Source organism: Gopherus flavomarginatus, chromosome 22 (genome assembly GCF_025201925.1).
Source record: "Gopherus flavomarginatus isolate rGopFla2 chromosome 22, rGopFla2.mat.asm, whole genome shotgun sequence".
Taxonomy (NCBI): Eukaryota; Metazoa; Chordata; order Testudines; family Testudinidae; genus Gopherus; species Gopherus flavomarginatus.
The window spans coordinates 15,480,222-15,623,744 of record NC_066638.1 but is presented as its reverse complement, the minus strand read 5'-3'; the positions used below and the strand labels follow the sequence as shown (position 1 = coordinate 15,623,744).

At 51.8% G+C, this 143,523-nt stretch overlaps 1 long non-coding RNA gene across 1 annotated transcript; it reads left to right on the top strand.

Moving 5' to 3' along the window:
* The first annotated feature begins 77,939 nt into the window (after positions 1-77,939).
* On the top strand, positions 77,940-143,217 carry LOC127039158 (uncharacterized). The gene is made up of 4 exons (XR_007770904.1): positions 77,940-78,086; positions 137,840-138,041; positions 140,113-140,264; positions 141,177-143,217. It is a non-coding gene; the product is annotated as an uncharacterized LOC127039158 (long non-coding RNA).
* The last annotated feature ends 306 nt before the right edge of the window (positions 143,218-143,523 follow it).

The window sequence follows — 143,523 nt, the reverse complement described above, 5'->3', positions numbered from 1 at the left end:
AGTAAATGGGGAAGCTAAAGACACAAAAGAGCAAAGTTCAGAGAAAGAGAGAGAAGCAACCAGCTTAACCATAAAAGTTCTTTATTGACTAATAAGGTACGTCCCTACCACCCGCCAGATCGGCGGGTAGTAATCGATCCGCTAATCGACGTCCGTACTCCACCTCGGCAGGAGGAGTAAGCAGCATTGACAGGGGAGCTGCGGCAGTTGATTCATCGCCGTGAGGGCGGCCAGGTAAGTTGAACTAAGATACTTCAACTTAAGTTGCGTGTCTTAGATCGACACCTCCTCCCCCCCCCGTGTAGACCAGCCCCTAGCAATAGCTACACAAGGAGCCTAAATCAACATGTTACATTATTAAAGGTTACAAAAGTCATATATAGAAACTATACCTGCCTGAGGTAGAAAAGAAAACAGAGAGAGAGGGTGAGGGGTCTCACCCATCCCATGAAGCTTGAACTGGTCGGGGTTCCCAGGTGGTGGTGGTGGCTGAGGGCCCGGAGTGCTGGAGACAGGCAGAGCCCCCAGCATGATCAGTCAGGAGAAGATGGAGTCCCAGTGGAACTGATGTGTAGTTTGGATCCAAGCATCAGAACACTTAGGGCGGGTCTACACTGGTGGGGGTGGGGATTCATCTAAGATACGCAACTATAGGTACGTTATTCGCATAGCTGAAGCTGAAGTATCTTAGTTCGACTTACTTGTCTGTCCTCACTGCAGCAAGGCAACTGCTGCGGCTCCCCCATCGACGCTGCTTACTCCTCTTGCGGAGTTGGAGTACAGGCTTTGATTCGCGGATCGATTTATCGCATCTAGACGAGATAGATCGATTACTAGCCGCCGATCCGGCGGGTAGTATAGACGTACCCTTACTTGGGCATAGGTAGGGGTTTTTGTAGAGAAACAACAATGCTTCAAGGGAGAACACTAGATTTGTTTATGGGTAAACTGACGACTCAAGGGTTTTCTTTAGGCTAGACATTAGAAGCTGATCACTCTTGGCTGTGGGTGGTGTTTCTTACAAGAGAGCTCACAATACAATTAGGCAGCTTCAGTATTTTAGATTCAATCAAGGATTCATTGCTAGAATTGGTCTGATAACTGCTGAGCTGGGAGTGGAGAGGCGTAGGTTCATTAACATCTGGAGCAGAGATCCCCCATGATGCACTGCTTCCCTGCTTCTCTGGTCCCAGAGTTCAGTGCGGTTCTCTGTTCTCCATTCTGTATGCTAATGGGGATGTCTCCCTGTCCCATCTTTCATGCAGATGAGGCGGGGGGAGTTGTCTCTGTTCTCCATTCTATATGCTAATGGGGATGCCTTAATCTTGTCAGGAGGGATCTAAGTGTGTCTCCCAACGCCCTTCACTGCTCTCTGCAAGTCTTTTCTCAGATGAGTTTTGGTCCAAGCAGAGGCTGGGGCGGAGGGAGGTGTTTTTCATGAGTCAGACAGGCTGGATACTATGCCCTGGTTCTCCAAGAACACAGAGCTGACTGGTATCACTAATTATAGCAGCACTCGCCACTTGTGAATTCATTTGGAGGTGGGTTTCCATGGAGCCCCCCTCTGTGCAGTGACATCTCCCTGTTTTCTGCCCTCTCTTACTCTGAGTACAATAGCAACCTTTTGCCCTGGTTTAGCGCCTGTTCTTCAGCACAACAGCAAAGACCCCCATTTCACCACACCACCCTGTTTTAGAGAAGGGGAGCTGAGATACTGAGATTTCCCCCTTCTCCCCCAGGTCAGAGAGCCAGGACCAGAACCCAGGCATCCTGGGTCCGCTTCGTGCCCTAATCACTAGACCAGGGGTTCTCAGCTTTTTTCTTTCAGAGGCCCAATCCCCAACATGCTATAAAAACTCCCACAGCCCACTTGCGCCACAACTGTTTTTCTGCATATCAGTAGGTTAAAAGCCAGGGCCAGCATTAGGGGGTAGCAAGGAGGGCAATTGCCCAGGGGTCCCACGCCACAGGGGGCCCCGTGAAGCCAAGTCGCTCAGGCTTTGGCTTCAGCCCTAGGCGGTGGGGCTTGGGCTTCAGCTTTCTGCGCTGGGCCCCATCGAGTCTAATGCCAGTCCGTCTCTGGTTTATTTTCATGGCCCCCCATGACCCCTGGTTGAGAACCACTCCGCTAGACCACCTTCAAACCAGTATTCTGGCTACTGACTCTCCATTCTCACCCTTTGTCATTCCCTGGTGTAATGGAGCCACACGGCGAAAGGGTTTGTCTAGACCCGAGTCCTTTTAATTTGAGCTCATTGATTGCAATTAACTCAAGTTAGCAAACCGTGTGTCAGTGCTGGTCTGCCACCACACAGACATTTATTCCAGAACACACAGGTTTGTGCTTTGCTAGGCTGAGTCTGAGGGTAACTAGAGCTAATGGCAATCACCTAGTTTAGCTACATTAAGTGAGACGGGTTCTAGGCCCTGTGTGCTGACAATTGATTACTGACTTGGGACAACCAGACCCCCCTGCCAAATGGGGGCATGCTGCCTGGTGCTGAGAAGGAAAGCAATGTCTGAACAATATGGCACATCAGGGAGGGCCCCCAAACACTCCATTCCTTGGGATCAGGGACCACTGTTGGACATTTTGGCCTCTGAATACATTTAGCTGCATCCAGCATCAGGCTTGTCCCTGGCTCAGGTCAGGTGTCAGCCGGGAGTAAGGAAAGTGGTGGGACTCTACCTAAGAACTACCCATAACCTCACACTCCCCACCCAAACCCAGTGCACCTGGGTGGTTCTGCTAACCTGAGAGGAATTAAATCATTTATAGCAGGGAGGCCTAAGGGGGTAAGGACCTGTCTCCACTGCAGTGGGGAGTGAGCCTCCCGGCCCGGGGTAGACAGACGCACACCAGCAGTGTGGATGTTCTGGATCAGGCTGGAGCTTGGGCTCTGACACCTACGTGGCTGGGGGGCTGGAGAGCCTGAGCTTCTGCCCAAGGTGGAACATCCATGTTGCTGTTTTTAGAGCACTAGCTTGAGCCCCGCTAGCACAAATCTGTCTACCTAGGCTGGGAGACTCACTTCCGCTGCGGTGGAGACAGACCCTTAGAGGCACCTCTCGTTGAATTTCATCGGGATTTTGACACCCAGCTCCTTTTGGTCCTTTGAAAATCCCACCCACCATGGGCATTGTTGACATTACGCATCAGACTTAACTGGGGGCAATTTTCTGAGCTATGGTTTCAGGCTGTCTGCAGACTCAGGCAGATGGGCCTGCATCGGATCACATGTGGAATGTTTTCTTTGCAACCATAAGGGTGGAGGTTTAGGGACTGATATGCATCTCATTTACACTGGTGTAAATCAGGAGTAACGCCATTGAAGTCAATTGAGTTGCACTGATGTAAAACCAGTGTGAGTGAGGCTCTGAATTTTGGTTTTGGCTATTGCAGATGCTGACGGGAAGGCAGCCCACCAGTTACCGGTTCTCTCCCACACCTGCCTCGGGGAATGCATCAGATCCTCTTCATCCATTTGGCCATGTTTCCAAAGTAAATCCAGATTTAAGAGGGTTTGCCTGGCAATACGTCTGGGTTCTAGAACTGCAGGAAACACCCCAACCCTACATACTTTGTGTTGCCAAATGCCTCCAGCCAGGCATTGCTGAGAAGGCTGGGGTGATGGACTGGGAAGAGAAAGTGTGGAGGGTCGCCAGGGTGACACATGTTGCCTGCAATAGCTTTGGGGAGCATATTGCGTGAGTATCTGGAAGATCTATGTATGCAGCTCAAGGTGGGAGCTCCGCCAGGAACTAAGAATGGAAGATGATCCAGGAGAATCACTCAGGTTGTAAACACCTCCAGAGAGGTACCACACTTGGCGGGGGGGCCTGCATAGACTGGTTCATACTGGATTTTCCAGAGACCAACAGAGCTAGAGAGGGCTTTTGGCATAAAAGGCTGGGTTTACACTGCTTCAGGGACTTCTTTCTGATCCAGCAAATGGACAGGACCTCCAGTCCAAGGGCCCTGCCTTTGCAGAAGAGCTGGAAAATCTTTGGCCCACTGAGGCCCCATAAGGCTGATGCATGACCTCTGGTGAGCATTTAACATGCATATGGGAACTTGTATTGTTTTTATGTTTTCTTAGTAATGCTTTTACCTTAAGAATAAAGGTGCTTGCCTGGAGGAGTTGGATGGTCATTTGTAACTGCTGACAATACATGGGTCATAGCCTTTGGAGAGAAAGTAATGTGCAGGAACTGGCCTTTAGGCAACCTGGCTTGCAGGTGATATCACTGCGCAGGCGAGGGGCCATCCTTAAAACCCCCCAGTCAGAAGGGAGAGAGACACAGGTCTCCACCCAAGAGCAGTGATGCCTGGGAGCTAGAAACTTTACCTGGATGCCCTCGAAGGACCATGGAGAGGGAAATACAGGTGCATTTACCCTGAAACTGACAACAAGTTCCCTGGCCTGCTCTCAGGGAGCTGTCTCCTGCACGGCAGGCGTCTCATGCACTGAGGTGCAGGGTAGCTCCAGACTGTCTGTGTGGAGTTGGAGAGGCATTTCAGGGCCTGTCTTCATCTGGAGTAGCAGCACAGCTGCAGCCTTTGCAGCGCATCGACAACTTGCCTGGTAATTGGAATCTGGAAGCTTGCTCTGCTCAGCAGTTGGCTGCAGGGAGCGCAGTCTGCCTGGGAGCTAGAGAGGGGGAACTGATGTAGACTTGCCAGACGCCAGCCCAGCTGCTTAGTAGCAGCAGGCTGCTGCATGTTTTCAGAAGGGAGGTGAGGGAAAGGAATCTGGCTGGCTCAGGGGATTAGGAAATGGATACCCAGAAACTCCCATCTCTAGGTCATTCCTCTGTATTGGACCTATGTCAACACAGGTTGAAAATTGTTGCTATGGTGACTGTTCAGTGGTTTGTGGGCCCCAATCTAATGGGCCTTGCTCCAGTACCCAGAGGGCAAGGGCTCAGATTGCAACACCCAGCTGGTGCTCATTGTCCCCTAGGCAGAAGCCTGTGTACAGCATGGAGCCTGACCTCCCTCCCCTCTCATCTGCTGCTTTCCCTGCTCCAGGGATAGACAGAGGATTCCTCCCCAGGGCTGCTAATCCAACACCTTTCAGCAGCAATTAATTCTCTCTCTCTCTCTCTCTCTCTCTCTCTCTCTCTCTCTCTCTCTCTCTCTCTCTCTCTCTCACACACACACACACACACACACACACACACACACACACACACACACACACACACACACACACACACACACACCCCGTACCTCTCTCCTTGGCCTTCCTCTCTCCTTGGCCTTCCAAGTCTTTGGTATGAAAAAAAGGTTGGCTGGAAAGAAACGCCTGTGATAAATGATTCTTACCTACTGGAGTCAGTGTGAGAAACAATCCAGTAGGTGTGCAGGGGACTGGACTAGATGACCTCTCGAGGTCCCTTCCAGTCCTATAATTCTGTGATCATAGGGGACAATGAGCATTCTTTGTAGATTGGATGGAGTTAGAGGGGCACAGTAGGAAACCCTGGGCAGGGAGGGAACTTGGGGAATAGCTGATTTCAGGAGTTATAGGCCAAATCCTGCCCTGAGTTACGCCACAGTAGATTAATAGATTCCCAGGCTAGAAGGAACCATTGTGATCATCTACTCTGATATGTTATATACCACGGGCCATAGAACTTCCCCAAAATGACTCCTATTGCAGATCTATTGGGAAAGATCAAAATAAAACATAAGGAAACATGGTAAAGGGCTGGGATCTTATTAGGATTATAGAGACTGTCATCTGTGCCCCCCTACAGAGCATGTACAGGTGAGTCGCATCATATGCGCATTTAACATATGCAAATTCAACTATACATGCTCAGCAAAAAAAAAGAAAAACAAGATACCTGTAATAGTGCAGGCATATGCCCCAGAGTGAGCGTGAGATGAGAGATGTGAATCTGCTGTTCCCTCAGTCGGTCTCAGTTCCTGTGTGCCTCTCTCATAGTGTGAGCATCTCACCGCGCTGAGTGTGATTCTAGTATTTAAAGATACGTATTTTTTTTTACAACACGGCCCCTAAACGCAAGCCAACTACATCATCTGGTGCTCAGCCAAAGAAACAGAGATCTGTTCCAATGCTGGAGGAAAAACTGGCTGAGTTGGACTTATTGAGAGACGATATGTCGGTCTCTAATCTGGCACGTAAATATGGCCACAACGGATGATAGATTCAAGAGAGAGAAATTAGTCAAGCCATGGAATCAAGTGCTCCAATAACTGCTAAGATGATGAGCCAGGTGTGTGATAAGACTTTAGTGAAGACTGAAAAGACATTAAACTTATGGCTGGAAGACATGAACCATAAACGGGTGCCTATCGATGGCAACGTGTTTGTGAGAAAAGGCTCTTAGCCTCTACGCGCTGTTCAAACCTCCTGCCGAAGAGGGACAGCCTTCTGATGAGAAGAAATTCAAAGCCAGCCAAGGTTGGCTTAACAGTTTTAGGAACCGCTTCAGCCTCAAAAACGTGCAGACTACTGGTGAAGCTGCATCTGCCCGAATAATTAAAGAAATTCATGGAAGAAATCTTCCAGAACAAGTTTTTAATGCTGACGAGACTGGGCTCTTCTGGAAGAAAATGTCCAACCGCACTTACATTTCAAAATCAGAAAGACAAGCCCCTGGCTTCAAAGCAGCTAAAGACCATGTGACTGTGTTGTTTTGTGGCAATGCGGCAGGGCATTTAATAAAGCCGGGCTTGCTTTACAGGGCTGCAAATCCCTGTACCCTAAAAGGCAAGAACAAAAATCTCCTGCCTGTGTTCTGGCAATCAAATAAAAAGGCTTGGGTGATGGCAGCATTATTTCTGGATTGGTTCCACAAGTGTTTCATTCCGGAGGTCAAGTGGTACCTCGAAGAGAAAGGACTTGACTTTAAAGTGTTGCTGATCATAGACAATGCTCCTGGCCATCCTGCAGCACTCCGGTTTGCACATAACGATGTTGAATTCGTCTTTCTCTCGCCTAATACCATCTCCATCCTCCAACCTCTCGACCAAGGAGCGATTTGCTGTTTCAAGGCAACGTACACGAGGCTTACGTTCTCACAGATGCTGATCCCAATCTTAATGTGATGGAGTGCTGGAAGTCCTTCAACATTGCCGATTGCATCACTTATATTAAACAGGCAATGGATGCAATCAAGCCTGAAACGCTCAACACATGTTGGCAAAACCTATGGAAAGAATGTGTGAATGATTTTAAGGGTTTCCCAACCATTGACAAAGAAGTGAAACACATTGTTAAGGTGGCCAGGCAAGTGGGTAGTGATGGCTTCGTCGACATCCTTGAGGAATAAATTGAAGAATTAATTGAGAGCCATAGAGAAACATTGACTAACGAAGAGTTAGAGGAACTGATAAAATTGTCTATAGAAGACGAAGATGATGACGATGAACAGAAAGAGCCAGCAAGTTGGAATCTTCATAAATTTGCTGAAGTGTTCCAAGCAGCGAAACACTTGAATGATTTAATTTCTGAATATGTTCCCTCTATGGAACGAAGCCTTAAAATCACACGTAGTATTATGGACGATTTGAGACCGTATCAAGAAATGTTTGAGCATCTCAAGAGACAACAGCAACAGTTTTGATGCATCAACTAGCTCTTCCCAACCAAGTTATGTACGGTTCCGCAGGAGAGACTGAATTAAACATGAGAGGCAAAAAAAATTTCAGCTGAACACAGCCAGTTCAAAAACAACTTATTGGAAAAAATATTTGTTCACCAATAAAAAATAATGTGCCTTATGATCAAAGATCTATAACTTCTGTTAAACACGGGAATACTTGACACTTCAAGGGGATGGAGACAAAAGCCTTGAGGTAAGTGCAGCGATGAGCTGCCAAAATCTTAACAACTGGTTCCCTACCGGGTCTTCGGCGGCACTTCGGCGGCAGGTCCTTCACTCACTCCGGGTCTTTGGTGGCACTTCGGCGGCAGGTCCTTCAGTGCCAGCGAAGACCCAGAGCAAGTGAAGGACCCCCCGCTGAAGTGCTGCTGAAGACTCGGAGCGCACCCGGTGAGTACAAGCCCCATGTGTTTTTTTTTTAGTCATCCCTGCCAGGGCCCCATTGAAACTGTTCGAATCGGGCCCCGCACTTCCTAAAGCTGGCCCTGACTGTGCTGTCACTCCCTGCATCTCCACTGGTGCTGTACCTGGCTGTGGCAAGCAGCACAGCTCGCTGGACGCATATCCCACGATTCATAGCGCCACCACTCACTGCGTTGCTCAATGCTTGGTAGCAGACATTGTTCTGCTGCTTCAAACCCTGCAGGTGGGTGAAGTGGGAGAAACTGCAAATGGGACACTGAGCAGACTCCTTAGTGGGCCATCAAGCAGGCTAGGCAGAACTGACACAAACTTGTCTGGAGTGTTCCCCGGAAGCATAGCGCAAGTTTGAAATACAGACAGTATAGAGCCAATATTCATAATGTCAGCTACAGAAATGATACACATATACAGACAGCATAATTATAATCAGCCAATCATAACCTCTCCATAGAGCCCTTACACAACAACCTTTATACAATATTGGCTGCAAATATAGAACAGTGGTCACAACGGTGATCTATACAGTTACAGATTCTGTCACTAACGTCACAGGATGTGACACGGTATCAGTGAAACTGATACTGGAATAGCCTCCAGTTTTGGTGTCCTCGTTTGAAAAAGATGTGAAATTGGAGCTGGGGCAGCATAGAGCCACCAAATGTTCTGAGGGCTGGAGAAAAATGCCTTCTAGTGAGCTATTGAAAGAGCTCAACCTGTTTAGCTTATCAAAAGAAGATTGAAAGGTGACTTCATTGAAGTGTTGAAGTGCCTTAATGGAGAGAAAAGATTGAGTATTAAAGGGCTCTTTAATAGAGCAGAGAAAGGCATAACAAGACCCAATGGCTGGAAAGTGAAAAGAAACAAATTCATATTACAAATAAGGCACAAATATTCAATAACAAGGATGATTCACCACAGGAACAAGCTACCAAGGAAAGTGGTGGTTTTGCCATCTCCTGATGTCATTTCATGAAGACTAGATGCCTTTCTGGAATGTGTTTGCCCCAAAAGTAGCTATTGTATCATACAGGATGCCTGTGATATGCAGGGGGTTCAATTAGATGCTCTAATGGTCTCCTCTGGCCATCAAGTCTACTAATTTCTGAAAAACTGAGTGTAGCACTGGGAGCAGCATCTGAGGTTTTACTGTCTAGCCGGCTTGCTTCCTAGAATGAACACTCCTTGAGTGGGGTGATCCACAGGGAGTAGCTCAAACGTCCAAAGTGCCTGGCCAGGGGCAGGACATTAGCACAGCAAGGGAGGGGGTTGGCAGTGACATCACAAAGGCCTTTTGCAGGACCTCAGACTATTGATCCAAGGTGGTGGGGAGGTGGTGACCTCACAGAGAGATGCTGACATCAGCCAGGCAGGACGGTGCGAGGGGCCAGGGAAACCTCAGAGACTCCTGTGGCTTTGCTTCAGCAAGTCTCCTTCTTGAGGTCTCTCTTTGAGGACTGAGAGAGCATTCGGGTTCACGTACATGAGCGCCAGGAGGAACCTCTTTCAAGTTTTCTCCTTCCCTTTAGTGATTTTACTAGAAAACAGATGTCCCTGTTTAGAAGGTAAGAGCCTCCTCAAGGTTTGAAACCTGTTCAGTCTGATCCATCTGGTGACAGTTGAATTCTAGGCATGGAAAACACGAGCTTAAGGAGGCAGAATTTTACTCCGCACCTGGGATTTTGTCCCTTAGAATCACTGGGGACATTAGGGTTTGTCCTTTTTGTTTCACCTTTTCCTCCCTCTCTCCCTTCCTCCTTTCTCTTCGTCTCTTGCTTCTTTTGTCCTTTCTTCTGTTCCCCTCCCAACACCAGGCGGTGTATTTTTGTGGGTGTGGGTGTGGATGTGTCGCGGGGGAGTGCTCAGCAGCTCCCACTGTGGGAAGTCCACCCAAAAATGTGAGGCTGAAATAGTGCTCGGGCAGTGATCCCCACCAGTGACCTGGGCCATCCTTTGGGTTCTCTGGGGAGAACCCTCAGCCTCCCGTCCTTGGTCTCTACCCTGATTGGCTGAGCAGGGGGTTATTGACAGGTAGGAGACTCAGGTCCTTGTTGTTCTCTTTTAAAACCAAGTAAATAAGTTGTAACCAGTTCTATGTTTGATGAATTTTGCTGCTTCTCTACATCAATTGTCTCTGAGCAGTTCATGATTCTCTCTAACATTGCAGTTCTCCTAAACTACTTGCTGAATAATTACTGTGCACTGTTGTTGGTCTGGAGCTGATCTGAGACCACTTTATTCAGGTCATTCAATATATGAAATTCAAGATCCGATGGTTAGTTTGAAAAATCAGGGCTCTTGGGACCTATTCCCAACTCTGCCACTGACTGGCTGTATGACCTAAGACAAGACAATTCTCCTTTCTGAGCCTTAGCTTCTCCTTCTTTCAAGTAGGGATAATAATGATCTGCTCCTACCTACCTCACAGTGGGTGGAGGATGCGGATCCACTGGAGAGTGTCACTAGGAATAGTGCATAATATGAGGTGTCCTATCACGTTTACTCAGAGCAGATTATGACATAATAGAATAGCTGAAATAGTCTATTTTCTTTGTATTTTTTTATTTTGATATAGTGAAGAGCAGCAACTACTTAGCTCATACTGAAGCATCTTATCTAATTTTTGAGATCTAAGTGTCTCCTCTTTGTGTGCGACGAGACAATTTAACACACTGTGACAAACAAGAGATGCTTTTGTTTTGCAACAAAAACTTTTTGCAAAGAACTTTCCTCCCACTTGTTATGTTTTCGAGAAACAAACTGGTTTAGTCTGAATGGGATTTTCTGACAGAAATGGTTTCAATGAAATTTCCCCACTATCTCGATTCCTGGGTTCTATCCCTGCCTCTGGAGGTTTGTTGTCCGTTAGAATAGGAGTCAGGACTGGTGGCTTCTCTTTCTGGCTCTGCCACCGCCTTGTTGTGTAGGCCCTTGGGGAGGTCACTTCCCTTCTCTGGACCTCAGGCTCCTCCCCATCTGTCCAATGGGAACAGGGACAGTTCTCGAACTCTGGGCAGTCGTGAGCCTGAGTGAGATGAGAGGTGTAAAAGCCCTCTGTGAAGGAGAAAGGGGAGTTTCACGGTGTTTAGCACCAAGGAATTCTAAAGTTTGCGCAAATGTCTAGTCTGTGGAAACAAGAAATGGTTGGGGCCAAACTTTTTAACCACTGCTTTTTTAAAAGCCCATTCAGGGATGTGAGTCCCTGTCTTCTAGGTACCCGGGGTTCTTTGCCAGCAAGAGAGAAGAGGTTCCTGCCTCCATTTTTGTGGCCTTAACAAACCAGGTGTTGTGCCCCAGTTCTCGTCTGAGATCCCTGAAAAAGAACATCTTCCCATCCATTAACAAGACAGGACCTATCTTTAAAAGGGGAACTAAGAGAACCGTGGGATTTAGAGACTAGCTAGCCTTACTTCCAGAGCTGGAGAGATCCTGGAATACATTCTTAAACCATCAGTTTGTCAGCAGCACCTACAGGATAATTTGGTTTTTAGGACTAGTGAGCATGGATTTGTCAAGAACAAATGATTCCAAACCAATCCTCTTTCCTTCTTTGGCAGGGTTCATGGCCTAGTGTAGGTGGGTAAACAGTAGATGGGATCTATCTAGGTGTTACTAAGGCTTTTGACACAGTCCCGCAGGACATTCTCACAAGCAAACGAGGGAAATGCAGTCTAGATGCAATCAGTGTAATGTGGGTGCAGAGCTGGTTGAAAGCCCAGACTTCAAGAGCCCTTCTTCATGTTTGGCTGTCCAGCGGAGAGGGTGTACCTAGTGGGTCCGGCAGGGATCAGTCCGGGGTCCGGTACTATTCAATATTTTCATTACTGATTTGGAAAATGGAGTGGAGAGCACGCTTCTAAAATTTGCAAATGTCACCAAGCACTTTGGAGCACAGGATTGGAATTCAAAACGCCCTTAACAAATTGGAGAATTGGTCTTCTTGAGCCAAACTCCATGGCTGGGTCCCTCTCTATAGACTGGGCTGAAGTGAAACCCCAGAGCCAAACACTCCTCCTGGGCAGTGCACTTCAACCTTGAATGCTCAGATGCTGCTTAGCACTGTCAGAGCAGCTTTTGCTGGGGGATTCTCCCAGCACTTTCCAATAGCAGGAAAGTATTAAATCCCCATTTGACTGCTGGGGACAGAGCCCTAGAGCGGGGAGCAACTTGCCCAAAGTCCTCCAGGAAAAGGAAAACAACCAGCAGTGGAACCAATAGGAAACCCAGCAATGGAACTCAGGAGTCCTGACTCCCAGTCCCCTGGTCCAGTCACTCCAGCAGAGCACACTCCCTCTCAAAGACAGGGGGAGCGGCCATGAGGGCCTGCTTGTAATTGCCAGCTGTGGGAGGGAGTGTGTAGCAGTGGTTAGCGAAGGGGCCTGGAAAGAAGACCTGCTGGGTACCATCCATAATTCTGACCCTTGGTGTGACCCTGAGCCAGTAGCTTCCCCTCCCCAGGCCTGTTTCTCATCAGTAGGGTTGGGGGTGCAGTCCCGACAGCCTGGGGGGTTGGGAGTCTCCAGGAAGGTGTGTAAAGTGCTGGGGTTTCAGGATCCCGGAGGTGCTGTCACCTCCGCACAAGGGTGGTGTTCTGCACCCCCTGCTCCTAGCCTAGTTTCTCCATCCCTTGGCAATGAGACAGACTCTTGTTTTCACAGCCAGCTGATCGCCCAGTGCCATCACCCTGCTTGCTGGCTGGGCAGGGTAACTCCTCAGGTCACCACCCCCCCTCTCCAGCCTGCCTTGGGCTTGGAGCGTGAGGAGAAGGGCGAGGGATGACACTGAACATCCTCCATCCATCACTCCGTCACCAGAGCAAGTGAGCGTTCCTCGGTGGCGTCCCCCGTCTGTCCGGGGAGAGGCAGAAAGAGGGGGAGAGAATCTCTCCCAAAGGAGATTGGATTTGCAAACAGCTCCCAGGAGCCCCTCACTCTCAGACTGGGGAGGGGCTTCTCCAGAGCCATCTCCACTGTGCTTGGAAAGTACCAGCAGTCGGGCTCCCAGCCCTTCCTTTGCGGGAGACTGTTCCCCAAGCTGAGAGTCTCTGAGCTGGGCCAGACCCCGTGAGCTGCTGAGCATGGAAATCAATGGGAAACGAGGGGGCCCTGACCTTGCTATGCCTAGGGACTTTGAAGTGGGGAATGGTTTCCCAGGAGAAGTCCGGACTCCTGGTGCTCTTCCTTCTCTAGCCTGGGTGGGGGTGGAGGTGGTGGACTGTGAGTGTGTCCTGGGCTGGCAGGAGGGAGCTGCTTGTCCAAAGTGACCAATGGTCTTTGTGACTGACCCCAGTGCTCGAAAAGGATGGGACTCCCCGGTTCCTGCAGCCCCAGTGCTGATGAGGGGGAATGTTGAGGAGGAGCAGATCATGCAATGAACTCCTGCCAGTGTGTGTAGCTTGCACTCCCTGCACCCCTGTGGGGGGAGGAGGAGCTGCTCTGGCTGGGGCAGGGATGGGGAGGGACCAAACAGGCTGGTTAGTGAGTGGCTGCCTTGACCCCAGACTCACGCCTGCTCCCCGCTCGGTTCCAGGATGGCCAGGCTCCTGAGGATGTTCAGGAAGAAGGCTCTGCAGGCAGCCCCAGAGCCTGAGGGGAGCAGCTGCCATCTTCCCCAGGAGTGGAGCGGCCCCTCTTCCTCGTTGGCGGGGAAGGAGCTCCCGGCCGGGCGAGGAAGTGGAAGTGCCCAGCCTTCTGGAAGAGGAAACCTGCTCCCAGGGCAGGCGCCGAGGTGGGAGAGGCACCGGCCAGGCCAAAATGGAGCTGGGCCAGGATGCGGCTGGGCAGGCAGGACCCAGCCCAGGAGCAGACCTGGGCAGGGTGGCTCCGGGGCTTGTTGTGTGGGCAGCAGCGGCCCCAGGAGCCCAGCCCCGAGTTCCATCAGGAGGCATCGCCCTGCCCAGTCAGTGAGGAGCTTCCAGCCTTCCCAGGGCAGGAGGTGGAGGATCCCTCTCCGAGCCCCAGCAGCTCAGCCCACTCCCCATGGGACAGCAGCAGCGCCTGCGACTCGGACAGCAGCTTGGCCGATGGACACTTCTGCTTTGTTCCAGGTGAGGAGCCAGGCTGGGCTCAGGGAGGGGTGAGGAGGGGGCTGTGAACACCCTGGGCCCAGGCCCTCGAGCAGTGCTATGGGGGCGGGTCCCCAACCCAGGGGTCTGGCCTGAGCCACGTGAACACCACTGACTCTAGATGCTGCCACTTTGGTCCTTGCTGCTCCATTGGGCGAGGGGGGGGAGCACCTCCCAGGGAGTCCAGGACAGTGTGTGTGGGGGGTCTCTTTGCTATGGGATCCTGAAGGAGTTGGGGACTGACGACATCACTGAGAGGGGGAAGTGTGGGGCCAGAGCTGCCCTATGTCCCAGAGGTGGGAAGGGGGCTTATTGTCCCGCTATGCCCCTGTCCTTCCCCCGAGTGGCAGCAGGAGTCACCCTATCCCCTTCTCTCCCTGGTGCAGGGTCCACCAGGGACTCTGAGGATGAAAAGGAGCAGGAGGAGGAGGAGGAGGAATGAGTCGACGTGGTAACAGAGAAGGCTGCTCTCAAAAACATCCAAGAGCAGCTCCAGGGCTGAGAAAAGGTACAAACATTCCCCAGCTGTGCTGGAACCGAGATTGTCCTGCTCCTTTCCAGCATCCCAACCCCCTGCAGAGGGTCTTGGCCCTCATGAGCCACCGCCCCTAACGAGGACCTTTCTCCTCCATGATCTGGGACCCCCAAGTTGGGGATGTTTGTCACACACCAGCCAGGGTGGTCTCCCCCCACAGGCACTGTCCCAGTTCCTGACCCTGCTTGTGTAGGAGTTGTGGGTGATTTGGACACTGGGCGGGTCCCCACTATCCCCCATTGAGGCCTAAGTCCTGCAGCTGGTGTGGCTGGGGCAGGGAGGTCCCTGGCTAACTGGCTCTGTCTCCCCAGCCCCACTCCTGGTGGGCGCAGGACGAGACCCAGCAGCTTGTGTTCCTGCACGCCATCCACCCCACATGTCTCGCTGCACAGCAGAGAGGGCAGGACACACTGGAGCTGCACTGCTGCAAGGCGGCTGTGGTGGAGAGGATTGTGGGAGTGAGATACGGTGCCCAGCAGCTGGAGGGTGGACAGAGATGGGGGGGGGCAGAGGTCTCTCTGGGCCGATGGTTGGGGGATGGCTGGTGCTGGAGGGGCAACTGAGGGCAGGGATTTCTGGCGCAGCAGATTGGGGAGAAGAGACGGGAGAACTAGTGGGCAGGAATCGGAGAAGCGGGAGGCAAGTGGGGGACCCTGCTGGCTGTGTGGGGCCCTGGCTGTGTAATCTCCTCCTTGGGAAGTGTCAGTGAGGCCTAAATCTCACATGCTCCTTTGTCTCCGTTGGCTCTCCCAGGAGATCATTGAAAAGCTTCCTCATGACTCTCCGCCCAGCGCTGTCCTGGCCAACTGCCTGATCGCGGTGGCCAACCTCAGGTACCGAGGGACCCTCTTGCCCAGTTCCCCTAACCCCGGTGCTGCTCAGGCCCATAGCTGGGAGTCACTGTCCCTCCCACTCCCAAGTCACCTCCCAAGGGTGTCTCCTCTGGCAGAGGTGGCAGGGAGGGTCACTCCCTCTTCTGGCTGCTCTGTTCTTTTCACTCCAGTAACATTGCAATGGCTTTGGGGAGAGGCTGACTCCCAGGATCAGATACAGGAGGGGCAGCAGGGTTCAGGGAACAGGCACCATTCCTGCTCTGCCATTGCCTGTCTGGGAAACCTTGGCCTTATCGTTCCCTGGTTCGGTGCCTCAGTTTCCATTCTCGCCAGTCTCTGCCTCTTGCCCTGCATTTTCATGTCTGGGTTGGTACCAGTCCCACCCCCGCACTGCACAGTCTAATACCGGCTCCTCTCTCTTGCCAGCACCACGACACCTGCCTTGGAGCTGGAGACCCACCTCCTCCGAGCTGCCCTGCACGCCGTTTTCACCCTGGGCACGTGGACAGACACCACCCAAGGAGGTTTTGGAATTAATTGATAAATTCAACATTAACAAGTCACCGGGACCAGATGGCATTCACCCAAGAGTTCTGAAAGAACTCAGATGTGAAGTTTCAGAACTATTAACTATGATTTGTAACCTGTCCTTTAAATCGGCTTCAGTACCCAATGTCTGGAAGACAGCTTATATAACGCCAATATTTAAAAAGGACTCTGGAGATGATCCCGGCAATAACAGACCAGTAAGTCTAACGTCAGTACTGGGCAAATTAGTTGAAACAATAGTTAAGAATAAAATTGTCAGACACATAGAAAAACTTAAACTGTTGAGCAATAGTCAACATGGTTTTTGTAAAGGGAAATCATGTCTTACTAATCTATTAGAGTTCTTTGAATGGGGTCAACAAACATGTGGACAAGGGGGATCCAGTGGACATAGTATACTTAGATTTCCAGAAAGCCTTTGACAAGGTCCCTCACCAAAGGCTATTACGTAAATTAAGCTGTCATGGGATAAAAGGGAAGGTCCTTTCATGGATTGAGAACTGGTTAAAAGACAAGGAACAAAGGGTAGGAATAAATGGTAAATTCTCAGAATGGAGAGGGGTAACGTGGTGTTCCCCAAGGGTCAGTCCTAGGACCAATCGATTCAATTTATTCATAAATGATCTGGAGAAAGGGGTAAACAGTGAGGTGGCAAAGTTTGCAGATGATACTAAACTGCTCAAGATAGTTAAGACCAAAGCAGACTGTGAAGAACTTCAAAAAGATCTCACAAAACTAAGTGATTGGACAACAAAATGGCAAATGAAATGTAATGTGGATAAATGTAAAGTAATGCACATTGGGAAAACTAACCCCAACTATACATACAATATGATGGGGGCTAATTTAGCTACAACAAGTCAGGAAAAAGATCTTGGAGTCATCGTGGACAGTTCTCTGAAGATGTCCACGCAGTGTGCAGCGGTGGTCAAAAAAGCAAACAGGATGTTAGGAATCATTAAAAAGGGGATAGAGAATAAGACTGAGAATATATTATTGCCCTTATATAAATCCATGGTGCGCCCACATCTCGAATACTGTGTACAGATGTGGTCTCCTCACCTCAAAAATATATACTGGCACTAGAAAAGGTTCAGAAAAGGACAACTAAAATGATTAGGGGGTTGGAGAGGGTCCCATATGAGGAAAGATTAAAGAGGCTAAGACTCTTCAGCTTGGAAAAGAGGAGACTAAGGGGAGATATGATAGAGGTATATAAAATCATGAGTGATGTGGAGAAAGTGAATAAGGAAAAGTTATTTACTTATTCTCATAACACAAGAACTAGGAGTCACCAAATGAAATTAATAGGCAGCAGGTTTAAAACAAATAAAAGGAAGTTCTTCTTCACGCAGCGCACAGTCAGCTTGTGGAACTCCTGACCTGAGGAGATTGTGAAGGCTGGGACTATAACAATGTTTAAAAGGGAACTGGATAAATTCATGGTGGCTAAGTCCATAAATGGCTTTTAGCCAGGAAGGGTAAAGAATGGTGTCCCTAGCCTCTGTTTGTCAGAGAATGGAGAGGGATCACAGGAGAGAGATCACTTGATCAGTGCCTGTTAGGTTCACTCCTCCTGGGGCACCTGGCTTTGGCCACTGTTGGTAGACAGATACTGGGCTAGATGGACCTTTGGTATGACCCGGTATGGCCGTTCTTATGTTCTTAAGTCCAGGTAGATCAGCTAAATCATGGATTGAGGAGCCAGCTCTCATCCTGCCACGAATCCTTGCTATTGCCTGCAATGGGATGTGAACGAGAAAGGCCAGGATATGTGTTTGGGGATATCACCAGTGCTTCCCAGAGACCCCTCTTCCCATCCTGTGGCAGGTGTAGCCCCAGTTTCTCTAAGTCTGACCCATGACTCTCCCTTGCTTTGCAGGATCTGCATAGGATCATGCCAGACCTCCTGGATGCCGTGCTGGGGAACCTGTTGGCAAACCAACAAGCTCCACTAGATCTTGGAGGTGAGCCCGATGAGAGGGGTGGGGGCAATTTTACCTTAACTCTTCGATCCATTTTCCAGTCTGTCTTCCTAGATGGGCCCCCAGTGGGCCGTCCTTGCTCAGGGCAGTCAGTGCAATGCAGTGTCAGGCCCTTCCTCCTTGAAGGACAGAGGAAGGAGCTGGGACTTCAAGCCAGAGCTCTGCCTGGTTCTGTTGAGCACTAACCAGGGAGCCCCTGGCTGGTTTGGGGAGTGAGAGTCTGAACCCCTCCTGTGAGATCCAGAAGATGGTCCTCAGAGAAGAGTCACAGGCTCGTTCCTAGAGAAACAAGAGGAGCCCTGAGAATCAGCCCTTGTCTCTGATGGGCCCCGAGATTCCTGGGGGGATTGTGCTCCCACTCAGTCCCTTCACCAACCAAGGACTTGAGAGCCAGAGAGGGGTGAGGGGTCTGTGTCCTTCCTGGTGAGCTGTTCAGGAATCAGGAGTTCAGGGAGGATGGGACCAGCCCCGCCACCGAGCATTGTCCCAATCTAGAGAGACAATGACAAGTTGTGACCTGCAGGATACAAGCATCATCCTGGGGAAAACAATCCACTTCTAAAGCTCTGCGATCAGTGAATCAGATAGTCCACCTGCATACAATATCTCAGCCCCCAGGGGATGGGGAGGGGCTCATTAGCACAACACATGCACCCACCCATTCATCCTGAGCGGCCTCCTTTCCCCACAGCACATTAACTACTGGATAGTGTCCAGGGTGTCGCGCGAGAGAGCCAGGGCCATTAGGAGCAGCGCGGCCCTGCTTACCTCCATCATCACCCTCCCTGACTTCGACGTAAGTGGCCTCTGACCCCAGCTTCCTGACTCCAGGCAGCGGTGGGCTGACTCCAGCGGGCTGTAGGATCTGCTGCTGCAGGGGCTGTGGGTTTGGAGTGCCCCTCTTGGGAAGGCAGAGTTAAAGCAGAGAATGAGCCTGGCTTGAGTCAAGTTCTTCTTGTCCTGGTGAAGTAGGGTGACCAGACAGCAAGTGTGAAAAATTGTGACAGGGGGTGGCGGGTAATAGGAGCCTATATAAGAAAAAGACCCAAAAATCGGAACTGTCACTATAAAATCGGGACATCTGGGCACCCTATGGTGAAGTGGCGACACTCGCTTTTAAGGGGAGCATGATCCAGGTTCATGCCTTCTTGTCGTCTTGGAGCAGCTGAGGAAGCAAATCCTCATGGAGGGCCCTGCCCGCATCCCTGTGCTCCAGGCTTGCTTGTGGGCAGATAAAATTAAGAGTTTAGCTCCTATCTTCTAGCATCTCCTGCTGAGGGGCTGAGGGGAAGGGAAGTCCTGGCCCAGGCGGGGACTGGGAGCGGACAGGAAAATGCTGATGGAGTCCCCTCTCCCTCTCCCATCCATTAGAACTCAGCCGAATTCCCCGAGATGGGTCACCACATGGCACAGCTGGCTCTGTTCATCGGAGACCCATACAAAGACATCAGCCAGCAGGCCAGGGAGGGGGTTTTCAGGCTCTACCAACTGTTGCTGCACCAACAATCCTTGCACCTGCCTCAGTGGCCCACCACAACCCCCAAAGTCTAGCCCCTTGTCTCAAGAGCTGGTTGCAATTTGTCTTGGCCACCGCGTGGCCAGGTGCAGCACTGCTCAGTCCGAGGTGCTGGTCTCCTGCTCAGGAGAAAGACCTTTCCCCATGAAGTTCTGGAACAGACTGCTTGCTGTGCTCCTGGGCAGCCATTATATAGGGCCTAGTCTAGCCCTGATTGGCTGATTCTAATCTCGCCCCTGATTGGCTCTCAGTAGGCCCTTCCTTGATTGGCTGCTGGCCTGTGCATCCATTCTGGCCTACTCTAGCCCCCTCTCACATGGGGGTGGGGCAGCCACCCAACCACACACTCTCCCCCTTAATGCTCATGGGGGGAAGGAAGGAGGTCTCTATCGCTCCAGCTTCTCTTGCAGCTGGGCCTGCAGGGCATCCGTTTCCTCTCGCAGACCCTCCACAGTCTGGAGTAACCTGCTTCCCCCCCAGGGTCTGGGTTCCCACTGTAGACCGCCCTGGTCCTACATGGTTCCTACTTCTGTTTGGGTTCCCACATTGGCCCTCCTGGCTCCTATGTGGGTTCCCTCATTTCAGTGGGGCCTCTCTGCTCCAGTCCCTTTCTCTCTAGGGGCTTCGGGCTTCACCACCCGTTCCCTGAGCCCTTGTCTCGGACAGTGCCCCTTTCTGACTCAGGGAGCAGTGCCTCTTTAAATGTCCCCCTTTGTGGCAGTGGAAGCACTTTCTGGGTCTTCTCCCTGCCATGTCCCTACTTCTGCTTGCTTGGGCCCTAGCCCTTACTTATGGGCTAGCCCGGGCCTTGGGAGTCCTTTAGGGGCACTCTCTCTTCAGGTGCCCTGGCTCCTCACAGACCCAACAAACGGGGTGTCTTTTCTGGGTGGGGCCTCTCTGCCTCCTCCCAGTAGGGACTCTCCCTCCTGTAGTGTCAGGCGAAGCAATTCAGAGTTCCCAGCCCTGGCCTCTCACCCTTGGGGCCGGATCTCTTGTTTCGTCTGGGTGCTGATCCCCGCAGCAGCCAGAACAACTCCCTCTGCTGCTCGGCGAGCCGAGTCACCCAGGCCCTCCAATAGAAGGCTCTTTTCTCCACCATTTTGTCTCAGTGTCTCAATGTGACACAATCTGTCTAGTCCTTGCTCTTGCCCCTAGTATCAGGGGTGGACCGCCTGTGCCTGCATTCTCCACCACGTGTGATGGGGTTGGGGCTCATCACCATGGCGCCTCCTGCTAAGCGCTCTGGTAATTAGCTCAGTTTATGGGAAGCGCGCTCTGCTGGCGGTGTCCTGTCCGTCTCTTATACTCTCTTGGCGTCTGGACCTGCGTTGCTCCCCGCTTGACAGTGTCGTTCTTCAGGCCACTACTCTCTGGCAGTGCCCACTAGTCCATCTTCACCCCTTTCCGGGCAGGGGGAGGGGGATTAGCAACAGTCCTTGCACCTGCCTCAGTGGCCAACCACAGCCCCCTTTTGATGTACCTTTTGATTGTACAGTTGATTCAATTGCTTATTCTTTTGGGTTCAGAGCCTTTGTTCTCCCCTGGAGGTGACAGAACCCTGCTTGTCACATCTGTCTTTCAGGCTCTGTCCCAGCCTCTCACACAGATCTACCCTGCAGCCAGCCCAGCTCAAGGAGCAGTGGGGACAGGTCCTCTCATCCTGTCAAACCAAGCAACATGGGTCCTATTGAAGCTCCCAAGCACCTCCTGGAGATAAGAACTGTTCACTCGTCCTGCCACTTGGGGCTCTTGCAACAAACAGGGGGCTCCTGCTACATATCCTAGTTGGGAGCTTTCCCTGTCCCTGGATCCCAGCTCTGGTACAGAGACTTATTTCTCATCATGATATTCTCATTTTATTCTCAGAGGAGGTGTTCAGGATCCTGGAGACTGTTTCCTGCTGCAGGAGGTTTGAGTGGGGCGAGATCGCTCACTGTCACGACTCAGGGTTCTGCAGGGTTCATGGGAGCAGCCACACTCCAACCCTCCACCTGGAAGCCTGTTGAAAATTGCTTGCCTAGGACCCATGAAGTTCAGCCCCAGTTTGAGGCTCCACTCTTGAGGTCCCATTGGAGGAGTCCCAGGAAAGCTCATTGACTCCCAGCCCTGCTTAAAACAGCAGCAGGAACCAGAAGCTGACTGAACACCAGGGCTGCTCCCTCTTGTGGACCATGTGCTGCCTGGGTCTGCTGCTGCTCCCCTGGCTTGATTTCCTGGCATCTGATTTGTGGTTGTGATTGCAAGTTTGTCTTTTGCCGCTTATCTTCCAGTATCCTGACCCAGCTGACTCGGCTCCTGTCATGTGAGTGTGGACTCTGGCTCTGACCAGTAGGTCTGGCTACCCTTGACCCAGCCGTGACATTGACTTTTGTACAATTTCTCCAATGCCCTTTTCTGCTCTCCAGAAAGATGCACCAGTCCCTTGGCTCCCAAAGTCCTAGTTGCTGCTCAAGGGCTATGGGGTAGTGCTTGTATTGCCCCCCCCGCAGCTACTTTTCCGGTTGGAATCTCCCTAGAGCAGAGGAGAAATCTGCTCTTCTCTTAGGATCAGTCCCAGCAGTAGTTCCACCCACCCTGGCCTCAGCTCAGCTACTTTGTTTACCTAGGGTCAGGGACCACTTTGGAAGCCCTCAGCATGTGGGTGGAGGTGGGAGCAGAGATTGAAGCTCTAGCAGTTTCCACCAAAGAACACCACCGTGTCTTTCTATGGTCTGGCTAGGACTCACCATCCATCTTGGAGCTGAACCCCAGATGGGAGCTGATAGATTGTCCTTGGTGGGCCATGTTCTTGTGTGGGATGAAGCTGTGGGCCAAAGAGCGCCAGGAGCACATGCACCACACCTGGCCAGGACCAGACTAAACAGCCTGTAACGCGAGGTGAGTCAAACCATGGCCACATTACAGACACCCTGGGCATCCATGGGGACTGAATCTGGGCCCTTCACTACCAAGAGCACAACTCATTCCAACTTGAGTCATGATGGTGGTGACCCCTGCCAGCCCCTCTGAGGAGGGTCAGTATTATCCTTGTTAGCTGGGGCATAGGGGTAGAAACAACTGGCTGTAAGGTCACACACAACGTTACAGACAGAGGCAGGAAGAAAGCGTGGTACTGGTGCCAGTCCAGCTCCAACCAGGGGTGAAAGTAACTTACAAGACTTACCGGTACTGCCGGAGTCCTGGGAGCCCCAGGGCCTTTAAATCAACCCGGGGCTCCTAGCTGCAGAGGTGGCTGGGAGCCCCCATGGCTCACAAGCAAATTAAAGGGCCTGGGGCTCCGGCCGCCACAGAGCTCCGAGCCCTTTAAATCCCCACCGCAGCTCCAACTGGGATTTAAAGGTGGCCGTGGGAGCCCTGAGCCTTGTCGGGCTGGGCCGGGATTTAAAGGGTGCTGGGCTCTCTGTGGCTGCTGGGAGCTCCAAGCCCTTTAAATCCCGGTCCTAGCCCGGCTGCCGGAGCTGCGGGCAGGATTTAAGGGGCTTGGAGCTCCCCAACACTGCAGGGAACCCAGAGCCCTTTTAATCCCAGCCGTGGAAGCCGGTGCGATCTGGCATGGTGTATTGGCTCTTGCCGGCACGGCGTACCGGACCATACTGCCTTACTTTCACTTCTGGCTCCAACCACTAGACTCCACCCACTTCCAAAGGCAGAGAACCCAGGAGCCCTGACTCTGACCGCCAGGCCTTAAATGACATGACCAACCTCCCTCCCACTCAGGAAGCTATAGAAGGGATCATCTGCTGAGCTCTCCTTTGCAATGCCACTGTCAGAGACCATTGCTGGTGGGTGCCAAGTGACTGAGCAGGGAACTCCTTGAGAGCCTCCTAGAGACTCTCAAGTGTTTGACTGTGATCCTCTGGGAGCCATGGGAAGAGACTCTCCTGCTCTAACAAAGGGTTTCTCTTCTCCTAGACAGTCAGCCCGTGAGGCCAGTTTGCAGAATGTGGAAAAGCCCTTTGGCAATGGGTTGGAGGATTCCCCATGTAGGTGGCAGCAGTTGCAGTGCCTGGGGTCCTCATGGGCCAAGCCTCCACTCCTGACACTCCAGACTAATCTCCCACTGCTTTCAAGGGGGCTTGGTTTTAGCTGCTGGGCCTGCGTGCCTAGACAGAGGGCTCAGGTATTTCCATCAGGCTGCTCAATGGCAAATGCAGCCACCCAAAGAAGTGAAGAAGAACGGAAGCGAAAGAGCAAAGCTGGACCATCCACTGAGCTGCTGCAATCAAGTGAGCAGAGCCAGGGAGAGAAGAGGGAGAACTTGAAGGTAGCTGATGGCAGTAGGTAGGAGAAGCAGTTTGGGAGCCAAGAAATTAGAAATAAATAGCTCATGACAAATACTGCGGCTTTGTCTTGTGTGGTGAAGGGTTGGAAAGGAGTCTCTTTACTGTCCCGCTAAACTTTACAATAGCTGGTTTCAGAGTAGCAGCCGTGTTAGTCTGTATCCACAAAAAGAACAGGAGTCCTTGTGGCATCTTGGAGACTAACAAATTTATTTGAGCACAAGTGCATTAGGGTTCACATATGTGAGCACGAGGAGGAATCTCTTGAGTTTTCTCCTTTCCTTTTACTGATTTTTACTAGAAAACAGACGTCCTCACACTTTCTTGTCAAACTGTCTGTATAGAGCTATCTTGAGTATCACTACAAATGTTTTTTCTCTTAATTAATTAGCCTCTTAGAGTTGGTAGGACAACTCCCACCTTTTCATGTTCTCTGTATGTGTATATATATCTCCTTACTATATATTCCATTCTATGCATCCGATGAAGTGAGCTGTAGCCCACAAAAGCTTATGCTCAAATGTGTTAGTCCCTAAGGTGCCAAAAGTTCACCTGTTCGTTTTACTTCTTGTCCTCTTCACTTAAGGAGTCACCATAAGTGCCTTAGTTGGTCAACTGCTGAACTGAAGTCTCTGCTTCTTCCAGTATGTTTCAATGGATCTCTCTGATTGATCCAAGTGATAATCAGTCTTTGTTCTTAGACCTGCTACAGGACAGCATTTCTGTGGAAGACCCTGCTGGTCCAGCCTGCACTATTTGAGGTTCCCCCACTGAGAGCTGAAATCACTGGGAGCTGGTGAAACCTCAGGAGACCGACTGAGAGGTCACAGGGGCTGGTGGCAGCAGAAGGTGATGGCACAAGGCCATAGGCCATGAAGTGGGGAGTGAATGGTGACACGACAAGCAGCGGCCAGAGTGAGCATCCAGAGAGTGGTGAGCAGCTGGAGGAATGAGCAAGGTGCCTTCTCCCCCACAGGCTGGGAGGTGATTTCAGCTCTAGTGGTTACTTAACAAACCAAAAGACTCTCTCTGGAGCCTAATCAGCTCTAGCTGTAAACAGGAGCGAGGGGCAGGTCAAATAGTGCCTGTGACTCTTAGGCAGAGCCCACAGCACCAAGCAAACCCCCTGTCTCCCCGCTCTCTCTCCACTGGGATCTGCCATTCAAACCTCTTGCTTAGCCAGCGCAGTCAGTTGAGGATGACCAGGGCTTAATTCTAATGAAAGAGGTGCAGGGCTCAAGCAAGCTTTTTACTTTCATAACTAACGGGGCAAACCCAGAGGTCCTGAGGCAATGAACTGTCAAGCCTAGATGTGCCAGGGCTCAGGCCTGGCACAAAATTAAGCACTGAGGGTGACTCCCTCAGGACAGGATCAGGACAGTTCTTCTGCCCTTTACTCATACAATAGGAATAACAACATTTCGTTCCCCCTCATTCAAACCTCTCGGCATCTCTGCCCTCAGCTTTGCACCTCCTTTCATGCCACTTCTCATGGGCTAAGCCTTCCCTCCCCTTCAAAGCCAGGCCAGGTCTACCCAGCTAGACAGATACAGGGTTATACGGCAACAGCTCTGCCTGCGATGCCTCCTAGTGGAGATGCAGTGTGTAGTGGCAAGAGAGCGCTTTGGCCCGTGTAACACTGTCTACACTAGGCTTTTGCCGGAATAAAAGTGTCGTGAGAACTCCCACCCCTAGGCAACGTTATTATACCAACCCGAGGTTTTAGTGGTGGCCAGGCACAGCTGTTCCCGGAAGCCACCTCTGCCCGTCTGCTCACACTGCCACACCCCACATGTTGGAGCTCCCTGGCAATGCTGTGGGGCAGGCTCTTTCCCCGTCCCAAGCCTGGGAAAGCATAGCTCTGTAGTTAAATGCAGACTCAGCAGAGAGGCCCATGTAGGGTTGGCAACTTTCTTATCACATGTAACCCTTTTGAGCTGGCAGCAACAAGGGCCAAGTTCAGTATCCAGGGGTTCAATTTCAATAACACAATGCAAAACCAGCTGGAGCCCCCACCCAGTGACCTGGGACAATTACATACCACCCCCTCCAGCACCTCTAAGAGGCAATACTTCCCCACTTGCAAGCACGGAGTCTGAGTGGCTCTAGATGGACTCCTAATGGAATCAAAATTAGCTCTGCTCTTCAACAATGGAGAGAGGAGGATGTGCAATTGGTGTTCCAGGCCCTCAAAGGGGGGTCCATACCATCAGACATACCCACCAGTCCCCAACCTCTCTCATTTTCACTGGGTTTTGGCACCCATGTCCCTTGTCTAGCAAGTGCTACTTAATTGATGGTGAGACATCTCTGTCATAAAGCAGTCTCATAGTTCCTCATTCACATAATCAGAGTGACAACACTTTATTCCTCCTGTCCCAATAACAAAGAAATTGGGAATCCCAGAGCTATCAAAATAACCGTCCCAGGCTTCCGTGGGCTATGCTAGGTGGGGTGGGTGTGCCAATGCAAATACCTGAAATTCCTTTGCACACTCCCCATAATTCACCATCAGATGTCAACAAAGAACTCATTCTGACTCTGCTTACACACACAAAACCAAACACCCTTGCCCTGCCCCTGCCTTGAGGCCCCATCCCCTGCTCACTCCATCCCCCCCTCACTTGGTCGCTCACTCTCCCCCATCCTCACTCACTTGCTCATTTTCACAGGGCTGGGCAGGGAGTTGGGGTACAGAAGGGGGTGAGGACTCCAGCTTGGGATACAGGCTCTGGCATGGGGCCATAAATGATGGGTTCAGGGTGCAGGAGGGGGCTCCAGGCCAGGGCAGGTGCTTGAAGTATGGGGAGTTGTGTGGGCTGCGGGTGCGGGCTGTGATGTGGGGCTGGGAATGAGGAGTTTGGGATGCAGGAGGGGGCTCTGGGCTGCAGCTGAGGGGTTTAAACTGTGGAAGAGGGTTCCAAACTGCGGCAGGGGATTGGGGTGTGGGAGCAGGTTTTGGGTGTGGGTTCCAGGAGGAAGTTTGGCTGTCGGAGGGGGCTTGGTGATGGGGCAGGGGGCTGAGGTATGGGAGGGCATGAGGGGCTCCACATCTAGTTGGCAGCCAGCATCAAGTGGAGTACCCCAAGGGTCGGTCCTGGGGCCAGTTTTGTTCAATATCTTCATTAATGATCTGGAGGATGGCATGGACTGCACCCTCAGCAAGTTTGCAGATGACACTAAACTGGGAGGAGTGGTAGATACGCTGGAGGATAGGGATAGGATACAGAGACCTAGACAAATTAGAGGATTGGGCCAAAAGAAATCTGATGGGGTTCAACAAGGACAAGTGCAGAATCCCATGCACTGCTACAGCCTAGAGATCGAGCGACTAGGCAACAGTTCTGCAGAAAAGGACGTAGGAGTTACAGTGGATGGGAAGCTGGATATGAGTTAACAGTGTGCCCTTGTTGCCAAGAAGGCTAACGGCATTTTGGGCTGTATAAGTAGGGGCATTGCCAGCAGATTGAGGGATGTGATCATTCCCCTCTATTTGACATTGGTGAGGCGTCATCTAGAGTACTGTGTCCAGTTTTGGGCCCCACGCTACAAGAAAGATGTGGAAAAATTGGAAAGAGTCCAGTGGAGGGCAACAAAAATGATTAGGAGACTGGAGCACATGATTTATGAGGAGAGGCTGAGGGAACTGGGATTGTTTAGTCTGCAGAAGAGAAGAATGAGGGGGGATTTGATAGCTGCTTTCAACTACCTGAAAGGGGGTTCCAAAGAGGATGGATCTAGACTGTTCTCAGTGGTGGCAGATGGCAGAACAAGGAGTAATGGTCTCAAGTTGCAGTGGGGGAGGTTTAGGTTGGATATTAGGAAAAACTTTTTCACTAGAAGGGTGGTGAAACACTGGAATGGGTTCCCTAGGGAGGTGTTGGAATCTCCTTCCTTAGAGGTTTTTAAGGTCAGGCTTGACAAAGCACTGGCTGGGATGATTTAGTTGGGAATTGGTCCTGCTTTGAGCAGGGGGTTGGAGTAGATGACCTCCTGAGGTCCCTTCCAACCCCGATATTCTGTGATTCTATGATGCAGTACAATTCTGATCTACATTGTTGACTGCATCAAATTTAATAGAGTGTAGTGTGCACTGCTAATGAACAATGTGCATTATGTGTGAAGTGAGCCAAATGTTCCATTATTGTTTTCAACATTGGTATCTCTCGGGCATTGTAAGATGAGTAAGGTGTGCAATTCATCAGCCTGGATACAATTTACTGACTGGGGGGGAAATTGCCAAAAAAATGGTCCGATCTGAGTCATTTCCTCACAGCCCCACCAGTTGAAGATGCTGTTAGAACAAAAAGGATGACAAATTGCATTGTTGAAATGAAAATCAAATATGGAGTTTCACAAGAGGTTTAAATGTGAAGGGTTTAGTAAGAGCCTTGCACAAAGTCTGAGGGCTTGTCTACAGCTAAAACACTGCAGCTGCGCCACGGAGTGCTTCAGTGTAGACACTACTATGTCAGCGGGAGGGGTTCTCCCATTGGCGTGGGTAATCCACCTCCCCGAGAGGTGGTAGCTCGGTTGACAGAAAAATTCTTCCTTCCTCTAGCCTTGTCAACACAGGGACTTAGGTTGCCTTAATTACACTGCTCAGGGGTGTGGATTTTTCACACCCCTGCCTGATAGTTATACTGGCCTAATTTTCTGGATGAGTGTCATTAAAGACCCAGTTAAAGGACTTAGGTGGATTAGCTGAGCTCCACAGAGGTGCTTCAGAACTGCTTCTGAAAAAGAAGAAAGGCCTTGCAAAGGAAAACAGAACAAATCCTGAGGCCTGCCCTGCTAGAAAATTAGGTTGGCTTAACTGCATCACTCAGGGGTATGAAAAATCCACATGCCTGAGTGGCCGGTTAAACTGACCAAAGTCCCCGTACAAAGAGCACTAAGTCCCCATGTCGACTAGCTGGCTCTCAGGGAGGTAGATTCCCTATGCCAATGGGAGGATCCCTCCCGCCGACATAGGTAGTGTTTACACTGAAGCACTACAAGGGCATAGCTGCAGCGTTTTAAATGTAGACATACCCTGAGTGTAAACACGTGCCAGTTTTCCAGGCCCATAACTTTTAACTTTCTTGCCTTTGCCTTCTCACAGTGACTCCTCCTCAGAGATCCTTTTTCATGACATAGGCAAGTCCAAGGCCCTGCAACCTGATATTGTAATGGATGGGCTCCCTGGTTTCCCAGTTGTCATGGCAACTCTGAGCCCTTGTTGGGAATCAGGTCCATTGCATTCTTTAGTTTCTGCCTTGTCTGGGCTCTGATTGCATCTTGAAGCATCTATTTCACCTACCTGCTTTCAGCTGCCCACAGCTTGCACTGTTCTCATCAAACCTCATGGGACAGCTGCCCTCCCACATGGAATCCACCTGAAATCATTGGTCTGCCAAGCTTCAGGACCCCTGCAGCCTGCATGTCAAGTAACAGAACCAGAACAAGTTCTACATGGTTTTGAGAGGGACGCATGCATGCAAATGGACGGAGGGTGCACAGGGTCTATTTTTCCCTGATCCTCCTCTTCCAGGCATCGGTGCAGGGGCCAGCTGAATCGTGAGTGTTCATGAACCCGATCGCAGGATGCAGGGGGCTTGGGCTTTGTCTTCTCTGCACAGAGAGGTGTGTTTTTACACTTTGATCACTGACTCAGTGTAAAAGCCTAGTGTGACAAGGGTCTGTTGTTTTTACCCCAACGTCGCTAGTGCAAGTCAACCCCAGGAGTCGGCCACATGGTTGACCTCAACTAGCTTCATCGAGGTATAAACTACCTGTGCTTTGCCTCCATTAGGATTTGACATCCAGTTAGCTAGCCTGATGTAAAAAAACATCTCTTTTTGCCACGGAGATGTAGCCTGTTACAGCTGCCAGTGGTGCGGGGTAGCATGTGGGGCGTGGCTGCGTGAGGACACAGCTGCAATACGAAGTGGTGAAATGACTCACCCAAGACCACAGAGTAAGTCAGTGGCAGAGACATGAGTAGAGCTCAGGACTTCCTGGCTCACAGTCCTTGTTATTAATTATTTGCATAGTGGTAGCTGCTAACAAGCAGGCAACTGAAGCCTTTGTCATGTGGCTCCAGCCAAGACTGTTTCACAGTTGACCCCAAACTTTTTACCTTCTGCTCACCCTTGCCCCTGTCCATGCCCCCCCAGCTGGGGCTGGGAGCAGAGCTGCGGCTCCAGGGTGGGAGGATGTGGACAGGGGTCAGGAGGCCAAGGCTGGGACAATAGCTATGGGCAGGTTTGGGGCCAGCATCTGGGAGCCCCGAGCATGGGACCAGCAGCCGGGGCCTGGGCAAGGAACAGAGCTGGGTCACGCTCCCCCGCGCCACCCTGACCGCAGTCCCAACTGCATCCCCCACACATTTCTTCGTGCCCCCCTAGGGGGATGTGACCCATAGTTTGGGGAACTCTGCTTTTGCGTATCTCCTGGATGGACAAGACCACAAGTGCCCATGTTAGAGATAGGATGGGAGAGAAGAGAGATTTCCCTGCTGTTGGAGATCAACAGTCACAAACCCAGCCCTGCTAGGTTCATGGACTAGGGCCACTTGCCCCCTCCATGCAGCAGCCTGCTGGCCAGAGCTTCCCTGGGACCCACAAAGCCCAGCCCTAGCATGAGTCTCCGCCCCTGAGGTCTGATTGGCAGAGTGCTGGAGCAGCTGATTGGCTCATTGGCCCTACTTAGCCAGCAGCAGGCCCAGGAGGCTGTCTGAACCAATGACTGCACCCTGCTCTGGACTGCGTGCGGTGTGCGTCCCGCTCCTGCTTCTGCTGCCCCAGCTTGGTTTCCTGGCTTCCCAACCCAGCTTGACTCCTGGCATCTGACTTGTGGTTCCAGATCTCCAGTTTGTCTCCTGCTTCTGACCTCCCAGTATCCTGACCCAGCCAACTCTTGACTCCTATCTCATGGCTGTGAACTCTGCCTCCAACAAGTCTGGCCGCCCAACAACCCAGCTGGGATACTTACCTACATTGGCCAGATCAGGCATAGAGATGGAAATAACCAGCGGTGGCTCCAGGCACCAGCGCTCCAAGCGCGTGCCTGGGGCAGCAAGCCACGGGGGGCACCCTGCCAGTCCCTGCGAGGGGGCAGTCAGGCAGCCTTTAGCGGCTTGCCTGCGGGAGGTCCGCTGGTCCAGTTGATTCGGCAGCAATTCGGTGGTGGGTACACCGAAGCCGCGGGACCGGTGGACCTCCCGCAGGCAAGCCACTGAATTCGCGAGACCGAGAACCTTCCACAGGCAAGCCACCAAAGGCAGCCTGCCTGCCATGTTTGGGGTGGCAAAAAAGCTAGAGCCACCCCTGGAAATAACCCAGAGAAAGTTGTCATGGTGGTGGGTCATTATATTAGGGGATGACACACCCCAGTTTGTTACACTCGAGTGCACCATCCCTTTGTCTTCCGTACACCTGCAAAGTACACCGATCCACTGCCTCCATGGAAACAGTGCACCCTCATTCTTGGTTTCACCTCAGTTTAACCTTCTCCTAAGCACAAGGCACTTGGAAAGTCTATAGTAAAACCAATTTTTGTACAGAGCTTAGACACAGATTCAAATAAAAGCAAGTATAAAGGTTTGGGAGCATAAGGTTACAAAGTAAAAGAAAAATGTAAAACACAATGTAGATCCTATACTAATTAACAAGTTACTTTCCTGTCTAATAAGGTGTTTCTCCTTCTTAGAAATCCTGCATCTTGTCAGGGGGTTAGATTAGGTGACCCTTGTGGTCCCTTCTAACCCTATGGCTCTATGATTCCCACCTAATGGTTAGTTCTTACAGCACTTGTCCAGTTCAGAAAGACTGGACCCACCTTTCCTGAGACACCCCTGCTAGCAGAGTCTATCCATCTCTTACCCTAGGGGTCCCCTACTTAGAGGTGTTTCTTGGGCTTCTTTTTTCTTTGTAAATCCCCAAGCTGGTGCTTGGTCCAGACAGCAAACACGGGGCTGGCTCCAGGGATGTCCATAGCTCTCAGCATTAACTTAGTTAGCCCTGAGATCCGCCTTGCCTCCGGGGACAGGTTTCGCTTCAACAGTTTTGAAACCTAATATTCTATATTTGACATATCTCATAAGCTACTTCCCGGACAAATATCTTGCCATTACCATGATGATCAACTCATTTTAGCTTTCAGCACGGACCACACACGACCCCTTTGGGTGAAAAATGGAGAAGATGGTCAGACATGGATAATATACCTGCCTGGGCTTGGCTGCGTCACAGGTACCTGCCTCAAAGAGTTTATAATCTAAGGATAAAACAGGGTGGGATTTGAAGGAGGACAATGTGGTGGCTTTGAGGATGTTTGTGGGGCAGCCTGGAAGAAAGCACAAAGGTGCTGGGGCTGGCATCATGGGCTGATTGGAGGCAAGAGTTGACATCTCAGCAGTGACTGAGAGATGATAGGTAGGGTGGGGATAGGCCATGGCGGGCTTTGAAAGAGAAGTCAAGTACCTTGTGTTTGGTGCAATAGAGAAGGGGCAGCGGTGGAGAGAAGCAAAGAGAAGGGTGAAATGTCATCAAAGCAACAGAACAGTGAAATCCGGTGCCCGCACCACCGCCCTGGATGGTGCAGTGTTACATGCTGCTCTGACAATGCACCAAGCTTTCCCCACAGGATCAGAGTGCTAACTAGCCTTTGTTTGTTTCTTTCTCCTCAGCGTGAAGGGCATTTAGATTAAGGGAAACGCGTTTCTTCAGGAGAGAGCACTGTGTGTGTCCCCCCTCTGTGACAGGCTGCATCGGAATGGAATATGCAGCAGAGTCCCAGAAATTTAAAGGTGCAGTGCACCAAGCCAGTTCCGTTAGCAACAGATGCCATAAGCTTCAGAGGCTTTGATGGGGGGCTGCAGCATCCTGGACTTTTCACGTGGTGGTGAGTCAAAGCTTTACGTGCGAGCAAGAGAGGGAGCACGTTATATAACAGAGACACTTGCAGAAAATGTTGCCTCTGTGCTAAATTTCCCGCCAGCCTTCATCCATTTGTGCTGTGAATACTTGTGCAGTTAAGCTGAAGGAATGAATTATTCAGAGTAACCTGTGTGCTGAACCCGCTCCATGCTGAGGCTGTGTGAGAGAAAGCAACAGACCAACGAGAGCAGGCGGCGATTGCTTGAGAGTCAGAGGGCTGAGAGCAGGAAAGGAAGGGAGGCAGCAGGTCCGAGCAGAGCAGGGCAAGCAGGATAGATGCCCCCACGGGTAGCACCTATCTCATGGCCTTCCCTGCAGTTTCCATCCGGAGATCTAAGATTGGTGTTATACTATCACCCAAGCATTTATATTTCAGGGGATGAGATGAAATGTGATGCATTAGCCCACTTTGGAGCCCTAAATTTAGCTAACAGCGTAAGAGCATAAATATGTAGCAGCCGCAGCAACATGTGGGCTTTCAATCAGTGAGGAACACAGGTAATAATGCAAGAAAGAAGGAACTCAGCAGCTGGCTGGTTAGTCAATGGAGAATCCTGTCCAGCAAGAACAGCTCCAGAAAATCATGCTCTTTCAAACCAGCCTTCCTACTCGAGATTTGTCTTAAGCCCAAATGAAAGACACCATGTTAGCTTAAAACACTCAGTTCCAGGCACCCGATGGCATGAGCGGTAAGAAATGCATTCTACTATCTGTGGCTGTGTAGGAACCTGCAGCCTTCCCTCTCTTGCGAGTTTCTTGGCTCCTGGAAAATAGTGAGAAAACAATCCTATCAGCATCATCTCCCCCAGGGAGGGTCAGCAGTCCCATTGCTAAAATTAGGCAAAGTACAAGAAGTCTGATCCCAGTGAGTACTGACCCACTGAAGGCAAAAGAAAAATTCTCCTTGACCTCAACAGGTTCTAGGAAATGCACCATAGGGAATCATCCTGCAGTAGCAGGGATTAGAGGCAGCTGAATTATTCGTTGCTAATAAATTACCCCATGAATTTAGCCTTTTTCTCCAATTGTGAATCATTCATGAGCAAGCCATGATCTTTGCAAATAGATTCATTATTCCTAAGGATTCACTGACTTGCTTATGCAAACAAGTAGCAGGTTGTGTGTGTTTATCAATAGGTCACTTTGTCTATTTGCTGTTCATGGTGTGCAAACAGTCATCTAAGTCATGTGGTACTGTTACTGCTCAGTGATTGTGTGATAGAAGCTTCTGAAGCAGGGGAATAATGAACAACCGATGGCAAATAAACAGTAACACTCTATGCACAAACACACTTGTTCACCTGTGAATCCTGGGGTTCACCCAAAGAGCGATTCTTCCCCAAACACCCACTCACAAACAGTGACTAACAGGGGTATTATGTTCATGGCATACACACAGCGAAGTTAGAGTATCTTATGTTTTTATCTTTCTGGACAGTTGCAACGTAACACGACTTTATCCAGAACCTGAGCACACAAGAACTACATACAGAGAGAGAAAAAGCAGGCTGCTACCTACGGCAAAGAGGCACCACTGACCCCACCTTGCTATAGGCTGGCTCTGCAAACTGAGTGACTTCACAAGGCCCAAATTGCACACTTCCCTACAGAGCCTCCTAGCCTGCAGCAGGATAGGGAAAACCCTCACAAACTTGATGTTTCTGCAGCATTCAGCCAGCTGTAGCCAGGAGTGGGTCCGGAGCATACTGACAAGGGGGTCTCAGACTTTGTCATAGTGTGGCCCACATCTCAGTGGCTCTTTGTTCCCAGCTCCTGGGCAGACCTTTGAAAGAGGATTATAAGCACTGCAAATTTTCAGTCTCAACTTTTTTTCTGTGAGGAACTGGGTTTTTGCCAAAACATTTTTGCAGAATATTTTCTGCTTTTCTTGAAAATATTTGAATTTTCATCGGGAAACAAAACCCCAACATTTCAATGTATGTTTTTTTGACAAAAAGTATACATTTTCCACTGGAAAAATCTCCCTAGTTTCCAGCCCATTCTCGTGGTGGGTGTCTGAAGGGACACAGGGAGACCCTGCTGTTCATGACGTTTTAAGATCACGATTGTTATCCATTGGAAAGCAGAGCCGGTCTGGGTCCTGGCCCAGCCACAAGGACGCTGCCCTCCTGGGGCAGCTGGAGGGAGGAGAATTGTGAGCTCTCAGGCGGGGCAAGGGATGGAACTTGTTAACACAAGCTCAGAAAATGGGCTAAGGGGCCTTTGTGCAATCTGCAGCCTCTCGCGAGATGTCCAGAGCAGAGAGTTGCACTAGTTGGCTGCAAACCACAGACACCAGACCTTAACCAGTCATCCGGCATGGGAGATAGAGCCCAAACCCTAAAACCACAGATCATCATGGGCAGTAGAATCAGGGTTTGTGTCTTCTGTGGAAATATATTTAAGGTCCATATATGGCCTGATTACCTCCCACTCCTGAATGTATTCATTTCCACAAAGCTCCCTGTCAGGAGAGATTGGGGAACAGAGGCACAGAGAGACTAAGAGCCAGTCTGCACATTGTACTGCTGTAGCACTTAAGTGAAGATGGTCTTAAGCTGACGGGAGAGCTTCTCCCAGCAACATAGCGCTGTCTATGTGGGGGAGGTCGGTATAACTGCATCGCTCGGGGTGTGGATTTTTCACACCCCTGAGCGATGTAATTATACCCATAGAGTCTGTAGTATAGCCTGGCCTAAGGTCACACAGGAAATCTGTGACAGAACAGGGAACCAAACCTGGGTCTTTTAAGTCATAGGCTAGTGGACATTCCTTCCAACCCAGCCACTGGAGAGTGCAGCTGTCCTGCAGCAGATCTTATTGCATCCAGAAGAGGGCAGCAATGCACAGACACTCCCCCACCCCACCCCAAGGATGTTACGACCGGACAGAACCCTTATTGCAAGCTGGATTGCCAGTGATATCTCCAGTCTTGCAGAGTCACAGATGCTGGGAATGGACCTGCCTTCTCCAGCCTTCTGGGCCCATCCCCAGCCAAGGCAGGACGGTTCCCTGCAGCATGTTCTCCAGCCTTTTGTCCAGTCAAGGTTTAACCCTCTCAAGCGACTGGGAGATGGTTTCACAGCCGAGCTCATCTCGCTCTTCAGACACGTTTCCACCGGTGCTGGGTTTACAATGGCATCATGGATCTGGGCCCATGCTCAGAAGGGGATCTGGCCTGCTCTGCTTGCACTGAGCTCTGAAAGCCCGCTGGCTCCCCACCATCCCACCCACCACATGCTCCTCTCGGCCGGCCTGCCCGCCGGCCAAGGGGTCCTCTCTGTCCCCTGGCCCCACCTGCTGGCTTCTCTCTGCCTCCTGGCTGGACACCATCGCATCTCTGGCTCTGGGCAGTCTTTGCTTCCCACCACCTGTGGGATCCTGCCCGTGTCCCTGGAGCTGAGCTGCCTGGGACTGATGCACAAGCCTGGCCAGTCTCAGCTAGTTGTGGGGCAGGGGACAGTGTGAGGGGCTTGGCTGGGCCCTTCCAGGCAAGTGGGTCCTGAGGAAGCCTGGCTGGGGCAGATCCTGACCTGGCTGATCGCGCCACTCCCGAGGGGCCAGAGCGATTCCCCACCCCAGGACCAGCCCTGGCTGCACTGGCAGCTCAGCCCGGCAGGCACAGATGCGTCCCAACAGGGCCAGTGAGTATGGCCAGGAAGCAGGGCAAGAGGGAGTGGGTCTCTGGAAGGCCTGGTGGGGGGTGCTGCTGGGCTGTGATGGAGTGGGGAGGATCTGTGTGTGTTGGGGCATTAGGGAGTGAGGGTTCGGGGGTGGGGTGCTGGACAGTTGTGGTGGGGCTGTGGGCAGGGAGGCGCAGGGCATGGGTGGTGGTGTTCAGGGAGCTGTGCATTTGTGGCTGGGGCAGGGGAGGGGGTGCTGGGTATAATGGGTATAGTGGGTCTGGGAGGGAATCGGAGGTGTTCCAGTGCTGGGCGGTAGGATGTGTGGTGTGGCAGGAGCCCACCCATGAGGGGAAGTGACACACTGGCAGCACAGAGCCGGGTGGGCCATTGTGCGCCTGGCAACTGCCGGTTTGTAAATAGTGCCCATCACTGGGCTGGGCAAAGCAGGACCACCTCTGCCATGCCCTGCCCCTGGCCAGCCCCAGACTCCAGGGAGTGACCCCCCCACACCATGCTCCATTGCCCCCATGTTTGGCACCGGGCCCACAAAAGGCTAGTCCAGCCCTATTGGCCTTCTGCTTCATTCCGTCCCCTTGCTCCACCCTAACCAGCTCCTCACCCTCCGGGACACTGCCAATCCCTCAGCATCGCCCACGCACCCTCCAGCTCCCACCAGCCTCTCTTGGGGTTTGAGGGACCAGCCAGCCGGCCTCTCTCTGAGCTGCCTCTCTCCACCTCATCTGCCCGGATGTGTCTGTTTTCTATGGAGGTATTTGCCCCAGGCACAAGAGAGCAGGTAAAAACCAGGCATTCTGTGTTAATGCCTGTGGCTTCGCTCCATAGCCACCAGCGTGTGCTCCAGCACTGGGGGAGCAGGTTGAGCACAGGGGCAAGGTGAAGCGCTGGGCACTGAATGGGGAGAAATCTCCAGCCCCGGCGCATTCATCGCCCCGCTGTCATGGGGCGGGCTGCGTGGAGAATGGGCATGTCTGACAGAGAAGGGGCTCTAAGCTACCTGCTCCCCTGGTAGGCGCTGCTAGGCAATGCTCTCAGTCCGCTGCGCTCCCCTGCTCTGCAGGGCCTGGTGCTTCTAGCCCCTGTGCTCTGCACTTCTGCGGGGCTGGATGAAGCCCTTGAAGCCACGGCCCGGTGCAAAGCAGGAGGCTGTTTGTCCCACTTCCCTTTGATCTGGATTATTGCTCCAGCAGCGTGAGCACAATCAAAGCAGCATCCTCCACTTGCCCGGTGCCTCCCCAGGACTGGAGACCCACAGGGCACATAGGCGAAGCAGCTGGTGATTACAGACCTCTCCAGAGAGCTCCTTGTAGTTACCAGCATGCCAAGGGAAGGATCAGCTTCCCCAGGCAGCCCCCTGTGGTTCCCACAGCAGACTGGAGAGCCCTCAACATGGGGCCTCTCCTAGGCAGGGCCAATTGCACACAGGCAGCCTTCATGCTTGACAGGATGGCATTAAGTGGAAGGGAAGGCGAGCAATTAGCTGGCAGCCCGCGCCTCGCAACTAGAAGCAGGTTGCTGCTTAGCAAATCGCAGAGGATTTAACTGGGGAGCCAACTAAAGAGACGTGACAGAGAGAGATGCAGCCAGGGGAGTTTAGGGAACTTCTCTTCACCCTAAGTGGCTGAGTCACGGAGTGGGAGAAAGGCGCGGTCGCTGCTGGCGTGTTGCCAGGGGTGGAGAGTGACGAGTGACTCCAGGGATCTGGAAGTGTTTGTTCAGGGGCTCCACATTCAGAGCAGGGGGCTCCACTAGGGAAAAGGTCAATGTGCGGAAATCCCCTCTCAGCGCTCAGGCCGTCTGCATAGCCACATCCTGCCTCTGCTTGGATTTTAATGTGTGGCTATTGGGGCAAATTCTATGCCAACATGCACCTCGTGTGGCCCCCTGGAGGCCACCAGCACAACGAGGCTGTGAGTCGGGGAGAAAAGGGTCCACTGAGCTATAGATTTTGTTGTCGCATGAAAAAGAAACGAGCTATAGTTTGTTTTGGTTGTGTTGCGTATGAAGTGGACAGAGAAGTGAAGGAACAACATTTAGGGAGTGGAGGCCTTTACTTCAATTCATGCACCAAATCTATCATTTTCCATAGCACCAGAAGGACCATTGGTTGCTTGGGTGTATCTGGTTAGTGGAACTGCTTCTAGCTGAGGGTTTAAGAATGAATTTACCTTCATGTCTGTAATTTAACTTCTTAGAGCCAAGCACCGCTTAGGGGTTGATCCTGCCACCAGCTCTGGCCCAGGACTTCTGTGGCCGTGAGGGGCACTCAGAGATTTGCAGGACTGATCCTTCCTTGCAAGGTGAGAGCTGTGCACTGTGGTGTATGGAAAACTGTATTAAAAACTATAAGCTGTCATTTAAAATCCTCAGGGGTTTCCTGGTCCTGCTTGCAGTCTAGGATGCTCTGTAGGGAAGCGTGCTAACAGTAGTCAGTTTGCAGACAACCAGCTTACAGCAAGATGGATGAGTTCTGAAGATCTGCTTTAGGGATCAGCCTGCTTTGTCTCTCTCTGGTTTCGGTTCTTGTGTGTTATGGTTCTAGATTTTAAGAAATAAAGTCATGTTACACTGCAACCTTCCAGCAGGAATACTCTATATTTTATAAGATGCATCTGAAGAAGTGGGGTTTTTACCCATGAAAGCTTATGCCCAAATAAATCTGTTAGTCTTTAAGGTGCCACCGGACTCCTCATCTTTTTTGTGGATACAGACTAACACGGCTATCCCCCCACATACTCTATATTTTATATCCTACTACTCTATGTGCATGTCAAAAACATAACATGAACTAGAGCCGATCAAAAATATTCAAACGCAATGTTTTTCCATCAGGAAATGCCACCTAATCCAAATCAAAACCTTGTGGTGGAATATGACAGTTTTGAGGGAATTTCATTTTGAAAAATAAATCGAAAACAAGCGTTTAATGTCTGTTCTGTATTTTCAAAGGCGAATCCAGTTTTTGTATCAAAATGACTTTTTATTTAGAATTTATTTTGTATTAAATTATAGATTATAATATACATTTTTCCAATATCAGAATCAAAACAAAACATTTGAATTGACCCCAAATGATTTTTTTTCCAAATTTTTAAAAATTGGACTTCAGAATGAAAAAAAACCTTGAAATTGCGGAATTTCCCAGGAATTCACTGCTTCCTGCCTAGCTCTCTTGTGCCCCGTGAAGCAGGATCATCGCTCTGTCCTTGTCTATGCCCTTTCTGAGAAGGTCTTTGAGCTTGATTTTGATGACAAGTGTCCCCACTACTGCATCTACCCAGTGTTGTATTCAATGACAAACCCTAATCTCCTGGTGTATGTGATGCAGTTACTATACCTCTTGTGACTACACAACAATCCACTGCCCTGTCAGCCATTGCAGGAGCTGCTTGGGAGCCTCCGTAAGTTCAGCTCAGTGGGGTAGGCTGGCACCAGAATTAACACCCATACTGGAAACAACACGTGCAAAGCCTGATTCTGTCTCTTCCCTAAGGTCTTGTGGGTAAAGCACAGAACAGGGGCTTGGGAGACCTGGATTCTCCTCCTGGCTCTGCCATGGTCCATCTTATCTGACCTTGCCGAGTCACTTACCCTCCCCGTGTCTCAGTTTCCCATCTGTGAAATGCAGATAATAATGCTTGTCTGCCTCCCAGGGGTGCTGTGAGGCTGGAGAAAGGCCTAATTAACGTGTCTAATTAAGGATGGACATTGGGGGATGGGGACCGAGTATGCCAATGAGACATTATAACAGGGGTGGCCATTGGTTCTTTTACAATTAAAGTGCGGCTCGCGGAGCCCCATCCCCCACCCCCATTCTCTACCTACCAGATGTGGGGAGGAGAGCTCGGGGTGTCTGCCCTGCGGTGGGGTCATGGGGCTAGGAGTTCTGCCAGAGCCAAGGTTTGCCCCCCCAAACAGCTTGAGTCACACACCCCCAGGCACCCCGCCCTTACCCTTAGCAGCCCCTTTCTGCAGCTCCCAGTGGTAGTAGCACCACGTGGTGAGGCAGCAGCAAACAGCTGGGACTGCAGGGTAACTTTGGCCACCCCTGCACTATAAAGTTAGTAAGTGGGGGGATGTCTTCCAAACTCTGGGTACGGGCCCTGCAGACCTTACTCACGCAGCCACAGATTGACCCATCGCTAGGGTTGGCCTCTCAGGGTGTTTGTTCTGTGGGACAGGTTTGCCCCTCCCAAGATCGTCTGGGATAATCAGTGACGCCTTTCCTGTGCCAGCACGTCACACCCAGCAGGTGCCGTGTGGTGCTGCGTCAAAACATGATCCCAAGGGGGGGCAGCTCACAGGCCCCCAAAGGGACTCCTGACCCAGGAGCCATGTCTCTGGGACATGGGGTCATTGACTTAAAACTCAGAGGATTCCTGGAAATCTAACAGAGGTGGCAACTCTCCTGAGATGTGGGGCAGACCTTGGCACCTGCTTAGGACAGGAAGTGAAGAGGAGAGGGGTAGCCAATGGGCATGCAGCATGAATGTACAGCAAATTGGCAAAAATGGGAATTAACATCACCTATGGAAAGGGCCACAGGGCGCTTCCTAGCCAGGCACTTACCCCCAGCCCTCATCACCAGTCTACAAGCCTTTCCCAAGGATTTATGGCTAGATCCCCCCCCCCCCCACTCCCCTATGGGCAGGGCAGTGTCAGCCTCCTCTGCTGTAGCTGGACTACTGAGGCCCAGCAAGAAGATCTGTGGTGGAGCAGGGAACTGAATCCAGCTTGAGAGGCAGTGAAAAGCACTAGGCTGGGAGTAGGAAAAGTGTGGGGGGGTCCCAGCTTGGGGTACCTGGGTGAATCATTCCACCTCTGGCATCTCTGTTTCCTTGCCCACCTTGCATCTCTCTTGTTTGTGTGATCGTAAGCTCCTTAGGGCAGGGACTGTCTCTCGCTCTTCTGCTGCCTGTACAGCTCCTAGCACAATGTACCATCCACACCTGCCTGTACTTAGCCATCAGACCATCTTTCCTCTCCTCTAATGAGCACCAGCTCCCAGAGCTGGAGTGTAACGTCTCATCTACAAGCTGGCTCCCACAGCAGACCAGCCCAGCCAGCAGGGCATGGGTCTCTTATCTCCTCCCCGAATGCCATGCTCGAAGGAGCTGTTGTCATCACATATGTGCTGGCATTTGGGGCTTTGTCCCGGGGTCTATGATTCCATTCAGCCACCTGTGCCCGAGAAGCTTGTCGCTACCCTGACTGCTGCAGGACCAATGATCTGAGGTGCTTCTACAGCCTCCATCATCACAACATCTGGTCAGCTCCCACTCGTTGATGTACTTACTATGACAACACCCCTGCAAGGTAGGGTGGGGCTACTGGCCCCATTGGACAGAGGGGAAACTGAGACACAGAGAGACTCACCTAACGCCACACAGGAAGTCTGTGGCAGAGCAGGGACTTGACCCCTTATCTCCCAAGAGTTAGGCTTGCGCCCCCACCACCAGCCCATCATCATCTTCACTCCCTGGCAGCCCATATCTTCTCAGGTCCTTAAGGTGATGGCCCTGAGCTGTCCCTTCTGCCCAGGAGTCTGTAATAAACAACCTGTTTGAGCTGACTGGGTCTTCTTACAGTACGGACTGCACTGGATGCTGCGAGAGCATTTCAACCTGGGGCAGACATGGCCTGCAGCCCTCACATACCAGCTGGCGCTGCTGTATGCTTTTATCTCTCCAAGGCTCGATTGTGTGTCTGGCGTCCCGCAGGCCTCCCGTCCATCTCACACTGCAGAGAGGGAGCATGTTGCAAACCACTTATGGTTCATTTTCCCCTGGATTTATTGAGTGTATGGAGTCACCCGCAGTGCTCCTGTACTCATCAGTAAATACACACAGCCACCTGAAGCCTTCCGCACGCAGCCCTGAACTGGGGGGGAGGGAAGCAAACAACAGCAGGTGATGTGCTGGGATGCATGGAGTATGGAACAGAGTAATGGCGAGGCCCAGAGGAACGCCTTCCTTCCAGTCTCTAAATCCTTTCACAGGCTCAGAGAGGGAAGCCAGGGTCAGGCAGCTTCAGGGCATAAACTGATCACCTGCAAGAGCCAGGAAGGATATTTCTCCCCACTCATGTCGCCCTGTCCTGCAATGGGCCATGGGCCTGCCCCAGTCATGCACAGGTCTGGTGCCCTGGATCCCTGCACTGACTCTGGTCCTCACTGTCCTAGCCCTATGGTAGCGTGGTCGCCATGCCACTGTGCTGTCAGGGGCTCCCCTTGGCGTTTGCTGCACAAGGCGCGTGGGGACCCACGTGATCTTGTCAGTTCCGAGAGAGACAATGCCTTTCTCTCTCTGTGCGACACATGTTCTTCTCCCTAGTCAGGCCTAGTCTGCACCCATTCCCCCTGCAGGGATCTCCATTGGGAGCATGCTGCAGATAGAGGATGACCTTCCCTCTTCTGCACAGTGGCGGGGGGTGGGCCACTCGGTGCACCGCTCTCAGAGGTATGAGCCAGGGCCATCTGATGAATGGACCTCGTCACTCTATAAAGCAGGGAGACTGTGGATTGGTCTCTCCGTGCACTAGGTCAACGATCAACGGGAAGGCGTGTGTCCCACTGCTTGGCAGCCAGCCCCGCAGGTCAAGCTAGGAAAGCAACCGATGGGCTCTGAAGGGAAAGGAGCTGCCAGGTCCAGGGGAACCGAAGGAGGTTTTCGCATGAAGGGACAGGGCACTGGAGTCTCTATAAAAGCCATTGTGCCCAGCTAATGAGAGAGAGAGAAGACGCAGAAACTGCTACCACAGTCAGGGATGTGTGTGTGACGGCCGCTGTTTTGGCTGGCACCAGGGATTAAACTGGGGACTTCCAGAGCTACAAGCATGAGCTGCTGTAGCTTGAGCTTGGTTGATACTATAAAGATCCTCATGTTTTCAGTGGCTTGAACCTGTATCTGAGTTATTGACCCTATATCTCCTGAGCCCCAGTCCAGTGCCTTCTCGATAGGCCCCTCCCACTTCTCACTCTGCATCGTGTGAGTCTGGGAGCCTGGAAGCCAAATTCTTAACTGCAGGAATGGGGGGCGCTAGGGCGCGTTCTTTCCTAGAACAGAACCAAGCCTCTGGAGTAGGAAATATCAGTGTTGGGGTTTCCAGACTAAACAGTGAGTATTTCTATCCATTTCTATAAATATTTCTCCGAAGGACCCAGGTGGGACGAGCTGAAGAGTCTGTCTGGATCCTCTTGAATTCTGGCTGATGCTACGCGCCTGTTATGAGAGTTGCTGCCCTGTGAGCTGCGTCGGTGCGTGTGGCATGCACCACATGCTGGCAGGGGCCGTGGCACGTCCCTCCCGGACCAGTGATAATGGTAGGTTGTTAGAATTTAATCGCCATCTCTTCAGGGGGAACCACCATGACCCAGTGAATTAGCCCCAGTCTAGGGGAACTAGTTTTCTCCTGCCTCCTGCGGGGGCTGGTGTTTGCAGAGGGGGAAAGCCCCAGACACAGAGCTACACACCCAAGGGTCTTGATGCTTTTGAAAACCACGGAGGCTGAGTGAGGGAGGGGGTGAAGATTCGTAGGACATTTTGGGATGGGGGGGGCATGCTTTCGTCGCACAGGTGTCCTGTGTAACTGCAGACCAGCCGGGGCTGAAGAAGGCTAGCCAAGATACAGAAGAGAAGCCATGAGTTCTTGGGGAATGATCCTGGAGCCCCAAGAGGGCTCTGCCCTAGCCCAGGCAGCTCTCCCAAGGCAGGGGAACACATGTAGGTGTGTTCGTTACTTTGTGGAGGTCACTGGAGCCCTCGTTCTGTGAGGAGCACGGGGGTTTGGGTCCATGTGAAGTCTACCCGTGTGCTGGTTGGTTCTCGCTGCTGTGTGCCCCTCAAGAGCTACGGTGTAAGCAAGGCAGCTCATCCCTTCAACAGGGCTCTGGGGAGGCTTGGGGGAGACGACGCTTATTTCAGGGCCTAGATAACCCGATTGGGGGTGGTCCCAAGGGTGTCTAGATCCAGAGGCAGGTTAAGGGTTTCCTCTCCCCACCCCTTTTACCTGCAGTCCTGCTCCCTGTTCTGCCCCTTCCCCCTACAGCCCCGCCCCGTTCCACCCACGGTCTGCCCCATTCCACACCACTGCGGCCCCGCAACCCCATTTGCTGCTTTACGTCTCCCACTCCACTGTGGCCCCAAGACCAGAGATGCTCTGGTCTCCCCACACCCCCTGCCATGGCCCCAGGGCCACAGCGGGGAGTAAGAGCTCCTCCAGCCTCAAGCCCACAGCCAGGGTCCCAGCACTGCCCTGCCCGTCCAGCGCTCCTGTCGGGGTGTGGGGGTGCCCGATTGTCCAGGGGCCCCGGGCATGGGCCCACTGAGTCAGAGTGTAAATTGCTGTAACTCACACGGGGGGGCTAGAAGAGAGGTGTGCAGCAAAAATAGCAACTAACAGGAGAGCCTGAGTGCGAGCAGAACAGCTCTGATTTAACTGCCACCTCCCTCCATTTCACCTACCTCCGTTTGAGTCCCCTTGTGCTCACTGCTGCACTGGCAACTGGGTGAAGTAGTTACAAGGGACTCAGGTCTTCAAAAATAAGCACTGAGTTTGGGGTCTCGCTTGAGACATTTGGGGCCTGATTTTCAGAGGCGCTGAGCACCTGCAGCTCTAGAGATAAAGGTGCTTCAGCAGCTCTGAAAATCAGGCCCAAAGTGGACACTAAAAAGGGGAGATACCCCAAATCAACAGCCACTTCTGAAAATGTAGGCTCAGGGGGTCTGTACGTGTCGTCTAGCTTCCATCACCGCACACAGCACCTCTGACTTTGGCCTGCTCTTTGCATCGCTACTTGCAGGATGTTGTTTGACTTGATGTTCGCAGAAGGTAACTCTGTCTTTGCCTCAGTTTTCACCCCTCTGATCTTGATTCTGATCCACTTACATTAAATGAAGAACAAAGTTCTTTCTAAAACTATTACCCCAAAGCTAATGTTAATATTGGATAGCAGTGGCTGCTGACCCAGTGGTGAGTTCTCTCTATTTTCAAATGCTTCTCTAGCAATCTCATAATGGGATGTCTGTGTATCAGCATGAACATGGCATCTTTTAAAATTTCATGTGGAGCAAAGAGTGATGGAGTGTGATGTGAAACAGGAAGGCAAAAAGACCTTGCCTCTTGCCTGCAGAAAACGAGTTCTAATTTGTCTCTTTTCTGTATCTGGGAAGCTATTGAAAATACAGACTATCTTTAACCAGAACCTTCTCTGGGAATCAGTGCAACTGTGCTGGCGTAGGTAAAAGGCTGTAGGATATGATGCTGTTTACAATGTTTTGGTTACAGAGTGGAAACAAAATGGCATGGTCTTCGGCCCGTTTAGCTCTCCTACTTCATCGGCAGCTGAAATATTACAGTATATCGTGTAGCACAGAAACTACTCCCAGCATGCCCAGCCGCACAGGAAACAGATACATGATACGTGAGCCTTGGTGCAAGTAACACAGGGTCAGTGCAGATTGTGGTATTTCTCAGAGGACTCTCCAGGACATAACTGTCAGTACAGAGGCTTGTTTGTTAGCCTGAAATAGAATTTGGGGTTGATTTTTAATACTTTGATATTTTTACTGCTATGTGTAAAGAGCAATGAACAAAGACACCCTGTCTTGCCTTTTTTACACCCAGACGGGGCTTATAGTATAACAAGAAATAAATAAGGAATGGAGCTAGAAGTGTTCCAGGGTATGGTAAAGTGTAATATACGAGCCTGGCCTGGGCCAGAACAAACCTACCTCCTTACCCCTCCTATGGGATACAAAAGAGGTGGAACGAAGACCCCAGACTCGCGACCCTCCAGAATGGAACCTGACCATAAGCTGTAAGGGGTGGGACCAGGGGCGTGCACTGCAGGTATATTTGGCCTCCTAAGAAGAAGGAGGGAGGAATAGGGAAGGGGGACAGGGGTAAAGGCTCTGTGGTGTCAGAGCTGGGAATGGGGACACAGGTAAAGGCTCTGCAGTGTCAGAGCCGGGAAGGGGGACGGGGGTAAAGGCTCTGCGATGTCAGAGCTGGGAACGGGGATGGGGGTAAAGGCTCTGCGGTGTCAGAGCCGGGAACAGGGACGGGGGTAAAGGCTCTGCGGTGTCAGAGCCGGGAACGGGGTCACAGGTAAAAGCTCTGCGGTGTCAGAGCTGGGAACGGGGATACAGGTAAATGCTCTGCGGTGTCAGAGCTGGGAAAGGGGACGGGGGTAAAGGCTCTACGGTGTCAGAGCTGGGAATGGGGACACGGGTAAAGGCTCTGTGGTGTCAGAGCCAGGAACGGGGACACAGGCAAAGGCTCTGTGGTGTCAGAGCTGGGAACGGGGACACGGGTAAAGGCTCTGCGGTGTCAGAACTGGGAACGGGGAGGGGAGTAAAAGCTCTGCGGTGTCAGAGCTGGGAACGGGGACACGGGTAAAGGTTCTGTTGTGTCAGAGCTGAGAAGGGGGACACGAGTAAAGGCTCTGTGGTATCAGAGCTGGGGACACCAGGAAACATTCTCTGCCAGCGTGTAGAGCTCTGGATTTGCTTGCTTGACACTAACCACAATAGACATCTCATTGCCTGCACTTTGGACTTCTGGTCTTCTGCTTTCTGTCTGCATGACAAGAACCAGGGGAGGAGGTGAAGGGAAAGCCTCTAATAATAACGAACCAATTTAATGAGCCCAATATAGCCAGTCTGAAAGATGCCAAGGAAATACATAGTACCAAGCTGTATCTCTACAAAGATAAGTAAATCCTAACATCACATGCATGTAGCCAAAACCACTGTGGGCAACATGTCTCACGTTCTGTAGAGTTTTGTCAAACACTGGGGTCATATTGACCAAGAACTGAATTATTAAGCAGATTAAAAAGAAATGCTTTGCACACAGAAGATTGCAACACAATCTGGAAACAGCACGGTGTCACACAAAAGATCAAATGTTATATTTCCAACCCCGTAGTGTCCAGTTCCTTACTCTATGATAATGAAACAAGAATGCTGGCACATTAAGTCAGAACTGTTTCATCGACGGCTCTTTCAAGTGGCATAAGATAACAAGGTCATGGGAAGAGGTTGCACAAATAGTATCGAAGTGACACATAAATGTACAGCTTTGCTAGTTAGCTCACATCTACTGTATATATTAAAGGCCCTTCATTTTTTATTTTTATTTTTTTTAATTTCCTGGGAATTTATCAATGTTTAATTCAAAAAATGGGTGAAAATCAGGGCAAAAATTAACTTCACAGCTTTCTGGGTAAATGTCAGGGTTCATACTGAGGAACAGAAGGACAGGAAAAAAGCGACAAATAGAGAAAAGCAAGAGTTTATTGTTTATAAAACCATTTTCTATAATGCCCATTACAAAAATAAAACTTTCTTTTAAACAAAATCAGTTTAATATTTGTGATTTGCACAGTTACCCTCGATATAAGGGGCTACTGGGTGAATTCCTGGGTAATGTAGGCTCACAGCAGTTCTTTAAAGTGTTTTTATTCCCACTGTCTCAGAAAAGCAGCCAAAAATGGGTTTTATTACCTGACAGACAGCAGAGTCAATAGACAAAAAAATAGTAATTGTACAGACCTCCCAACCCAAAATCATCATCTTCCCTGTCACAGAGGTGGGACACAGGAGCTGGGGCTTCTCCGCCGGGCGCTCCTGCCAGGGAGCGGGGTCAGGGCACAGGGGCGCCCATTTTTCCCAGGTCCTCCAACTGGCCCGGGGCCTCTGGGCATGGGCCATGTTGGCCCAGTGGTTAATCCGCCACTGCCTAGATCCCAGGGCTAGGAAAAGGACCTACATTCTGCCCCGCCCCAAGAGGCTAAAGGCACGGGATCTCCTTGCAGCAGTTTGGTGAGTGTCCAGCAGGAGGAGTGCAACCCAGGTATTTCTCCCTTCCGAGCCCTGCTCTGGTGCCAGGTGTTGGCCCAGGCAAAACCCACAACGCGAGCAGGGCAGGAGCCTAGGAGCTGGGGACACAACTTTTAAGCCTCTCTTGTTCATTTCCCCTAGCAAGTGTCATGTTAACCCTTTGAGTACCGCTGAATATTCCAGGCTGCAGCGAGGCAGTGTGGCTCCCCTCCCCTTCAGGGAGGGTCAAGCCCCGTCAGTCATCCACGGGGGCGGGGCCGCTGAGTGGAAGTCCCGCCCCTCAGAGGGTCAGGCGGCGACCCGGAAGAATAAAAGCCGGGCCCCAGCCTTCAGTTGCAGGTCTGCCACCGGCAGGAGCAGACGTGCCCGCCGACGCCCGTAACTGGGAGCCTGCCCAAGCCAGAGGCCGAGACCAGGAGCTGCCAGAGCTGCCTCGCCCCTACTACGGCCCCGAGGAGCCCCAGACCAGGCTTGGCCCGCATTCCCCGACACATTGCCGGACCTGCCGCCCAGCCCGGATTGGGAGGAGCCGATGGTCCTGGACGTCCCTGGAACGCAGGCCCCGGGCCAGGTAGGAGTAGAGGGGGAGCTAGGAAGTAGCCCGGGGGCACCTGACTCCAGTCAGGCTGCAGAGCTAACCTTGCCGATGTCAGTGTGTTTCGGTCAGGATTCCCACTGACCACCGGTAGCGGTGATGGCCGCTACCAGGGCCCCGGGCTGGAACGCAGAGGAGTGGGTGGGCCTGCGTTCCCCCTGCCACCCGTATCCGGGTGGCAGACTCCCCCTCTCCCTGGCCTAAGGCCACTGCTCTGCCCTGCCCCAAAGGCCAGAGCTGATTATACTGTGTTTGGTGTCCCGCCCGAACCAAGGGCTGGGCCCCTTTTGACTTTGCCACTGCTCTGCACTGCTCCAAAGGCCAGAGCTGATTGTACTGTGTTTGGTGCACCGCCCGAACCAAGGGCTGGGCCCCTTTTGACTTTGCCACTGCTCTGCACTGCTCCAAAGGCCAGAGCTGATTGTACTGTGTTTGGTGCCCCGCCCGAACCAAGGGTTGGGCCCCTTTTGACTTTGCCACTGCTCTGCACTGCTCCAAAGGCCAGAGCTGATTGTACTGTGTTTGGTGCCCTGCCCAAACCAAGGGCTGGGCCCCTTTTGACTTTGCCACTGCTCTGATTGTAACTGTAGGGACAGATCTCTCTCGGGGCAGGGCCGTGGGCCTGAGGAGCGGCCCCGGGGACGACAGCGAGACGGTGTGGCTCCCCTCCCCCTCAGGGAGGGTCGAGCCCCAACGGAACCCGCTTACCCAGGCCCATCCTGATCAAACGCACACATGACAGATGGAGCTGGGCACACGCAAGTAGATGGCACCCGAGGAAGAGTCCAGGGAAGGGCAGGCAAAATACAAAATACTCCTTGTGGGAGTCCCAGGTACAGGCAGGTAGTGCTCACCTGCTGTCTGACCTAGGCACACACAAGTAGCTGCCAAATGGGCCGAGTACGGCAGGCATAATGCTCCACAGTCCCTAAAGGTTCCCAGCTACACCCAGGCAATTTGCACCTGCTGGATGTTCCAGGCACCTGCAGCCAGAGTTCCCCGGCTGGGCTGCTGAAAATCCTGGGCACATCCTGGTATTTAACGACTTTCAATGGAACGTTAACGGAGCAACAGCAGCACAACCAGGGGGCAGTTGCAAAAGGGTTAACAACAACCCTCCTGCAGCCCCCCACACACACTCAACCCTGCCCCTCACCCTAGAATCTGTAGATGTGTTGTACCAAAGCCCAGTCACCCGTGTGGATGGCACATGGCAGGTCTGCCACGAATGGGCTCGTGGCCTCAGTCCAGCTGAAAACATCCTTGTTTCAGAATCACACAGTTTTGCCAGTACAGAATAAACCCAGGGAATTACATGCCTTTGTGAGAAAGAAGCAATGACCTTTTATGAGTGTGTTCCGGGAGCCAGCCCGATAACATAGGCCTTTTTACACACAGCAAGACACGATGATTTATTTACCCCATTCCATACACTAGGAAAATGTACATCTCTAGTTGGCCCTCAAGGACAGTGCTTTGCCTGCTTTGCTTCATGTGCCCCATGCACAGCTGGAGGCTCAGTAATACACAGCCCTCACGGAGCCTCTATGCAAGGCGTGTGAAGCACGCTCTTCTGTGCTGACATTAAATACGCAGCTAATAAAATGCCACCTTTACAATCACCCAGCACTGAGTCTATGCCTGTGGAATGCACTGTCTGAACAATGTACGGTGCCCTGAAGCCTGAGAGCCGGCCCGGCCCAGACAGAGCGGGAAGAGAAGCCTGCGATGCACAACACCAAAGCAGGGAGTCCATGGAGCAACACAGCTTGGACAGGAGCATGACCCACAAGCCCAACAGGGAAGCTGGAGGCAAGATCGGCATGATTCAGGGATTTCCCTCTGGGGTATCAGCAGATCCATTCATCTCCCAAGAGATTCAGCTACTGTATCTTGTTTCTACCTGTGTTTGTGTTATATCCTTGAGGGCAGCTGGTTTAGGAAGAAATCACTTGAGGCCAGACAGCAGACAGCTAACAAAACTACCATTTATTTACAAGTATCAGAGGGTAGCCGTGTTAGTCTGGATCTGTAAAAGCAGCAAAGAATCCTGTGGCACCTTATAGACGAACAGACGTTTTGGAGCATGAGCTTTCGTGGGTGAATACCCACTTCCTCAGATGCATGTAATGGAAATATCCAGGGGCAGGTATATATATGTGTGCTAGCAAGCAAGCTAGAGATAACGAGGTCAGTTCAATCAGGGAGTATGAGGCCCTGTTCTAGCAGTTGAGGTGTGAAAACCAAGAGAGGAGAAACTGGTTCTGTAATTGGCAAGCCATTCACAGTCTTTGTTCAATCCTGAGCTGATGGTGTCAAATTTGCAGATGAACTGAAGCTCAGCAGTTTCTCTTTGAAGTCTGGTCCTGAAGTTTTTTTGCTGCAGGATGGCCACCTTAAGGTCTGCTATAGTGTGGCCAGGGAGGTTGAAGTGCTCTCCTACAGGTTTTTGTATATTGCCATTCCTAATGTCTGATTTGTGTCCATTTATCCTTTTCCGTAGAGACTGTCCAGTTTGGCCGATGTACATAGCAGAGGGGCATTGCTGGCATATGATGGCGTATATTACATTGGTGGATGTGCAGGTGCGCATCATACGCCATCATATGCCAGCAATGCCCCTCTGCTATGTACATCGGCCAAACTGGACAGTCTCTACGGAAAAGGATAAATGGACCTCCCTGGCCACACTATAGCAGACCTTAAGGTGGCCATCCTGCAGCAAAAAAACTTCAGGACCAGACTTCAAAGAGAAACTGCTGAGCTTCAGTTCATCTGCAAATTTGACACCATCAGCTCAGGATTGAACAAAGACTGTGAATGGCTTGCCAATTACAGAACCTGTTTCTCCTCTCTTGGTTTTCACACCTCAACTGCTAGAACAGGGCCTCATCCTCCCTGATTGAACTGACCTCGTTATCTCTAGCTTGCTTGCTAGCACAGATATATATACCTGCCCCTGGATATTTCCATTACATGCATCTGAGGAAGTGGGTATTCACCCACAAAAGCTCATGCTCCAAAACGTCTGTTAGTCTATAAGGTGCCACAGGATTCTTTGCTGCTTTTACATTTATTTACAGACACAGAGCTCGCCTAACTGGCCAAAGCTGGCTGGGCTATCCCCTAATAATCTAACTCCAGTTGCCATAGGAACAAAAACCATGACAACCAAATACACAACATATTCCTCCCCCCCAATAAGAACATCCCCTAAGTAAAACACACACTAGACTAGAGAAGGAGGGTAGACTGCCTCCATTCCCGGCTAAACCCTGGGGATTATTTTGCCCCATAACCGTAGGTTCACCCTAGTTAAAGATCCAGCCGATGAGGAGGCCTTCTGTCTCTAGGTGGATTATGGCGAATTTCTGGTGTTGTTGCACCCGAAAGTACCATGGGCTCAGGGTCCGCAGCACGAACAGGTGAGGAGGTGGTATCAGCTCGTGCTGGGCAAAGGGATATCTCAGCCGCCGGCAGTAATGGAGGAGAACAGTCAGGAACAGGTGATTCGTGATTCGGTGTCTCACCGGAAGAGGTGAAGTCAGACCACTCAACTGCAGATGTGTCCTGAGGACTGGCATGACCTGGCAACAGCTGATCTACATGTCGCCACCAGGTAAGATTCTCTGCAGTCCGGACTGTGTAGGAAACAGGTCCTGTTTGAGTGATGATCGTGGCAGGGACCCATTTAGCTCCGGAAGTATAATTCCGAGCCAAAACTGGCTGTCCTGGGCTAAAGGTTCGGTCTTTTGCTCTGGGTGCCCATCTGATGACTTGATATTGCTGCTGATGTTGCACAATTTGTCGGGGTTCAGAAGGTTTCAGGAGATCAAAGCAAGTGCGCAGCTGTCGTCCCATCATTAGAAAGGCCGGGGATGCCTGGGTCATAGCATGAGGTGTGTTTCTGTAGGAAAGTAAGAAGGTATCCAGACGCTTTTGAATGGAGTGTTGTCCCCTTGCTGATTTCAAAGCGTGTTTCATTGTCTGCATAAATCTTTCAGCTAATCCATTGGTGGATGGATGATATGGTGTTGACATGATGTGATGTATCCCATTTGCCTTCATAAAATTTTGAAACTCCTGAGAGACGAACTGCGGTCCGTTGTCACTCACAAGTTGTTCTGGCAAACCGAAATGACTAAAGAGTCCCAGTAGTTTTTGGATAGTACTCTCTGCAGTAGTGGACTGCATTATAGAGACTTCTGGCCATTTAGAATGGGCATCTACTGCCACCAAGAACATGCTTCCTTCAAGGGGGCCAGCGAAGTCAATGTGAATACGTTGCCACGGGTTTTCAGGCCAGTCCCATGGGTGTAGGGGTGCCCACTGGGGTGCATTCCTCACACCCTGACATGACATACAAGCTTTTGCCTTCTCTTCAATAGCACTGTTCAATCCAGGCCACCAAAAATAGCTTCGTGCAATTTCCTTCATGCGCACTATTCCACAGTGACCTGAATGTAGCTGTTCTAACATCTGTGATCTCAGTGGTGGTGGAATAATGACACGTCTCCCCCACAACAAACAACCAGATTGGACCGATAACTCCGTCCTCCTGGACATGTAGGTAACAAGGTCGGGTGAGACCGGAGAGGTTTGTCGAGATTTTCCATGCATCACTAGGTCCATAACATGGGACAATACTGGGTCAACGCGAGTTGCCTTCTTTATCTGAGTACCAGTGATGGGTGTATTGTCTACCTATTCAAAGTAGAAGATTTCCTTTTGGGCACGATCTTGATGTTTGACCGGCAAAGGCAACCTTGAGAGGCCATCTGCATTGCTGTGCAGAGTGGATTTCTGATATTTGATTTCATGTGTGTGCTGAAAGTAACAATGCCCAACGTTGCATACGACTAGCAGCTAATGGGGGAATGCCTGTGTAGGGTCCAAAAATTGACATCAGAGGTCGATGGTTTGTGAGAAGAGTAAACTTTCGTCCAAACAGGTACTGATGAAACTTCCAAATTCCAAAAACAATTCCTAATGCCTCACATTCGATTTGGGCATAGTTAGTTTCTGCTTTGCTTAGAGTGTGTGAAGCAAAAGCAATAGGTCTCTCTTCTCCCGAAGGCATAATGTGTGACACGACTGCTCTCACTCCATAAGGGGAGGCATCGCAGGCCAATTGTAGGGGTAAGGATGGAACAAAGTGCTTTAGAACTTCAGAATTTAGCAATGCATCCTTAGCTTTGTTAAATGCAACATCACAGGCTTCAGTCCACTTCCAGGCCTTGTTCTGCCCCAGGAGCTCATGAAGTGGTTTTAGCAGCGTGGCTAACTGTGAGATGAACTTTCCATAGTAGTTCAGTAGTCCTAGAAATGAGCGCAGCTGGCTTACATTTCGAGGTGGGGGAGCCTCCACAATAGCTTTAAATTTGCAGGGGCCTTATGAAGACCTGCAGAATCAATGATGTGTCTCAAATATTCAACAGAGGGCTTGAAGAATTCACACTTGTCTTTGCGAACTCATAGGCCATACTCTTCCAGTCTTTGTAGGGTAGCCTCTAAATTCTTTAAGTGATCCTCTTCATTCCTTCCAGTGACCAGGATATCATCCAGATAGCACTGAACTCCTGACAAGCCACATAAGATCTGGTCCATAGCCCTCTGGAACAGGGTGGGAGCAGATGTTATTCCAAAGGGTAGGCGACAGTATCGATAAAGCCCCTTATGAGTCACAATAGTCAACAGCTCTTGGGACTTTTCATCGACATGCATCTGTAAATATGCTTGACTCAGATCAATCTTACTGAACTTTTGTCGCCCAGCCAGGCCTACGAAAAGGTCATCGATGTGGGGAAGCGGGTATTGCTCTGCACACAACACTGGGTTGACAGTCACTTTAAAATCACCGCAAATCCGGAGAGAGCGATCTTTTTTCACTATTGGAATGATAGGAGTGGCCCATGAGCTATGAGTAACTGGTATTAGGACTCCATTGGTGACGAGGCACTCCAGGTCTGCTTCAGCTTTTGGCCTGATGGCATATGGCACAGTTCGGGCTTTCAGATATTTTGGTGGACTGTCAGGTATAATGTTCAATGTCACAGTGATTCCCTTCATACTTCCCAAATCATCTCCAAAAACAGCAGCATGTTTCCTTAGTATAGGGGTTAGACTGGTTTCTTCTTTAGTCATCCGGTGCACTTCTACCCAGTTCAGCTGAATCTTCCCAAGCCAAGACCTACCCATTAAGGCTGGGTAGTTACCTCTCACCACAAACAGTGGCAATTTAGCAGCCTGTCCATTGAGCTCCACCTTAACATCAATAGTGCCCAGCATGGGCACAGCTTCTCCCGTATACGTCTTCAGAACAGTTTTTGTTGCCTTAAGCGGAAGATGTTGTAGCTTTTCTTTATACACAGTCTCGGAGACCAGCGAGATGGCTGCACCGGTGTCCAGTTCCATGCGTATAGGTTTGCCATCCAACAACGGGATTACCCAGAATTCATGTGAGCCCACTGCCAAAGACAAAACATGCAGTGGCACTTCCTCTTGGGATGAGGTGTCACCTTGATCATCCTGGGTCTGGCTCTAGGGTATGCAGGGTTCCTCTTTTTGTCGGCCAGACCAGAGGCCTCTTTTTCTTTTGTTTACAGGCACACTCAAAGTGTCCCTTTTTACCACAGTGTCGACACACCAGGTCCTTACACCAGCATTCTGATGCCTGGTGACCCAGCTTACCACAGCGGTAACATTCCTGACTGCACAGTTTTGCACCCTAGGGGATGCACCGATGTATTGCGCCTCCCTTGTAGCCAGTTTCATGGAGACAGCAATATCAACAGCCTTCTGTAATGTAAGCTGAGTCTCTGTCAGTAGGCGCTTCTGTATAGCTTCACAGTACAGGCCACACAGTAACCTGTCACGCAGGGCATCATTTAACATCTCCTTAAATTCACAGTGTTCTGCAAGCTTTTTTAAAATTGCTACAAATTGTACAACTATTTCACCTTCCTTTTGCTCTCTTTTGTGGAACCGATATCTTTCAGCAATTACCAGTGGTTTTGGGGAAAAATGGGACCCCAGGATTTCCACAATGTCACTGTAAGATTTAGTCTCAGGCTTAACAGGGTGTAGTAAGCTGCGTAGCAGGGAGTAGGTTTTAGCCCCTACAACACTTAAGAATATTGGCACCTTCCTCTCTTCTGTAATGTCATTTGCAATAACAAAAAGCTCAAAACGCTCAGTATGCACAGGCCATTGCTCTATATTCTCATCAAAAGGTTCCAGTGGCTCGGTCAGAGTAGCCATGATTTTTAGTTTCACTTTCACAGTCAGTGCAAACAAGCAGTTTTTTAGTTTGTTTATTCTTTTCTTTGACTTCTACTTCCTTCTGTTACTGGAGCAGCACCGGAATCCCATCCTCATCGCCACTTGTTATATCCTTGGGGGCAGCTGGTTTAGGAAGAAATCACTGGAGGCCAGACAGCAGACAGCTAACAAAACTACCATTTATTTACAGACACAGAGCTCGCCTAACCGGCCAAAGCTGGCTGGGCTATCCCCTAATAATCTAATTTAGTTGCCATGGGAACAAAAGCCATGACAACCAAATACACAACAGTCTGCACTGGGTGGTGTCCCGAAGAAAAGGGTTTTGACTGGCCTAAGGTTGGTTTTCAAAATAGGGAGTTGATTATTGTTTATTATTACTCATTAATTACTGTCACGTAGCTTTATCCCCTAATAACACTCAGCCCCAGAAGAAACCCTTATGGCCATGCCCATGGCTAATCTGGTATTGTCCCAGATTTAGTAACAGGAGATCACTTGTTTCCAGCATCCTCAGCCAGGAGAGATGTAGCTAGCAATCTCAGCCTGGCCATTGTTCACTGGCCAACCTGATGCCATCCCCAACTGCACTAACTCCATAGCCCCCCAAAGAAAGTATGGGATTACACACGGTCTGATTCCTACTGCAGCAGATGCCATGGAGGGGGGGACTCTGGCAGTGGGTTCGAGAAAGGCGAGAGGAAGAACAGAAATTCTCCCATCCCATCTCTTCTCTAATCTCTGTGGACAAAGAACTGGAACTCAGAAAAGGCACCTGTCCTGCCCGGTGGGGTTGGAGGCTCCTTTACCACCAGTTATTCTCCTGTTACTGACCAAGAGGGCATGATAGGCAACTAGCAGTGTAATGTAGGTTAAACACTGCTGGACCAATTACGCTATCAAGTACGCTGGTACAAATCAGGAGTAACTCCATGGAGGTCAGTGGACCGATTGCTGATTTACACCAGCGTAACTCATAGTAGACTCTGGCCTCGTGTGCTTAATTTGCTTGGAAATCACATGCTGGGGACATGAATTTTTTCCCCTTCACTTCTTCCCCCATCTGAGCTAACACAGGCCCTGGTCCAAAGCCAACTAAAGTCAACTGGAGTTCTAGATGGTTTTCTTTCAGGTCTGTGCAGGTTAGTACGAAGAGGTCTCAGCAAACTATGTACTGTCCCATGTACTGTCCAGACAATGTACTGCCCAATGTACTTTTGGTACAAACTGTTACTGCTAAAATAAAACCCCAGCAAGTTGCCATTGTCACGAAAAGGTGCCTCTCTGTTGTCCCCCATAGCCCTGAGAAGGAGACCTCCAAGGAATACACCTGCCAGCACCCAAGCATTAGTTCAAAACAGACAATCCTGCAGCCTTGTTACAGGACAGACAGGCATCTCGGCAGCGTTCCGGAGTGGAGTATTGTTTCAGGGGAAATGCAGGTGGAGATGAATGGATCTGCTGATACACCAGAGAGAAATCCCTGGGTCTTGCAAATCTTTCCTCCAGCTTCTCTGCTGGGCTTGTGGCTCATGCTCCTGTCTGTGCAGTGCTGCTCCATGGACTCCCTGCTTTGCTGTTGTGCATCACGGGCTTCTCTTCCTTCTCTGTCTGGGCCACCACGTCTCTCAGACTGCAGGGCAGGTCACGAGCTGCCATCAATTAGTTTCCCACCAGTGGTCTCAGATCCCAAGGACACAGGAATCTGGCCTCCCAATGCCTGGTGGAGATCCCACTGTACTTAATATGGGCTGGAAGGGTGAGCGTGGAGACCACTTTACTGTCATTCTCATACTGAACAGTGTGGCTTAGCTTCCGTGCTGCAGCTGCTGAAGGTCTCCAGGCCATGAGGGGAAGGTGAGTAGAGATAAGGGAGAGGATCCAGGCTGGTGTGGGAAACACAAATGTGATGTTCCTGAGATTCCCGGCTTAAGGGCTTTTTTAAAAGGCGATCTGTTCTGCCTTCCTTCTGGCCTGAGGAAACCTTTGAGTCTGGAAAATAGTGTCTACTGGCGGGCCCTGTAATACATAGTAGGTGTTTTATAGGCCTAAGGAAGAATATCCATGTATTATGACGGCCTCTGATTACGTGGAAGGGCCAGGATTAAAAATTAGTAAAAATAAGAAATGGATTTCTGCAGCTAGGCCCTGAGCTGATATCTGGAATCACAGCTCTCCCTAAACAGGACATGTTTATTAAAGAAAACCACTTCAACTACAGATACAAACAACCAGTGTTTCACACTTCTCGAGTTCCAGCTTTGTCTTCCTTGTTTACCAGGGAACTCCACCAGCCCTCTGATCTGCACCTCTTTACTGCTCACAGTGACATCTAGTGACTGAACATGGACTGTAAGTAAACATATCTTTACAGACCCTGTCATTTTCTGCACCCTTGGCCATATCACAAATATCAGTGCTATCTGGTGTCCCAGTCCAGCATGCTGCTGGCAGCAGGCAAACTACCCCTGCCTGATCAGTACCACTGGCCTGATCCGTCTCAGCACAGGAGTCATGGGCTGACTGGACCATGGACACTTCTCAATCCTAGGGCTAAGAACTCCAGGTGGAGCAATCTTGAGGGTGGGAGGGAGGGCTCAGTCTGTTCTGTGGGGTTTGCTATTTGGGGTTGTCATTCCAGGACCCTTTCCCAGCTATGGACTCATTTTCTCTAGATAGATAGATGATGGCCCAAGCAAAACACTGCCATTTTTACAGACCAAATGGGATCCCCCCTTTGTGTTCTCACAAGAAGTCTCAGGGGCAAATGCTGAACATTTCATTTGTCACAAAATGGGCTAAGACATGATTTCTTCTCACCAGTGGCCAGGAGGAATAGTTTTTGCAGCTTCCTGCTGCAGCCGCAAGGGGTTACTATGTGACGACACACAGGGAATCCCAAACTCTACTCTGCCCTTTAAACCAGCTTTAGCATAAGGTTGAAACTGACTGATTCTCTGGCAGCCAAGTTGCCTATGGTGGCTCCCGGCTGCCTTAATATTTCCCTGCCAATTCAGGCCAGGCTACTATTTCATTATCACCACCAGCTGCAGTGACTGGCAATGGACTGGAACCTGTGGGAGGCATTTCTGCAGTGTCACATCAGCCGCTTGTCTAACTACAGAATGGAAGAATTGTGTGTGTGTGTTTGAACTTCCCTCTGGCTTTGCTTGGAAATCATGGATTTCATTTCTTTTCCAAGGCAGAGGAATCTCCTAGGCCAGAGAGAGGAAGTGGGGAGGGAATGTGGAGGGAGACGATGACCTAGCAACACACTTGAAACACGACTTGTGATGCAGGGGCCCAGCACACTGCAAGAGGGAACATGGTGCTTTTTTTAGAGCCATGAATAATGGAAGTGTTGCACTTCGAGAACTCCCCAGTACCAGTTGCAGGAGCAAACAAGACAGGAGCTGTCAGCCCTGCTCCTTCTTGGCAGATCAGGGGATGACACAACTGTCACTTTTATGGGGCTGAGCAGGCATCACCTGGGATTGACAAAGGAAGTCAGCAAAAGTGGAGCAGAGTGAACTGGTTCCTGAAGATAATGAGATGCCCCCTGGGAATGGAGGATATGGGACCTGTTGCCTTCAGATTCTCCTTTTCTCCTGAAAGAAGTTTTGTCTTGAGCTCCCGTGACCTGAGGTGCCTGGGGCAGCCCACACTGAAAACACCAAGTTCAGGGCAGGCTGAAAAAAGAAGAGCAGATTCCCCGCAAACTAGCGCTTAGCACTGCAGTTAGATTCACCAACCATTCACAAACTGTGCTCCTGAACCCCCCCCCATTGGTTATCAAGGAGCTGGAAGATAGAAATCACCCAGCCCTTTTTATTACATTCCATTCCAATCACCACACAGGTGCCGTAAAGTGAGAAGTTATTTAAAACTCTATTCGCCGTACGAAATGTTCTTCTGATCCCCAAAGGGGCCAGCCACATTACTAGATCCAATTTTTTTATTAAAGTTAATGTTCAAATTAACTAATATACAAGTTTAAGGAAAGAACGTCTATACACTTGGGTATGATGTTTAAATAATCCAAAAGTACAAAATTTGGTTTAAAAATCATAAACTCCATCATCTAGATTGCGCCGATCACAACACATCTTTAGTTCTTCCCTTAGCCTGGCCTTCCTTCTCCATGCACGGCCAGGCCTTTTCATGAGAAAATCTTCCCATCTCTTTGGAGGTCGGCCGAGTGTTCGTTTCTGTTCCCATGGGTCCCACTCGGTGACAGCTGTAGTCCATCGATTGTCAGTGAGCCTAACTATATGCCCGGCCAATTGTATTTTACTGTACCTGCTTTTAACAATGACGTCCTGTGCTCCACTCTGCCCTCTGGTCACTTCACTGGGGACTAGTCGCAGATTGAAATCCCCAGAACTCTTTCCATTGCCCTCTCCATGACAAAGAGTTGTTTCTCCTCTAGCGTTGTCAGCACCCATGTTTTGCTGCTGTACGGCATTGCTGGAAGTACTGTTGAGTTGAAGAGGTTGCCGCATGTTGCCTTTTTCCTTAGAAGACATCCTTGAGAGAACTGAATGAGCGTCAACCAGCTTTCTTTCTTCGTGAGAGTTCGCCTTCCTGATCGTGGCACATGTTAATTTCTTGGCCCAAATAGACGTGTCATTCAATTTCTTCTATTTGTTCTACTGTTGACTATTAAACTGCATATACTACATAATCTTTAATATCCCAAATTTAGGTTAATAAATGTAATGATACAGTTTTGATATAGCAATGAGTGTAGTGTGACAAAGTTCCTCCTCTACCTTGGTGGGTCCTGCATTTATTGGCAGATTTTGCTAGCCTCAGAGATCTTCTTGTGTTGGATCAGGAGTTGGGAGGTTTGGGGGAAACCCAGGCCCGCCCTCTACTCCGAGTTCCAGCCCAGGGCCCTGTGGATTGCAGCTGTCTACAGTGCCTCCTGTAACAGCTGCATGACAGCTACAACTCCCTGGGCTACTTCCCCATGGCCTCCTCCAAACACCTTCTTTATCCTCACCACAGGACCTTCCTCCTGGTATCTGATAACACTTGTACTCCTCAGTCCTCCAGCAGCAAACCTTCTGGCTCTTAGCTCCTTGCACCTCTTGCTCCCAGCTCCTCACACGCACTCAAACAAGTGAGCTCCTTTTTAAACCCAGGTGCCCTGATTAGCCTGCCTTGATTGATTCTAGCAGCTTCTTGATTGGCTGCAGGTGTTCTAATCAGCCTGTCTGCCTTAATTGTTTCCAGAAAGTTCCTGATTGTTCTGTAACCTTCCCTGTTACCTTACCCAGGGAAAGGGGACCTACTTACTTGGGGCTAATATATCTGTCTTCTGTCATTTTCCTGTAGCCATCTGGCCTAACCCTGTCACGGTAGATTGTCCCTTAGCAATTGAGAATTTAGGATGGGTTGTCCCTTAGTAAATACAATCCATCAGAGAGGTATTTCAGCTACTTTCCCAACTTTGCTTCTCAGTGGCACTCCAGCTCAATGTCCGGTGATGTGTTCTAAATAGTTTGGGTCTTACCCAAAATAGCACACTGACAGCTGATTCTTTAGTATCTAAAACTAAAGGTTTATTATAAAAGAAAAGAAAGACAATTGTTGAAAGGTCAAAGAAATCAGATCCATATATATGACTTCAGAATTCTATATATCAGGTTCTTAGCAGCATTGGTGAGTTTGCTGGCTTGTAAAGTCCCTCTGGAAGACATCCAAAGCTTGGATGGGTCTGTCAGTCCTTTGTTCAAAGCTTCAGTGTGTAGAAAGGTGACTCCAGAGGTGAGGAACAGGATTGAAGGCAAAATGGAGAAGATGCAGCTGCCTTTTTATATCCTTTGCCATGTGTCTTGTATATCCTTTGTCTGAAACACAAGCTCACAGCACATAGGCATGGAAATGTGCATGGAGTCTCCTGTCCATAGGCTTGTCCCTACACGTCCTGCTGAACCACAGGTGGCTTTTCTCCATAGATTCCTTGTACAGCTGATTGCCCTTGATGGGCCATGAAGCAGGCTGGATAGTGCTGATGCCAGTCTGTCTGGGGGTGTCACCCAGAAACACAGCACAGGTTTGAGTTGCAGATATATCATACATATTTATAACTCACAATATGGGGAGGATACTTACATATACACAGGATTATCATACTTAACAAATCCTAACTTTTCCACTAATACCTTACACAGCGTATCTTGTAAGATTCATTGCAATTTTTTTAATATTGGTGTCAATCATACATTAAATGCTCACCCATATTCCATATAGCATCACAGCTCCTGTATCTGAATTTACACTGGAGTCAATAGCATTACACCAGGCATGGATTGGGCCCATTGTCAGGGGAGACAAGCAGATAATTTATTCTCAATTTTACTTCTTTCTCTGTTGATGAATTGTCCCTGAGAGTCATACAATTTTCTCCAATTTCCTTGTCATTTAGAACTGTTCACTGAGCAGCTTCAGCAGACAGATGATTCTCTGGCTGTCAGTTGTGCATAATTTGGATTTTTTTTATGAGTATCAATCTCTGTCAATTACACCACCCCCAGCAGGGGAGGACAATGATAACCCCAGTTCTGTATTTGATACTCAAGCTGGGTTGGTTGGTTTTCACTGAATGCTTTGCTTACACTCTGCTCCCTGAAAGATCCTAGCTCTTAGAATCCGTTTCCTAGAGCAGACACCCAGGCATGTGAATTCAAAATGGACTTTCTATGAATATTCTCCACTATTTGTTTAAAACTCACACTTCCTGTCAGCAACTAGAATATCCAGCAACAGCAAACACAGCAGAAGCATGGACACAGATAAACTACTCATCATTCAATAGCATCCAAGTGAGACCAGGGCCCTGTCATGCCAGGTGCTGCACAAACACATCGTGACAGACCGTCCCTGCCCCCATACAGCTTACAGTCCAAATAGACCACACAGACAATGGACGTAGCATTATACACATTTTACAGATGAATTGAGGGTCAGAGAGATCAGGTGACTCAAGGTCAGACAGGCATCACCCATCTCTCCTCAGGCCCATACTAGTGCCTGGCCCACAAGCCCATCCTTCTTCTCTTAAAGATCATGTTTAAAAAGTCGACCCCAGAATCCTGGGAAACTGGCTGTCGTCTCTGTGACACTCCCAACCATGGGTGCTGGCTTCCTCCTTTCCCAGGGGGTGCTCAACCCCCGCTCCACCCCAGGCCCTGCCCGCACTCCACCCCTTCTCCCAAGCTCCCTCCCCTGCCCCACCTCTTCCCACCCCTGCTCCATCCCACCTCTTCCTGCCCAGTTCTGCCCCCTTCCCTGAGGGCGCCCTGTCCCTGCTCCCCCTTCTCTCCCCCAGTGCCTCCTGCATGCTGTGGAACAGCTGATCCGCAGCGTGTGGGAGGAGATAGGAGGAAGGGTCAGAATTGATCGGTGAGGCCACCAATGGGCGGGAAGCTCTGGAGTTGGGGAGCTGGCTGCTGGTGGGTGCTAATTTTTTTCTGTGGGTGCTCCAGGCCCATGGAATCAGTGCCTATGCTCCCGATGGTGGCCCAAGAGTGTGAGTATCAACCTCAGGGAAGACTGTTAACAATCAGGGCACAAAGCCCTGGTTGGCTGTGAATTCTAAACTTCCATTTCACCAAACTTTTCAGGCACTTTATCAGTCTTAACCCAGAGTCACAGACAGTCCTTGTGGGTACTCCAGTCTGTCTGGCCCCCCACGTGAGTGCTGCTCTGTGACAGATGGCCCCTTACACCAAGAATCACAGCAAAATCCAACGAAGTGGTTGTTCACCCACGACAGCTCATGCTCCAATGCATCTGTTAGTCTATAACGTGCCACAGGACTCTGCTGCTTCAGCAATATCCAGGCCACTTCTAATTTAGGTTGTCAACATTGTATTGCAAAAATAGGGGCTGTTTTCTTAGCACCCTCGGCCCACCCCACCTCCCCATATTACCAGATTCATTCTTAAATAGTAACACTGCACCGCACTCACCTGCATTCGCCAGGGGGATTTCTTGCTGCTTTTTGCAGCACTCAGCAACTCTGGATCTTCTTGTACAGAGATGAAAAAAGAAGGGATGTCCCTTGTAATAAGGGGCTGTTGGCAGCCCTACTCCTAACCCCAAAAGACCAGTTATTTACCCCAGGACAGGTCAATTGCGCCTTAGGTCTCACACCAAGGACAATGCTTGGAGCCAATCCCATAGTAACAATATGAAGATTGATGAGACAGGCAGAGGTGAAAGCAAATGAATAGAAACACACAAATCAGTTACACTCTTAGGTTTCAAAAAGTAATATAGGTTTCCATACTCAGCAAACTCTATTTGTCCTTTAGGACTAACCCAGGCTAAGCAACTGGGGATCACTTGCTTATGCCTAGAAACACCCAGTCCTCCCAGAGTCCAGCCAGTACTGCATCCTAGTTCCTTTGGTTTGGGGTTTTTAACCCCCATCCTGCCATGGGCTATGAGCTGATGGGAGGAGTCCACTGGCATGACTCACCGTCACAGCGTGGGGAGCAGATCAACAATAAGAGACTTTAGTCCTTGTGTTGCTGGTTTCTCAGTCCAGGGTAGGGAGTTCTCAGTTGTAAGATCCAACCAGAGCCTGCCTGGGAATGACAGGTCTGCTCTTTTGGGCGAGGTGTAACAGGTCCTGGAGAAGAGCAGCTCTTCACCCCAATTGACCCTCTCCCGCATGGAGATTCATACGGCCACAGAGACTCCCAGTACAACCACTCAGATATCACCTGGCCATATGGCACAGAGGTATTGCAAGTGAGATTAGTGCAGGCAGCATCCAATAGAGTCCCAACACTAAACACTTTCTCATCATTCCAATCCCTATTTTCTCATTATTAACCCACACTTGGATCCAGCCATGTTTCGGTTAGTGTCCACTGGCACTGAGACAGGAGAACCATGGCAAGAGCAGGCACATGGCCTGCCCGCATCACAGTACCTACCCAGCTCTGGCCAGTAGCCGCTGGAGTCAGGTTGCATCTTTCTAACAAATATGGACTGGTTCCTAGAGGACCAGGGGAACTTTCCTGGGTGTATATAAGGAATCAGGCTCGTGGAAAGATATTTGGGCACCAGCAGTTTTCTAGTCTGTTAATTTTTCAGCCTTATCACTCACTTATTATTCCTTTTGGACAAATGGGAACCCAGTTCGATTTCTCCCTCTGCCCTAGTTGGCATTTTGCAACATTCATTAAGAACAAAAACAAGGGCAGGTGTGTCGAGACAACTAGACTGGGGTCTCTTGAACGACTTCACGCTGTTAGTGAAACAGGAGAGAAGCCAAACTCCAAACGGAAGGGGCTCATGTGATTCATAAGACCCCTCTGCCCCGCACCTCCACTCCTCAATAAAACCTCAGTATGATCCCCCTAGAGTCCCTTCAGATCCCATCTGCTCATATTCATACTGAGCAGCACAAGCAACTCCCAAAGCCCCATAAAGGTGTCAAAGCCCAACTGCCTTTTATGCAAGAGCCACTTTGCTCCATCCCCAGATCTGCTGTGTATTGCACAAGTCTGATTCACCCACTTGGCTCTCCTTAGCCACACAGCTTGATTATTAAGTGCAGCGTCTAGCTAGTTATCAAGCCACGTTTGTGTCTGTGGAATTGTAGCTGCTAATGAACTCCCTACTCCAAACACTTCCCAGAAGTAAACAGCAGTCAGGGTTAAAAGAACAAGTGCATCCTAGCAATGGCAGCAGAGTCACTGGGACCTGCCCGAGCAAGAAATGGGGTCTGTGTGCAGAAACTATTTCACAATAGAGGGAGAGCTGAGGAGGCAGCGAGGATGCTCCCGATGGCGCAGAAGACGGTTCTGCATGGATGGGGGTAAGATTGCAGGGGTGCCCAGAGAGCGCCGGATAAGAGGAGTGGAGAGAGACCAGGGCTGTGAGCTGAATTGGAGCCTGCCTGCAAAGGGCACTTCCGACAGCAAGGGGGACTCTGAGGAGATGGGGATTGGAAGTGCGATGGGCCGGGCCAGAAGAGGCAAGAATGCAGAGGAAGGAGAGTCCAGGAGGCACGAGAGGAGACGGGAAGCTCATGGCGACCGACTGCACTGGGGTGCAGGGGCAAGGCAGGAAATAGGAGCCGGAGACTAGGAAGGAGAGAGAGGAAGTGTCACTGTGATTAACAGGCCCGACGGAGAAGACCTTGTGCCCGAAAGGGGACAACATGGCTAGGTAATGCTTTGCAGGGGACGGTGACTCTGTCTCCTGTCACCAACCAGAGGCTCCAGCGTTCCCCCAGTGAAGACTGTGGTGTTTCTCACCCGGGTCTGCTGAGCAGCTGCTGCTTAGCTGCCTGGCTATATTTAGCTCCCTGTAAAAGGGGTTAGCAAGCTTTGCGGGAGCCGGTGGCACAGCTAAGGCAGCCAGGGATCAAAACAAACCAACCCAAACGCCAAGAGCTCTGAGTAAATCCCTCTGAGACGGGAACGGGCTGAGCGGAGCGGGAACCTGGCTCGGAGAGAAGGTCTCTGGATATCTCTGTGAATTGCAAAGCAGGGATAGACATTAAAAACATTATACAGGTGGGAAACTGAGGCACGGGGTGGGGCAGTGACTCTCTGCCCTTGGTCATCCAGGATGCCAGCGACAGAGCCAGAAATGGACCCCAGTATTCTGAGTCCCAGCTGCCTCCTCAGCACTTTCCTAAGAGCACAGCTCGGCCCTGGACAGGGCACTCACCAGCAGACTTTGGAAACCCTCCCTGCCTGCCAGCCATGACCCATCAGTGCAGCCAGCCCCTGGCCCGTTTGCAGCCTGGCTCCTCTCCTCTGAGAGGGGCTGCAGGAGAAGTCTGCTCAGGCCTAATTTTAAAACCTGACGAGGAACTGAACTTGGCAGATCTGACCCGGCCCAAGCAGGTCGAATCTTTTTCGTTCCCAACCCACGTGTGAGTCAGCACCTGCTCCTGCTCATGGGGCCATTGTATTGGCAGCCGCCTGCCCTGTCCCCATTGGCTGCAGAGCGAGAGGTGCTGCAACCGCTCAACTCAGCACACTCGCCCTGCAGCAGCAAACACACTGCCTGCAGCGTGGGATGGTGGCCACCAGGAGCAGAGCATGCAGCTGCCACCACGCCAACCCCATGGGCAGGAGGGGCAGAGCCAACCCCTCCCCACCAGCCCAAAAGAGCCCGGCTATTTGCCCACCCAACCCACCACTTGTAGGCAGATTGCAGGGCTGTGGGCAGCCAGGGAATCTGTGTTGTCCCATACCTGGGCTCCTTTCCACCCCAGTGGGGCAGAAAGCCAGGGAGCAGCAATCGATCTATTGCAGATATTTACACTGCCTTCATCACCATCATATGTGACAAGCTCTAATACCTTTATGCCCCTAGCTCCGATCCCCACTGGGCAGATGGGAAATGAGACCGAGAGAAACTAATTGACTTACCCAAAGCCACACGGGAAGTCTGAGCGTGGCTTGGAATTGAACCTCGCGACTCTGAGTCCCAAGCGAGTGCCCCAGGCACTGGGCCAGCTGATTTCAATGGGCTCTAGCATGCAGGAACTGCAGCATCCTGAGCACAGCCCTGGTGTAGCCTGCCCATGCCATACGGCAGAACTGCGGCACTGCCAGGCCCTCTGCCATAGATAGATTCACAGGCACCGATATGGCAAATGTCGCCATAAGCACCCTGTACAGCCCAGAGGAGTGGAAAGCTAAGATGTGCAATGACACCTGCCTGTGGGGTCCCACCCGGCCCAAGGCCCCGGAACAGGGAGCAGTATTTTGCCCCATACTTCACTGCGGTAAAGCAATGACAGCACTTCCACTGGCAACCGCTGTCTGCAGCTGTTTCTATTTGTCTCTGGACGTGGGCTTAGGGCTGAGTTGAAACTTTGTGCCCCTGAGCTCACCTCGGAAGTGATGGGCTTTGGGAAGCTTCAGAAAAAGCCACCCAGCTGCCTGGGAGTTATCAGAGCATGAATGACAGACATTTTGTTTTTGCCCATTGAGACACTTTTCAGATGCTTTAGTTGCGCTCAGTTAACTCACAATTGCTTTTTTTTAAAAAAAAAGTCTTCAAACTGAAGACCAAATCTTGCAGCCTTTCCTCATCCCTAGCAAAATGAGAGCCAGGCAAAACCTGCAAAAAAAAAAAAATGTGTGTATGTGTGTGTATTCCAAACCCCTCCTTGGACATTTTGAAATGAATTCATTTCCCCTGGGTCTGAGACTCTTTTGCTGTTAATTTCTTGCAATTGCAAACCAGTCTGCTGGCAGGAAGGAGCAAGTTTGCAGTGATAATTGGAGAGTATTAATGGAAAATTAATTTCAGAATCATTGATGCATTGATTTGAATTGTTACACTTGTCCAGTCAGGGAGCAGAAACATGCCATGTGACTTATGTCCATTGAAAGCAGGGCAAGAGGGGAATGCTGAATGCGCTAAACAGAACTCAGAGAGAACCATTTGGGAGCATCCTGGGGACACGGGTGGCAGGTTTGTAGAAATTTTGGTGGTGCCCAGAACCTGCCCCGCCCAAACTCCGTCCCCCCGAAACTCTGCCCCCCACCTGCCCAAGGCTCTGGAAGGGAGTTTGGGTGGGGAAGGAGGTCTGGGGTGCAGGAGGGGTGCAGGGTGCAGGTGCTAGGAGGGAGTTTGGGGATGGGAGGGGTATGGAGGGAGGGGGTGCAGGCTCTGGGAGGGAGTTTGGGGTGGGGCTGGGTTTGGGGTGGGGCTGGGGATGATGAGTTTGGGGTGTGGGAGGGTCTCAGAGTGAGGGTGGAGTGTAGGAGGTGAGGGCTCTATCTGGGGCTGGGGATGAGAGCGTTGGGTGTGGGGTGAGGGCTGTGTCGGTGGAGCTTGGGATGAGGGGTTCATGATGCAGTAGCGGGCTCAGGGTTGGGGCAGACAGTTAGGGTGCAGGGGAATGAGGGCTCTGTCTGGGACTGGTGATGAGGCGTTTGGGGTGCTGGAGGGGCTCAGGGCAAGGGTAGAGGGTTGAGGGTGCAGTGGGGGGTGAAAGCTCTGGCTGGGGGTGTGGGTTCTGGGGGGGACAGGGCTGGAGATGAGTTTGGGGTGCAGGCAGGCTGCTCCATGACAGGGGCCAGAGAGGAGGATGATATGGCAGTCAATATGGGGGGAACTAGGACCCTTCAGCAGCATGGATCTGCACGGAAGAGGCAGGGGCGCTCTGCTCCCTCCGGGGCCCAGGGACGTGCATGGGGCCAGCTAGGGGGGGCCAGGGGACACATGGGGGAGGTGCGGGGGGCAGCAAGTGGGGCCAGTGGGGAGACCCGGCCCCAAACATTGGTGGAGCTGGGCCCCTGGACTCTGAATATTGCTGGTGCCTGAACACCACGTGGATATATAACTCACCGCCCATGCCTGGGGACTGAAATATATTTGCATAAGAAGTTTTGGGTGGGATTCAGGAGCGCAAGTCCCACTGAACTGTAGGGATGTGTGACTTCAATGGTGCTTGTGATCATAAGTCACTTAGATACTTCTGGGGAAAAAACTATGGTCAATTAATAATTTCAAAGATGCAAATGTGTGGAATTTGGAACCCCTTAATGGGCAATTTATAAACAGAAGAAAGAGCTAAATTCTATAAATAATTTGTTGTGAGTAACTTCTAGCCAAAACCCACACTGAACAAAGGCAGAAGGATTTAGCCCTTAGCAGCATAGATGATCTGTCATAGACTGAAAAGTTCTGAAAAATTTCAATTCAGAAAAGGTGAGATTTTCCATTTCAGGTCTATTCAACATTAAAGTGTATTGCCCTATTATGGAAGATTGCCTCATGGGAGGTGTAGTTCAGGAGACAGACGCCTCTATTCCCTCCTATGGCAGATGCTCCAATTCTCTCCCTAACTGGACTACATCTCCCATGATGTACCTGCAACCACGAGACTCCCTTATGAATCACGCCACTTGGTCAGAGGCGAGACTACTTGGCATTGTACCAACCAAATATTTTATTTTGGTTTTTCTTGGCTGAAAACTGAGACATTTGGGCAAAATCCAATTTTTTCTAGGGCAATTTTGATTTTTCAGAAACTGCATTTTCTGTCAAAAAAATCACTCCGCCTGAAACTTGCCAGCCAGCTGCACTCAGCACAAACAAGCATGTGGCTGTTTGGCCATCACTGGAAACCAGCTGGGTCGCTTTATGTAAAGAGCAGAAGGAGCCACATGCAACCGCTTCATTTTCACCTCAGAAGGACACAGCAGGCTGTGAAGGCTCCTGCGTGCCTCAGTGTGTCTGCAAGTGGGGAGCAGAATCTCTCCAACCCACGGAAGCCTCAAGGAGGAAAAGGCCACTCCATAACAGATGTGTCCTGAATTTTCAGCGAGAAGGACCATGCAGACACCTTGGATTCAGATGCCTGAATGGTCACATCCCTCTAACTTGACCTCAAGTATCCAGTAAAGAAGGGGCAGAGAAGATCATTCAGAGGGCCTATCCTGCCAGGGAAGGTGCACTAGCGTTCCGTGCGACACTCCATCCCCACCTAATGCCAGATCATGCCCTGTGATACGTTTGCGAGTGTTGTGTCCAGTCCAGTTTTAAATGCCACATGCAATGAGATTCCCACCACTTCCTTTGGGAGGCAATTCTGCGGCCTCAGAGGTCTCACTGTCAGGATGGCTCTCCTGATAGTTATGTAATTCTCTTACTTATCAAAGGTATCTATATGGCCCTCTTTACTGTAGGATTTACAGTATCTATATGGCCCTCTTTACTCTGCCCCTGGGAGGCAGAGCAGGGCTATTATCCCCATCGTACGGATGGGACCGGCGGCACAGAGATGCTAAGAGACTTGCCTAAGATCACACAGGAAGCCTACGGCCCAGCTGGGAACTGAACGGTGGCCTCTGAGGACCCAGTCTTGCACCCTAGCCACTGGACCAGTCTATTTTCACACTAAACTTTCCTTTCCTTAATCTTATGCCGTGGATCCCAGTTCAACACCCCGAGGCCCACCCACAACGGCTCCTCTCCCTCCTTTGCACTGATAGCCTTCAAATACTTGCTGGAGATACATCAGCCACGATCCACCACGTGCTTGGACAGAGAGGAAGCCTGCACTGCATCGTACTTGGGACTAAATCTCACTCCCTCCCCCCACCCAAGCCCCAATTTGTGCAGGGGAAATGTGGGCGTTTAGGACGACTGAATCCTTTTCCCACTAACAATCTTTGGCTTCTAGACCTACAGCGGCAGCTGATGGCACACAATGCCCTCACCTATGAGGTGCTCCAGCAGTTCACAGGTGACTCTAGAACGCACCTCCAATGGCCCATCTGCTTCCTGGCCTCCTGCAGGGGAAAACCACAGCACATGGGGCTTGCAGAGTTTGGCCACCAGTCCTCCATGCAGCACCAAAATCAGCCTGAATGCAGAGATGAAGCTGGGTGGAGGAGCAATGTCCCCTCGAGACCAAGGTGCAGCGGACAGCTGAGCCCAGCAGACCTGGCTGCAGAGGATCAAGCTGTATTTTTTTAACAATCTTGCACAAATGTGATAAAGTGGCTTAGCAGCATTCAAAGAAGAAAAATGGTGATCTTGTTTCAATCAGCTATAAGACTCTCCTGACCTCATTTCCCTTAGACGCTGATCCCTTTTCCTCAGGGCAAAATAAGATTTAAAGTGAGGGCTAGTCTCCAGGCAGGTTAGGCCCTGGCAGTGACTACATATAAGCGGTGCAGTGGCCACTAACTTGCACTAGAACACAAAGGGATCTTGCCTTGATCATTTCCCAGCCAACTGGAAGTGCTTCTAGAAATAGGCAATTTGCATCAATTATTATTAATAATAATGATATTAGCATAGCACCAAGGAGCACTACTCCTGGACGCTGGACACACAAACAGAACAGAAAGAGGCTCCTGCCCCAAGGAGCTGGCAATGGTGCTGGGTTTCCGGTTGCTTCCTTTTAAGATCAGAGGGGAATGGTGCATTTTAAACAATGAGCAAACTGAGCCCGACGTCTGTAATTTGCTCACAAAGCAATTTACAGTGAATTTCGTGTCTGTGGAAGGAGCCACATTGATAGCCCCAGAGAGCAAAGGCCTGTGGTTAGCTTCAGAACAGGTAGGCCACATGCAAAGGCAGGGGAAGTGCTCCCCATGCATTCCACCCATCCGCCATCAGTACACCTGACTAATCCTGCCCTTACAGGGACACAGAGAGAGAGAGTGAGAGAGAGAGAGAGGTTTTATCTGAATGTCAACATCTTCTCGCCATTTTTCAAACAATGTTTGTAGGTCCCTCATTGGGGAAAAGTGATGGTAAGATTGCAGATGATGCGCCAAAGGCAGAAGAGTTGCAAGACCGTTTCTGTTCTGTGCTTGGAAAGACGCTGGATGATGTATTCCCATTTTACAGTGATAATCAGGGCCGACTCCAGGGTTTTGCTGCCCCAAGCAGCAAAAAAAAAAAAAATAAAAAAAAATAAGTAATTGCGATCTGCAGCTCTACTGCTGCCGCTTCTGTCTTCGGTGGCAATTCGGCGGCTGGTCCTTTGCTCCGAGAGGGACTGAAGGACCCGCTGCCGAATTGCCGCCAAAGACCCAGACATGCTGCCCCTCACTGTTGGCCGCCCCAAGCAGCTGCTTGCTCAGCTGGTGCCTGGAGCCGGTCCTGGTGATAATTACTTAGATTGTGAGCTCTTGTCTTTTTGTTCTGTGATTGCACAGCCCTAGTACAACGGGGTCCTGGCCCACAGCTGGGGTTCTGAAGTGCTATGGTAATGCAAGCAATAAGCAAGAAGACCTGAAGAAGGGCTCTATGTAGCTTGAAAGCTTGTCTCTTCCACCAGCAGAAGTTAGTCCAAGACAAGATATTACGTCACCCACCTTGTCTCTAACAATAATCATGGCATATGTTTCATTCCAGCAATGACTAGGGAGGGTGCTAAATAACAACTGCTAAGGTTACATATTTTTATAGCTACACAATTGGATAATTTGCACCCAAGAGTTTTAAAAGACTTGGCTGAGGAGCTAACTGAGCCATTGCTATTTAACAAATTTTGGAATACTGGGGAAATTCCAGAGGACTCAACAAATATGTATAGTGAGGTACAGAAGACCGTGCAGTAAAATAATGACATAATATAGCTGAGGGAGAACCACTGCCGACCTTTTGTGCCATTCTGGACTGCAGAGTTTCTCTTTGCATTATTGGGATTAACTAAAAATAGAACTAAATAAAACCCATGCGGCCCCTGTGCACCACTGGAAAACAAGATGCTTATCGAGACACATTCTGAGGCTGGCTTTAAAAGTCCTGATTTTTGCAGCCCTTATAGACGCTGGGACAGCTACTATGAATAACGGTGACCCTACATGAGCAAAGGCTGCAGAATTAGCCTCTACAATTCCATACTTATCGTGGAGAAGGAATGTTGTGTAGTGGTTAGACAGAAGATACCTGTCTGAGCCACCAACTCACTGTGTGAACTTCGGGAAGTCCTAGAACCTTTCTGAGCCTCAGTTTACCCCTCCCACTACAGGATTACAAAGTAATTATGATCCTTAAGTATCTTACATGCAATTTTCAGCAGTTTAGCAAACAGCCCCATCATACAGCTCCACAGGTAAACCCCATACCCTTACAGGTAAATCCAAGACTCTCCAGTGTGTTCTGGCCCCTTTGCACTGGTGGTGGAAGCAGCCCAATCTGGCCAGCATGGGCAGAATGGGTGAATTCCACTCCTGCACTACTCCGCACCCTAGATCCAGCTCAAGCTTCACTCCAGCTATCCCCAGCTGGCGTAGCATCCCTTGGAGTAGATTAGAACAGCTCCTGGGCTGTCCTAGGATGGAGGCAGATCCGCCCCGAGGATCAGGGGCTGTAACAGTTTCCATGATGCGCCCCTCCCCACCACTTCTGGCCCAAGTGGAAACTTGGCACCATGGAGAAACTGCGCCCTAGGGACCGACTCTCCTCTTGCTGATACTTGTGTAACTCCCTTGACTTCTGCAGAGCTGGCCTGATTCAGAGCAGTGCCAGCAGGCCCTCTCTTGTGAGGGGTGGGGTCTCCTCCCTGCCCCCTCCTTCTGCAGCATCTCCATCCAACCTGTTACTTCCCTGGTCTGCGTACGGGTTGCCCCTGAGCAGCGCCGGATGACTGTTGTGATATCTCCCTTCAGTCGCGTGGAGCAAGGGGGGTAATAACCATCGTACCTCATCCGTGTCAGAACAGCTTAGGCACTGTGCGTTATAAACACACATGGCGGATGTCGCTTCCCTTCCTGCTGGTCCACAGGGAATAGGGGCAGGGGCAGTGAGACAGTGTAGAAGAGGAGCTAAGAATAGCAATGAAATATTTCCCTCTGCAGAACGGTGTCAGAATGGTCCTCTCCTCACGGCTGAATGAGCAGAGAGGATAAACATGTCCTCCCGTGGACCAGCAGGTGAAAACACGCTGCAGACCCTATGGGGCCCCTGCCTATTTGCCAGCCTTTGATTCTCTACCTCAGAATACATCCTTGTCTACGGCCCAGCTCGGAAGAACCAAAGGATGGCAAAGAAAGACTCAAAGGCAGAGAATGCCTTCTGGCGAAGCGCTCGATTGGGCTGCTCCCCTGTTGGAGCAGAACAGGCCAGTGCTTTCTGGCTGGAACGCCTTCCTATGAGCCTTCGTGGGCATCTTTGATGACCCGTATCGCATTTGCTCTGCAGAGGCTGCCCTCCGGAGGCTTCGCTGGGGCAAGGGTCGGCCACCTCCTACACCACCCACATCTAACGACTTGTAGCTGATGTTGAGTGGAATGAGGCAGCCCAACTGTACCAACTCCACTGGGGCTATGTGATGAGGTAAAAGATGAGCTAGCCCACATTGAAAACCCCACCCAGCTAGGCGCCTTCACTGACCTCGCCCTGCGCCTTGACTATCGGCTGTGTCAGTGCCCAAAATCTCCATGGAACCAAGCTCTGAACCCACGCAGGTCAACCTGGGCCACCAGTGTCTGACCCCGAAGGAGACAGAGCGTTGATGACAGCCGAACTACCAGGGACCAGGATATGCCCTTGTCTCCTGCCCAGCTTGGAAGAACTTGGGAAACAGAGCAGCCCAGGCCCAGTAGGGGGTACAGCCTGGGCACTACCAGAGCTCCATGCTCTGGAACTGCCCCCCCGGCACTGCAGTAGAACGTGACCTGGGAACCATGGTCAGGCTGCTGTCCTGGCGTCATTCAGCCTGGGACCTGCACTTGAATGCTGCATTTCAGGACTGTCCCACCCAGTTCGGGACAGGTGGTCATCCTAAGGAGGGAGGAAGGGTTTCATGTTCAAGGCACAATGCAGAAGAAGCAATTAGCCCAACAGCAACTGCTAACTTCTTCCGGCAGAAGACAGGAATTAGCAAGAAAGTTGGTTCTGTATTTTCACCAGAAGGTGGCACTAGCAAGTTCTAACCTTCATTCAAATAGAAAAAATTTTAAAAAATCAGCAGTGCCTTGTGCCCTAAGCGATGAGCATGCAGTTTCTCATGTCCCGCAGCCTAGAGAATCAGAGTGGACCAGCTTAGGCAGCTTCATTTGTGTTTATCGTCCGTGTCGCTTCCTGCATCTCACCCACTGGCAGCCCAGAAGAGGAAGGTTTCAGTTCAATTAGAAAACTGCTGGGATTGGTCTTTTGTAGCCAACTGTCATGGAAACCTCTCTGTTCATAACACTACGCTGGGAGATTGGGGGTCTCCACTCTGAAGAGCAGGAGCTGCTACCGCTTGCTCTAAAGGAGCAACTTCCCTAGCAGCAGTGGTAGACTTGTATGTGGGACAGCCACTAGCAGGGACCACAAGATACACACAGTTGGCTCTTAGGTTTTCTACCATCTTGTCTGTATGAACTGGTGGTGTTGGGCCTAGCTGGAGCTAACTTGATGTCCCTTGGGGGGAGTGCCAGGATAAAACTAATTTAATAAACAACACAGAGGCAAGTTCCTCACCCATGTCACTAATAACCCCATTTGACATTAGAGCAGAGAGTGGTAACGCTCTCTCTCTCACACACACACACACACTCACAGCACCAGTTCTCGTTTACACACGCACATGGCCTGTTCTGCTGGCAAAGTCGAAACAAACTGAAATCTCATAAGTTTAAGAGCAATCCTTCCCCTCCTACACAGGGTGTTCCCTGTCCAGCTTCCAAGCTGGAGGGGCCTGGCTCCCCCTACGCAGCCAGCACCATGATGTAAAAATAGATCATCAGCATTCTCCCTGCAGCGAGGAAATGCCCCCATCTCCACCCACGGTCGTCATGGAAGAGACCATTGTGCCCCATCCCCTTCCCAACACCCCCGGAGGTGCAGGCCTGCAGAGCCAGGTGGCACCTGAAAGCTGCATTTCTCAGGATTCCTTCAGAGAAGGGAGAGGGGGAGCATTGCACACCCCACTCTGCCTTGCCTCCAGTGTGGGCCTGGCTGTCGACAGAGTCGGTGGCCTGGGTTCTTCCAGTTCAGTACAATTAGCTGTTATTGGCGTGATAAGAGGGTGGACTTCAGGTGAAGGCACTGGACTGGGACTCAGGAGACTTGGATTCAAATGGCTCTGCCACAGCCTCCCTGTGTGACCTTGGAGAAGGTCCTTAAGCTTCCCATGCCTGAGCTCAACATCTATGGCAAGGGATAACAATGCTGCCTCCCATCCTTTCTCTGTCTTGTCCGCTTAGGCCCCAGTTCAACAGACTCTTACACACGTGTGCTTAAATTTCCTCCTGGGAGTCGTGGAGGATTGGGGCTGTAGACTGTACATTCTTTGGAGGCAGGGACTGTCCTGTACGTTGTGTGTAAAGTATCTGGTTCAACAAGGCCTTGGTTTCTTTTGGTTCTGCGACATGTTGCTGTGACACAAATCACACATAATAACCGAGGTCTAAGCGGGGGCTTCATGGATTCACACTGGCCAGAAAAGACCGTTACATTATCTAGCCTGCCCTCCTGTATAACCCAGGCCAGAGAATGTCACCCGCTTACTCCTGTAATGAGTCCAGAAATTGTTTGGCTGAAGCATTCCTCCCAGAAAGGCGTCCGGTCTTGATGGGAAGATTTCAAGAGCTTGAGGAACCACCACTCCCCATGGCAGCTTGTTCCAAGGCCCTCCCTGTTAAACAAGTAGGAACCCACTTCTGAACATTTTGGCTTAGTTTTTAAATCTTTTTTTTTTTATTGACAACATTTAAAGTGGGGGCCCAAACGCGCTGCTTTTCGGTCCTGGGAAATGCGAATTTCCTGGCTTCCGTGGGCTTCAGCCAACCATTTTATTTTCATGCCATCCCTGCATGCGGGTCGCTATCCCTGGAGCCTGGTGCCCGGTGCCCGGCCTCAGAATGTCATGGATGCTCGGTGGAATTTCCTTTCCTTTGAGACCCGTTCGGATGGCGGGAGGAATCCCCCAGCCCTAGCAGTGGCAGAAACAGGCATCTCAATAGAAATGGCAAAAAAACAAAAAATTATTTGTTGATCGGAGGAAAAACAAACCCAACAACCCACAACCCAGAGAAAGGTGGCTGCTCCCCTTGCATGCACAGCACTGCCAGAAATGCTAATCCACATCTTTGGCACCGCTCAGCTGCACTGACTGAGGAGGCAGCCAAGGGGGAAATTGGGGGGATCCCTAAGAGGGACTCAGGGGCTTCTTTACAGGGGACTTGTCTGGAAATGACAGCCCTGATCTCTGACCCTCAGACAGGCTGGGCTAGAGAAGAGGTGCCCCTGTGTTTGGCACAGGGATGGAGAGCCAGGTTAATTGTTGGGACTCTCCCCCTGCAGAATGAATGGTATGTCTCTCAGGCAAGCAGCTAGCAGGCTGCTGGTACCCCAATGCATTGTGAGTGCAGTCCAGCCAGACAAGGAGATGTCTTAGTGGCTGTGCTGGACCAGGGACTTTCCTTGGGTTTCCTGCAGCTCCCAGCTCCCTGGGCAGCAGCTGGCTTCTGCATTTCACCCCCTTATGGTTCAGCAGCAGGAGCAGCCCCTCCATTTCTGCCCACTGCGTTTGGTAAGTGTTGGGGCTCTGGTCTGCCCTGGCTGGGGAGCTGCTGGGATTAAGGGAGAATGAGGAAGGGGAGGAGTATTGAGGGGTGGGATAGGCATTGTTCCAGGCTGTCATAGGGTGCCCCGGTCAATTTCCCACACAGGGAAGGGAGGTCTTTGCACCATAAAGGGACTTGTAGGCAGCATGCTGCCAGCTTGGGGAATAAAGGCAAAGGAGGATGAATAAACAGGGGGAGATAGATGTCAGGATATGGCTGACTCCAGATGGATGGTGGCAGGGTTGGGGTAAGACATGTGTTTAGAATGCAGGGAAATCAAACTTTCCAGTGGGTTAAAATCACAGAGGGCTGATGATGCTTCCATCTTTGTGAATATGTAGGACTGATGCCGAGACACTACGTTCACCCAGGGGTTACAAATACCCCGGACCCAGGGAGAGGTAATTAATAATTGTCAGGGAGTAAAGGGTCACAAATGCAAAACTGCTCCAGGGAAATGGCTGGTATTTCTTGTAATCTATAATCAGCAGCGGCGAGTGTTGGACAGACCCAGGGCATGCCAGCATAATGGCTGGGAGTTTTCTGTTTGGTAGCTGAATAATCCCTGGTTTCTCATGTCTGTGCTGCTGATGTTGTGATTATTACACCTGGCTTGAGAGGCGGCTCCAGAAGTGTGGTCACAGCTTGCAGTTGTAATGAGTCCTAGCAAGTCTCGCCTTTAACAGCAGGTCAGGACGTGAGGATGAGTTAAACTGGGAGATCTGGTGTCAGGGAGCTGAGAACAGGCTCAGTGATTCCTTTTGACACACAAATATACTGTCTATGATTAAAAAGAATTACAAATTAACAACTAACCTCCCAAACACTAAACATTCACTCCAGATCCCTATCACCCCAACCCCCCATCTCTATTACCCAAGGTACCTACAACTCCCACCCATGGTCCCTATACCCCCCCAGTCCTAGTTCATTACCCCAGAAATCACACCCTATCACCCAATGCGAGATATTTCCCGCCCATAGACTCATAGACTTTAGGGTCAGAAGGGACCAATGTGGTCATCTAGTCTTACCTCCTGCACAAAGCAGGCCACAGAACCCTACCCATCCACTTCTATAACAAACTCCTAACCTATGTCTGAGTTACTGAAGTCTTCAAATTGTGGTTGAACCCATATCCATGAACCCCTGTGGTTGAACCCATATCCATCCTATCCTAGTTCCCCATCACCCCGAAAACCACACTCCTGTCACCAAATGCCCCATGATTCCCAACCCTGGTCCCCATCACCCCCAAACCCACACCCCTATCACCCAAGGCCCCATGACCCCCATCCCAAATTCCCATACTCACCCCATCCTTGTTCCCCATCACCCTCATCACCCAAGGGTCCAAGACTTCCACACTAGGTCCCTTTCACCTTACCGCCACTGCAGGTCACCATGCCCACCCTCTACTAGCTCCCCATCACCCCCATACCTCTATTGCCCTCATGACTCCCAGCCCCAGTGTCCTCACCCCAGGTCCACCCTAGTCTTTCTATCCCAGGCTTCCAGAAGGAAAACAGATTTCAACATCTGTGTGAAGAGAAGTGGCTCCAGCGGTGCTGAGCTGTGTGTTGTGATGAGAGCTTGAATTCAGGGGGCTTTCTGGGCTCCCCCAGATCTCCTAGCTACAAAGCAGCACCGGGGTATGTGGTTCCTGTAGCTGCGCCCTGCCCGTTGGTAAATGGCACGAGCATGCCTGGCTTCTTGCCTTTCCTCACAGGCGCTCTGGGAGCTGTGTGTGGAGGATGAGGCTACACAGAAATGATAGATCCCTTTCCAAATGCTCACGATTCACCAGGGCAACGGCCTCTCTGCTGCCCTTGCCACTGGATTTTATCAGGTTTGCCCTGGAATACCCTGGCTCCAAGCCCCTGGCACCCAGGCCCAGCCTGTGCCCTCTGGCCACATGGAAATCTTCCAGACAGAAAGGCAAAGCAAAGAGGTCCAGTGTGGGGGGTTCCCCTTGGGCGAGGTGGGTGCCGTGTTCCCTCTCATCCCCCAAGGAGTAGGCAGGGGGTGTGACCGTGTGAACCTAGTGTGGCTCTGGGGGCACAGAGCTGGGATATTCACGCAGCTGCACAGAGCCCCTGCATTGCTTCCCAGGCCCTGCCTTCCCCTGCTAGCACTGCTCCACTGGGCTGCCCCCAACCCTCCAGCACAGAGGGGAAAGTGCTTGGTTTAATACCCACGGGGCAGCCTGACCTTACATGTGGACATGCCCGGAGATTTCTGGGGGCTTGGGTGATATTAGATGGAGAATGGCCATGCTCCACAGTTCTGCCCCATGGCTCTGCCCTGCACCACCTCCCCCAGCCACCGAGCTCCTAACATAAGGAAGGGCCTTTCAGAGAGCTGGAGGTGGTGTGGGGATTGCTCTTAGGTTCAGCCCTTCCCTTGCCTGCCAGTCGAAAAGTTCCATGATTTCCTCATCCCCTGCTGGATTTTCCAAAGGCCACGTTCCGGCCCACGGTTTGAAGCTGAAGGACACAGTGATATGCAGGAATCTCTTCCATCAGCTGCTGAAATGCAGCTATCGCTGGGGTGGAGTGTGACGGCTGTTGAACAGCAGTTTAGGTCAGGAAGGGGCGATGAAACCCAGGATAGCTTGGTATAAATGATGGGAGTGATGCAGAGGAAGAGATGGGGTCATTACCCCATCCAGCAGGACGACTCACGTATGGCCAGTGCTATTTCTGCAGCCATAAAAGCCCCGTCCCCCCTCAACCTCCACCCAGCGAGTCCGGCTGATAAGCTGGGAGCCAGAGCTGCCATTAAATGCAAGTGGCCCACGCAGCCCTACGGTCTTGCTCTGTTGCTAACTTGGTCTCGCACTTGCCGATGTCCCTGGAGGCAGATGGCGAAAGGTGTGCGCAGCAGAGGGATAAGGAGGGTGTGGAGAAGCCTGGTGGGATTCTGGGGGCAGGAGCAGGAGATGGGAGGCCAAGGAGGATGTGAGGTGGCAGCAGCAGTCTGAGCCGTTTTCTTCAAGCCTCTGCCTTTAACTTCACAGCCTCCTGCTATGTGCCAGGGCAGGCACTGAATGAGATAAGGGGTGGGCCTCGAAGTGTCTTGTCCCGGTGCTCAGGGCTGTTCCTAACTAAGACCTGTCCACTGGGGATGGAATTCAAAGCTCAGCTGTTCAGGTGCATTTCCTCCTTGGCTGGCAGCTTTCGCAAGCCCCAATGGGCCAGATGCTGCTGTCAGTTACGCTGGCTCTATGCCAGTGTCACAGGGCAGTTTGGCCCTTAATTTCAGATCTCTCACGAGCATGCAAAATGCTGCTAACTTGGATCCACTTACAGTCTCTTGGAATTGGGCTCTGTGACTCTGTCTGGGCTAAGGCTGGGACATTAGCTGGAGAGGGACAGAGGGTAATGTTTGTGGGAGGGCGAGGGCTCTGATCGCTCCAGGAGAGGAGTCCAGAATCTAGACCCACTGTGTGACCACAGCCAGTATGCCCGGGAAGAGCCATGCAGAGCTGATGAGTCACCTAGTGCTTGGGTCCCACCAGCAAACAGCATGGGCGGGAGCAGGGGAGTGTGGAAATAATCGAGAAGAGGATGGGAGGCCGTGACACGACACACCCTATTTGATGCTGTATGCTTGACGTTCAATTGCTGCTGAAATTCTCCTGCCAGGACCAAACTCGTAAAAAATACTAGCTGCTTCTGAGCAGCTCCAAGCTAGGATCCAAGCGTCCTGATTCCCCTGTTCTGCCCTCTAAAGCCCTGTGCCTCCTGGAGCGCCTTGATCTAGCCTCCCTTAGTCCCCTGACAGGTGCCGCAGGCTCCTTCTTTGGGTCCTGGCTTTGTTTAATCAATGGCTTGGGTCCCAGAATGTGCAAGTGCTGCCTCTGAGCCAGGGAGCTGCAATCATGGCTTTATTCTCTTCTCTGGGGTTTCTGTTGGGCCGGCGGAGCCTTGCCGAATAGCAGGGGAGGCTCTGTAATATCGGCCTGGAGGGGATGGCTCATGTGTCAGGGAATCCCGGAGATGCTCACAGTCTTTGAGTGGGTGGAAACAGCTGGAGGCACAGACAGGCCTGGGCAGGCGGGTCATTCCCTCCCATGGGGAGTGAGACACACGCTAAGACCTTGGAAAATTTCCACCCTCCTTTCTGGAAGGGAAGCGGTCACATTGCACAGGAGAGAATCTGCTGAGTGCAAAGGGCCCAGGAGAGGGAATGATGACAAACAGCAGCAGCTCTGCTTCTGAGGAGAGACTCCCAGGGGAGTCCCTGAGACACCAGCTGTAGGCACATGGCCCAGGAAGCCATCCACTGGCTCCCTTCCCCAAAGGAATTAGCTGGGTGTTTGCATCTGTTCAGCCACAGAGGCAAATTGAGTCGCTTCCCCTCTGACGTCTGGGGTTTTCATTTCCTGGCGGGTGTTTGTGACTCTGAACGGAGGTTCTGAGGAGGCCGGCACCAGGCGAGAGGGGATTGTTACTGGGTGGGAGTAGCAGAGGTGGAAGAGGAAGGGATTGGCTGTGAGGGGAGGCCTGGGAAGGATGTATTGCTTATTGGATGGGAACCGGTTGGTTCTACATGGGAGGAACCGGGAGGCTGGTTCTTTGGGGGTTGGGGCTGGAGAGGAGTGGGTATTGGGAGGAGGCGTGTCTCTCAGCAGTGGAGCCAGAGGTGAGAGGTTAAGTGACTTGCCCAAGGTCCCAGAGGGAGTCTGTGGCTGAGTCGGGGACAGACCCTGATGGCCAGGCCTGTGCGCTAACTGGAGATGCCTCTCCTGGTGCACCCTGGTCCTGCCTCCCTTGTCTCAGATCACCAGACTCACGTGCAGGAGACACGCGGCTGAGAGGAATTCATCAGTGGCGCCTCTCTGTGTCACCCTCAGGGCTTCATGCTGCACGCAGTAACTGTCCTAGCCAAGGACAGCCAGCCAGAGCCCCCTCCGGAGCTCATGGTGCTGCTCCTGAACCAGCCAGGAGGGGCTCCTGTGGGCGGCCTGCCTCTTGCAGATGGGTGGGGGGCCTGCTACCTCTGTAGGCAGCTCTCTGCATTAGTGCAAAATCCGTGCACTCAAAACAGGTCACCGCTTGCCTGAGTTGCAGCCCAAAAGCCAGCTCCCTGCCCTATAGATCAGTGGTTCTCAACTAGGGGGCCGGGGCCCCATGGGGGGCCCTGAGCAGGTTTCAGGGGGGCCGCCAAGCAGGGTCAGCATTAGACTTGCTGGGGCCCAGGACAGAAAGCTGAAACCTGACCATATGCAGCTGAAGCCCGGGGCCCTGAGCCCCACCACCCGGGGCTGAAGTCAAAGCCTGAGCAATGTAGTTTCATGGGAGCACCTGTGACGTGGGGCCCCAGGTGACTGCCCGGCTTGCTGCCCCCTAACGCCGGCCCTGGCTTTTATATGCAGAAACCAAGTTATTGTGGCACAGGTGGGCCGTGGAGTTTTTACAGCATGTCAGGGGGCCTCAGAAAGAAACCGGTTGAGAACCTCTGCTATAGATGACTCCAGCTCCACTGTGGGCCTAGGCAGGAAACCTGTAGGGTGACCAGATAGCAAGTCACACTAGCAACCTGCCTCCTTTTGACCTTTGTCCTTTCCAGGAGCAATGTCTTTCCTAGCCCCCTGATAACAGAATACATCCAGCCCCCCATCTCTGTCAGTAGCACATTTCTGGCTGATACCTCGGCATAATGGATCCCCTGCTCAGAAGCCTGGACCCAGGAGGAAGGGTGTGGCAAACCCAGGGTGTGGATCATACACACAGGGCACAGCACGGCATGGGGCTTGGCAGTGTTTGCAGTAGAAGATCGGTCACCCCCTAATGCTGATTAATTAGGACTTCTGGGCCCTGCAGAAGTGTACTAGGTGCTTTACAGGGCCGATCCACAAAGGTATTTAGGCCCCTAACTCCCCTTGGTTTCAAATCCCTCAGGACCTTTGTGGATCTGGGCTCCTGGGTCCCGGCCGGCCTTGCTGGGCGGTGTGGAAGTGGCAGCTAGTGCAGGGAAGCCCGGCAGTAAATCCAGGTGTTGTGCTGCGCGTTGGCCAGTAGGAGCCTGGCTTTGAGTCCCAGCCGAGGGGAGCGACCTCCAGCCTGTTTACTGCTAATGGGCTGCACTGCGCTGTTGGAGGAGACGCAGGAGTGATTCCTGGTGCCTAGGCTGGCAGGGCGTGGGGTACTGCAGAAGGCCGCGGTTACTGTGTGTTGGAGTGAGGGGTGGGCAGACTGCGGAGGAGGCCTCGTGCCAGCTGTTTAAGGAGTCTGGCCTGTGCAGCTAGCGGGGCGGGGGACAGGGGTGTGTGACCCTGGACAATGGCTGGGGCAGTAAAGCCAGGGCCTGGTGGGACTGGCAGATCCTTGGACCTGGAACCTCCCCTTCATGGATCCTCAGAGTGATCCAGGCCCATGCAGCGTACAGTTGAGTCCATTTGGTAGCTGCTGCGTTCGGTTCCCGAGCTCCTCTCCTGGGGTTGGGAGCTGGGTCGGCCCTGGCAGCAGCCCTGAGCTGAGATGGAGACTCAGGGCCAGGCTGGTGGTGGGGATGCCAGGCATCCTCCCTCGGTCCCCAGGGCATCGTGAGCAGACCACAGCCCTCTCGCAGGAGAGGACGGCTTGGCTGGTGATGTAATCCACTGGCCGCGCTCTGTATCCACTACACAGTGCTGTCCCCGACGGGGATGGTGCAGCAGTCGAGCCAGCAGAATCTCAGGGAGCGGAATCCGTTGAGAATAAAATCAGGCCACAAAACTAGCTCCACGCAACTGAGCTAAAAGGACTGTGGCAACCAGTTCAAAGAGGTGCGGGCACTAGATCCTTGTGTGACTGGAAGGGAAGGAGGTCTCATGGCTTCAAGTCTTCTCATGACTCTGCCATAGATTTCCTATGCAACCATGGCTGAGAAGCCCTGAGGGCTGTAGTGCGTTAGGAGGTGCCAGCTGGAGGAGTTTGACACCCAAACGCTGTGTTCAGGATTTGTGGAGCCCTTGTGCCAGCATGGCATTCCCTGCTCAGCACTGCGGGATGTGTGCTCCTCAGCCTTGCATACGGCGGCCAGCGGGGTCTGAACCGTGCCAAGTCTGTGACTGTGGCACCAGCTTCTGGGTTTTCCCCCAACCATTTCCTAGCTCTCCAGTGCTCAGGCAAGGGCTGCTCGGCACAGGCTCCAGGACTGAGCCCTGCAGGCTAGAGGAAAGCGGCAGTCTCCAGCCGTGAGCCACACCCAAGGGCACTCAGCCTTCTGCAGCTGCCGAAGAGCTGCTTTGGCAGCAGGGGCGGCTCCAGGCCCCAGCACACCAAGCGCATGCTTGGGGCAGCAAGCCACTGGGGGCGATCTGCCGGTTACCGCGAGGGCGGCAGGCAGGCTGCCTTTGGTGGCTTGCCTGCGGAGAGTCTGCTGGTTCCACAGCTTTATGCCTGCAGGAGCTCTGCGGAAGCCACGGGACCAGCAGACCCTCCGCAGGCAAGCTGCCGAAGGCAGCCTGCCTGCCGTGCTTGGGGCGGCAAAATGCCTAGAGCCGCCCGTTTGGCAGGAAGGGCGCCTGCAGCCAGTTGAGACCGAAGCAGATTTAGAACATGAAAATGTGGGTGACACATGTATTACATAAAAGAATCGTTTGTGCAGTTATCAAAGCAGCTAATAAAGATTACAGTAGGAGCTGTGTTACTTAGGGCTAAATCACCATAATTATCTGCTATTAGATCAGCTGCCTTGCAACTGAGACACTTCATAAGAGAAGTTTCTATTTACCTTCAGGGGCTATCACAGCAAATCTAGATTTCACCTGTGTGTGTGTCACACTGTCTGAGTGGGTGGAGGGGTCTCACATCTCTGTGTATGTGTGTGTCTGTGTCTGTCTCTGTCTCCCCCTACATCCCCCATTATCTAGGGTCAGAATCCAAGGGCAGTAATGAAAGTTGACAGCAAACAAAAATTACCCAAGAAGCATATAATAGTAATTCTCAGTCCAGATAAGAGCGAACTCATCCCTGCTGCCAGCCATCGAGGCCAGGGGGAGCTGTAGCTGGTTACCCTCAGCTGACTTTGGGCCTCGGGGCTCATTACTGTGATTGTAAAAAGAACGAGGAGTCCTTGTGGCACCCTAGAGACTAACAAATTTATGTGGGCATAAGCTTTCATGGGCTAAAGCCCACTTCATCAGATGCATGCAGTGGGAAATACAGTAGGAAGAGATATATATATACAGACAACATGAAAAAATGGGTGTTGCCATACCAACTGTAATGAGACTAATTGATTAAAGTACTCCTCATTCTTTTTGCAGATACAGACTAACACGGCTACCACACTGATACTGTGATTGTGTAGATCTCTTAGGTGATCAGCAGGCAGGACAGAGAGAGGAGAAATGAAGGGGAAGAGAGAGGGAGGGAGTGGGAGAGATCCAGCTGTGAGGGGAGAGAGCAAAGGGGCTGAGTCTGACATCTCATCTACCCTATGCTAGTGGGAGAACTTGGGACAGGTTAGGAGAACTTGGGACCCTAAACAGGTGTGTTCAGGGTCACACCCCTGTGTGGGGCACTGCAGATGGGCAGCCATGGCTCCCTGGATATATCCATTCCCTTCATGTAATGTTATTTTGCACTGTTAAACATTTGCCGTGTTCCACCCCAGAAGTGTCTGCATTTCAGAGACAGGAGAAGCGATTTTCTGTATCTACAGCATACTATTTAGAAAATGCTTTGGGCTCCTTCAGGACTGGACAGTGCTATAGAAATGTGAGTTTCTATTCTACAGAGGGGAGAACTTTTATAAAGCTCTCATCTCCTCTCTAACATCCATCCATCCCCAGCAGCGTCAGTGGGCCAGTGGGCAGCCCCGATACTGCAGAGGCTGTCAGAGATGGTGGCACAGGACACTTGGTGTCAGCTTGCTCAGCTCTTACAGGCTGGCCTGTGAGTGCACGTCCTATGGGGGAGGGGGCCAGATGCTTATGCCTGTTTAGGGACTGTGGCTTATGGATAAATGCCACCTCTGAGGTACAAACTCCCCCAGCTACTTCAGAAAAGGGACCATTCTGGAAAGCCTGGATGGGTGGCAAAGCTAATGAGCATGACAGCTGGGGAGAAAGCAGGCCATGTGCGGCTATTAGGACACATGGGATTTCCTGGGGCTCCATGATCTTCCTTGGGGCAGTAGAAGGGAAGCGACACGTGAAGGCGCACGCTCACTGTGTGCACGTGCACACGCCCACTGTTTAAGTCAGGAAGGGGTTCCTGCCTGGCAGATAGAAGTGTTCCATGCCCTGAGGCAGTGGGGGGCTGGAAGTCGCCCCACAGATCACAAGTGTTGCTTGGCTGCCCCAGCTTTCCGTGTCTCGTTATACAAGAGCCAGGCCGTGGAGAAGAGATGCCAAGAGGGATTTGGCCCTGGGAGAGCAAGGTGGGCTGGCTAGAAGTAGGGGGCCCTCTGGGACTGCATGCAAATGCAGTTGCCCCCCCAGCCAAAAATCTCCCAGGGGCCATTTTTGTTAGGGACAATGCCTCGGGCAAGACCTGTGTAGCTCAGAAAGGATGAGATTCAACATTTGCTCCCAGTCCCTAGGCCTGTTTCTCTGCTGCTTCCTGACCCAAGAGAGTCAAACCCAGATCCTCAGCTGGTGTAAATCAGCAAAGCCCCTTTGAAGTCAGTAGACCTACAACAATTTACACCAGCTGAGGAACTGGCCCTAAATGATTGGCTCGGGCCCAGTACCAGTCAGATTGCAGCGGGGATGGGGGCAGGAATTCCCTTGCCCACCCTTGAGCCTTTGTTGCTGAATGATTGGAGGAGTTGCACTGGGCTGGGATTTTTTAAAAAGGCTAAAGGAGGAACCCAACTCTGAAAAATCCCAATCTTAGCCTTTGCTCGTCAGCTGAGATCTAGGGGCCACTCCCCAGCAGAGGTTAACAACCCAGCAAGAACCGAGGAAGCCATTTTCAAGCCGTGGCTGGCAAGGAAGGATGAGAAGGAGACACCAGTTGTCCCACAGGAATTATTAAACATAACCCCCCCCCCAGCAGCCCACTCACGTCTTGTCATCGGAGCACTGGGAACTATGTAATCTTTTCCACTGTGGAAGGAGAGGAGTTTGGAAAGACGGCCTGTGTCCTCAAATGGGGGAGGTTGTTAGAGATTGCAAAATTTACTCTAAATTGACACCGCCGTCTTCTGGGTCTCCTTGCCTCGACCATCTCCTCAGTGGGTGTAAATCAGCACAGGTCCATTCCTTTCAGGGCCAAGATCTGCCGAGGATGTAGCCTGTTGTGTTGTAGGGTATGAAGTGCACTCAGGTGTGACTGCAGTACGGGCAGACATACCCGCGCTAGCTTTACCTACCCTTGTACAGCTAAAAATAGCTGTGCAGATGCAGCAGTGCAGGCTTCAACATGGATTGTACAAGCTCCCCGGGGGCCTACTTGCATTGCTGAAGCCTGCTGCACTGCTTTTCTTAGCCATGCTAGCATAGGTAAAGCTAGTGCAAGTATGCGCTGCCTGCGCTCCCATCACACCTTGGATGTTATGTAGGTCTACACAGAGTTTACAGTCTAACATTTGTGCATGCACATATGCAGTGTGGTATTCATGGGTGTGGGCATGTCCTTGTGGGAGTGCTAGCATACATGTGTGTTTGCCTGTGTGCACAAGCACGTGTGTGTATGTGCATACCTGTATTTGTGTGTGCTCGTTTGTGTGTGTGTGTGGAGTGTTATGTTGCATTGCGCAAGCATGTGTTTGTGTGCATGTGTTTTCATGTGTGCTAGTTTAAACGTTGCTTGTGTTTGTACACCTCTTTGTTTTGCATGGGTGTGCACGTGTTACTATGCAGACACACTTTGCACGTGGACATGTTGAGGTTTGAGGTGTGTATATTTGTGTGTGTGTTAATATATACCGGACCCTTGCTAGAATGCGGGATTTGGGATCCATGCGTGGTACCGCGTTAACATGGCGACCTCACTATAGGAGGGACCGCATTAAAATGAATTGCAATTAAAGCAATATAATTTGGGATTCATGGCCACGACTGCTTTATATGTGAATTCGCGCTATATAGATGCACATTCTAGTGAGGGTCTGGTGTATCTATGTGTTTGTGCAGTAGGGGTGTATGCATATTAATAGATGTGAACATCTGAGCTTTTTAGCTGTGTGTGTAACTTTGTGTGTGTATAGACCCAAGTGTTTGGCTGTGAATGCTCATATGTGTTTGTGTGTGTGTGTGTATGCGTGTGTGTGTTTGCATGTCTGTGTGTATGTGTGTGTGTGTTTGCATGTGTGTTATGCGTGTGTGTGTATGTGTATATGGGTGAGGGGTTATTATCCTGTTCTTTGCTCTAAATATGATGCATTCATATGATGGGTTCAGCATGGAGTGCCCTGTGCAGAGTGTCCAGGGACAGCTGCCCAGGCTGCCTTCGCTCAGGAAGCGCTCAGGTGTGGCCATTACCTCTCCCTCATCACCACCTTGCAACATCCGCACAGAACTTTTTGTGTGCCCAATCCGGCAGAGTCATTTTGCCTTGCAGGGCTTAATAATCTCTCATTTCCTCACAATAAACTGTTATTCCCCGAATACTGCTGGTGTCTTCTCTCAGTGCTCCCAGACAATGATGGCAGTGGTGGATCCAATTAGCATGCAGGCTGGCAGGCAGGAGTGTTGCTGGAATGGCTAACATGGAGCAATACAAGCAGCTGGCAATTGCAGAGTTGTCAATATGGAGCATTTGCTGGGACTGTATCCAGTCCATGTTTAAATGTCCCAAGCAATGCGGCTGTGGCTCCTTTTCTTGAGATGACGTCACACCCACCAAGATCTCACTGCCAGGGTGGTTTTCCTGATATTCAGCCCAGATTGTATCATTCCGAAGGGAATCTTGTCTTCGTGGCAATCCCATCGTCTCTGGAAATGCTGTACCTGGTGTGGTTACCTGTAGCACCTACAGTAACAAGAACTGAGAGATGTTAGCAGAAAATCTGTTCCCTCTCTAGATTTCCAGTTTATTTCCTTTGGACATTTAGCAGTGCTTTGTGGCACTGTTTCTCTAGCATAGTTAGGGCAAGACCAAGGGTCATGGTGGATTCTCCATCAGTGACAATTGTTAAACCAAGACTGGATGTTTTTCTAAAAGATCCACTCTGGGAATTATTCTGGGGCAGTTCTCTGGCCTGTGTTGTTCTGGAGTCAGGTTAGAGGATCACAATGGTTCTTCCTGGGCTTGGACTCTGTGACCCTTCCCATAATAAGGAAAGTTTCTATTTTACCTGTTTCCCAAAGCACTGAGCCCTCAGTAGCTTCCATGGCAATTAGCAATGTCCTGCAGCAGGTCTGTCGGGACACTGGTGGAGATGAGCCAGGGCAGTACACCCAGGTTGGTGACATCCATTGACTTCTGTGGGAGTTACTCATCTCTGGAAGGAGAGTCAGAAACAGGCCCAGGACTTTGGTTGTTCCAAAGAGGAGCCTCTGCTCAGGTTTCACTCTGAGCGCAGTGCATGCTGGGAGTGTTGTCAGTGCTGCGAGGTTACCCAGGCTCGATAACGCTGTGAACCTCCCTGTGAAGTCAGTGCTTTAGTCTGAGGCGCTCCTGATGTCAGGAGACGCTGCCCTTGGGCAGCTCACATAAAGCACAGTCTTCAATTGCCCCGTCTGTAAATGAGAGTAGCATGTGTCTGTGTGCCCATTGTGAGGCCCTGTTTTCAGTTGCGTATAACTTTGCCAAACTTTACCCATTCAGGCTGAAATTCCCCCTGCCTCTGGTTGAGTTTTGTTGGAAATTTTCAGCAAAAATAGCTTAGCAGCTTCCAAGAATGAGCTTAGGGACAAATACGTTGTTTGGCCCATGTTAAAATTCTTCCAACCACTTTGTTGAGAAGCTCTAGTAGGGGCATGGCATTGGGACGGGGGTGGTGGTTGGGGGCAGGCGGGAAAGTTCACCTGGTGTCAGGGACATGCCTTTCACTGTTCCTGTGAAAAACTACACAAATTTGGCCATAGACTCATAGACTCATAGGTCAGAAGGGACCAATCTGATCATCTAGTCTGACCTCCTGCACAAGGCAGGCCACAGAACCCCACCCATCCAATTTTATACAACCTCTATCCCAGGACCGAGTTATTGAAATCCTCAAAAATGGTTTGAAGACCTCAAGCTGCAGAGACACCACCAGCAAGCGACCCGTGCCCCACGCTGCAGGGGAAGGCGAAAAACCTCCAGGGCACCTGCCAATCCGCCCTGGAGGAAAATTCCTTCCCGACCCCAAATATGGCGATCAGCTAAACCCTGAGCATGTGGGCAAGAGTCACCAGCCAGCACCCAAGAAGGAGTTCTCCGCAGCAACTCAGTACCCATCGCATGCAACATCTCCCCGCAGACCATTGAGCAGACCTGTCTGGTGGTAATTCAAGATCAATTGCCCAAATTGACGATCCTATCATAACATCCCCTCCATATACTTATCAAGCTTTGTCTTAAAGCCAGGAAAGTCTTTTGCCCCTACTACTTCCCTCGGAAGGCTATTCCAGAACTTCACTCCCCTAATGGTCAGAAACCTTCGTCTAATTTCAAGTCTAAACTTCCTAATATCCAGTTTATACCCATTCGTCCTCGTGGCTACATTAGTACTAAACTTAAATAATTCCTCTCCCTCCCTAACGTTAACCCCCTTGATATATTTATATAGAGAGAGCATATCCCCCCTCAGCCTTCTTTTGGCCAGGCTAAACAAGCCAAGCTCTTTGAGTCTCCTTTCATAAGGCAGTTTTTCCATTCCTCGGATCATCCTCGTAGCCCGTCTCTGAACCTGTTCCAGTTTGAATTCATCCTTCTTGAACATGGGACACCAGAACTGCACACAGTATTCCAGATGGGGTCTCACCAACGCCGTATACAACGGTACTAACACCTCCTTATCCTTGCAGGAAATACCCCGCCTGATGCATCCCAAAATCGCATTTGCTTTTTTAACAGCCGTATCACATTGGCGACTCATAGTCATCCTGCTATCAACCAGTACCCCAAGGTCCTTCTCTTCCTCCGTCGCTTCCAACTGATGCGCCCCCAATGTATATCCAAAATTCTTATTATTAATTCCTAAATGCATGACCTTGCACTTTTCACTATTGTATTTCATCCTATTTCTATTACTCCAGTTTACAAGGTGGTTCAGATCTTCTTGAATAGTATCCCTGTCCTTCTCCGTGTTAGCAATACCCCCCAGCTTCGTGTCATCCGCGAACTTTATTAGCACATTCCCGCTCTTTGTGCCAAGGTCAGTAATAAAAAGGTTAAATAAGATCGGACCCAAGACTGATCCTTGAGGGACTCCACTGGTGACCTCCTTCCAGTCCGACAGTTCACCTTTCAATACGACCCTCTGGAGTCTCCCCTTTAACCAGTTCCTTATCCACCTTACAACTTTCATATTCACTCCCAGCTTTTCCAATTTAACTAACAGCTCCCCGTGCGGAACCGTGTCGAACGCCTTACTGAAATCTAGGTAAATTATATCTACCGCATTTCCTTTATCTAAGTAATCCGTCACCTTCTCAAAGAAGGAGATCAGATTGGTTTGGCACGATCTACCTTTAGTAAATCCGTGTTGCAGTTCGTCCCAATTACCATTGACCTCTATGTCCTTAACTACTTTCTCCCTTAAAATTTTTTCCAAGACCTTACATACTACAGACGTCAAGCTAACAGGCCTATAATTACCCGGATCACTCTTTTTCCCTTTCTTAAAAATAGGAACTACATTAGCAATCCTCCAGTCATACGGCACAACACCCGAGATTATCGATTGCTTAAAAATTCTCGCTAACGGGCTCGCAATTTCACGCGCCAGTTCCTTTAATATCCTCGGGTGGAGATTGTCCGGGCCCTCCGACTTCGACCCATCAAGCTGTTCAAGTACGGCCTCTACCTCAGTTGCAGTAATATCCACTTCCATATCCACATTCCCGTTTATCATCCCTCCATCATCGCAAGGTTCCTCACTAGTCTTATTAAAAACCGAGGCAAAGTACTTGTTTAGATGTTGGGCCATGCCTAGGTTATCCTTAACCTCCATTCCATCCTCAGTGTATAGCGGCCCCACTTCTTCTTTCTTTGTTTTCTTCTTATTTATGTGGCTGTAGAACCTTTTACTATTGGTTTTGATTCCCTTTGCAAGTTCCAGTTCAATGCGGCTTTTAGCCTTCCTCACTTTATCCCTACATGTTCTGACCTCAGCAAGGTAGCTTTCTTTACTGATCCTGCCTTCCTTCCACTCCCTGTAAGCTTTCTGCTTTTGTCTAATCCCCTCTCTGAGTTGCTTGCTCATCCAGTTTGGCCTGCAACTCCTGCCCATGGTTCTTTTCCCCTTTCTCGGGATGCAGGCTTCCGACAGTCTCCGCAGCTGTGACTTAAAGTAATTCCAGGCCTCCTCCACATTTAAATCCACTAATTCCTCCGTCCAATCCACTTCCCTAACTAATTTCCTTAGCTCTTTAAAATTAGCCCTCGAGAAGTCAAAAACCCTAATCGCAGATCTACATTTGTTTATCCTTCCATCTAGTTTGAACTGAATCAGCTCATGATCACTCGAACCAAGGTTGTCCCCTACCACCATTTCTTCTACGAGGTCCTCACTGCTCACCAACACCAAGTCTAGAATGGCATCCCCTCTCGTAGGTGCTTCAACTACTTGATGAAGAAATCCATCCGCTATCACATCCAGAAAAATCCGACCCCTATTATTCGTGCAAGTACTCGTCCTCCAGTCTATGTCCGGGAAGTTGAAGTCCCCCATAATCACACATTTCCCCTTTGTGTTTACTTCATTAAAGACATTAAAGAGGTCTCTATCCATATCCCAATCCGATCCCGGCGGTCTGTAGCACACCCCAAGCACTATCTCAGGGGAAGCTCTAGTTGCTTTTTTACCCAGCGTGATTTTTGCCCAGACGGACTCCGTGTTATCCATTCCATTGCATCTTATTTCGCTACATTTAATTTCATCATTGATGTACAAGGCTACTCCCCCACCTTTGCCTTTCTTCCTGTCTTTTCTGAACAGCACATAGCCTTCAATACCCGTGCTCCAGTCATGAGTACTATTCCACCAGGTTTCGGTAATCCCTATAATATCCGGCTTGACTTCCTGCACGAGTAACTCCAGTTCCTCCATCTTGTTACCTAGGCTTCTCGCATTAGTGTACAAACCTTTTAATTCTCGGCCATGTTATAAACCTTTGAAAAAATCAGTTTGCACAGGCTCAGTAGAGATTTGGTAGCAAGGCCGTCCTTACCCAAATGCAAAGTACGCAGCTGTGTCGGGCACCAGGGAATTTGGGGCACCACACTTCCTGGTGCCCTGCACAGCTGTGTGCTGCTCCAGCCCCTGCCCCGCCTCTTCCGCATGGCCCCCACCCCTGCTCCGCCTCCACCCTGCCCCTTCCCTGCCCCATCCCCGCCTCTTCCCACCCCTGCTCTGCCCCAGCCTCGCCCCCACTCCCCTGAGGACTGCAGCAGGGCTGGGCCTACACTCACCTAGGGTGACCAGACGTCCGGATGCGGAGGCCTGCCCACCCCCTCCATGGGGGGGGGCTGCGTAGGGCCCCAGAATAGCTAGGGATGGCCCTGCTTGTTAGAGTCTGGCTGCTGAATTCTCTGAGATCCCAGCTGCACCAGGCCAGGGCTGCAGGGGCTGAAAAGGATTTTGCTTGCAGTTGCTGCTTCTGGCTGCTCCAGGCCGGTGTGGGGACAGGCACAGAAACGGAGAGCAGGGCGACTGTCTCTCCTGGGCTCGTGATACCCTCTGTGTTGGCACCCAGGAAGCCTGGAGGAGGAAACAACTTGACACAAACACAGATGGGACAAGAGCTAGACCTAGAGATTGGGGGAGAGAATAGCTCGGTACAAGGATGGAGAGACAGGAGCTGGAGGGGAGACTGGGATTGGCTGGGCAAGGAGGCTGGGGAGGGATGAGTCAGGTTCAGAGGAGACTTGGACAGGGAGCCAGGGAAGGTGGGGAGAGACAGGATGGGTATAGGGACAGCTTGGAGGGAGTGGGGCAGAAGGTTTCTTGGGGTTTCAGATTGGGAGGAACAGAGGCAAAAGGGTCTGTGACCACTAGACACATTCCTCTTGAGCCTGAAATGGAACTCAAGACTCCCGAGTCTCGCCATTCCTCTGCTGTCAGCAGATATCTGTGAAACCCACTGGCAAAGAATGTGTATCATCGCCCTCTAGTGGCTGGTCTGCTTAGAGGATGACAAACTACTACCGGGGTCAGTTATTCCGTGAGCACGCATGGCATAGGAATGGTTGGTGGCATGGGGCGAAAGGATGCTGTCACGGTTAAGACAGTTGAAGGCTGCCATGGATTCTATCTCTGGCTCGGCCACAGAGTTCCCATGGGTTGCTGGGAAAGTTACTGCTCCTTATTTTCTGGGTGCCTGACTTGCAAGCCTGGGGTCTGGTTTACAGCAGTGCTGAGCACCCACAGCTGCAGCTAAGGTCAGTCAGAGCTGTGCTTTATAAACAGCTATAGAAGGCTAAGGACTGCGAAAAAAAACAGGCTTAGCTATCTCAATCTGGGCATATCTCAATCTCTGAGCCTCAGCTGCCCGTCTATAAAATGGGGATACTACCCTTGCTCAGCCCCACAGAAAAGCCCACAAGGAGCTTAATGAGTCTGTATTCAGAGCAGGGTTTGAATAGTGTGCAGGAAATGAGGCCTGGGCCACACACTGACCAATTAGGATAAAACAAAATATTAACAAGCTGTTGTCCTCCCTGTGCACTGAGTGAGAAAATGAGAAAAGCTCTGTGCCCACGTAACTAAGGTGTGTATTATAATGCATATGTAATACCGACAGATTGAACCAGGGACCTCTGGAGCTTAATGCATGAGCCTCTACTGCATGAACGAAAAGCCACCTGGCTCTTAGCTAAGGCTGTCATTTTCTCTCTCTCTTTAAGTGTCTTGATGCCAGAACATCACACCCAGGAGATGGGTGGGTTACACATAGGCACAAGGAGGCTTAATTGACTTTGCAGCCATCATGTTCTTTTAAAGTCGTTTTTGGTTTGTAACTATTATGAAAATGGAGGGCAACGCCTTTTCCTCTCAAGGTCACCAGTTTGATCCCACACAGCAACACCGGGAAAGGTTGTCTGTTGCTAGAGTGATGCACTCGGTATCTGTACTTTGGTAGATAGAGAGATTGCCTCATTAAAGAGCAAGTCCAAACTCATTCGAGCACTTTTTCCGTTTGTCCTTGAAATTTTCGGAGAAGCTGGAAGAGTTAGAGATCAGCAAATGCATAAGCCAATGTCGTTGTTCCCCTGAAGCAGTGCATTTCAGTCTGTGGTGCATGGGCCCCCGGGAGTCTGCAGACTGGCTAGGGGTCTGCGAAAGGTCGTTGTTACTGCAGAACTCCCTGTGGCCCGTGGATCCCTGGGGGTCCACAGACTATATCTAAGGTTTCCAAAGAGGTCCACACCTCTAGTCAAAAATTCTTAGGGATCTGCAAATGAAAAAAGATTGAAAACAACTGGCCTGGAGCAGAACTTGGTCTGATTGTGTTTTGACCACTTCAAGCAAAAGCGACAGTTTATAAAAACAAAACCAAATCCTGTCTGGAGTGGCAGAAGTTTGAAATTGGCTGGCTTACACGTAGGCACTGAAAACTCTGGGGCTGAACTCTGCTATCCTCACACAGCCGGTGACTCACAGGACAATATCACATTGTTCATTTATCTGACTAGCCTCAATGTGCAGCCCACAGATCAGCAGAAATCGCGCTCTCTCGTTGGGCTTCAGGGAACGTGGGCTGCAGATTGAGCTCATTATAGTCTCCCATTTTAAGCAACTTCATTCTGACTGTTTGTGTTGGACTGAAGCTTGAATACAAACCTTTAACTGCCCCCCTCCCAATTGTATCCCTTGTGCGAGTGAGATAGGCTGCATGATGCTTCTCCGACAAAGGGATGCTGTTATATTCAGTCCAGACTGCTGTACCCCTTTCAGGAGGTTGATTTGTCTTGTGTAACCCAAAGTTTCACCTCATTTAAAAACAACTTGCTTACAAAATCAGATATAAAAATACAAGTGTCCCAGCCACACTATTACTGAACAATCGCTGATTTTTGCATTTTTACTATATAATTATTAAATAAATCAAATGGAATATAAATATCGTACTTACACTGCAGTGTATAGTATATGGAGCAGTATAAACAAGTCATTGCCTGCATGAAATTTTAGTTTGTACTGACTCTGCTAGTGCTTTCTATGTAGCCTATTGTAAAACTAGGCAAATCTCTAGATGAGCTGATGTACCCCCCTAGAAGACCCCTGCATACCCCTAGGGGTCCATGCCCCCCTGGTTGAGAACCACTGTTCTAGATTAGCAACTGATTACATGAGACTCTCAGCTTTCATTTAAAAAACAAGGCCATTTCTAACCCTCATGGTTGCAGAGAAAACCCTGACAATGTAAACCCAGCTTTCTTCCCCTCCAGTGAGAGCCTTAACCACCAGGCCAGAGTCATTCTCACGCTCGCCTACTGGCCCAGGGACTACTCAAGTATTTTATACACTGTGGAACAGCTTCAACAGGAAAGCCTGAGAGAGGCCCCACCACCACCACCCCAGCATAGCCAATAGCCTGGTGTTTAGGGCAGTCATGGAGGATGTAAGGAGCCTTGGGTTTAAGTCCCTGCTCCAGAGCTGCAATTGAAACTTGCCTCTCCCACACCCGGGTGAGTGCCCTAACAGCTGGGCTACTGGGTATGAAGGCAGCAGCAGCCCCACCTCCTGGGGCTGTGAGAATCTAGCCTTTCTTGTCCTTTTATTTTAAAAAATGGTTTAAAATGCCCCCAAACGAAACATTTCTGGCCAAATGAACAGTTTTTCTGGCTTTTTTGATTTCTCAAAAAACCTGGAAACTGCTGGTTCTGGTTCGACCCGAAACTGGAAAAAACTTTCCGGAATTTCCAGCAACCTGAAAAGTCAGTTTCTCGCTCAGCTCTGCGCAGGTCCGTACTTGTGGACAAGTCACATGATCTGTCTGCGACTCAGTTTCCTCCTCTATATCCCGGCAATGATACTTATCTGGCCGGGAGGTGGCAAAGGTTAATTAACTGCATGGGATGGTCGCTAAGATGCTTGGAAGAGAAGCAGTACTAGCGAAAGGCACATCCCTATGGAGCGTTAATAACTGGGGGGATTTTAGGGATTATTCCTCACCTGGGGCTGACCCTGATGCACGGTTCTTATTCCCCTGTAGTACCAGGCTGCAGTGGAAGTGCTCATACCTTAGACCGTGTCCACACTGGGAGCTGGGGCTGTGATTCGCAGCTCAGTGTAGCCAGGGGAGCCCGGGCGGTGGCTTGGGCTAGCCGCTCTTGTACACCCTCGGAGGCTGGGGCAGGTTACAGGTATGTAGTTGGGCTGTGCTCCTGCAGCTAGCCTGTTGTTTTTAGTGGTACCTCTACACGAGCTGGGAATCACCCCCCAGCACCCAGCACAGACATGGCCCGAGAGAGCCAGTGAGGAAACGGTGTCTCGCCAGCCAAGCCAGGAAGAACCACTTAGCTCCCCGCTGTGACCTTGTTACCGGAATGTAACACGATCAGCGAGATGCCTGGGCTGCCGGCCCGGCACCTTTCACCAGGGCTGGCTTCACGGTAAGGAGGAAACACAATTACTCTGCATTGAAACGTTAAATCGAGGCCTGGGGAATGTCAGTCGCTCTGACTGAATGAGAGTCAGTTCCCATCAAGCGTTCAGGCCAGTTCTAATGTAAACGAAGCCAACAACGAGAGCAGCAGGCTCTGCAGCTGCCAGTCCAGCGCCAGGCTTACGCCACCCATGGTGTTTTTAAGGCAGCTTTTATCAAGATTGTGATTACTCACCAGTGATGTCTCTCTTGGTCACACACGCACACGCATGCACTGCCCCCAGAGTGCAGACCTACAGAGCCGTGTACACACACCAGTGCACACATACTGCTCGGTATACATGCATTTAGTCCAGTTAGTGTGCACACCGCCACACAGGGTACAGGCACACACGTCTGCACAGCTGCATGCAGTATAGAAGCCTACAGCTCTGCAGTCCTGACACATGCTCACAGATCAGACACATGCAAAGTCTGGCACACAGCTATGTACACAGAGCTCACAACTGCATGCACACACCACGTACCACATGCAAAACCAGCCTCACAAGCATGCACTGGCGTGCACAAACACGTTCACATACACTGAGTCAGGACCGGCTCTAGGTTTTTTGCTGCCCCAAGCAAAAAAAATTTGGGCTGCCCCTCACCTCAGCCCTAGGCTCTCCCCCCCCAGCCTGCGCCCCCTGCCACCCCAGTGCTGGGGTCCTTCCTCCCACCCCACCAGTGCACTCCCACCACCCACAGTCCCCTGCCGCCCGAGCCCTGGGCTGTCCCCCCAACCTGCACCCTCCTGCTGTCCTAGCCCTGGGTCACTGGTAACTCGCTCCCAGGGTGGGTCATTCAGCAGGACTTTTGGATGTGCACAGAACACAGACAGGATTGGTTCCCATATGGCTACAGAACTGCAGTAAAGTGGAACAATTTTCAGCTTGTGTGATTGGAGGATATCTGGATGCATATTATAAGACTGTCCTACATAAATGAGGAAAAGTTGAGGTGCCTTCGTTATTCTTTTGTTCCACTCTTTCCTTCTATGGGGAATTTGACAATGCAATATCACTGTCTTCCTTTTAAACAAACAAAACTTAAAAAAAAAGGCAATGGCTGTTGAAAATAGCAATTCCAGTCCTAAAAACTACTGGGGAGCATTTCTTGCTTCTTCATTTCTTATCCTACTTTTTCTACAGCAGGTTACAGTGGATCAGTATATTTGATTTGGGAGAAATGAGGTAACAGCTGCCCAAACTGAGCTTGAGCACTCCTGAATTTTGAGGTGTTCAAATCTGGAAGGCAGGTGCTAGATTCCCTTTCTGAATATTAGCTACATCTGGAAAGGAAACGTCAATTTCTGCCTCCATGGCTCAGAAGTGGAAATCCTCCTACGTGCCTGGTACTGTATCTAAAGCTGCCCAGGTCCAGCAGAGCCTCCCCTCCTTTACTTTTCATTTTAAATTCTAGTGGGATCCACATACTTCCCTTGCTAGGCTTCAGATAGAGAGGGGCACTGTCCCCCCAATTCCTTCTTTGGGGGCTGCAAGGTGAGGTCACACCATTATCCCTAAGCCAGTCTGGGGATGTCTTCTGAAGGGGATATCTGGGGCAAAGCCTTCTACTCCTTGGGCACACTTGTTCCCCATTCACAGTGCCACCCCTTTCGACTCACAGCAAGCTGCAGCATGGCTCAGCTACCTCACTCCCCACCCCTTCCTTTCCTGTTGATAGCTGCCAAGGGATTGTTGGGAAATGTAGTTCTTTCCCTGCTCCAGGGCTGGCTCTATAGGCAGGGCGCTAGGCAAGGAACTACAAGCTCCCAGGACCCCATGGGATCTCAGCTCCCATGCTGGATCCCCAGCTGCTCGGTGGCTCTGCTTCTGCAGGGTTGTGAGAGGGGAGGAAGTGAGTAAAAAAAAAAAAAAAGGATGGTCAAAATGCTGCCCCCTGGAAATGTGCTGCCCCAAGCACCTGCTTGTTTTGCTGGTGCCTAGAGCCGGCCCTGCATTGAGCCAGATCCTCAATGGAGCTGTGCTGATTTACGCCAACTGAGAGTCTTCCCGCACAGCCACACATGGACACGCTCACAGCTGTGTTCCCATGCATGAGGGGAAGCTCACGCAGGAATTGATGTAGGGAGACGAGGGAAGAAGAAACCATTTTGTCCTTGCAGCCCCTGCAGAGCATGGAGAGACTTGGAGAAAGGGGCGTTTCTCCCCCACCCCAGGCACTGAGCCACCCATGCTGGCCACACCATCACTGCCATTGTTACTCTAGCTAGGTTAAACCTGCCTCCGGATGTCTATGCATGCTGCTGTCTCACCTCCCAGTTGCAGGGTAAACAGACCTTCGGTGAGTTCCTAGCCAGTGGAAGGGGCTGGATTGACAACCCAAGTCAGTGACTACCTTTATCTATCTGCAGAACAAGGATGCTCTGGGTAGCACTAGGACGCACTCCCACATCAGCACCTCTGACCTTGGTCAGAAGACTGTGCTCAAGTCACCATGGCCCTTCCAGCCCATGTCCTCTCTGCTCAGATGGACACCCGAGGTGCTGCTAACACTGGTGACCTCCACCAGCTCCTCTCTCACAAGCCACCAGGCCTCAGAGAGCAACAACTTCCAGCATCTACTGGTTGGGGCTGGCTTTGAGCCAGTGACCTACTGGCAACAGCTTCCACAGCGAAAGACTAGCTCCCTAAATTGTGCCTTCCTGTCCCTAGGCTAACGTTCCTTTCTGGGACGATGGACAGGTCTGGTAGGAAGGAACAGGACAGGTCTCCAGGAAACAGTGGGTTTCCCACCATTTCCTCCCTGGTTCTCCCAAAGCTCTCAGGGCTCTACCATCTCATTGCAGGATACAGGTGAGTCCTATTGAGGTCAGTAAGTGTTACTTGTACCCTTTTGTAGGAGGATTGGGCCCGAGTGGGTATCCAGGATCTGGATCAGGCCCTTCGCTCCTTCTTCACTTAGGGTGAGATTCAGAGAGGCAACAGGAGCCCTATGCACAGAGGTGAAAGTAAGCCGGTCCGGTCCGGCATACCGGCAGGAGCCAGTACACCCAGGGGTGGCTCTAGGGATTTTGCCGCCCCAAGCACGGCAGGCAGGCTTCCTGCGGAGGGTCCGCTGGTCCCGGGGCTTCGACGGACCTCCCGCAGGTGTGCCTGTGGGAGGTCCACTGAAGCCGCGGGACCAGCGGACCCTCCGCAGGCAAGCTGCCAGAGGCAGCCTGCCTGCCGCCCTCATGGTGCCACCAGAGCGCCCCCCGCGGCTTGCCGTCCCAAGCACGCGCTTGGCGTGGTAGGGCCTGGAGCTGCCCCTGAGTACACCTTGCTGGACCGCACTGGCTTCTGCAGCGGGGAGTTAAAGGTCTCTGGGCTCCCCGCCGCAGCAGGCAGCCCAGAGCCCTTTGAATCCTGCCCGCGGCTCTGGCGGCCGGGCTGGGGCTGGGATTTAAAGGGCTCAGAGCTCCCAAGGCTGCAGGGCACCCAGAGCCCTTTAAATCCCTCGCCCGCGGCTCCGGCGGCCAGGCTTGGGCCGAGATTTAAAGGGCTTAGAGCTCCCGCGGCGGCTGGAGCCCTGGGGGCTCCCAGCCACCTGTGCAGCTGGGAGCCCCTGGTTGATTTAAAGGCCTTGGGGCTCCCAGCCATAGCCAGTGCCCCAGGGCCTTTAAATCTTGAGAGGACCCACCCCTTCTGGTTGAGGCCACACACTCCTCAGGACTCTGGCAGTACTGGTAAGTCCTATAAGTTACTTTCACCCCTGCCTATGCACCAAAACCCGATGGGCTGAAGTGGGTCTTATGTAGTGCCTTGGCCTGGTAAATTTCACTCCTAGGGAGTGATTCCTTTGTGTTTTGTGTTCACCTAGTGATAGTGCTTTCCAGTCACGCAGTTCCCTGAGCCACCGTGTGTCTTGTTTGCATGCGCTGTGCTGGTCACTTGTGCATGCGTGTCGTGAATTAGATGCATTTGTATGGACAACATGCAGGGGTGGCTCCAGGCCCCAGCACGCCAAGCGCATGCTTGGGGCCGCAAGCTGGGGGTAGGGGGGGCGCCGTGAGGGCGGCAAGCAGGCTGCCTTCGGCAGCTTGCCTGCGGAGGATCCGCTGGTCCTGCGGCTTTGGCGGACCTCCCGCAGGCGTGCCTGTGGAGGGTCCGATGGTCCCGCGGCTTCGGAGGACCTCCCACAGGCACGCCCTGCTTGGGGCGGCAAAATGCCTAGAGCCGCCCCTGACAACATGCACAAGCATGGTAGCTGTGTGTGTGCAAATTAAGTGTGCACTGGCATCCCCTAGCCTGTCTGGAAAATAAGGATCCAATTTATTGAAGTGTTATGGGCGAGTAAAGTTTGGTGATGAGCTCAGGTGCTGGACACCTATGTGAACATTTTAACCCTTTATTCCCAGTGGCCCTGCCCTCAGAGGTGGGTTCTGAATCAGATGCTTCTTTCTTTGTTTCCCATTATAAAGAAGAATAAAAAAGGGTGCCAATCTGAAACCCTAGGCACCCTGGATGTAAATGACACCCACCCGCACACACAGATAATTAGCAGCTTAATCCCTCCAACAGCTGACAATACCCCACCCCCAGTAAAACTCTCTCCCTCACACTGCTCTGGGTTCCCAGCACCCCCCACCCCTGCTGCAAAAGCCCAGGGAACCAGCTGAATTTTGCAGTATGTCATGAAGCTCCACAGAGCAGGGTGGGCAAGAATGGGGCTCTCCTCCTCCCTCATGAGAGAAGCATTTGCCTCCTGGTCTTTCCCTGCATTGCATGTGCTGGCAGCTGGTTTCAGACCAAGCATGGTTTGCAGGAGGGACTTTCTGACTGCCGGAGCCTGAAGCACAAACCCGTTTAGTTCGCATGTTGTCACTGATCATTTTTCTTACAGCGTTTGCTTGTTCTCCAATAGATTTGTATGTAAACAAGAAGCTTGGCTTTTTCCCCAGCGCCACGTCCCTTCCCACTCGCCCCCGCTGGGAAGTCAGAGAACGCCTGAGTTGAGACAGCACATTTGCTTACATTTTTTTCTGCCCTGTTCCTAGCAAGCCCCCGGGAAGCTGGTTATTTTCTTTCTCCATCTTCCAGAAAGCATGCGCTGGGTTTGTTTCTAGGGAGCTCTTCCTGGACACACATTTGCTCAAAACAGTTGGTAGGTTGCTTATGCTACAGGACTGGGGGTAGTGGGTTGTTGTTGTAGTATTGCACAGAAGGACTGGACTGCTCACACGCTTGGGATTGTACGGCTGTTAAGAAGCACTGGACTGCTCATGCTGGCGTGTTATTGTAGGGTAACTCGGAAGCACTGGGCTGTTTGTTATTCATGAGTGCAGGGCTGCTGGCATTGACTATTTTAGAAGACTAAACCTTCATATCCTTTGTTTTCATGGCACCCAGAAAGAACCAAACAGATGCAAGAAGCCAGAAAAGCTGGTCCAGCCCTGGGCTTGCAGATCTTGATCCTTCCAAATCACAGTAAGACATTCAAGAACATTAGGCCCAGCAGTAAACACACCAGAGTCTCTCCCAAACCCCAGGTGCCTTCTTCTTGGGTGGTCATTCAGCTCCTCAGACTCCTGGCTTGTGGTTAATTATCTGTGAGTCTCCAGGGGCCGGCTGGTTTGTTGGGTGGTTGTTTGTCTGGGATTAAATAAACTCCACTGGGTGTTCTTGTTTGTGTGACCTCCCTGCTTATTTTTCTGGCATTGACTGCGCTGTGTCTCCATTCTAATATGGGTGCAGCTGTCGCCATCCTATTCGGCGACCCTTTATAGTGACAGCTCTTTAGATAAACTCCTTGAGCCATTTTATTTTTAATTCTGCTTGTTGCATCTCAGTGATAGCAAGAGCTTCACATCTAGTTTTCCTTGGTTATGTTGGGGAATTCACTGGGCTCATCTCTTGCAGAGGGTCCTGGGTGTTGAATTTTTAACAGAAAGAGCCTTTCTCCAAAGTGTTTCTCAGGCATTTGATGGGTGCTGACAAAAACCCAAACAAGAATCTCAGTCTGAATGAAATCTCCCCTCTTAATTAATCTAATTTTACTCACTTAAAACTGCAAAGTCCTGGATAAGTCCCAAAGAGACTTAAGTATGTACTTAAAGTGGGGAGGGATAGCTCAGTGGTTTGAGCATTGGCCTGCTAAACCCAGAGCTGTGAGTTCGGCCCTTGAGGGGGTCATTTAGGGCTCTGGGGCAAGAATCTGTATGGGAAGATACTTGGTCCTGCTGTGAAGGAAGAGGATGGGTCTCAGTGACCTTTCAAGGTCCCTTCCAGCTCTGTGAGCAGGGGCGGCTCTAGGCACCAGCAAAGCAAGCACCTGCTTGGGGCAGCCCATTTGCAGGGGCAGCAGGGATCCAGCCTGGGAGCTGAGAACCAACAGGGGCCCTGGGAGATGTAGTTCCCTGGTTAGCTCCCTGCCTGTAGAGTCAGCCCTGGAGCAGGGAAAGAACTACATTTCCCAGCATTCCCTTGGCTGCTATCAACAGGAAAGGAAGGAGGGGGACCTCATGCTGCAGCGTGCTGTGAGTGGAGAGTTGTACTGTGGATGGTAGGGAGACCATATTTTAACAGTCAAGAAACAGGACACTCCAGGAGGAGGGAAGCCCCACCCTGCCACCATCCACTCCCTCCGCCTGCCTCCCACAGAAACCCCAACCCATCCAACCCTGCTGCTCCCTGTCCCCTGATCACCCCCTCCCGGGACCCCTGCCCCAACTGCCCCCCAGGACCCCACCCACTATCTAAGCACCGCTGCTCCTTGTCCCCTGATCACCTCCTCCTGGGACCCCTGCCCCTAACTGCCCCCCAGGACCCCACCCCCTATCTAAGCACCACTGGTCCTTGTCCCCTGATTTCCCCCTCCCAGGACCCCTGCCCCTAACTGCCCTCCAGGACCCCACCCCCTATCTAAGCGCTGCTGGTTAGCCCCACCCCCTGATTGCCCCCTCCCGGGACCACTGCTCCCCAGGACCCTACCCCCTAAGCACCACTGGTCCTTGTCCCCTGATTGCCCCCTCCCAGGACTCCTGCCCCTAACTGCCCCTTGGGATCCCACCCCCTATCTAAGCCTCCCTTCTCCTTGTCCCCAACTGCTCCCTCCTGAGACCCCCCCCAACTTGCCCCCTAGAATCCCACCCCCTACCTGTCCCCTGACAAACCCCTGGGACTCCTATGCCTATCCAATTACTGCCTGTCCCCTGACTGCCCCCCCGAACCCCTGACCCATCTAACCCTCCCTGCTCCCTGTCCCTTGACTTCCCCCCGGAATTCCCTACCCCTTCTCCAATCCCCCAGCCCCTTTACCGTGCCACTCAGACCAGCGTGTCTGGCTCTGCACAGCGCCAGACATGCTGCTGCATACATGCTGCCGTGCTCCCCCACGGAGCCCACAGCCCAGCCCCCCCCACACACCCTGCACCTGCCTTCCGGATATGAATAGCTCAAAATTCAGGAGTGCTCAAGCTCAGTTTGGGCAGCTGTTACTTCATTTCTCCCAAATCAAATATACTGATCCACTGTAACCTGCTGTAGAAAAAGTAGGATAAGAAATGAAGAAGCAAGAAATGCTTCCCAGCGGTTTTTAGGACTGGAATTGCTATTTTCAACAGCTATTGCTATTTTTTTTAAGTTAAGGAAGACAGTGATATTGCATTGACAAATTCCCCATAGAAAGAAAGAGTGGAACAAAAGAATAATAAAGGCACCTCAACTTTTCCTCATTTATGGAGGACAGTCTTATAATATGCATCCAGATCTCCTCCAATCACACAAGCTGAAAATTGTTCCACTTTACTGCAGCTCTGAACCATATGGGAACCAATCCTGTCTGTGTTCTGTGCACATCCAAAATTCCTGCTGAATGACCCACCCTGGGAGCGAGTTACCAGTGACCCAGGGCTGGGGCGGAAGGAGGGTGCAAGTGGAGAGGGGGCAGGAGAGCCCAGGGCTGGGGCGGCAGGGGGTGTGGGTGGGGGAGCCCAGGGTTGAGACGGGAGGCAGCCAAAATTTTTTTTGCTTGGGGCGGCAAAAAGCCTAGAGCCAGCCCTGTCTGTGAGATAGGTATATCTCCATGTTTTTGGTTTTTTTAAAAAGTTAAACATATGCAATCTGCTGCCATAAATCCCCTAGTCCTGGAACATGAAGGTGCCCAGTAGGGAGAATTCTATTGAATGGCATCGAGTTCCTAGCCAGAGGACAGGTAGAACACTAACGCTCCAGTCAGTGTGGCCTATGCCCATGATTTTATTGGGACTTTCGCAACATTCAGAGATTTTCCTAAAGCCCAGCCTCCAGGAGTGGCACAATGATGGGAGAATCTCAGCTTTCATTTACAAAAGAGTAAATTTCCCATACTCATGGTTGCAGAGTAAACCTGAAAACGTGACACCCCCCCCCCAAGGCTATGACCTAGAAGATCAATAAAAAGAACCCCAATGCTACTGGTTTTGAAAGTGGCATCATCTTTAAGCCAATCGCGTGATTTTGTGGGGACTGATTTATTGTTTTTTGATCATGTGGGGTTGGCAGTTCAGGCAGTTCTCCTGTCTGCCATCGTGTCTTCTGGGGAAACCAGGCTACAGAGACCTGCATTAGTAATGTAAAAAAACAAACCAAATTTTTTTTAAAGTGTTTTCCCTCACATCCCAGCTGAGGCGAAGACAGGTTCACTTTATAGTGCCACCTCATCCTTGCCACCCCAGAGCTGAGTGACATGAGCCAGTACACAGACTAAATGCCTTGGGGGTGGAAATTGCTATATGAGGCCTTATCTAAAGAACTCTTCACACTACAGTCTTTGACCAAGCGTGACCCCTCCACACACATACCAGGACTCCTACGAGTGGGTGTGTTTTGTTTTGTCTCCGTCCCTTAGCAGGGCTGTACGGCTGGTACTGGGTTCTACGCTGGTGCGCAGGGACCCTGACTGTGTGTGTCCAGCCACACGAGCCATCTCGGAGGTTCCGAGCCATCTCGGAGCTAGTACATTGAGACAGGTCAGAGACGAGAGGGCAGATGAGTCTCTAGGATGCAGGGACACCAGCTCTCCCTTGGCTAGCAGGTTCGTGTGTTTGAAGCTAAGGATCAACTTTCTAGTCCTAGTTCCCCAATAACAGATCTCACCTCACCCATCTTGTCTGTCTAATATCTTGGGACTGACACAGCTACAACACCACCGCACACAGATAGTCATTGTGTCTGTTACCTGCATCTACCTTCTGTACCACAACCCTGGCTCGCTGAGAGGCTCAGCCTTGGCAGATCCTCAGCTGTGACTGTGTTTTCTGGCTTTGGGAGACAGTGAACATACAGGAGGGTTTGGTGGAGGAGGTTTGAATAACAAGAAAAGCTGTGACAGCTTCCAGTAGCGAAAACTTCACACCTCCTAGGAGTGAGCAGTATTGGGCTGCGCCATGAAGCAAGGGGTTTGGGCTAGGGGCTGGGTAATCAGCTGTAAGGGATATAAAAGGCTGGAGTTGAAATGGATTTTCTGCTGGGGCCTTTTCTCACAGGAGCTGAATTTAAACCTTTGCCCAGTTTCCTGGGCTGTGACCATGTCTGTTTGGAGCCAGGAAACAAAGGTGCTTCTATGCGAGGAACCCTAGGCCAATCCCATCCCTGGGGTAACTCCAGTGCTGTCAGTGAAGTTACAGCTGGGTTGAATTTGGCCCCTTGAGACTAGAGAGCCAGGAATGAGTATCAGCAGGGAATACGCTGCCAACCTAAGGGGAGCAGGAGCAGTAAAGATTGGTTACCTATTGGCATTATAATACCAGCACTTCCTGTATTTATTTGTTGGGATTGTAACTACTTTGCACTAAGAGAAGCCCAGCCAATGCCCTGGGTGTTCTGGCCAGTCTTTTACAAGCCCTTGTATAACGCTGAGCTGGAAGAACAGACTGCCTCGGGGGATAGCAGCGTGGCTGGCTGGGCAGCTAAAGAGCAGGTAATGTGTCAGAGAAGAGGGACCTCGGACAGATTTGAAACAATTTGGTCCAGCTCTTTAGAAAACTTTGCTTAATCCCTTGTGGCTGGAAACTGAGATGTTGCTCTCCACTCTCCTTTCTCCTCCCCACCCCTCTTCCCTTCCCTTCCCTCGCTGAGGCAGCAAGCCACGAGTTAGAATTCAGGTGCCACTTACATCAGGCTGATAACATTTCTGCCCTGCCCAGCATAGATGGGCTGGGAGAGTGATAAGCACCGTCCAGCCCCAGACCTTAGCTAGTTATTTAATTATTTGCAATTGTATATTAATGAAACCAAACTCCAGCAAGCCAGACTCTATGGTGCAAGGGTCACAGTGGTGGGTGTTTCTGTGACTGCACTAGATTTACTGCCTTGTGTTTATGATGTGCAGGGATCTGCAGGTGATTATCTTTGGCCCCTAGGATGAGGGAAGTGTGACTATTGTTCCCCATTTCATGGTGTTTGAGACACAGCAGGGTGTCCTCAGAAGTGACTTGCTGGGATGTGTTAGGTTTCAGGAGCCCGGTCTCAGACAGCGTGGGCCTGATTCCCAGAGGTGCTGAGCAGCTGCAGCTCCCATTGGCTTCAGCACTTCTGAAAATCCAACCCAGGGGATCTGAGCTTATATCCCCAGAACTAGAGACCACTCTGGGAATGTTTTAGTCTAAGCAACTTGACCATGACAGCACACCCGTGGCAGAGCCAGGGAAAGAACCACAGAGTCATCGGTTCTGATCTATACGGAGAGCTTCTGATTTCATGTTTTAACTAATCAAATATCCATGGTACACCCAGAGGTGAAAGTAAGCCGGTCCGGTCCGGCATACCGGCAAGAGCCAGTACGCTGTGCTGGACCACACCGGCTTCCATGGCGGGGATTGAAAGGGCTCTGGGCTGCCTGTGGCTGCAGGTCAGGTGGGGCTCCTGGGGCAGCCAGAGGGCCCTGCCCCCCCAGCTCTGCAGTCAGACGCGACTCTCAGCCAGTCAGTAAAACAGAGGGTTTGTTATTCGACAGGCACACGGCGTAGAACAGAGCTTGTTAGCACAGAAATCAGTGACTTTCAGCCAAGTCCACCTTGAGGAGTGCTGGGCTAGACACCCTGGACTCCCCCTTGTCCAGCCGCAGACTGCAGACTGCCAGCTCCCAGCCCCCCACCTCCGACACCCCCATTGCTCCTCCTCCTTGTCTCACTTCCCAGGCAAAGAGTCACCTGGTCGCATCCCCCTCCTGGATCTCGGGGTACAAAGGGCACCGGCCATAACACACTTGCCCCAGAGGTCTCAGCCAAAGTCACACACCCCTATTTCCACCACCAAGATACTGGTGCAGCACACTGGGAAACTGAGGCACACCATATTCCTGCAAAATGGTAAAACTCACATGGGTCAACAGTAAGACTCACATACAACATAACAAGGGAAAATTCCCACTTTGTCACCACCACCACCACCACCACCCCCGCCCCAAAAAAAAACAAAACACCCAAACAGTTAATGTTTCTCCGGTAAACATCAGAAAAAACACTGGAAGGCGTGACTCAGTTTGTGTTGACTTCACCCCTTTCCCGGAGCAGTTTGTTTATGCAGGCAATGCCTCTGCTCCTTGGCTCGTATGGAAGGGCTTAGCTACACCGATCAGTAATGCAGACTGCGGGGTGTGGTTTCTAAAGCGCACTAAAGTGTTGCACATTAATTGGTCCATGTAGACCCTGCTGGGGTGCGTAAACATTAGGGCTGTTTGAAACAACACCCTGTTAAAGCCCACGAAGGAACAAACACACAAACACACTAAACTAAACCAGCGGTTCAGTAACAAGGATACAAAGCTTCAAACAACCTGTACACCAGGGTTAGGCAACCTATGGCACGGGTGCCGAAGGCAGCATGCGAGCTGATTTTCAGTGGCACTCACACTGCCCGGATCCTGGCTACCGGTCCGGAGGGGTCTACATTTTAATTTAATTTTAAATGAAGCTTCTTAAACATTTTGAAACCTTATTAACTTTACATACAACAATAGTTTAGTTCTATATTATAGACTTATAGAAAGAGACCTTCTAAAAACATTAAAATCTATGACTAGCACGCAAAACCTTAAATCGGAGTGAATAAATGAAGACTCGGCACAGCACTGCTGAAAGGTTGCCGACCCCTGGTGTACACCATTTTTATCCATATAATAATTAAAGTAGTTCTTATTTAGACAAGAATTTTGGAAAGTACTTGATAAAAATCTTCTCATACTGGATCAAAGAGAAAGCCCCGGAAAACCCCAATGTTTGGACATCTACATAGAACTTCAAAATTGCTAAAAATACCCCCCCCCCAAAATTAATAAACCCTGAAAACCAGAAGCCCCATGTGTGGCGGAAGTCAGGGCAGGTGAGAGCTGTGGGGTTCCTGGCCCCCACAGGCCTGGGTACTAGACAGCTCTGTCCCTCTTGTGTGGACTCCATAGATGCCAGTGCATTTCACTAGCTCTATTTTTATCACACCCTCAAATATCCTCATTAGAAGGATTTTCTCAGGAAACCCTTCCTGGAAGCCTGGTGAAGCAGAGGCCGCTCTAAGCCTACAGGAAATCAACCCTGCTTAGAAAGCCCAGAAATGAACCAGCTGCTTTGTAGTAGTGGAAGCCCAGTTGGCTGCCCCCAATCCCAGGGTCACCAATAGCCACCCAGTGCATTGGCTTTGCTGCAGGCTGTATTTATTCAGATTTATGCAACACAATTAGCTCTCATTAAGCAGCCCCGTCTCCTTGACCTGTTCTGGATTAGACTGCAAACTGTTGGGATCCACCAGGTGCTTTCTTAGTGGCTGATCAGTTATCAAGGCCAGGGATTAATCGCCCGGAACCTCCACAATGAAAGTGCAGCTCCTGGGAGATGTTCGTGGGCCCCAGGGACAGGGCATGCTGCAAAAGGGAGAGCAGACAGAGGGGATGGTGATGCTGAAGTCACAGGTGTCACTGCAGCATGTGTCGACCTATCCGAGCTAGCTTTGATCTAGCTCTACTAACCAGAGCAGTGAACCTGCGGCAACAGGGGCAGCATCCCAGACTGCTGGTGCCGCTATGGCTTCCCTGCTGTTGTTACTTCAGCCAGCTACATCCAAACTAGCTTGGGCGCGGTAGCGCATGCTGCAGTCACACCTTTAATGACGGGGAGACATACCCTGCCTTGGCGATCCATCCCCAGGGTCGGATGCCTTAAAAGGAGATGCTGACAGCTAGGCCTCAGCTTAGAGAGCAGCCGTTTCCTCTGCGGGGATGGGGAAATTCTGCAGCAGGTGTGCACGCGTCCTGCAGCACCAGTAGGCTCGGTCTGTCTGCTACTGTATTCGTTCAATTTCCTATGGTCCCCATTGCACCTCACAGCCATGAGCAGCCTGACCCTCACAGCAGCTCCGTCAGCAAGGTGAGTCTTTTCATCCCCGTCTTGCGGGTGGGGAACTGGGGTGAAATTCACTCCAGCCACAAGGATCCACTTCCTACCCCAGGCCAGCAAGTGAACCCCCCCAACATCCAAGCCACCTCCAGCCTGATTTCCAAATGTGCTGGGCACCGATGGCTCCCATGAAGCTTCTGTCGAGCTGTGGGGGCTCAACACCTTGAAACTCCAGCCATAGACCCCTTGAGTGTGGTGTTATTCTGGCTCCCTCCTGACTATCACCTGAAGCTTGACACTTGTGGACTCACCCCAGGTTCTCATTCCTACCTGCCCAGCTGGACACAAAGAGCCATCACCTACCTGTGACTCGAGAATGTGTTGATCTCATCCAGCGAGCCGGATGGGTTGTTTCCGCACTGCACGCATCTTGGTTGCGGGAGACAGATTTGGAGCAGCAGGGTGAGCCAAGAGGATGGGGCTGTGGTCGTTCTCCTCCCTAACCAGCCCAGCTCCCTCATTGTCTGGGCTGTTCTGTCTTTATCCCTGCCATAGAGACGATGGGAATAAAGGAAGCCCAATTATTATGGAAGGGAGAAAAATGTCCTCATCTCTGAATCTCACCCTTCTGATCCCAGCAGTCAAAGGGATAATCGAGCTCCCAGAAGCACTCTCATAGGAGGCAGCAGCGAATGCAGCTTGGGATTTGATCCAGTGTGTTCACAAGGACTCAGAAGGACACGTTAGCTCCAGAACATTTTGAGGAAGGCAAGGAGCATGACAACATCAATTACGTCCTGCGAATGAAAAGGGTCGATTGTATAAGTCTTGTGCTTGACCCACAGCCTGAAGGAGGCACTGTCCTGCTCTATTGATGCGGTGATTAAAGAAGAATCTTCTGACCCTAGGGACTGAGCTTTATTAGCTCTGCTTATAGAGTGAGCAGGCTTTGTGTCATCTGAATAATATACCCCACCGGGCACAAAGACAATAAGGAAAATTTACTTGGAAGCAACTAATGAACAGCCATTCTGGGGATACACCAGTTGGAAAAGCCCAGGGCTTCGCAAACACACAGCACAGGCCCTATGGCCAAGGTCTGGATCTCTAATTCCGGATTGACTCCACATCATCCAGTGACACAGCTGGGCAGGGAATGGACTTTCCATTCTACAGGAAATTCTGATATTTCAGAATTTGTTTTCATTACCAGTTGGAGCAAGAAGCCAAAACTTTGAAAGTTCCTGTGGAACAAAAATTCTGAAAATTTTTTATTTAGAACCATCCAAACATTTAGGTTCAACAAAGTAAAAACGTATGTTTCAACACTAAAAAACAAATATAAATAATATATTTAAATTAATATTTATTATAATATGAGTCAAAATGACTTGAAATGAGAGTCAAAAGAAAGTGTTTTTACCTTATCGAAATGAAACATTTTGACATTATCAGCTCAGTTTTTCCTATTGAAAATGTTGTTGAAATTAGACACATTCCTACAAAATGTTTCCATTCTGATGAGACTGCATTTTCAAATGCAGAACTATTCTGTCAAGAAAATTTTGACCAGCTCTACTCAGTGCAATTTCCCCAGCAGACAGTACGAGAACAACAGAAGCACATCGTTTTAAAAGGCAGCACATTTTAAACAGACAAACCAGAAATCAAGGTAGCACACAAACTGGTGGAACTTTCTACTGCAGAGGGAGTAAGATAACAGCAGGGGCCTGATGACTTTCTGACCCTCTGTGCTAGGGTGACCAGATGTCCCAATTGTATAGGGACAGTCCTGATATTTGGGGCTTTTTCTTATGTAGGCTCCTATTACCCCCCACCCCGTCCCAATTTTTCACACTTGCTCTCTGGTCACCCTACTCTGTGCTAAGATTGTGAGAGCTGAGGCTGACTTCCTGCTTCAAGGTACCAGCTGATGCCTTCCAGGGGTCAGGAAAGGAACTAACCTTCCATTTGTTACTGTCACGTGACTGGGATGTGGGCAGTCATGCCTCATAGCTGGAGCAGGAGTCAGAGGCCAGAGCCAAAATCAGAACTGGGTTACATGGAGCAAGGCGAGGCAACGCAGTGCTGGAACAAGCAGGCACAGAAGCGATCTCAGGGTAGTTGGGGGCAAATGCTTTGAGTAACCACTGAATTGCTGCTGGTGCTGAGTTTCAGAGCCGGTTTGCTGACTTTTCCGAATAGTCAGGGGATATAACCAATTAGGCAGCCTAGTACAGGCCAGCTGTGCTCATTAGGTTGCCTGGAGACTGACTCTGCTGCAAGCCCTGCTTCCTGGCCCCTGCCCTGTATAATTGTCAAGCCACTACGAAGAGTTTTCAGCTTCCACCATAACCCCAGGCATTGGTCACTGCTGGAGGCAAGGTCCTGTTGGGAAAGATCTCTCAAACACAGATTAGGCTCCAAGTCTGACCATCCTTGAAATTATTCTCATCTGGTGGGAAGTGCCTTCTTTATTCAAGTTGATAAACAGAAATAAAACCTTTTCCACCCATCAGTGTAGAAATTTAAAAGAAACAAAACAAGCAATTAGCACAGTTTATGTAGGACCTACGCAAACACATTGTTTTGGCTCCCCCTTCTGGTTTGTTTAGCAACAACAGTCAGCGACCCAATAGTAAGCCTGGGTCTCCCTTGCCCTGCACCTTGTGCCATGGCTGACTGCTGTGCAGGGGTGTGAGCCCATAGCCAGCTCTGAGCGGAGGCAATTGGTGATGCAGGTGCCTTGAGCAAGGCAGTAAACAGAAAATCCAGGAATGAGTGATCACATTTCTGCTGCTTCACTTCCCCTTTAACATGCTTCTGCATCTTTGGAAAGGAAAAATAGTCCCCTCTCTCCTGCCCCACTGCCCTGAGACAGCGCACGGGCCCTTGCTGCGATTCACCAAAGGGTTTCACTGTTAGAAGGTACAAAATAGCCCCCAGCAGCGGAACCAGAGGCACTTGTCAAAGCGCCGGTGAATTCAGATGACCTTTTAGCTCATTTATGAAAGCTCCTGCTGTCATCCCTCACAGTCAGCGAGACAGCGATCGATCACCGGGCGAGGCCGGGCGGCAGGAGCCAAGCAGGGTCTGAGCCAGTCCTGCTCCTCCCAAATGGTGCGGAGCCAATCTTGCGTTGGATGGAGGACAAGTGCTAACTCCTCAGCCACTGCTCTGCAGCATGTCTGCACTCCTGGGCCCTCACCGGCTCCCCCTCTGTCCTGACCCACAGCCCCCCGGGCCCTCACCGGCTCCTGCTCTGTCTCGACCCACAGCCCCCTGGGCCCTCACCGGACCCCCCTCCGTCCCAACCCACAGCCCCCCGGGCCCTCATCGGCTCCGTCTCTGTCTCAACCCACAGCCCCCCAGGCCCTCACCAGCTCCCCCTCCATCCCGACCCACAGCCCCCGGGGCCCTCACCGGCTCCCGCTCTGTCTCGACCCACAGCCCCCCAGGCCCTCACCAGCTCCCCCTCCGTCCCGACCCACAGCCCCCCGGGCCCTCACCGGCCCCGCCTCTGTCCCGATCCACAGCCCCCCGGAGCCTCACCGACTCCCTCTCCGTCTCGACCCACAGCCCCCCTGGGCCCTCACCGGCTCCCCCTCTGTCCTGACCCACAGCCCTCTGGGCCCCCACTGGCTCCCCCTCTGTCCTGACCCACAGCCCCCAGGGCCCTCACCGGCTCCCCCTCCGTCCTGACCCACAGCCCCCTGGGCCCTCACTGGATCCCCCTCCTTCCTGACCCACAGCCTCACTGGCCCCTCACCAGCTCCCCCTCCCTCCTGACCGACAGCCTCCCTGGGCCCTCACCGCTCCCCCTCCGTCCTGACCCACAGCCCCCAGGGCCCTCACTGGCTCCCCCTCCGTCCTGACCCACAGCCCCCCGGGCCCTCACCGGCTCCCCCTCCATCCTGACCCACAGCCCCCCGGGCCCTCACCGGCTCCCCCTCCGTCCTGACCCACAGCCCCCCGGGCCCTCACCGGCTCCCCCTCCATCCTGACCCACAGCCCCCTGGGCCCTCACTGGCTCCCCCTCCTTCCTGACCCACAGCCCGCCCCCCGGGCCCTCACTAGGGTTACCAACTTTCTAATTCCAAAAAACCGAACACCCTTGCCCCCCCACTTCCCTGCACCTTCTCTGAGGCCCTGCCCCCACCCCACCCCTTCCAGAGGCCCCACCCCCACTCACTCCATTCCCCCTCCCTCCGTCATTTGCTATCCCCGCCCCTCGCTGACGTACTCATTTTCACTGCAAGGCCCAAACAGGCATATGTATTGTTTTGATAGATGTATCATACTAGGATCAAGTGTTATTTGTTACAGGACGCTAGCGCTGGCAGCAATGTAGTCAAAAAGGGTAATTTAAAAAAAAATGAAATTTCACAAAGCTTTCGTGATTCTTTTCCTCCCCTCTTCTCATTTTTCATGGATTTTGTTCACTAAAGTTATTGTAATTTTATGTGTGGAATTAGGATCTAGGATGACCAGAGAGCAAGTGCAAAAAATTGGGACAGGAGGTGGGGGGTAGTAGGTACCTGTGTAAGAAAAAGCCCCCGAAATTGGGACTTTCCCTGTAAAATGGAGATATACAGTTACCCTATTAAGGCCACACACACAGAATATCATGGTTGGAAAGAACCTCAAGAGTCATCTAGTCCAACCCCCTGCTCAAAGCAAGACCAATCCCCAGACAGATTTGTGCTCTAGATCGCTAAATGGCCCCTTCAAGGATGGAACTCATAACCCTGGGTGTAGCAGGCCAATGCTCAAACCACTGAGTTATCCCTCCCCCACACAGTAGCACATCTGCAATGGGCCCATTAAAGGTCCACTCCTGAAGCCCAAATACAAATTCATAGAGCACAACCGCAGAAATGCACCTGTCCAAGTACCTATATAGTTAAATCTGTAGAAACTGACTTTCACCCCTACATACAGATACACACGTGTATTCATGTGCACATATCTAGCCTGCACTAACACATAGACTTCCACATTTTTAATATTACAACTGTTTTGTGCCTAGAGACGCTAGCTAAGACCAGGGCTCCAGAGTGGTAGGTGCTGGACATACATGTAAAAAGAGAGTCTGCAACAAAGAGTTTATAATGTAGCTAGACAAAGGTGGGGAGAAATGTCTGATCCGTCGGCTCTTCTGCCATTACTAGTCAATCACATTCACCTTTTGAGAAATAATACATTTTATGTCAGCCATTTTTTTGTGAGCAAGCCAGCAAAAGGCATAAAAGTCAAAGAGTTAGGCTGCAAATTTTATTCAGCCAGGTATACACACAAGGCAATACACGCACCTCCCTACACAAAGACACATGGTCTCTTACACACATACAGTGCATGCATGCACACAGAGACACTTTTTCATGCACTTTTCCAGGGGCTGCCTAAATCACCTAGCCAGGAAGGGAGGAGAGTGGGCTGGAGGGGAAAAGATGGGGGTGGAGGAGCGAGAATGGGGAGGGAAAGAGGCCAAGGACGAGAGCAGGGTGGGGTGAGAGGGGGCAGTGAAGGAGAGAAGTGGGAGTGTGGGGGGTACGTGAGGTGGATGAGGATGCACAGGGTGTATAGGGACATAATGGGAGTGCAGCAGTGTATGGAGGTGAATGGGGTGCAGGGGTGAGGGACATGGGGTGGCGGCTCTGGGAGGTGGAGAGGATGGGTGGGAGAGCGCTGTAAGGGGTACAGGGCTGGGATGGGTAGGTGTGGGGGGCAGGGTGGGATGGGATGGGGGAGGGATGCAGTGAGGGGGATGGGGCTGAAGCCCCATTCCCAGCACTCGGAGATGGGGATACACACACCTCCAACTGCTGGGTGCCAGTGGTGGGGCGACCGACCATGGTTCGCCGCAGAGCACGTGGCACAGCTCAAGCCATCGGGAGACGCCTGTGGCACGCGATCCCTAACAGCCACCTGCTGAGTGCTCCAGTGGTGCTAATTCCTCCCCTGCCCTGACCCAGCCAATGGGAGCTGTGCCTGAGGATGGGGGCGGGGCAGCATGCCCCCCGCCCCCCCCCCCCCCCCCCCCCGCCCCAGCAGTCCCTAGGGCTAGTAGCATGCTGGCTGCTTCCCGACCCGGGAGCCGTGGTCCGTGGCACAGCAGCTAGCGGGGAGCCTGCCAGCCCCACTGCGGCACCATGCAAACCAGACATTCAACGGCCTGGTCAGCGGCACTGACTGGAGCTGCCAGGATCCCTTTTGGACCGGGTGTTCTGTTCCAAAACCGGGCACCTGGTCACCCTGCTTGACACCCAGCCTCCTGGGTCCTCACCCAGCTCTGCCAGCACCCTCGCTCCTAACCCAGAGCCCTGCCTACCCCTCCCCTTCAGCTCTGCCAGAGCCCAATAGTCTATCCTACAGCCAAGTGCCCCTTAATCCAGACCCTCAGCCCTCCATGGGCCCCCCACAGCTGTGCCAGTGCCCCTCAGTCCTGACCCACAGCTTCCCGGACCTTCATCAGCTCCCCCTCCATCCTGACCCGCAGTTCTTCCAGCGCCTCTTTCCCCACAGATCTGCCAGAGCCCTTCAACCCTGCCCCACAGCACCCCAGGAATTCCAACTCGGAGCCCCCACTCCAGCTCTGCCAGTACATCTCAATCCCGACCTACAGCCTTCCTGCTATTCCAGTCCTGGGCTCCCCACACACAGCTCTGACATGCCCCTCAATCCTGACCAACACCCCCGCCCTCCCCTCGCTATTCCAGTGCTGAGTTTAATATGAGTACCTCTGTCTGTCCTACAAGTTGTCAGGTAGTTTTGCAATGGAGACAAATTCCTATCAGGGAATACATATTATCTTTTAGTCTTTAAGGTGCCTCTGGACACTTCGTTGTTTTTGTGGATACAGACTAACACGGCTGCCCTCTGATACTTGACATCAGGGGCTAGAAGAAGACTGCTGGATCCTTTCCCACTGTGGGTTAGCCAGCATACCAAATCCAGATCTGGGGAGGGGTCTATGCCAAGGAGGGGGTTGGGTCTGTAAACCAACCAGAAGTATGTTTCAGCCAGGGGATGGGTAGGAGTGTTTGGGTTTAACACTGTTTTAGGGGTCAGACTAGAAAAAACAAAAGGGGTAGTACTCTCTCAAGCTCCACCCAAATCCAGGCTCTGCCAACATCCTTAAGCTCTGCCGACTTGTCACTCCAAAATGGGATGCCACTCAGTAGATTGCGTGGATTACCGTAATGTTAGGTTCACCTCTCCCCTTCCTGGTATGCTTTAATCAGCAGTGAAACATTTACATTTGCATAATTAGGCTTCACAGTCACTGCCCCATTGAGATGAATGGGGGAAGTTCACACTTTCGGTGGAGCTATTGGCTCAGGCTGTCTGCAAACTCAAGCAAGCAGCACTGAATTACATTATACCAAGTTCCAATTCTGCAGAATTTCTGTGCAACTGGAAGCAAACAGAGACTTAATATTTTTAATGAAGGTTTAAACTGCAGCGTACAAGCTGTCTGCCCCAGAGGAAAGCACTGGCTCACTAAGACACTGCAAACCAGCCCGGTCCAACCCTGGCCTGCCCCAGCCAGCCAACATGTATCACAACAAGCATGGTGAAAGCCAATTTTGAACCTTCTATTGACAGGTTCTCAAACACTCCTCCCTTTAAACAGGGAACTGGGCCTTTCCTAGCTCTGGCTGTGCACCAGCAGGTGGGGACAGATTACGGAATGAGAGGCAGCCTCCAGGCAACTGAGCCAGCCCAAGAAAGGCCGAGGAAGATAGAGCGTGCACCCATGCGTACATTATACACTGGATTAGCCCTCCCTTGCTTTAACCACTCAACCACCTTGCCACACAAAAGGGGCCATTTGGCTACTAAGCAGGGGACCCTGCTTTGCCGTGCAGTGGGGAGGGGGAGGAACCATCTGTGTGCAAAGCCAAGTGTGCGAGGACCAGATTTGGCGCTAGCAGCCACCAGGCCCTGCTCCTGAACGGTTGCTATGGAAACACACTGGGGGTTGCCTAGGACCCCAAGGTCTGTGCTGCACTCTCCATTGTGCTGTCACACCGGGAGGTTTGAGCATCACAGAGACTGGACCTGGCTGGGCAACTCCTAGGACAGGATTATACAGGCCAGTGGCACACGAGGAGCCTCTTTCCTGGGCTGGCATTTGTTGATTGTGGCTGGATTTATTGTCTAGGCCATAAAACAGATACTTCCCCAAGGCCATGGAGTGGTTTAGTGCAAGGTAAAATCTAAGGCTTTGTCTACACTGGCACTTTCGTCACTAAAGCTTTTGTTGCTCAGAGATGTGAAAAAACACCGCCCTGAACGACATGAGTTTTAGCAATTAAAAGCGCAGTGTGGACGGCGCTTCGTCAGCAGGAGCCTTTGGAGGTGGTTTAATTTTGCCACTGGGAGAGAGTGGCCACCTTACCACGGCACAGCTGCAGTGGCACAGCGATGCTACGGTAAGGTGCAGCGTAAAGACATGGCCTAAGGAACTTAAACGGCCACTGTGGAGCAAAGCCGGTGACCAGAGCAATTAACTAGCTGCTAGTGTAAAGGGAGCTGGCACCTGGCAGGCAAGCACCAGTGTGAACAGCTGGGCACACACATGCACTTAGATGCACATCAGCGCACCTCCACACGCTCACACGTGCACTATGGACACACATGTACTGCACATACATGCACGCACACATATGTAAGCAATATACATGCACGCACACACTGTGCCCTCTCCAGTTTGACTGTGTGCACTGGCACAGTTCTGCTTTCAGAGAATCATGGGGCCAGAAGGGACCACAAGGGTCATGTAGTCTAACCACCGACTGTTTTAGCTTATCCCAGGCTCCTGGATCTATTCCTGTCCGCATTGGGGTGAGTCACTGAGGACCTGATCCTGTGCTCCTTGCACACACAAGAGTCCCACTGAGGGGCTTCTGCCTTGCTGTGCCTCAGTTTCCCCGTCAATAAACGGCTCACTGACACCATCTGGAAAGCAGAAAGACATTCAGATCCATGTCTGGCACATCTGCTTTCCACCCTGCTAGAGGCTGCTTGTCAGACAACTTCTTGGTGGGGGGTGGCTGGATACTGCACCTGCTGAAAGGCCAAGGCAGAGTGGTTTTAGTTCCTCCAAAGGAGGTGTGCCACTGACACGTTGCTCCAGGCAGTGATTCAACCCCTGGGTTAATCATTGACTCCTCCCTTCTCTCTTCTCCTTCGCATGTCTGAGCTCACGTTTATTCCTGCCAGAACAGAACCTCTGCTTGCTTCCCACGGGTATATTTCTGCCAGACCAAACAGCAGATGCAGCATTCAAGGACTTCAGAACCTTTGATGTAATTGCTTAAAAAGTAACATCAAAGCACATGGGCAGCTCTGCCTGAAAGCGGGAACGTCTGGGTGAGTTGGTTATTTCCGTCTGCTCGGCCCAGGGCTGTGTTTTGGGAGCGTTTCGCTAGCACAGGGCAGGGATGGGTGCCAGCACTGTATTCAGTCATCTTGATAATGGGCCTGGTCTAAATTTCTCTCTGCACCTCCCACCCTAACCCTAATCCCCCCAGACTGGCTGGATATCATTGTTTCCAACCCAAGTAGCAGTGACTGTTTGTTTTCTTGCTGTTTCTTAACTGCAGGGCGTCAGGCATGTGCCAGGCTGAATAGGCAGGGAGGGGCCTTTTGTTTGGATTCCTTCTGGTGCCGGCCAAGGGGCTCTGTATTCGATACCTTCACTCAGTGTTAACCAATTCTGGGAAATTTTGTTCCCCCCTGCCATAATTCCCCCGAGAGGGAATACTTCCCCACTCCCTCTCCTACAGCCTGGGGTGCTGAGCTCCGGGGAAGTTGAGAGGACTCAGCACCTCACAGGATTGGGCCCCAACCTGATGTGTGGCGTGGCTACCTGATGTTAAACAGCTGCCATGTTCAGCAGCCGGAAGAGCTGTAGGTAGTATGCCCTGTAGGGCTGCCGGGGGGGTCATTGTCCAGAGGGCACACCAAAAGCCAAGCAACTGGGGTTAAACATTCTGTGTCACACCAGTGGCACCTCCATCCATCCCAGTCCTCCTGCACCCCTGCCCAGACAGTTGGCTCTGTGTGGCTGAGACCCTATCTGGGAAGTGCCGCCTGGCTCTTATATCTACAAAGCAAGAAGAGGCAAGAGATTTCTCCTGGTAACCCTTGGCACCTCCTCCAGGCAGCTGGGTGTGCCTGGCATAAAGAGCAGGAAAAGTTACTGCCTGCTTCCAGGCACTGTCTGTCTTGCTATGTAACACCTCTGAGCAGAGAAGAGCTAGGACAAAAGAGTCTCACAGCAATAGCTTTAAAGGCCCCACACTCACCAAGGAATAGCAGCAGGCAGTTCCTCCTCCTGCTCTCTTGTTTGTTTTGTGACTAGAAAATCGCTGCTCTCTTTGCCATGTTTGATTATTTATGGATTCATTATATGATTGTTGGCGTTAGCTGAGCAGCAGCAGCCCAGACCGGTAGCTCTCTGGCCAAGTAAAGTAAGTTTCTAGCCAAAATAGGCTAGTGATTAAACAAGAGGCTGTGAGCCAGGATTCCTAGTTCTACCACTAGCTGCCTTTATACCCTTGGGCCAGTCAAATCCCCCTCTCTGGGTCTCATTCCCCTTCTTTTGGAGTCATTCACTTGCCAGCCTCAAAGGGAGTCTCAAGGCTTAATCCACTGCTGTTTGCAAGTTACTTCGAGATTTCTGCAGCCAAGTATTGTTATTTAAATGGGATCACCGGTCACTGACCTTCTCTTTTCTCCTCTATGAGTAACTCCGGCTCAGCCAGCCGGGCTCCCTCCCTCCCTGGCAACCTGCTCTGTGTACACTGTTCAAAGTGACAGCAGTTCCCACTTTGCTTCTGATCTGATCGCAAGCGACTGTTTCCCCAGCCCAGGCTCCAGCAGCTGACACAGAGGGATTTGCTGGGTAAGGGATGGAAAATCACCTTCAAATAATATTTGCTGAACTCTAAGTAGACAGGGAAGGAAAGGACTGGCTTGGGTCACCTCGGGCTGCATGATGCAGTTTCACTGCAAAACTGACCTTGCAAACCCTACAGGGTTCCCTCGGCCAAATTTAGAATCTGCCAACCAAAGAGGGTCAGATTTTGCTCCCATGTACACCCATTTAGATCAGGACTATCTGCACTAAAACAGTTAGCAACACTGCAGTAAAACTGGTGTGAGATCAGCAGTATTGCCACCCTCAAGAGATCAAAAATCAGGAGGCAGACCCCCCAAAATTATGAGATTGGCCCAAAAAAAACATGAGGGTTGTTTTTTTTTTAATCAAATCTTTTTTTTTTTCAGTCTGTCGTTTGACTTTATCAGTCCTCTCTCTATCTCTGTGCCAATGTTCGGGAGAGAAGTTCAGGTTGAAAAGGCAACCTTTAAAGCACACAGAAATGCATGTCTCTCCCTGGCTGGTCTGGTGGAGACGCCATGGACCTTGTCTTCATCTCTGAGAGAGGGGAACTGCTAGCTATTCCTTCTTGGCTTTTCCCTCACCTGGGACATAATGACACCACTTCCCTGACTCCCCATTCCTCTGCTCTGGTCCCACAGCACCACTTCCTCAACTCCCCTCCCTCACCTTCTTCTGCCCCAGGCCCTCTCTCTGCTCTAGGGCCACACATGAAGGCATGGTCCAGTGGCAGGGCTTAGAGGCTATCAGGGTATGTCTACACTACGGGATTATTCCGATTTGACATAAACCGGTTTTGTAAAACAGATTGTATAAAGTCGAGTGCACGCAGCCCCACTAAGCACATTAATTCGGCGGTGTGCATCCATGTATAGAGGTTAGCTTCGATTTCCGGAGCGTTGCACTGTGGGTAGCTATCCTGTAGCTATCCCATATTTCCCACAGTCTCCCCCACCCCTTGGAATTCTGGGTTGAGATCCCAGTGCCTGATGGGGCAAAAAACATTGTCGCGGGTGGTTCTGGGTACAGCCTCACCCCTCCCTCCGTGAAAGCAGCTGACAACCGTTTTGCGCCTTTTTTCCTGGGTGAACTGTGCAAACGCCATAGCACAGCAAGCATGGACCCTGCTCAGATCAAAACCGCAATCGTGGACGTTGTAAACACCTCACGCATTCTCGTGCAGTCGATGCTGAACCAGGACCTGCAAAGCCAGGCAAGGAGGAGGCGGCTACTGCAGCACGGCGACGAGAGTGATGAGGACATGGACACAGAATTCTCTCAAACCGCGGGCCCCTGCACTTTGGAGATCCTGATGGTAATTGGGCAGGTTTTAGCCATTGAACGCCGATTTTGGGCCCAGGAAACAAGCACAGACTGGTGGGGCCACATAGTTTTGCAAGTTTGGGACGATTCGCAGTGGCTGCGAAACTTTCGCATGCGTAAGGGCACTTTCATGGAACTTTGTGACTTGCTTTCCCCTGCCCTGAAACGCCAGAATACCAAGATGAGAGCAGCCCTCACTGTTGAGAAGTGAGTGGCAATAGCCCTCTGGAAGCTTGCAACGCCAGACAGCTACCGGTCAGTCGGGAATCAATTTGGAGTGGGAAAATCTACTGTGGGGGCTGCTGTGATGCAAGTAGCCAAAGCAATCATTAAGCTGCTGCTACAAAAGGTTGTGACTCTGGGAAACATGCAGGTCATAGTGGATGGCTTTGCTGCAATGGGATTCCCTAACTGTGGTGGGGCGATAGATGGAACCCATATCCCTATCTTGGCACTGGAGCACCCGGGCACCCAGTACGTAAACCGCAAGGGGTACTTTTCAATGGTGCTGCAAGCACTGGTGGATCACAAGGGACGTTTCACCAACATCCACGTGGAATGGCCAGGAAGGGTTCATGACGCTCGCATCTTCAGGAACACTACTCTGTTTAAACGGTTGCAAAGCAAGGGAATTTCTTCCCAGACCAGAAAATAACAGTTGGGGATGTTGAAATGCCTGTAGTTATCCTGGGGGACCCAGCCTACTCCTTGATGCCATGGCTCATGAAGCCATACACAGGCAGCCTGGACAGTGGTCAGGAGTTGTTCAACTACAGGCTGAGCAAGTGCAGAATGGTGGTAGAATGTGCATTTGGCCGTTTAAAGGCGCGCTAGTGCACATTACTGACTCGCTCAGACCTCAGCCAAACCAGTGTCCCCTTTGTTATTGCTGCTTGCTCTGTGCTCCACAATCTCTGTGAGAGTAAGGAGGAGACCTTTATGGCAGGATGGGAGGCTAAGGCAAATCACCTGGCCGCTGATTATGCGCAGCCAGACACCAGGGCGATTAGAAGAGCACACCAGGAAGCGGTGCGCATCAGAGAAGCTTTGAAAACGAGTTTCATCATGGGCCACTAAAAAAATTTCAAAGTAATGACAGCCTTTTGGTTGGGCTGTCCACAGGGGTGGAGTGGGCAGGTGCACAAAGCCTTCCCCCACGCGTTCTTACACGTCTGGGTGAGGAAGATATGGAACATGGTGAGGGCTGAAGGTGGTTACATAGGGGCTGCAGCTGCACTCTGTGATCCTGCTGCTGTTCCTGAAGCTCCACCAGACGTTGGAAGATGTCAGTTTGATCATGCAGCAGCCCCAGAGTTGCATCCCGCCACCGCTGATCTTCCTGCCTCCACCTCTCATCTCAAGCGTCTCTCCTCTCCTCACGTTGGTCCCTCCTATCCTTATGTTGGTCCTTCCTGTCCTCATGTTCACTGGCATCTTTCCTGTAATTTGATACCACATCCTTCCACTCATTCAGATGAGCTCTTTCATTGCGGGTCACGTCCATGATTTCTGAGAATGTTTAGTCTCTTGCCTTTTTTTTCCACCGCCTTATCTGAAATAGCCTTCAGGATGGAGTAGGGAGGCTTGAAAAATTTGCAGCTGCATGAGGGAGGAAAAAAAGGGAGAGAAGTATTTAAAAAGATACATTTTACAGAACAATGCTTATACTCTTTCACGGTGAACAACACTGTTCACCTTACATAGCACATGTGATTTCACTACAAGGTCGCATTTTGCAACTTAATATTGAGTGCCTGCGGCTCTGGTGTTAGAGATCTCACAGACGCAGGTCCGGGCAGAATTCAGCTTGCATGCGGCCATGGTAAGCCATTGTCTTTCGGCTTCTGCAGCCTTCATATACACAGTGCCCTCCTTTCCCAAATACCAAGCAAATCCCATTCAGTGCTGCTGCTTTCCTGTTAACATGCAGCAGAAGAAACCACCCCCCCATCCAATTCTCTGGGATGAACGCTTTACCCCTCCCCCCACCGCATAGCTGGTATCATGGATGATCACTGCTAAACAACCCCTTTCCCTCCCCACCGCGTGGCTGGTAGCAGGGAAGATCCCTGCTAGCCAAACGCGAAAAAGCTCAACGCCATTCCCCACCCCTCCCCTCCCCTCCCCCTGCTTGGCTACCTGCAAGGAAGGATTTCTTTTAAGCAACAGGCAAACAGCCCAGTAAGAATGGCCATCTCTGTCCCCTTAATTAAATTCCTGAATTTCAACCAGGTTACCATGAACGATATCACTCTCCTGAGGATAACACAGCGAGATAAAGAACGGATTTGCTTGAATGCCAGCAATCACCGGGACCATACGCAGCTAGGCTTTGTCATGCAATGATACCCGATTACTTGCTACATGCATGGCGTGGTCAAGTATCCTACCCTGGAGGACGGAATAAGGCTGCCCTGCCCAGAAACCTTCTGCAAAGGCTTTTGGAGTACCTCCAGGAGAGCTTCATGGAGATGTCCCTGGAGGATTTCCGCTCCATCCCCAGACATGTTAACAGACTTTTACAGTAACTGTACTGGCTGCGAATGCATTCCAAGTCCTCAGGGCAAATTAATCATTAAAAAACGCTTGCTTTTAAACCATGTTTTATATTTACAAAGGTACACTCACCAGAGCTCGCTTCCATGGCTTCATTGTCTGGGCTAGTGGCTTGGGGAGGCTGAGAGGGTAATTCCGTCTGGGTGAGAAAAAGCTCCTGGCTGTTGGGGAGAACGGAGTGCTGTGTGCTCTCTGCAAGCTCGTCCTCCTCTTCCTCCTCCTCATCTTCTCTGTCCGCAGAATCCTCAGCCATGGCTGTGACTACCACCCCCACCTCGGACTCCACAGACAGGGGTAGGGAACTGGTGGCAGACCCCCCTAGAATTGCATGCAGCTCAGCGTAGAAGCAGCATGTTTTCGGCCCTGCCCTGGACCTTCCATTTGCTTCTTTGGTTTTCTGATAGGCTTGTGTGAGCTCCTTAACTTTCACACGGCACTGCACTGAGTCCCTGGTGTGGCCTCTCTCCTTCATGGCCTTGGAAATTTTTTCAAATGTTTTTTCATTTCGTCTTTTGGAACAGAGTTCTGTTAGCACCGAATCCTCTCCCCATACAGCGATCAGATCCAGTACCTCCCGTGCGGTCCATCCTGGAGCTCTTTTTCGATTCTCAGGAGACTGCATTGTTACATGTGCTGATGAGCTCTGTGTGGTCACCTGTGCTGATCACAGCTCCACACTGGCCAAACAGGAAATAAAATTCAAAAGTTCGCGGGGCTTTTCCTGCCTACCTGGCCAGTGCATCCGAGTTCAGATTGCTTTCCAGCGCAGTCACAGTGGTGCACTGTGGGATATTGCCCGGAGGCCAATACCGTCGATTTGCGGCCACACTAACCCTAATCCGACGTGGCAATACCGATTTCAGCACTACTCCTCTCATCGGGGAGGAGTACAGAAACCGGTTTAAAGAGCCCTTTATATCGTTGTGTGGACGGGTGCAGGGTGCACACAGAGTTACCTGACTCTGCCAGTGCAGCTAGGAATAATGGAGAAGAATGGCATCCAAGTGTCTCCTGGCTCTTGTGTCTGTCTATGAGTGTCATGTGGTGGCAGTCTTCAGTTAGGATCAAGTCATTTTATACCAGAAACGGAGCAATAACCAATCCTGAGCAGGTTCTATGTAGAGAAAAAGGGATATTTGGGTTAAGTATCAGAGGGGGAGCCGTGTTAGTCTGGATCTGCAGAGTCCTGTGGCACCTTATAAACTAACAGATATATTGGAGCATGAGCTCTCATGAGTGAATATCCACTTCGTCAGATATTTGGGTGTATATTGTAATCAGTAAATTTCAGTCCATGACTACCCAGGCGAGGAAGACCCTGGACAGAGACACTAGGCAGCACAGGCCGCATCAGTCAATGTGGAGTCGAGAGCACCACGGGGTCTCTCTGTGGCCAGCAGCTTCAATAATGAATCCCCTTTAGCAATGTTCTAGCCGAGTGCTGGCTCTGCTCTGCCTCTGAAGGGAAACTGAGAGGCTTACGTCCGTCTTGTAAAGCAGAAGGTTTTGTTTCCCAAATGCTGCGGCCTGGGGAGTTTCTTCGGCCATGTCGACTCTGTAAAGGCAGTTCTGGGAAGAGACCGAGGGTATGTCTACACTCCGGGTGCTCCACTGAGGCTGTTCTGCTGTGGTGTAGACACTTACTACAGCAAAGGGTTTTTCCCTGTCGCTGCAGTAAATCCACCCCCTCGAGAGGCAGTAGCCAGATCCACAGAAGAATTCTTCTGCCAGCCTAACTGTGTCTCCAGTTTGAGGAACCTGGACGGGATGGGGCTGTGCACTGGGGCTCAGGGCTGGTCTACATTTTTCACAGCCCTGAGCAATGTAGCTCAGTTGACCAGGCCCAAGCCCCAACGCACAGCCCCATCCCGTCCAGGTGCCTTTCATGAGTGAGTCCATGGCTCTGCTGCTTCTCTGCTCCACTCCTCATCTGATGGCACAGTCACAGCAGGCTGTCAGGGCGCTTCGGGAGCACTGCAGGCAGCCTGTCTGGAGTGAGCGATGGGTCTAGGGGGCCCAGCCGGCCTGCCCTGCCCTGCCCAGAAGTGGGTCCCCATTGTGCTGGGGGGTGCGCGTGCGCACACATGCTCCTCTGCTGAACTAGCCTTAAAGTTAGACCGTTTTTCCTAACTTCCAGTCGAAATCTCCCTTGGTGCAAACCCAGCCGATTCCTTTTTGTCCTAGAAGAATAGAAGACACCCAGTGACAGACAGCAGACAGGCCATTGTCGGAGCTGCTAATTCACACACCCTGCCAGCATCCCCTCAGATAACAGTCCTGTCCCCTTCTATGCCCTGAGTCCAACTACCAATGCCCCTAATCAGCCACTGGTCATCCACTTCCTTGTTCCACCTCCCAGGCCCCGCAGTAGAGGAGTGAACCTAGCTCTGAGCAGGGACAGTCAACTGGTTTATTGCACAATTTCAGCTCAGCGTTAGGGGCACAAAGCTGCTGAGTAACCCAGCCAGCCAGTGGTCTGAGCCCAGGGCCCGCAGACAGCCCTTCAGTCACAAAGCAGCAGGCAACCCACTGCCTGTGTAGCAAAGCAGTGTGCCCAGGCCCAACTCTCACAAGAAACCCTACAATAACAGCAGGGGATGCAGCAATTTGACTGCCCGTGGAAGTGTGGAGCTAGGATCACCCTGACTACAAACCTTCCCCGTTGCTGGGCATCCTGGTGCCAGCAGCAGCTGGGGTAGCAGGGCTGGGGATGGGAAATTAATGAGCTTGCCACCTTTATCCATTTCACCATCTGTTCTGCTCTAAGAGGGCTCGTTTTCTTTCATGCTACCACTGGGTAATTACCAGCATGGCGCTGATGGTGCCCCTTATCCTAATGAAGTGAGCATCCTCTCCAGATAGTATGCAAAGGAGCCCGTGGGGCCAGTTCCAGGTCCTTGCCCCCACGGGCTCATTGCATGAGCACTGGAGAAGGAGGCACCTTGGGGACTGGATGCGGGGCCAGCAGGGTATTGCATGAATCTTTGTTCCTGAGACACTCATGCATGCAAATATGTCCCTGCACTCTTCAGGACAGAGCAGTTATCACTTAATGCCACCGACGACGGGGATGGAGGGATGGAGTTGGCCATGTTCCCCTGGAGACACTTAGATACCGTTATTCAAGGCACTGGTGAGACCTCATCTGGAATACTGTGTGCAGTTCTGGTCTCCCATGTTTAAGAAGGATGAATTCAAACTGGAACAGGTACGGAGAAGGGCTACTAGGATGATCTGAGGAATGGAAAACCTGCCTTATGAAAGGAGACTGAAAGAGCTTGGCTTGTTTAGCCTAACCAAAAGAAGGCTGAGGGGAGATATGATTGCTCTTCATAAATATATCAGAGGGATAAATATCAGGGAGGGAGAGGAATTATTTAAGCTTAGTACCAACGTGGACACAAGAACTAATATAAACTGGACACTAGGAAGTTTAGACTTGAAATTAGATGAAGGTTTCTAACCATCAGAGGAGTGAAGTTCTGCAATAGCCTTCCAAGGGGAGTAGTGGGGGCAAAAGACATATCTGGCTTCAAGACTAAGCTTGATGAGTATGGAGGGGATGGTATGATGGGATAGCCTAATTTTGGCAATTAATTTGGCAATTGATCTTTGATTATCAGCAGGTAAGTATGCCCAATGGTCTATGATGGGATGATAGATGGGGAGGGATCTGAGTTACTATAGAAAATTCTCTTCTGGGTGCTGGGTGGTGAGTCTTGCCCACATGCTCAGGGTTTAACTGGTCGCCATATTTGGGGTCAGGATGGAATTTTCCTCCAGGGAAGATTGGCAGAGGCCTTGGAGGTTTTTCGCCTTCTTCTGCAGCATGGGGCACGAGTCACTTGGTGGAGGATTCTCTGCAGCTTGAGGTCTTCAAACCACAATTTGAGGACTTCAGTAACTCAGACATAGGTTAGGGGTTTGTTACAGGAGTGGGTGGGTGAGATTCTGTGTCCTGCATTATGCAGGAGGTCAGACTAGAAGATCATAGTGGTCCCTTCTGACCTTAAAGTCTATGAGTCTATGAGGTACCTTGAGGGAAATGCCACAAGGGCCTTGCAGAGACTGGGGAATTAAAGACAGTCCAAATATATTAGGCTGTTGTGCCGTTTCCCATAAGTTCTGCTGGGGCACGGGAAGCAGTGTTGCCAATTCACCAGATGCTATCACAAGTCTTGTGATAGCTGGTTTATTTCTTAAAGCCTCAGCTCCTGGAGTCATATGATTACACGAGAAGCTCAGCTTTCTTTTTTTAAAAAGGAAGTTTCTAGCCCCCACATTGGTGGAGAAGAGCTTGAAAACATGACATGAGTGTGTCCTCAAAGCTCCAAAACCAGACAGCAAAGAAAAAGAACCCCACAATTACTATATAATCCAATCTCATGCTTGTGGGGCCTGGCGTATGATTTGGGAACTTGGGGGACTGATGGTACCAGGAAGGCCACTTTCTAACAGTCTCTTGGATGCCCCAAACAAACCACTTCCCTGTAATGGTTTTTAAAGACAATGGAGAAGGAGCAGTGAGCTGCACTGGCCCCTTCTCACTCAGCAGAGCTGCCCCCCATGCGTATCCAGAGGCAGCGCTTCAGGGACCGATGTTGGTGTTCACAGCTTTTGTCCCCATGGATTGGGGCTGTGACTCGCCGGCTGGCAGCCGTTTTGTGTCCCAAGGTCCGGTAGCAGGACCTGTGGATATGGGGAAGGTTCTGCAGTAGCACAGACAGCTGCACAACTGAAAGCTGCTGGGAGTACGAAGCTGCCTGCATCCCTGGGTATATGCTTGGACCGGCTAGTCCATGCTGCTGCTGCTGTCGCTGGTCCACTATTTTTAGCATGGCTGCTCATGAGCGTGTCTGCGAGAGCTGGGAGGCACAGGCCTAGCTCGTAGTGTCAACCTAGCCTCAGAGAATCATTTGACCCCATGTGAGTCTAGTAGTAGTTCTAAATATAGCACTTCATAGCACGGAGATGGAAAGTTTAAACATTGTTTGCTGTCAGCCTCATCCTCTGCCCTATCGTAATCTCCCTGATGCTACAGTGGCTGCTAAGAGGAGGGATTTGGAGGAAAGTAAAGGTGCTTGGCATGAGGTGGTTGCAGACTTCCCTCCATTGTCAGGGTCCGGCACCCAATACCCGATCAGAGCCAGCTTCCAAGCAGCAACCACACAAAGGATACAGTGCTGTGAAACTGACAGTGGGTTTGGACCATGTGGGCTGCTGCTATCCCGTACAGACCTGGGGCTGTGATATTTCCTGCAGATGCCCTTTGGTACCTGGAAAGGCAGGTGAGTGGATCTTGCCCTCAGACCCCGCAGCTGTAACACAGGGAGAGGAGCACTGCCTCATCTTGTGGTGTTGCTGGGAGACTCTAATTCAGGAATGTTTATGTGGTGCTTTGAGACCTTCAGATGGGAGGTGCTGGAGGGGCCTGGATACCTTTCTTATGCACCAGCAGCTCTGAATGGTCCAGGTCACATTGAGAAATCTCCCAAGTAGTTGTCTGTGCTCAAGAGCCTCTGACTTTACAGTTTGGGGTCTGGGTGAAGGCTGGCTCCCTGCATTCTCTGGTAGCCACCAGGCGACATAGCCCTGCCTTGCTGTCCCGTCAGCATGCCCACTGGCTGGGCCATGACCTGCATTCCAGGCGGGAGCCAGACAGTGGCATCACTTGCAATCAGAACAGGAGAGGAAAGGAACACGCCCTCTTGCGGCTGTGGCGCTTTGGACTGGTTTCGGTTGTTGGGTACAGTGTGGTGATGGCCGGTGATATACAGAAGGTATGACTGGATGATCTGGTGCCCTTTGGGGATTAAACTGTGTGACTCTCTGGGTACATCTACACCAGGGTTGGCAACCTCTGGCACGTGGCTCGCCAGGGTAAGCACCCTGGTGGGCCAGGCCAGTTTGTTTATCTGCCGCGTCGACAGGTTTGGTCAATCGCGGCTCCCACTGGCTGCGGTTCACTGACCCAGGCCAATGAGGGAGGCGGGAAGCCGCGGCCAGCACATCCCTCGCCCGCACCTCTTCCCGCCGCCCCCATTGGCCTGGGACTGTGAACCGCAGCCACTGGGAGCCGTGATAGGCCGAACCTGCCGACGTGGCAGATAAACAAACTGGTCTGGCCCACCAGGATGCTTACCTGGGTGAGCCACGTGTCAGAGATTGCTGACCCCTGATCTACACTGAGATTAGACGCTCGCGGCTGGCCCAGGCCAGCTGACTCCGGCCAAGGGGCTGGTTAATTGTGGGGTAGACGTGCTTGAGCTGGAGCCTTGGCTCTAGGACCCTGAGTGGGGAGGGCCCCAGAGCTCGGACTGCAGCCTGAGCCTGCAGACCTTCACCACAGTTAAACAGACCCTTAGCCTGTGAGCCTGAATCAGCCCGGGCCAGCCATAGTGTAGACGTACCCTCAGACTCCTGCCTGGAGAAAGGGGAGGGCAAGAGCTGGCAGAGCAGTGTGTGGGGCTGGCTCTGATTAGCACTGTTACCATTATTGGTGTGGGGAGCCGGAATAACACAGACCCGTCTCTCCTTTCACTAGACATTGGGCATACAACAGAAAGGCCTGTCCTGCTGCGCCGTATTGCTCGGGGCGCTTGCATCTGGGAAGATTAATGCTGTCGTGCAGAAACGCCAACGGTGATATTTCCATCCCCGGCCCGGGGCACAGCAGCCATCGCCCGCTGGCCAGAAAGCACTCAGTGAATTAGCAGCCTCATGCTCTTTGACTGTCTCCTAGGAGCTGGAGGGGAAGTTTTGGCACATTAGAGTGAGAGGCAATTGATCGAAAAGCTCTGCTTCCATCGAGGCAGGGCGTCTGTCTGTCTGTCTGTCCCACCCACCCTCGCACCCCTTCCTTCCTAGGGGCCCCAAATCCACTGCACTTATGCCCATGATTGCAGTAGGAGCCGCACACTCATATCTGCACCACCCTTCCTCCCGGGGCATTAGCCATCGTTTTCTCTGTCCTTCCAGCTGCCTCGAGTTCTCTGTCTGTCCCGTCCCTTGCTGACCCTTGCTGTCACTCTCTGGCTCTCCCAGGGTTTTGAAGTTACTAGTTCAGTAAGGGCCTGATCCTGCAAAGGCCTGATCCTGTGATTAGTGTCTCAGGCGCTCAGCATATTGCAGGAATAGGGTCTAGATGCTGCCTGTGGACCCGCCCCCTATTCGGTTAGCTGAGCTACTGCTGACGCCATGGTGGGGGGCTGTGAAGGGAGGCAGTTAGCTGATGGTGCAGCTCCCTGCAATTAGCTTTGCCTCGAGGAGTTTTGAGCCCCACGTTGTTATTTGTCTGGTGGGCTGTCGAGATGCTCCCCCTTAGGGATCAGGGCCCGTTGTGCTAGACACCACACACACATACGGAAACAACGCTCCGGGCCTCAATGCACTCCCAGGAGGAGCCTCCCTCTGGATTTCATTTAACACCCAGGGTGCTGGGGTACTGTGAGTCTGGGGTTCGCTGACCCAGCCTGTGCCCATGCATGAGGCTGTCGCGTTAAAACTGTGCCGTGATCAGTTTCTGGGGTGCTGCGGTTATCTGAATGGATTTAGGGGATGGGGAACCAGGGGCAGCGCCAGACTCTTCACGGTGGGGAGAGAGAAAATTGGGGGCGGGGACCTGCACTACACATCTTGTGGACACATACAGGAGCACTGAGGCTAGCCCGCCCCCACAGAGGGTCTGGGAGGAGCAGGAGGGCTCTGACCCCTCACTGTCTCTTTGTGGGAAGGGCCCTGGAGCCACCTGGGCTCCAGCCCTGTGGCTTGAGCATGGGTGGCGAGTTATATACCCACGTGGTGCCTGGGCACCAGCAATATTCAGAGCCCAGGGGCCCAGCTCCACCAATGTTTGGGGCCAGGTCTCCCCTCCCCCACCGCGCTTCCCCCAAGTGTCCCCCGGCCCCCTCTTGCTGGCCGGCCCCGTGAATGTCCCCAGCCCTGGAGGGAGCAGAGCATCCCTGCCTCTTCTGTGCAGCTCCATGCTGCCTCCCTGCAGAACTGCTGCCACAGTGTCCTAGTGCCCCCCACATCGACTGCCAGGGCAGACTGACTGAGCCTGCACTTCCACCTCAGACCTTTCCCTTTTCCGGCGGGACCCTCCACCAGCATAGCCCCCCCCCCCGCCCAAGTCACCACTCCTGCCCCATGCTGGGCAAGAAGGCAGCCCCATCCCCCACCCCCAGTGAGGCTACAGTCGGGCAACAGCAGGGGAGGAGGTACACATGTGCTGGCAGCCCCCCCCCAGCACCCACCACAGGGGGGGCGAGGGAGATTCCTGGACCTGAGAGGGTTCCTAGGAGCACATGCAGTGACAGTGGTGGGGGTGAGTGTGCTGCTGGGGGGGCGGGAAAGGGGGGCTCCTCCCCTAGAGCTCACTGCTGCCAGCAGGGAAAGGCTGGGGGGAGTCCTCCTCTCTGGCCCCTGTCATGGAGCAGCCTGTCTGCACCCCAAACTCATCCCCAGCCCTGCCCCACCCCAGAACCTGCACCCCCAGGAGAGCTTTCACCCGCCCACTGCACCCTCAACCCTCTGCCTTAGCCCTGAGCCCCTCGAGCACCCCAAACCCCTCCTCTCCAGTCCCAGCCAGAGCCCTCAACCCCCACACCCCAACCCTCTGCCCCTGCCCTGAGCCCCTCCCACACCCCAAACACCTTATCCCCGTCCCAGACAGAGCCCTCATTCCACCGCACCCTAACCCTCTGCCCCAGCCCTGAGCCCCTCCCACACCCCAAACACCTTATCCCCATCCCAGACAGAGCCCTCATTCCACCGCACTCCAACCCTCTGCCCCAGCCCTGAGCCTTTCCAACATCCCTAGCCCCATCCAGAGCCCTCACCCCCTACACCCCTACCCTCACCCTGAGCCCCTCCCACACCCCAAACCCCTCATCCCCTGCCCCAGCCAGAGCCCTCATCCCCCCCACACCCTAACCATCTGCCCTGAGCCCCCTCTTGCATCATGAACCCCTCATCCCCAACCCCAGCCAGAGCCCTCATCCCCCCCACACCCTAACTATCTGCCCTGAGCCCCCTCCTGCATCATGAACCCCTCATCCCCAGCCCTACCCCACAGCCCTCACCCCACCCCCTCCATAGCCCTGAGCCCCCTCCCACACCCCAAACCTCTAATCCCCAGCCCCACCCCAAACCTAGCCCCACCCCTGCACCCCCTCCGTCCCCCAAACTCCCTCCCAGAGCCTGCACCCTGCACCCCTCCTGCACCCTTGACCTCCTTCCCCGACCCAAATTCCCTCCCAGAGTCTTGGGCAGGTTGGAGGCGGAGTTTGGGCAGGGCAGAGTTTGGGCGGGGGCGGGTTCTGGACACCACCAAAATTTCTACAAACCTGTCGCCCATGGGCTTGAGGTCACCCCTGCACCCTCACATTGCCCGCTGCCCTGCGGCCTAGCTCTGCTCAGTGGCTGGCGAGCCCACCGCTAGCAGCCCTCGGACAGCTAGACCCTTTGCAGGGTCCTCTGGTGCCTGCCTGCCCCGCTCACAGCAGCAGCATCCCCTGTGCTCCCAACTTGGCTGCGGATCCCTGTCCCTGTGCCACCCCCACGGCGTGCAGTGCCCCACACCAGGCTGCACATTACAGCTCCACCGTGTGTCAGTCCCCTCCTCGCATGGTCTGGGATGCCTCCCGCACCTACAGTTCCTCTGTTCGGGGCTCTGTGCCCCTCATCCATGCCCCCTTCCTCTAACCATGCCCCCCTCGGTGATCCCCCCTCCCCAATGCATCCGCCCCCCCACTGTGATCCCTTCCCCATGCATGTTCCTCTTCCCTTGTTCTGTGACACCGGCCCCAACCAAGACCCTCCTCCCCCATGCATGCTCCCCCTCTCCCCATCAGTGATTCCCCCTCCCCTATTGATGCTCCCCTGCCCCATCTGTGATCCCCTTCCTGATGCACACTCCGCCCCCACCGTCTCGCTCCCTGCATGTTTCCTCCCTTGTTTGTTGTTATTCCCACCCCTTCCTGTGCTCGACGTGCCTCCCTTACTGCTGTGCTGCTGCGGGCAGCAGCGCTGCCTTCAGAGCTGGGAACCCAGCCAGTAGCTGCCCCTCTCCAGCCACCCGGCTCTGAAGGCAGCTCCACCGCTCGCAGCAGCCTTCCAACACTAATAATCTATGATACTCTAAGTGAGGATGGTGATGCCTTACCATGCCACCCTTACTAATGCCTAACGATTGAACTGTGCGCTGGGAGGGGTGGCTACAGGGTCCTGCGGGGAACAGAAATCAACCCACTGTGGCTAGCACCCAATGCCCATTTGGGTGGAGCCCACTTCATGCGTGCCAAAGGGCTGGGGGGCATAGAGTTTATATTGCAGGGAGCAGTACTAGGCTCTCATATGGCATGTGAAGTGGGGTCCTTGGAATCCCGCACACCCCACTCAGGACTGGAGTCTCCATTACCCTGCACCTTGTGTGTCATTTACACTGTGCAAAAACACCACCGTTCTCAGCTGGCAGTCTTTTACACGCCCTTTGTGCTGGCGTCGGTGATCACTCAAGGAGCAGAGCAATGAAGATGCAGCCCCTCTCCCCAGGAGGGGGCGATAGGAGATCCGCGTTGTCTGGACCCGTTCTGACTGCCAGTATAAGTGCTGGCTGGCACACTCGACCCAAGCCAGTGCCCGTCTCTCCCTGACACAGAGTGTTCACAGCCTCCCATGCCTCTCCCAGAGAGCCCTGCTCCTGAGTGGGAGAGGAGAGGGGCAGTGGGGCAAGACAGAAAGGGATTCTCTGTTCGCCTCTAGGAAATAGTCCTCTCTCACCCCCTGAATGTGGAGCATGGTGGAGAGAGGCCAGGCTGTGGGAGCCGGGGGAGTTAATCGTGGAGGACATTGGGGCAGCTCTGTCTGGGAGCAGCCGCTGGGTTGCGTGTGGGTATCCCCAGGACGGCTCTGAGGGGTTCGCTCTCTCTTTGCACAGGCCGTGCTGCGTCACTCTGTGGGCAAAGGCCTGTCATGCTGGGACCGAGCCCCAGTCTGAGCCCCAGATTCTCTTGGTGAAATCGCTTCCCAGGCTGGAGGACGTCTGGAGGGGGAGACCTCACCCCAGGGAGCCTACCCCAGGCAAGCGGGGCCCCTGGGAACTTGGAGAGCCAGATCCAGCCCCTTTTGGAAGGCTGCAGGTAAGGCTGCACCTCTGCTCCTGTTCCCTCTGGGCTTGGCTGAGTGTCACCCACTTACAATGTGCTAGGACAGAGCCAGGGCTGCTGGCAGTGGCAGGTCCCTGGAGACGGTCAGCCGGAGGCTGTGATTCCCCCCAAGGGAAACCTGCAGGGTGCAGAACCAGAGGGGAGACAAAGCCTGGCTCAGTGGGTGCCCTGTTCCCATTGCCCTTTTCAACAGCGCGGACAAGGTTGCTCTGCAGCTGACTGCGTGCACACTTGGTGCCCAGGAGCCCTGGTAAACCCTGACCTGACCACTCCCCTCCTGGCAGCCCTGCGTGCACCATGAGAACCTTCAGCCCAACCAAACCCAAACAGCAAAGTCCCAGGCCAAGCTGGGCTGGCCCAGTTCCTTGTGGGCAGGAGGCTCCGTCAGAGAAACCAGTTCCCACTGGCACTCACTGGGCCCCTTGTTGGGCATCTGAGCAGAGAGGCCGAGGAGTGGCTGGGCCAAGGAGACAATTGCCCTCTTCCCCTGCTAGGGATGAGACACTTGGGCAGGGCACATGGGGGAAGCTTGGACTGCTCCTCTGCCCCCAGAGCACCCACACGCACCCCGAGTCCTACGGCTGTCACCTCCAGGGCACAGAAAAACCAGCCGCTCTGTGGGTGGGGCCAGGTCCAGGAGGGAGGGGCTACATCCCAGGGGAGGCAGGTCCAGGACCCAGGGGAGCAGGGATTGGTCTTTGGATGGGGCCAGGTCCCAGGACTGGGAGGAACCATGGGGAGGGGCTACTTGAGACTTGGGGGGATTTGGGGCAGGACTAGGGCTTGGGTTCCTGAACAGCTGATGGCTGCTGCAGGCAGGCAGAGCAGGACCTGGGTGCCCGTAGGGCGGCTGCAGCACACTCCCAGCCATGCCGTGCGTAGCAGGGCTGGCACGTGCTGAGAGCCATTGAACCAAACTGTAAACCCTGGAAACCACTTCAGGCCAGGGAGTGTGGCAGCACCTCCAGCACCCCTAGTTCCAGCAACTGTGGCCGTGTGTGGCCGGTAGCTAAGATCACCCAGCAAAAACACTAGCATGTTACTTTGTTCTGACGGGAAATGGGCAAGTCATGAGAAAAACCAGCCGGGTGGCAGCCCTACTAGCACCAAAGTCCCCTGAAGTGCCTGAGGACAGGAAATGGCGTGGGGAGAAACCCAAGTCTGTCCCCCACCAGGAGAGATCAGAAGCTCAGGTTACCCACCGTCCAGTCCAGTCCCCCTCCTTTACTGAATCATGGAGGAGGTAAACCTGTTGTCGCCCCAGCTACAGAGCCAGGCTCTTTAGTTCAAGGTATAGAACCCCTGGCTCCTGCCTCTGGAGCTCCCCTGATGCCAGCCCCCATGGCTGCTGTCACTGCCCCCCACTGCCCCTGCCAGGCAGGGCCCTGCCCTCCAGCTCCACTTCCCGGAGTCATTCCCAGACCAGCGAGTGAGTGTCACAGACAAACGGCCTGGATGGGCCAAGGTCTGGTGCTGTGGGTATTGCCAGCTCAAGGACGCCCCATACCTTCCCCTCCCAGGAGCCCCTGCCTCCCCCACCCTGCTCCTCCCACCTCGCAGCAGCCCCAAGAGGACCCATGTGTTTAAAACCCCCACCCCGATGCATAGGATTTCTAGAGAAGCCTAGGCCGTGGTGGTGCAGATTAAAGTAACAGTATGTTCCCTGCCCCCAAGAGGCTCACAACCCAGGTTCAGTGTAGCACAGAATGGGGCCAATGGGCACAGGGTCTAGTCCGGCCGCACTCGCAGACATGACGTGCGTGGCAGTTACAAAGTGCTGTGTGCACATCTCACTGGGAGGGACAAAAGCTGGCACGTTACATCTTTTCCTTGGCAACCAGCTAGGCAATATCAAAAACCCAGCCAGGTGGCCACCCTAGGCATGGGGGTTGTGGAGAAGACAGAGGATTTCTCTGCCTCCATCTTAGTTTGAGTCCTTCTCCCCCCGCGTGCTCTGATCCAAAGGGTCTGAGCTCCCCAGTCAGGCCCCTGGGTTGGGATGGGGAAGGAGGAGATTCTAGCCTGACCTGGGTGTGCCTTCTAGGGGAAGCATGACTGAGGTGGAGCCTGTGCTGGACTTTGCATCCTCTGGGAGGACTGGCCGCAGGAACGCCCTCCCTGACATCCTGGGCTCGCCGGCCGGCGTCAGCCCCTCCGACCTGCCTCTGAAATTAGCTGAAATGTCTCTAAGCTCAGGTATGTACCAGACAGCAGGTCTGGCCCTGCCTGATGGACCCTGCCCTGTGTCCCCCAGGGAATCTGGTCCTGTGGCCACTGGAGACAGAGGGGAGATGTGCCCTGCAGAAGGGTCACACTGCCTAGGAGCATGGACTAGTGGTCACAGCAGGGAACTGACTCGTCACTTCCTCTCAGCACCTCTAATTCCCCATCTGGAACAATGGGGATTGTTATGTGTTATTATTCTGATAGGCATCTCTCTAGTGTGAGTATTGTTATTTATTGCTTGTGGTACCATAGTGCTTGGGAGCCCTAGTCACAGACCAGGCCACAAGACGCTAGGCGCTGTACAGATGCAGAACGGACATATGCTCCCTGTCCTAAAGAGCTGACATGCTGAGCAGCGCCATGGCATGCGGGTGCCCTGCCAAAGCACAGCCAGCCTTTGCCTAGCACGCTTCACCCTGCTCCAGCACGAGGGGAATCTTGCCTAATGGCTAGTTCCTTCGCGGCTGTGGTCACTATGACATGGCTGCCTTGAACAACACGTTTGGCATCCTTGGCAGTATCTGAATAAACCAAGGAGATGGTCCCTTCTGGGCAAGGGCTGAGGGCTGGGCGACCCGGGAGCTGGCCCGGGACAAGGATACTGCTGGAGTGCTGAGGCTGCCTATGGGCTGGGGGGCCACCCAGGGACAGGAGATTTGGAGGGAATGGGGCTGTTTGTGGGCAAAAATGCTGGGGGTGTGGTGCTGGCTGGGAATAGTGGGGCTGGCTGGGGGCTGGAGGGAATGGGTCTCGCTGGGGCTGGGAGTGAGGCTGCCTAGGGACTGCAGGGAATGGGGAGGACGGTGCTGTACCCGTTTGTGGACTGAGAATTGTGCTTTCCAGGGCTTTTCACTGCACTTGCCTCCATTGCTCTCTCCACAGACAGATCCCAAGAAATGCAGTCCCCCTCCACAGAGGTGCCCCCGCAGCAGCCCCAAAGCCCAGAGCTGAAGGATACGTCTTAACACCTCCCCTGGGATGCACTTCTGACCAGCAGGGAAAGGAGAGACTGTTGAGCATCCACCCAGCTCGACTGGTGGGGCCTGGAGTTTGCTGGGTTTTCCTTGGTGCTATGAAGCAAGAACATCTTGTGTTCCTTGGAGCGGGGGAGTAGAGGAACCTCCAAAGGGGAATAAGCAACCACACGTTTGGCAAAGCTGGGGAAAACCCCTGCAGGGAAACGTTTCTTTGCTGGCATTTAAGGACACGACTTAGGAACCAAGGGTGTTTGTTTGGGGATATTTTCTCATCTTCACACCCAAACAGCTGAGCGGTGCTGCCGCCCGCGATGTCTCCATGCTAGGATCGTGACGAGCAACCAAGGGTTGTTCTTAGCTGAGTACGTTTGTTCACTGTGATGTTCTGAGGCACAATTTCCCTGTCTTTTCTTTTGTGATAGATGATCCAGTATCCTTATTCAGGCCTTCTGAGAAGCCTGGGGCAAATGGCGCAGTGCGGGCCATAACACATTCTCCTCTCTGGCACCCAAAGGTGTAGCCCTTGTCTGGCAAACAGAAGTGAATCCCTTCCCAGGCTGGGTCCTGCTTATGCCGAGACCCAGTGTGACCCTTGCAACTTGCGGGATATAGGTACCTGGAGCCCTGGCTCCCTTTTAAGTTTCACCAAAGTCTCAAAGCAGCACCGGGGCGTAAGTGACGCCAATCCACGGAGCTTAGCCCCCCGGGCTTGCCTGGACCCCCCCCCCCAAGCAGCACCCCTGCCCCGGTTGTGGGCATACTGTGCACAGCTACCTCCCCCACGACTGGCTTTCAGGAGCCCCCAGCCATGGCTGCCACCTGAGGTAATCAGGAGCATCCAGCCCTCAGGATGAGAAACTGAGAAGGGCTGTCAGTGGGTTTCACAGCAAACCCCAGAGGGGGCCATCCTACACCACAGCAGAGAACCTCAGGCCTAGGATTTTGCTGCCTAAACACAGGCATTGTCTAACTGGCAGCACACTGCCCTCTGCAGGGAGATTGGTGTGTTACACAGGCCCAAATTCACATCCCTTACCAGCCAGGCGGTACAAGGCGCTACTCAGGTTTGTGGGGGATTTAATGTTTGCTTTTCACTACAGGCATAGAGGGACTCCCCCCATGCCTGGATCCTCCTTGCCCCCGAGAGGAGGAAAATATAAAGGAAACCTAATGGTTTGGCTCAGATATACTGTGGCACTTCAGCGAGTGCTGCCGTGGTCACACGGGGCAGGGTTCTGGATTGATAAACTCCCTCTTGCAATGGTCCCCTCCAGAGGGGAGCTCTAGGACAGAGAATCCTAGTTTCCTGCTCCACATGGCCTCTCTCTTACTGTTTCTGTTGTTTGTATTGCAGTGGTGCCTAGAAGCCCCTATCATGGGCCCAGGCCCCACTGGGCTGGGCACTGTGCAGACACAGCGGAGACACTCCCAGGCCTGAAGATTGGGTGTGCAATGGGCCGTGCCCCAGGCTGCATGAGGACTCATGCTGGCTTTTGCCCCAGCACTCACTGTGGCCACCTGGCTCATTGGAGGGAGACGAGCACTATGCATCCACCAGGACTCACTGCCACTGGCCTCGCGTCCAGCCTTGGGCACACAGGAGCCAGGAGATAGCCATAGGCATGGGAGGACTCTGCAATGATTCCCTCAAGGGAATTAGTTTAGATTCAGGCTTTCCCCTTCCACTTGTGTCCCTGGGCTCCCTAACTCCTCCCTAAAGTGGGCATCCAGTGCCTGTGCTGCCAGCCCCTCCACGGATGCCTCCAGCCATGGTCTCTGGTTTGGGTGCTCAGGGCACTAGAAAGGCCCTTTAGGATTTTGTTGTCCTTTCCCTGGGGGCTGGGCGCATTGCCTTCGCTGGCCTTTCACCAGGGCCAGCTCTAGCAATTTCGCCGCCCCAAGCACGGCAGCACGTCGCGGGGGGCGCTCTACCACTCACTCGCTGGTCCCGCGGCTCCGGTGGACCTCCCGCAGGCATGTCTGCGGATGGTCCGCTGGTCCCACGGCTCCGGTGGACCTCCCACAGGCGTGTCTGCGGATGGTCCGCTGGTCCCGCGGCTCCGGTGGAGCTGCCGCAGGTGTGTCTCCAGGAGGTCCACCGGAGCCGCGGGACCAGCGCACCGTCCACAGCCACACCTGCGGCAGCTCCGCTGGAGCCGCCTGCTGCCCTCCTAGCAACTGGCAGAGCGCCCCCCACGGCGTGCCACCCCACGCACGCGCTTGGCGTGCTGTGGCCTGGAGCTGGCCTTGCC